This window comes from Arachis stenosperma, chromosome 1 (genome assembly GCF_014773155.1).
Source record: "Arachis stenosperma cultivar V10309 chromosome 1, arast.V10309.gnm1.PFL2, whole genome shotgun sequence".
Taxonomy (NCBI): Eukaryota; Viridiplantae; Streptophyta; class Magnoliopsida; order Fabales; family Fabaceae; genus Arachis; species Arachis stenosperma.
In genome coordinates, this window is record NC_080377.1 from 13,168,896 (window position 1) to 13,285,302 (window position 116,407).

The following is a 116,407-nucleotide window of genomic DNA, read 5'->3' on the forward strand; positions in this document are numbered from 1 at the left end:
AAAAAAAATTCATACATTTTTGTTCTTTTTATTGTAGATGTCATTGAAAAACTGCATGCACTAGAAAAAGAAGAATAAGTAGATGTTAAAGGAAAATCCACAAAAATACGAAAAATAAAATTAATACTAAAAGAGTAAAAAAATATTCAAGCAATTCATTTTTCATTTATATATATCGTTATTAAAAAATACTAATAATTTTAGGAATATCGTGTTGAAAGTCACGTTGTTAAGAAATCTATCAAGTCAGATAAATAAAGAAACTACAATACAAATAAAGAGTCAAAAAATTATTGCATCACATCAACATTGGTTAGTGAATATAAAGGTACGATCTTTTTCAAAAAATTTTAAATCTATTATTTTTCTTAGTTCAAAGAATTATATTTTATATAATGCATTAAATGAAACAAATACAACACAATCTTATTTTATATAACCTATTATATTATAATATTTTAGGTGATTATTCGATTAGCACAATTTCGAGTACAAAAATCTACATCAATCCACAAATTGAAGAATTCGCACAGCTGACTTATGGGTATTTCATAACTAATAAGTCTCTCAAAAATTAATTTATTTATTTAATTATTCAGTTTAAAAAATATAAAAAAAAATCCTAAATAGAACTGATCAACATAAAGAAGTAATGGAGATACCAAACCAAGACAATGCCAACACAAATCTTCAAAGCAGAATGATTAGAAATCGAATAATTATCCAAGATCTAATGGCCATGCAATTGGAATCTGATGATCATGTAAGACAAAAAAAAACTCACATTATGCATCATACATTTATACTTACTCAAATATTATATACCTAATGATAACATAAAATAAATATTGGAATAGGAAAATATCTTCACAATTTTAGCAACTATAAACGAAATTGATGACAAATTTGGATGGAACTATGTTGAATGTGAAAAGTGTTAGAAGAAAGCATATAAAATAGGAGACAACTATATTTGTGGCACATGTAATCAAACACCACAATATCCAACAATAAGATATCTCTATATACTTTTCATAATCCCATCTATCAAATTATTACTTACTAATCTAATACTTATTTTAGGTTTATAATTCAATTAAAGGTTTCATATCAAAGTGCTACAATAACTTTTATACTATTTGATGGCGAAGCAAAAAAATTATTAGGCACAACAGCTTGAAATCTAATGACATTCCAGAAAAATAATGACATTGAAGCATCACCCCAATTGAAAAATTTGTGCAACCTCACACTTATATTTGAAGTTAAAGTAAATGATTTTAATCTCAAAGAAGGTTCTTAATAATACACTGTTAGTTCCAACCAAAAACACTGAACCTCACTACCCATTACAATAAATAGAATAGGTAATACTCCAAAAAAAGCACTTATTCAAAATATCATTTTTATTTCTAATTTAAATTATTCTTTGATTATAGGAACCAATTTCGCCAACACTAATATCATCAGACAAAGACCACATACCCATCAAGAGATTAAGGAGAAAGAAAACTAAACAAATTCAAGACACATATTTAAAAGAATAACATACATAAAAAGATGGATCAAACAACACAATAGAAAGTGCATACAACTCAACAATTCATAAAGAACATGCCTTCACAAGAACCTACGACAAAAAGAAGAAAGCAATAACTCTAAGGTAGCGTTTGTTTGCGAGATAGAGACTGAAAGATAGTGATTGAGAGACAGTGACTGAGAGATGGGAATTTAAAAAAGTCTTAGTATTATGTTTGCCGTAGAAGTGTACATGATTCGATTATTTCTCAGTATGCTATTTGGTTTGAATTAAAACTAGATACTGAAATTGTTAAATTTACAAAAATACCCTTAAATTTTGTATGCAACCCTAATCCCAAATCCAAATTAAGTTTTTCAGAAATGTTGCCCTAACCCACTCCAACCATAACCCACTCTAGACCTCTTCTCGTTTCCTCTCCCCAAATCTTCCGATCTTCCCCGTTGCCGGCAGAAACACCGAGCGATGACGGCACGTCTGTCTCTAACGGTTCACAATCGCATCTTGAAGCCTCTGACGGTCCTCTCATTGCTGCGGATTGCGTGCTTCTGGGTTTGCGCCGCCACCATCGCCACCGTCTCGGAGCTGTGTCTCTTGTCTCGAGTGTTTGTCCCTCAATGGACCTGGTAAGTTCGTGAAGTTCAATGTTGATATCTGGTTTGGCATATCTTGAAAACTTAATCTGATATTACTACTGTATTTTCTTTCTGCTCCTTTCTAGTGCCTCTTCTTAACTGCAGAGAGAGTAAAAATGTAAACTTCTACTGGGTTGGTTGAATATCAGGTCTTCAAGTCTTGGAGTATTTACTTGCATCCAATATTCTGGCATACATAGAAGCCTAGGAGTCCACTTATCGAAGGTACGATTCTTATGTGCTTATTTGCATACTGAAGCTAAGGAACGAAGCCTAGTGTGTTTGGAACCTGCTGTAATCGTGTGTTTGATTCTCTTTTTTTGTTTTTCCAAGTTCAAAATTGCTTATAATTTTGAAATTATTTTAGAAAAGTGAAATGGTTATTTTCCTAAAACTATCTCTGCTACCAGTATGCCTTTAGACTATCCTCCTGTGAGAAACGAAAAACCTGTGATAAATAAGATCATGTTTTGAAATTTGCCTTTGTCTGCTAATTTGTTTGCATCTTCACATGAATCTGTGACCTTTTGTAGTCCTTAATACAATAAAATTGGGAAATCGGGGTTGGTAGGAAATTGCTCAAGTTGACTTGGTTCTGGTGTTGATGTTGTGTGAAAATTAAATACTACTGTCTTTGCCCCCATTTGCCTTTGAATTCTCTTTTTCTTTTCTTTTCTTTTATGGCATTTTATTATTATATCTCTAGTTGCAATGCTTGAAATAATTAAGCGGCCTCAGGTCTTGACTTTGAATTTTCTTTATCCTGAGAAAATTATAACTGAATTACAAAAAGAAAGATAATTAAAGGACGCCAAATGCTTATATGCTATAATAAAAAGTAGGAATCACACTGACCTTCAACTATGTATCAAATACATCTTTGCTGTCAACTTCGACACATTATTTTTCATAATTTCAGCCAAATCCACTGCATCCAAGCATGTCAGCGGCATACTGATACTTCTCCTTCAACCGCTTATGCTTATTCTTGTAGTGTTTCGCAGTTAAAGTACACCTAGGGAAGGCCTCCAGCATCTTCAAAGCTAGTTTCTCAAATGTTCCGGGTTTGAATTAACCACAGTCATCCCTCTGACCATCTACCACAAACTCCTCCATGAATCCAACAAAAGCATTAGTCTCTTCATCACTCCATATGCATTTGTTGTCCATTATCACCTAACAAAATTAACATAAATAACCATAAGCAAGAATTCGTAATTAACATAATAAATCCTAAACCACAAAATTAACATAAATAAACATAAATAAACCATAAACCACAAACATTTTACCCTAAAAGCAAAATTAACAAAATTAATATAAATAACCATAAATAAACCACAAACCACAAATCACTCCATAAAGCAAATACAAATATTTTATGCTAAACCACAAACAATTAGTTGCTATTACAAATAAAAAGTTACTATTATAATGTTTCCTTTCATAACAAGTCTTACAATTAAAATGCAGCTATTACAACACTGCTTAATCGATTACAACGTTCATTACTCTGCTACAACATAAATTAAGCTATTACTACTCCATACGACTTGTTCGCCACTCTTCATACATCTCAGTTGCTATGTTGTCACGCCAGTGTGTTCACTCGTTCGTGTTTCAAACCACATCAATCATTTCGTTCTGTGCCTCATCTCCATCATGCGAAAATTCCTCCAACATGCTACCTTGCTCCTCCGGATCTATATCCATATTCTTTCGAATAAAGTTTTGCAGCAAACAACAAGCAATAATTATTTGACTTCGTGTCTTTAGAGGATAAGAGCTAGGACTTCTTAAGATTGACCATCTCTTCTTGAGCAAACCGAAGCATCGCTCAATAATATTCCTGGCAGAAGAATGAACCCTATTAAAATATTCTTGGTAATTGCGAAGTGCACGTGCTCCTTGGGCACACTCTCTAACATGATATTGAGTGCCTTTATACGGTGCTAGAAACTTCGGACCATTTGTGTAACCAGCATAAACTAAATAGTAATTACCTATAGACAAGTAACACAAACAACGTAAGCTTAACTATCATGAACTCAAGCTCTATTTATAGGCTTAAATCCAAAGATGACATAATTACAGTGGGGTATCTTAAGACTATTGCGATGAGTTATTGCATCTTGAAGTATCTGTGAGTCAGATGCCGATCCCTCCCATCCACTGAGTGCATAAATAAATCCCATCTTCCGGTTACACACTCCTAAAATATTGGTGCAGATTTTACCCTTTCTTGTTCAATATCTTATCTTTTCAGATTCGGGGATTGTCACCTCTATATAAAAGCCATCTAATGCTCCCAAGCAACCCTATAATCCATAGAAAGTTATGATACTCAGATATAAAATCTTTCAGGCTGAAAAATAAATCATTCACATAATCGAGTAAGCTCTACCTTAAACCTTCTCCATGGTCAACACAATCCTCTTCAACTGGTGTAGCCTTGACAAATAAAATGCTTTGAATACGCATAACAGCCTTTAAAATCTTATTGAAATACTTACTAACTGTTTCTCCGAATCTACAAAATCTAACCTGCAGACTACGATTTTTTATGCGCTAAGATAATTAAGAAAGTTGCAACTTGCTCCGACAAGCTTACATGACTATCCTCTTTAAGTCCTCTTTGAACTTAGAGCAACTCACACAAATTAGCAAAGGCATTTGTATTCATTCTCAACTCCCAAATACAATTCCTATCACCCTCGCCAACAATACGCTCCAAAGCCTCACGTCTAATTCTACTATTCATTCTTCTGCCTAACGATAGTTGGTCAATACTTCTATCCATAAAGTAAACAAATAACGTAAGAACAAAAAACAATATCAAATCTTCATGGTTGGATCTCATCTCTTCATAAAAACACACGAATCGCTTAATAATTTCTGACCGCTCCATCTCCTCCTAACAAAGTCATTACATTAAAAAATGCATAAACATTCAACTTAATCTAACACTTCTTCATGCAAACTCTCTATATCTTCTTAGAACAAAAAAGAAGAATAAGAAATTGGAATCAAAACACATGTAACTCTATTTACTTCTCAATTTTATTTTAGTTTCAATTGGAAATCAAAACAGGAAATACAATAGAAACACAATAGAAATGATAATATCGATTTATCTCTCTCATTTCATAAACTGAACGTAAATTTTTTAGTTCCTTTAAGCAAATCAAAGTCTTCCAAAAGGCAAAAAAGAATAGAAGCTAATGAATAATGATAGGAAATTAGTACTTCTATCATTGCATTAAAAATTAAAATGTGAAGTGGTTGAGACTTGAGACAAACAACTGTGTCGTCATTATCACCTAAGTCATATCAAGCATATTTACATGAGAAATTGAAAGGAGATATAACATCAAAAAACAGGTAAATTGATATAAATCAAGCAGCTACCTGAACTACATTACAATATTTTTAACATTATATAAATCGGACATTTTATTCTATTTTTTTAACAAAGAAACAAAATCTAAACTACATTACAACACTAGGCAAAGAATTTCTTTAACTTCAATGCAACTACTTCACACCATTAACAAAATAATGACAAATCAAGTAAAATAGTAACTTGTCTTGTTTCAAATTTTAATTTCTCCAAATCAAAGTAACTAAACAAAACAAAAGTTTAAGAGGTTCTGAGTACAAATACATTTTTCAAACACAAACAATTTTGATTTAAGCATTACACAACAGTAATGGTTAAATCCACATATCAAATTGAATATCAGAAGAAGAGAAAAGTCTTATTGCTATGTCACAAACAAATCCACAGATTAAGGCACAACAAAAAAAATGAAAAGAATCGGAAAATTAAACAACATTTAGATAAAACTAACCTAGGTTACAGCAACTAGGACGACGAGTTAGTGGTTGACATCAACAGCAACAGGGGAGAGGTGTAACACCCCGTTACTCTAAGTCTTACCTCTAGCCGTAAAGTAAAGGATAACAAAGTGCCACGACAGTTCTAAAGCTTATAATACATAATATATATCCAAGAATTTATATAACTAGAAGCCCAATGAAGGAATAAAGCTCAAAGTCACATAAAGCGGAATTACAAAACACGAAGCATTCACACACGATGACTAAACGCGTAGGCACGGACAGAACATGACATAATATATACAAAAACCTTGTAGATAGCAATAGGATACACAAGGTAATAATTAATTTAAATAAGAGTTTTGAATACAACAGAGTTTTGAAGTTTAAAACAGCAACAACCTATCTCTCAAAGTTTTCAGAAATAAAGCCTTTAAGGCAACAAAGTTATATAAATACAAAGGATGAGAGAGTAACTACATCGAAATAATCAAAAAACAAAAGGTGATAAAAAATCTTTCGCTCCGTTACCATCTCGCAACTCACCGAGGTGGATTACGACCTGCATCTAAAAAACAACACCAGAATATGATATGAGAACCGGATGTTCTCAGTATGATAACAGTGCCCAATATATAAGATGTAAGGTTCCGGGATGTCAAAGGCAATCCTAGAACTTCACATCGATACGATATTCAAGCTTAACAAAATAAATAAATTAAACCATAAACCATAAACAGGGTTATCTAAACTTAGGGGATTTCTAACTGAAACTAGTCACACTGTTGTATCCCACAGCCTTCACCAACCTACCCTCCATGCAATCCCATCACCGCCGCCTACCTGACCTCCACAGCACCAAACAATCACAAGTATATACAAGCAAGTAATACACAAGTAATATTCATGTATAACAAGTAAGTCAAGAAGCAAGTAGGCATATTATACATTTAGGCAAACTACAAGTAATCAAAGCAAACAAGCACATAAGAGATGCATATGATGAATGCTTGTCCTATTGACTGTGACATCACATGCCGGTTATAGTGCCAAACCCGACACAAAATCTAGTCGGCAATTTCTGAATTAGTCTCTCTGTTGCGCATACTCGGGAGGAATAATTCTGAGAGATGAGTACCCCACCACCTTCTCCTTTCAGAGGGAAATGTTCCGAGGGAGAGTGCCCTACCACTTTCCTCTGGATGCCGCATGATTCCGAGGGATAGTGCCCTACCACCTTACAACCAGAGAGAAAATGCATACTCAAGAGAGGAATAATTTCGAGGGATGAGTGCCCTACCACCTTCTCCATGAGTGAAAAATGTGAGTGGAAAGCCCAACTTCAACCCTCACATCCGAACGTGGGCAGGAGACTACCACATCCCCTACGACGAAGAACAAAGCATATCAGAATCACATAATCCATCTCAGATGCCACTGCTCATATATAGCATACTTTCATTCATACCCATTCCATTAACCATAATCATTCATTTCCAAGTCTTAAACTCATCACCCATCCTTAATATCACAAGTTCATCATCAATATAGTATACTGTCAGATACCCAACTAGTCCATCCTCCCGTACACCAGAAATCTATGTCTCCGTCTTCTAACTTATTATAAAAAAATATCCGGTTAAACTCACTTATGGTATTTTCTATCTTTCAAAGCCTAAAAACAAGCTAAGGGATCTTAAACAAGCATTATGGAAATTTACAAGCTCTCCGAGAAGGTAAAATGGTTAAAAACAAGGTTTTTATTGAAAAACAGGGCAGTGTGTGTATGCATGGGGTATGCACTCCCAGAAGAGTTTTCTCAAAGTGTGCGTACGCATAGTGGTGTACGTACGCACACAAGGTAAAATTTTCCATTTTGTGTGCACGCACGGATACGTGCGAACGCCCCAAACAGAATGCATTTCCTAGCATGTGCGTCGCACAACTTGCAAATTTTACAGGGTGTGTGTGCACACCAGAGTATGCGAACGCTCCCAACAGTATGCATATCGCTGTGTGTGCGTGCGCACCAAAGTGTGCGTACGCACGTTTTTCTGAAAATCACAGGATATGCGTGCGCACAGTAGTGTGCGTACGCATAAGTGAAAACATGGCCCCTATTCAGAGCATGCGCACAACAGTGTGCGTGCAGACACAAACCAGAACTCATAATTTCTGTAACATCACAGAAATCAAATTTTAGGCACTAATTTCCAATGATCATATCTTTTTCTACAAAATTTTTATTTCCATGAAATCTATACCGTTTTAAAGCTCTTTGAATTATCTTTAATTTGATACAAAATTCAATCAATTTCAAAAACTGTACCTCAAGATATGATCTGCCAAAGTTGGCCTAAAATCCATTTTTTTTCAAAAATCTTAAAAACTAAATCTTTCCAACACTCTCAATTCAAAACCAATTATTCATAACCCAATAATACCAAAATCACTCAAGAATCCATACCAAACATTCCTTAACCATATCAATCATTCAATCATCTAAACCATTTAACACTCACCTCATCCAACTCTAAATTCAACCTAATTCACAGAAAAACTTATAAATTTCATCATTATTCAACTATACAACATCCAACCTTTAATATCCCAATTTATCAACTTCTTCAACACTTATCAATCCAAGCATCAATTTATCATCATCAAAATTTATTACCACTCATCATAATCATACTCAACAATATCAACAAATCCTCATCAACAAAAATAAATCACAACATTTATCATCAACCTCCATAGTCATTAAATACCAACAATCAACATCAATAATGTCATATATCCCACATCCCAAAACTCCATATCATCATCACCACCATACAACTTATCTTCAAACATCAAAATTACATACAATTAAACATACACCCAAACCTTCAATCCTATCTTAAAGTCAACTAGCCTAAGGTTCACAAAACATTACATATTACATAAAGGAAACTGAAACCATACCTTGACCAATTTTCATGCAACTTAAAGTACCAAGCTTAAACTCAAAGCTCCAAAACCATCAAGCTCACTCCAACAAATGCCAAACCTCAATCTAATATCATATAACATACCAACATCAAACCTAGGGTTCACAAAATAACTAAACACAAGAGTTTAGTAAAACCTTGCCTTACCCATCAGCATTATGGACAAAATCCAATAATACTTCAATGCTAGATCACCCCAAAACAACCAAAAACACAAAAAAACTAAAAAATCCAAAGCCATTTTTGAGTGTTAGACTAGGGCAAAAAACTGGAGTTAGATTTCTACCAACAAAACTTAGTTAGAAATGACAGACTCAGTGGGAACGACACGTGGCCGCAAACGGCTCATCAATCGAAACTCTGAATAAAAAGTTATGGCCAAAAGAAGGAGGAGATAAATAGTAGCAATCCGTCTTCTCCTCTCTTCCCTTACCAATGCCCCTTTCTTGTTTTCTTGGTGAAAATAAGCTGAATGCTCATTAGTTAGTACTTATATATGTTGGACTTTGGCCCAACTTGAGTATGATCCAATCCGTTAGCATTTTAGGTCTGTTTGGCCCACTTTGAGCCAAAATCTTTAAGATTAGCACCCGGTTTTCGATTCTAAATAATTTTTGTCCTTTCAAAACAATAAATTCATTTTTTTCAAAATCTCATTTTCCAAAATACGCGGTACTGGACAAACTAGAGCCAGTACTGCCAGCTTAAGCACTGGTACGCATTTTTATAAAAAATTTTCGTAAAAGATACATTTTCCCACTCAGAAAAATCCATTGAATTTAAAAGTTACCTTTTTATTTTAAAAATATCATTTCTATATTTTCAAATCTTTTCTGAACAGTATAAAATTATTTTATTAAAACGGTTATTCCGGTTCTTACAAGAGGCGGCAACTTCATTCTTCAATTGTCCTGTGAAGGAGAAAACGAGGAGATGAGAACATGTGGGCTATGAAGATGAACTTGAAAATGGCAAATCACTTACCTAGCGGTGGCTAGGCCAGCGACGACGAGGTGGCTGTTCTTAAAATGGTGCTTCAGAGGCTGCAGTGATACCTTGAAGAAGAATGAGAAGATGGAGTTACGAGGGTTAACAATGAAGCCCTGATTTACAATAGGGTTAATGTTGGAATTACTGAAGTAGAATGGGATAATTTAGGTACAAATTATAATTAAAATTTCTGTCTCCATCTTTAAAATTTTCTGTCTTTAGTGTCCCTACTTTTTAGAGGTACTGAAATACTGAAATTTTAAAGACGGAGACAGAAATTTAAGCATCAGTATCTAACTCAACAAGCATAATACTGAGTCTCTGTCTCCTATTCCAATAATGGCATGTGTGTATTTTTTTGTGTTAGGAAGAAACAAACAGTGAAGACAGCCTGCACATTAGAATTTCTTATATATGTCAAGTCCATGTGAATGTGATGAGTGTCATGAACATTTTTCCTCTTCTAAAGTTTCTTCAAAAAGGAATTGAGAATCAAATTTAGTTTTATTGATTTCTTTTCTCATTATAATGATCTATATTGTAACTTAGTAACCTGATTTAGTTTCTATAGAAAGACTATGTTGTTGTAACTTATGAACATAATATTGTTCACCACCTAAATTGAATGATTCTTTGTTTTCTTTTTCTTTTAACTGTTTGGGACACAGTTTTATGGCAATAATTTTAGTGGTAACCTTTTGATCCCTAAAATTATGCTCTGCACAATATATAATGTGTTGGTTGGTTATTAGTAATTACTACAAACTATTCCACCTTTTAGGGACTTGTCAGAAAGGGCTTGACAGTATGTGTATTATTATTTATCTACTAAGTCAGAAATTTGATATCAAAATTTTGACAAAAAATATGAATGCTTTGTTTTGTGGAATGAAACTCATAAAGATTACTTATTTCATATAAAATTCTAGCAAGCATGTGAGAAATCTAAGTGTAGCTTTTGTTTTTCAGTTTTACCAGTGAATTTTCTTCTTTTTGGATCATGATATGGTCATTATTATCTCATAATAATGGTCGTCATTATTGTACGTTATAACTCGGCCCCATAACCATTAGCAACGCATAATATACCTCGTCATTTTCCGTTATTATTCGGAATTATGAGCTATAACTCGGCGACATTAACGTTTCCATCATAACCGACGTTCCAACGACAAAATAAGGTCGGTTACGATATCACTCAGTCAAACGTTAATACCGAGAATATAACGGACAAGGAACTCATCACATATAAAAGGGAAGTAGACTATTTCTAAAGACCTAAGTTTTTCTAAACAAGCTAGAATACACACTGACTTAAGCTTCGGAGTGCCTTTGCAGGTGCACTTCACCACCTTTGTATTGCTCGTGCTCTCACACCTACAACGAACATAAGGAATTCGGATTCTAAGAGACGGACGTTCAACTTTGCAGCACATAGCTCGGCTGGCCTCGAGGAGTTGAAGCCGATCTATTTCCCAGGCAAGATCAGATCATATTCAATCTTTTTGATATGTTAAAGCATGTATAAGAGAAGGATAGTTCTAATTTGAATTTATCTGAACCAAGTTTAAGTTTAATCACATTCAAAATTGAAAGACGTAGTTGTCTTGGAGTCACACTTGGCATTACAATGACTATAATTCTATTTGCAAGGTTGGCGCGTGGTTTGTCTTCTCTACCTCTGTGAGTCTTATCTGCATTTATATTACAAATTTTGCAGCTGAATTGTATCCAAATTTTTAATGGATTGATTGAATTGAATTAGTGATTTTTTTTATGTATTTGTAGGTGGAAGCTTTAGAACTTTTTCATAATATTGATGGTAGGGTTGTGAAAAGGCTATTGTACTGAGGATCATGTTAAGAAAATCAGCTTTACAAATGCAGCTATAATAGCTCAAGTAGCTCTTAGAGACTATTAGGTATTCAACCTTTCATGCAATTTTTCCATGAAATTATCTTTATTGTAGGACTTCCATTTTTATCATAATTTTTTTGTTCATTAATGTGAATTTGTTTCTGTGTTGGGTTATATCAGATTCTCTCATGTGAAAATTTCTAATAATTTTGTATATAACTCTAACTCTGTCAAGTGTTAATTATTATTATGAATTCATCACAAAATTTTTTGAGTAACTTATTTGATACTTTTCCTCCCTCTTTAGAAACTTATAAGTTTATTACAAAATTCTTCTAAAATCAATTTATCTTATTATATGACCTAATCTTCACACGAGATTATAGATTCCATGCAGTTGGTGTGGTTAGACAACAACTTGATTTGAAGAATCACAAATGGTGCCACTATTTTTGCTGCATTTTTTTTAATAAATTGGATTTTTTTTATATTTTCGTTCTTACTATTTGTGTTGATTCATGAATTGCTTTCTTTTTAAGGAAAAAATTCTGTGGTGAATCTTATCTTTTGCAAAGATATTTGAGTATTAGGTGAATGATCTCAAATGAATTTGACTTATTAACCTTAAAAAGTTTCGGGCTCAAAAATTCTCTTCAAAATTTGATATTGCTCAATTCCATTTAGGTATCCTATTTCAGAATTTTCTCACTTCTTCAATTCTATCATTATTTTAATATCTTAGTAAATTAGATATTTTTTTTCTGTTCGTTTTATTTCTTCGTTTTAGAGTGGAAAGAAATGTAAAAATCATCTTGTTACTTGGGTAACCTGGGATGGGTGGATTGGGGTTGAAAGATAGGCCCAAGCGCTAATGGAAGGTGGTCTCCGATTTGCTCACGTTTGGGAGCTGTCGTCCGAGTTGTGTGTTTGGAGAATGGGGGTGGTACCTGCAAAGATACTCTGATGCCTAAGTCAGCAAGGGGTTCAGCAGGTTTAAAGAATATTAGAACTTAGAGATACCTGAGGGGTGTCAGTGTATATATAGTGGTGATCCAACCACCGTTGGAGTAGTTCCACTTCTGAAGGTGGATAACCGTCTCTTTATTTTAGAGTTGTTGAGATATTGCTTCTAGAAGTGGGTAAAGAAATTTTAGGGACAGTTACTTATTTGAATAAGTGTTACCTGCCAGCTATCTATCGAGCCGACCTCTTTGGGGAGGAGTCTATGTCGAAACCGACCTTTTTCTGGAGAGGTCGGTTGGTTGTTAAGGCCAACCTTTGGATTGGGCTTTTTTGTCTTACTTGGGCCTGGGTCATTGTGTTGGGCCAGGGTATGAACAGTGCCCCTACTCGAGTCCGATCTCTTTGCGTACAAGTTGGATTCGAGTATTGATTGAACTCGGGTTTGTTCAAGTAGAGAACCGACGTGATCTTGGCTTGGAACCGATGTGATTTTAACCGCCGTGTCTAGTCAAACGTCACGTCCGTTGGGTTTCGTATTTACATATGGGAGCAGTTACATTGGTTTTACTACCCTTGTGCCCTTGGCGTGTTATAAATACTTTTCTCTCTCTCTTTTCTCTATTTTTTTCGTCTTCGAAGCTTTCTTGCCTGCTCTTCTTGTTCTTTCACACTTCAAAAGGAGATCCTTTAGTCTTCCTTCTCGGGGTGCTTCGTCGTTGTAGTGACTACTCCTCCTTAAGTCTACAGAAAAAAGTTGGTCCTTTCTTTATCTTTTTGTTACGCTTTGTCTCTGTGTGTTTTGCATGTTTGAGGAGGTTTTTATGCTTTTACTATTCCCTCATTCGTAATGTGAGATGCTAGTATCTTCGTAAGTCTGTTTGTCGTTCTGGTGGTTTGTTTATTTTGCTTTTGTGTATAAGGTCTGCTTTGTCTTTAGGGGCCTTATTTTTTAAGCTATTTTTATTTTTCTTTGTAGGTCTTATCGCCTTTATACCTACTTATTTTTGTTGGAAAAAATGTCTTCCATATCCCTGAATCCCTTTCGAGATGAGTAGATGATATGGAGGAAAATTCTTTAGTACATACTGATTATATTTTCGACCTTCGCATCCACCATAAGATTTGTAGCAATGAGGTTGACGAGCCAAAATACGAGTTGGTAGCCCCGGGTCTTGAAGACCGGGTTTGATTCGGGAGGGTTGCTGATTCTGACCCTCACTTTTTCTTTATGTATGATTGCCTCTTCACCCGTCTGGGGGTTTTTCTGCCTTTTTCTGATTTTGAGATGAGGGTGTTGTCTCATTGCCGAATTAATCCTACCCAACTCCACCCCAACTCTTGGAGTTTTATGAAAATTTACTAACTTGTCAGCCGAGAGCTAGATTTTTGGACTTCTTTAAATATCTTTTTCTATCTTTTTCATCTGATCAAGCCATTTAGTTCTCAAAATAATAAACAATGGTGAGTATCTTTCCGAGCCATTCAAGGTTGAAAAGTATTTTCTATTTTTGACGAATCCTTCCATGATTTTAAAAACTTTTTCTTCAAAATCCAAGCTATAAAGGGTCACCATCCCTTTTTCCTTGATGAGAACCATCGTCCCCAATTTCCTCTTTATTGGTTGGAGGCCTCCCCTGTTGAGAAGTATGGCCTGGATAACTTGGATGAGGTTGAGGAGGCCATAGTGGAATTTTTTCGAGAAGCCTGCGGGAGAGCCCCTGACCTGGATACTAAGAAGTTTCTTCTGGGTTCTCTGAGTTTTGTATGGACCCAATGACAAACCCCATTTTGACGGTTTATCTTGTATTGATTTTAGGGGATTTTATAACCTTTTACCCTCATTTATCCATTGAAATAGCATGGTTTTGTGATTGTCTCCTTATTTGTGCTTAGATGTGAAAACATGCTTTTAGACCCTTAATTTGATGGTTTTAATCTCCCTTTGATTTCACTAGATGCCTTGATATGTTTGTTAGTGATTTCAGATTGAAAAGGGCTAGGAATGGATCAAAGGAGTGAAGAGGGAAAGCATGCAAAGTGGAGAAATCATGAAAAATCAAAGAAGTTGAACTCGCCCATGGACGCGCGCGCGCACCTGCGAATTACCCCATGGACGCGTACGCGTGATGTGCGCATACGCGTCGGTGTTGGTTTATGATTTTTTTAATGAAAACGTGGCCAACGAATTCTGAAGGGTTGTGGGGCCCAATCCTAACCAACTTTGGCGCCAAAGATGCTATTTAAAGCCAAGGATTGAAGAGCAAAGGGGATCCGATTCATTACACACATTAGGATTAGTTTAGAAGTAGTTTTCTAGAGAGAGAAGCTCTCTCTTCTCTCTAGAATTAGGATTAGGATTAGGTTTAGTTCTTAGATCTAGATTTAGATTCATCTTCTTCTACTTCTATCTTCTCAATTCCTTGTTGTTACATTTATTCTTCTTCCATTCTTTTGTTGTAATTTTCTTTATGTTGTTCTTGTGTTTTGTTGTAGATCTACTTTTGTTTCTCTCATTTTCTTTCAATTCAATAAGAGGTAATTCATAATAATTGTTCTTCTTTGCTTTTCTATTGTTGATCTCTTGCCTTTGTAGTTAGATCTCTCTTTAATTCTTGCAATTTATGTTGTTTACTTTTATTGCCTTTTACGTGTTTGATGAAATGTCTCTTATAGCTATTAGTTAGATTTTGTTTCTCTTGGCCTAGGTAGAGTAATTAGTGACACTTGAGTTATCTAATTCCTTTGTTGATTGATAATTGGAGAGATTGCTAATTGGTTTGGAGTGCACTAAAGCTAGTCTTTCCTTGGGAGTTGGCTAGGACTTGTGGCTCAAGTCAATTCATCCACTTGACTTTCCTTTCTTTAGTAAGGGTTAACTAAGTGGTAGCAATGAACAATTCTCATCACAATTGAGAAGGATAACTAGGATAGGACTTCTAGTTCTCATACCTTGCCAAGAGCTTTGTTAGTTGTTAGTTTATTTTCTTTGCCATTTACTTTCATGCCTCTTGTCCAAAACCCCAAAACAACTCAAACCAATAACAAGACACTTTATTGTAATTCCTAGGGAGAACGACCCGAGGTTTCAATACTTCGGTTTATAAATTTAGGGGTTTGTTACTTGTGACAAACAATCTTTTGTATGAAAGGATTATTGTTTGGTTTAGAAACTATACTTTACAACGAGATTTCATTTGGAAAATTCTAAACTGTCAAAAATCCAAATCATCACCCAACTAGGTAGCTTTTGTTTTTTGTAGTTTCTTCTGAAGATTCTGACTTGTGATGTTTTTCGATTTGTGAACTGATTGTTTTTAATTTCTTTCTTTCAGAAATGGTGAAGAGTAGATCCAGTGCTGCTTATCAGAAGGTTCAGAAGGCCAAGAGGAAGGCTCGGGCCTGAGCTGACGCTACCAAAGTCGGGACTACAGGTGCTCCTCTTCCTCATCCTCCTCCTCATGACTCGGGGACCACCTCTCGTCCGATCTTGGTAACCTCTACCTCTGCTTTTCCTCTTCCTCTTCCTATCCCCCCAGTCCGACCTCCCTCTGAACCTGAAAAAAGAAACGCAAGATCTCGAAGTCTGGCTCTTCTCCTTCTGAGGAGGCCAACTTTGATGGTCCTAAATTCGTTCGGAAGCACATCTTTCCTCATAGCCAAATCGGTATGGATGATGCTTCCTTTCGAAATCATCTTCAAATTATGATTTGCGGGGGGAGGGGGGTTCGGACTGCTGGGGTCTGCACCGCTCTTCTTGATAATGTAGATAAAACTCCTTTGAGTTCTTTTGACTCTTCCCAAAAAACTGTAGAAGAACTTTAAGGGAGGGTTGTTCTTTATCAAGAAGAGGAGAAGCGGCTTTAGGGGAAGGTTGCTTGAATGAAGGAGGAGCTGACCCGGCTTCAGAAGAGAGATAAGAAGCTTATGGGTCAGTGTGCCATGGCGAAGGGCCTGAAGGAGAAGGCGGAGCAGAATTACATTAGGCTCTTCGCTGAGAATATTGACTGTCAGAAGCAGCTGGAGTTGAACCGGGAGGCCTATCAGGACTTGGAGGATTCCGTAGCGAAGAGCTCAGAGGAGGCTTGGAGGATATTTAAGGAACATGTCGGAGTTATTGCTCCTGACTTGGACCTTTCTCCCATCCATCCCGACAAGATCGTTATTGATGGAGCTATTGTCTCCCCTCCTCGTTCCGAGACGGATTCCGAGCTGAAGACTTGTGGGCAAAGGCTTATTGAGTCTCCTCCTCGTAAGGAGCAACAGGAGGGATACCTGCCGAGTTCTTCAGAAGCTCCAACTTCTGCTGCCGAAGAGACCGCTCCGACCCTTCCAACTCCTGCTGCAGATCCGAGCTCCTTTTCTATTGGTGATTCCAATCATTCTTCTAATTAATTTCAGCTATTTGGGGCTCGGCTTGTGGGCCCCTTTGAACAATTTATCTTTTTGTTGTTTATGGTGGTAGTTCTTGACTTTTTTGGCTTTTTAGCCGTTAACAAAAAATGCTATTTGTTTTACCTTTTTTTGGATAAAGGTTTTTTTTTATGAACTGTCTTGCTTGTGCATACTTTGTTGTGTTTTATGTAAGGTTTTTAGGAAACCTCTTTATATTTGTGAAAAAATCTTTTTGCTAGGCAGGCTGCTTTTTGTCTGCATTTCTGTAAGATTTTTCGAAGACTCTGAAAACTGCCTTTGCTTTTAACGGATTGGTAGGATTTTTCTTATCTCTTTTGTGTTCCTTTCGTATTCAATTCTTGCTTATTGAATTGTTTCCATAACTTAGGTGTAGTTTAGAAATCTTTCGGTGTATTTTAGAGAATTTTTGGTATATTTTGAAAATTTTTCAGTGTATTTTTATTCTGATACATTCTACATATATAATTCAGAACTTTTCCTTTTTCTCCTCCTCATCTTCTGCTGTTTCTTCTTCTTCTTTTTCATCATCATCATATTTTTTTATTCATCTTTTCCTTCTTATTTTACCTTCTCAAATTTTCTTCTTGTTTTACTCTCTTAACAAGATTAAAAACAAAAAAATCAAACAAAGAAGAAAAAGAAATACATAATGCTGCAACATTACTTGGAAGAGGATGAACCTACATTTATTCAACTAAAATAAAGAAATAAGAAAAAAAGAATAAGAAAAAAATGCAACACTAAAGAAAATATTTTTGTGTATTTGTAGCAAAATTTCAGTGTAAAAACTAAGAAATTTCTGTGTATTGTTAAGAAATTTCGGTGTATTTTTATTCTGATAAGTTCTGCATAATTAAAAAATCTTCATCTTCCTCCTCCTCATCTTCTGCTACTTCTTCTTCTTCATCTTCTTATTTCGTTTTCTTATGATTCTTCTTGAGAGAAAAAATCAAACAAAAAAATACGTAATGCTGCAATATCAATAGAAAGGGGAGGAAGAAGAATGCAAAGAAAAAGGAGAAGAAGAAAGAGAAGGAGGAGGAGAAAGAACGTGGAATACAAATATTGAAAAAGAACCGTTTCTCTTTTCGCTATGTGTTTTTGCACTCTCTATATTGAATATTATTTTTGTTTAAACTTGAGCTAACTTGTATAGACTTGTATGTCAAAAAAATTTATATGTATAAGAGATCTCTAATTTAAAATAGCATAATTTATAATTATAATTAATATATACATATATTATCTACAAATAAATTAATTAAAAAATTAAATAATTTTCTAACAAAAAATCTAGTCCATGATCAGCAATATATATATATATATATATATATATGAAAATTTAAAAATTACACCTTCAAAATACATATTATTAGTTGTTTATATGCTGCTTTTTAATATTATTTATAATAATTTGAGCTGCACATCATTATCACTAGATAAAATAAGGGGGAGTAGAAATTTTATCGTCCATGTACATTCTCATATGGATTATCTCCACAGTCCAAATGATACCATGATTAAAATGTAGGGTTCACATCAATATCTTGTCCAAGATAAAGGGATATAGGCTTTACTCACATTAATCTCTGATATTTGTGATACACTTAAAAAATAATATAAATAGTGAAATATTTTTAGCATGAGAGTGAGAGAACGAGAGGAGTGAAAAAATACAGGGTGGGTAGAACCAAACAACTATAACATCATAAAAATGATTTGAAAATTTAGAATTGAGAAGAGTACCAATTATTAAATAGTGAATCGTTCACAGTATACGTAGATAATTTATCAAAAGATGTATCGAAAAAAGAATTGTTCTATATATTCAAATGAACAAATTAAATAAATAACATATATCTGACATAAAATGAAAGAAATAAACAAATTTATTTATTTGCGTTTATACGGTATACTATAAAAAGAGGAACTTTAAAAACATAATAACATAGATGAATAGAATACAATTAAGGAATAAAGAGATATTTGTGGAAAAAGCAAGTATAAAAGGAAGATAGAAGTTATGAAAAATAGAGACAAAATAAAAGAAGATAGGAGAAGGGACATAAAAATGAGTATAGTTGAACGTGGAAAAAAAAGTAAGATGATGAGAGCAGGTAGTATAGACAATACAAAGAAGGTAGAGAAATTGTAAGATCCACACAGAAATAAATGGACAAATTAAAAAAGATTGAAGTTTCAGTTGCAAAAGAAAATTTAAACTGGACGCAACGAAGTATTGTTGGAAGGACTACGATTCCCATTGATTTTAACATGTTGACTGAAATAACAAAGAAGAAATGGCCGTATGGAGTCCAAATTCAAAAGATGAGAGCGTACAAGACTTTATTGACTTTTGATAATTTAGTTGATGTTGAAGATGCCTTTAAATCTAATAGAAGTAACTTCTTGAATTTGTTTCATAATAGTGTATAGAGATGAGATTAGAATGAGCGAAGTAAAAGTCGAAGGATATAGTTAGAGTGCTTTAGTATTTTACTACATGCTTAATCAGTTGACATATTTAGAATACTTGGTCGGTTGATTTATTATTTATTTCGTTGTTATTGGTTCTATTGCTCTATATTTTATTGTGTTGAGTTCTTTTACTTAAAAAAAAGTAAAGGAAGTAGATGATTAATTTATACAACGATATGAAAACAAAGTAAAACGATCCACGGCTAATTAACCAAATTCAATTACATATTCAAAATGAAAGATGCAACTAACACACAGCGTAGTTTGCTTCGACTTTGATGGTGGATTTCATGTTAGAAAAAGTCTAAGAAGTTAGTAATTTTATTGAAATTTGGCTAGTATTTAATCAATAAAAAAAAATAAGTTATTCTATACTATTAAATATAATTTCACATCATTAAAAATATTAATGATAATTAATTAATATATAACTACAAATCACAAAACTTGTCACCGCCTATATTTTAGGCTATGCACTATTGACTAGGAAATCGTGGCGTGTATATATATTATTTTTTATTATTAATGCTATATGATTAATAAATATTATTATTTATTAGTATTTAAGATTTAATTATACATAAAAAATATATAGTTTGTACTTATGTTTATTAGAATTTATACATATAAATTATTATAATTTATATCTATATTTTTCAAATTTTACTTACATAAACTAGTAAAATATATTTATTAAAGATAATTTAATATTTATATTAATCAAATAATAGTCAAAATTACTAAAAATTATTATCTTCCAAAAATTCTTGTTTGTTATATAGTATAATTTTATTTTATATATTCTCTTTTATTAAAGGTGAAAAAGGAAGAAGAGAATTAATATAGATGTTACACACAATAATAATTATATACGGTTATTGTTAGACATATAATTATTTGTATATTTTTTTATTAATTTAAAAATTTTTTAAAAATAATATCATAAGTTCATATATAGCATAATATTAAAACTTTTTTAAATTAAAAATTTAGAATTTAATTTTTATGAATCTCAAAAGAAACAATTGCATCAAAAGAACATAAGACTAAGTATGATAACATGTAACATAAGACTTGTTGTATAATAAATTCTGGCCAACTTCAATCGGTAAGTGTGATTCTGACTCATACTTGAATTATTATATGTTTCAACTTGTTGTTCTCTATTAATAAACAAAAACGTGTGTAACGAAATTTCAATATCGTATGTATTCTGATCACCAACAATAATATACCTTAAAATTCTACTCTCCATTAGCTATGCCATTATGTTTAGGATGTTTGTACGTTATTTAAAATTTTTTTTAAATAATATTTTTTAAAAGATCTTTTATAAATATAAAAAAAATTTTATATTTAAATATTTTGTGTAAAATTTTTTTATTTATTAATTATATTTAAATAAATTAAAATAAGATAAAAATATTTTTTTGTTCATTTATTATATAAAAAATATTTTTTAAAATATTTTTTTTAAAAAAGATATAAATTATAACTTTAAAAAAATGTTTTTTTTAGTATTTTTATTTTTATTATTAAAAATTTGTCAAATATATTAAAAAATAAAAAATCTTTTTTTATTAAAAAAATTATTTTTATCAATTTAATAGTGATCAAACAAACAGTTAAAATGAAAGTCATATTACTTGGATGTGATTAAAATTAGTCCAAGATTATCCACACACTAATTACATAAGCATATTAAATAATGATGAATTAAGCACTAGCTATGATATATATAGTAGCTATTTAATTAGGCATGTTGCCTAAGCACTAAGCTAGATCTTTGCCATTTATTAGGCATGTTGCCCTAAGCACTACACTATAAATTTTTTTTTTAATAATTAACAAACATTTTGCACCCAATCGTTGAAGCAAAATTACAAAAGTATATCCCCTCTTGGAAAGCTATAGATTTTACTTTGGATTAATTATGAATTGCTTTAAGAAAGACATCATCATTAAATTGGTAGACTAACTGCAATGAAATTAAATTTAGAAATGCTAGAAAGACAACCAAAAAAAAAATAGTTAGGTAATTTATTATAATAAATAATGTAGGATTTTTTATTATTAGAATGTATAAAATAAAATAGGTTTAATTACTCTGTTGGTCCCTATAGTTTAGCGAATTTTTCAATTAGGTCCCTACACTTTTTTTCCTTTCAATTGGGTCCCTGCCCCCAATTTTTTTTTCAATTAGGTCCCTATTGACGGTAAACGTTACAAAAAACGTTAAGATTGAGTGATTTGACCATTATAACCCTCACTTATCCCTTACAAATGAAGGATACTCAGTAGGGATCTGAGGATCTGAGTTCTAACTCTCTTCTTCTCGCCTCTTCCTCAAACTTCTGCTCCTCTCTTTGCAACCCTTACCCTTACTATGTCAATACTCATAGATCAGAGTCAGTTATCTTCAGGAGTCTGTAGTTCCAGAACCCTCATCAAGAAGAGACATCTTTGTTTTTGTGGTGAGGCAGTTGCTGTGATGTCTTCTTCGGCAGTAGCAAGCCATGGAAGAAGGTATGTTGGTTGTGGGAGAATGCCAAAATGCAAGTTCTTCGAGTGGATTGATGATGAAGAAGATGAGAAGAGCGGATGGTTGAAGCAAAAGGAAAGGAGGGTCCGGTGCTTTTGTGGAGACACTCTGATTCTTCGTAGTTCAAGTACATCAAAAAATCCAAACAGAAGATTCATTTCTTGCCCTAATAGGAGATGCAAGTTTTTTGAGTGGGTTGATGGGAAAGAAAAAAAGATATCTGGAGAAGATGCAGTGAACAGTCATGAGCAAGTACTTGGAAGGGTTAGAGAATTGGAGGCACAAGAAAGGAAGATAGACAGATTAAGTGTTGATCTAGAAAGATTAATTGCAGAGGTTGGAGAAGTAGATGCCTGGGTAGGAAGGTTATGTGCTGAGCTGAGTTCAGTGGAGGAGCAATTTGCTAAGATGGAAGATAGTATGAAAAAGCAATACAAGATGCTAGTTATGCTGGGCTTGATATTAGGTGTTTTGATTGTTGCAGTGTTATATGTAAAGATGTAGAAAGCATGGTTGTTATGATAATGTAATAGTCTATATAAGACAATAGTGTACTGTTTAGCATGGGTTCAATGAAGTTATATGAAATGTTTAATTTTTGTAAATGAAAGGTGTTCCTTTGCTATTTAATATGCATACAAGTATGATACTGAGAAAAAAGTGAGTAAAACAAAAGATGCATTGAATTATAATAGATAGTTAGATACCATTGTTTTGTACATTATATAATGTAGGACACCTAGATAGCAACAAAATAAATGTGACACCCACTCAAAATAGTTTTCTACCAACATAACAAAAGTGGTCCACAACACATAACAACAGTGGTCCAAACAATAAAGAAACCAGAGTCACAGGTGAACACAAATCCTACATAACACAAGAGATATCAAAAAGAAACCCTAAACTCTATTCAGCCTCAATCAAGTGTAAGGTCAACATGTTCAGGCGGCTGATTTGTTGGCTTCCTAACTCCAATCTTCAGTCTTCCACTTCTTCTGACACCAAAGATTTTGGTCTTGGGCAAAGGTTGAGATGCTGGTGCAGTGGACAGTGATGCAGGTGTAGGCAAAGTGGTGGGCAGTGATGCGGGTGTGGGTAAAGTGGTAGGCTGTGATGGTGGTGCAGGCTTTGATGGTGGTGCATGGGTGTTTGTATGCTGTGAAGGTGGGACAGGAGTGTGTGGTGGCTGGGATGGGGGTGCAGGGGTGTGTGGTGGCTGTGATGTGGGTGCAGAGGTGTTTGAAGGCCTTGGTGCTGTTGCAGTCATGGGTGCAGCCCTCCCTCTACCCCTTCCTCTGGCCATCCCTCCTGGTGATCTTCCTCTGCCTTTAACCATCCCTGCTGCTGCTCTTCCTCTGCCTCTCCCTTTAACCATCCTGGATCTAGCAGTTGCAGCAGCTGCAGATCCATTTGTTTCATCAGCAGCAGCAGGTTCATTAGCAGCAGAGTCAACTCCTCCAGTTCCAGTTGCAGCATCAGATCCTTGTGTGCCTTCAGGAGCTACAAGATGAAATAGCAGTTAATAATAGTTCATCAACAATTGAACAAAATAAGTTGGCAAACAATACCTGTCACTATAGGATTTGGACAGAGTCTCCTATTGTGTCCGTATTGGCCACAATTACTGCAGGTAACAGAAGTTCCAGATCTTCTATACTTTGTCTGTGATCTGTTTTCATCGGGTTCTCTTATCCTAACCATCCTTGGCCTTCCTGGTTTAACTCTAAAAATTGGAGGGATGATGGTATCGCATTGTATCTTTGGCCACAAATTTTCTCCATTGATTGGTGATATTGACTGCCCATATGTAGCAAGGTATGCTGCCTTGCTATAATAGTTACTACAATAATCTTCCGGGTTGTCACCCTTCTCAAAGATAGCACAGCAAGCATGGAGACACGGCATACCACACAAACCCCAGAACCTACAACTACACCTTCCAGCCATCAAATCGACCACAAACCTTTCCATGATCATCCTGTTCTTATGGTGGACTTCATACTTCAGGTCTCCTGTCCATTTAGCTTGCCACTCCATAGCTCTAACCGCGATGATATCTAGCCGTTTCTTGGGTTTTGGCAAAAGTGTACCCTCATACCTCTCTGCCTTCTTCTTTTTTTCTGCAAACCTTGTCATCAAATAGCACCTAATCCATTCAAACATTGTCAGAATTGGCTTGTCTCTTGCCTCTAGGATTCTTCCATTGAATGCCTCGGAGATGTTGTTCATCAGCATGTCACTCTTGGCCAGAAATGTAAAGTGACTCTTTGTCCACAATTTTGGATCCAGAGCAAACAACTTCTCATAACAGTCTCTGTTGAGCTCCTTTAGTTGATTCATCCTTCTTTCCCATTCTTCCACATAGGTAGCTTTGGCAATAGACAGAATTAGGTCCCTTAGTATAGTACCACCCCCATATGCTTTCTTACAGTTGGCATATAAATGCCTCAGACAAAGCCTATGCTCCAGTGTTGGCAATGCCTCTTGAAAGATTTGCATCAGCCCCTGTTTTATTGATTCAGTCCAGAACACAATATACACAATATAGTCAGGTAAATGTTCACTAACATATCAAATATTCAACATTAATGTTCAAAAGCTTAGCCATTGCATCTAAACATAACATCACTAACATGTCAAGCTTATGTTCACAATCTTAGGCATTGCATATATGATCATATAAATTTCATATTTACATCTACAAACTTATCAAGTGCATATATGATTATATACATATCAGATTAATATTCACAAGCCTCCAGTTGCATATATCATCATAAACATGGCAGACTTAGATTCACAACCTTATATTCACAAACTCATATCAGTTGCATATATCATATCAGTTGATTTTTAAAACTTTATACATATTACATAATAAGATATTCAGTATGATCCTGGTGTCTTTTTAAAAAAATGGATAATGTTACTCATTTAATAATCTCACTCTTTTTCTTAATTTATAAAATCATACAATGTAAAAAATATTAAACAAATAGAATACGATTATTATTTCCTAACTTTTTAACCTGAAATTGACAACTAATTGATTTCATTCAAACTAATTACATTCGCTGATTCGCTATACTGAACTAATTACATCCTATACTGTATTTATAGATTAAGAATATAACTTACTATTCAATTATAAATAATGCGTAGAAAACCATGTGTCTTACCAAGAAAACTCCACTCCTTCTATTCTTATTTCAGGAACAGCTTTTTCCAAATTAAATATCATCACTTGTATAGAGGCATTGCATATATGATCATATAAATTTCAGATTTACATCTACAAATTTCATATATCATCATAAACATGGCAGACTTATATTCACAAACTTATATTCACAAACTCATATCAGTTGCATATATCATCATAAACATGGCATTCTTATATTTAAATAAAATTAGTTGCAAAAATTAAAGTGATACCTTTTGTTGGTCACTCATAAAACCCATTTTCTTGATTCTCCAATGTCATTTAACAGCATCTCTAAGAACCACCCCCAACTGTCCTTAGTCTCTGCCTCTACTGCATCTACGGCAATGGGAAAGTAATTGTCATTTGGATCTCTGCCAACAGCAACTAGCAGCTGCTGTCCATGGTCGCCCTTCAAGTGACATCCATCCACGCCAATAATAGGTCTACACCCCGCCAAGAAGCCTTTCTTGACTGCATCAAGGCACATGTACATTCTCATAAATCGGGGCTGGTGCGTAAGAGAAGGCCTATCAACCAATATGGTCAGACTAGATCCTGGATTTGCCCTAAGTATCTCTGCACAGTAATCCCTTAGTTTAGCATACTGTTGGATTGCCCGCCCATGTACCTCTTCTCTTGCCTTCCTCCTTGCCCAGTAAGCCTTACCAACACTGATATTGGCCATGTATTTGTCTTGTATAGTCTGAATAACTGTCGCAAGCTTCATCTCTTCCCCTCTACTGATGTTGTTGGCAATCTTCTTTGAGATCCAACTACTTGATGCAAGTCTTCCGCTATAGTTCCTTCCACATGTATGCTTTCCATTCAACGTCTTGATCCGGAAACAGTCAGAACCCCCCACCTTACTCGCAAAACAAACCCACTTGCACTTTCCCTTTCTTCCTTTGCAAACAACTCTACACCTCACCTTATCATTTTTTCGAAACCTAATGTCCCTACCATTCAATAGGGCATGCTCCTTAACAGCCTCTTTGAATTGACTAAGTGATTTAAATTCCAACCCCACCTGAAATTCATACTCTCTGTTCATCTCTGCCTCATTGTACTTAGGGAACCTCCTCTTTTTTATCATATCATCAGAGTCCCCCTCATAACTATCTATGTCATCAGTCTCATATCCATCAGATAAGCCCCCAACTTGCTCATCACCCTCCCTTAAACCTTCATCACCTTCAGCTGTTCCAGCTGCTGCAGTTCTCTCATCATTTAGTGGACCAGTAAATTCCCCAAATGCATTTGATGGTGGATCATTATCCTCCACCTCAAACCCAAACTGATCATCATGGTCACCATCGTCAGCACTATCATCAAATACCTCTTCTTCAGTAGAAGGCTCTGACTCAGCATCCACTTCAACCTCTAACAACCCATCATCATCAGCATTGTCCTCACCTTCCTCTGGCACATAATCAGCATCAGTTGAAGTGATCTGAATCCCATTACTTTCTCTGGCTCCATCGACAACATATACCTCGCAATGTTTGCAGGAATTTGACACCAGTGACCTAGCCATTCTCATCGCATCCCCATCGGACTTCAACTCTCTAAGACCTAACTTCAAATCCATCCCAGGTTCCTTGTACCAGACCCTAGCGAAACCCTTATACCCTAGTTGCTTTAGCTGACTGACAATCTCTTGTAATGACCATTCATCAACCTCAAAATGTAAATCCTCCACAACCATTCCTCCTAAATACTCTAATCGTTGTCCACTGTCAATAAATTTGCCACCATGGTGGATTTCGATACTGAAATCCAAATCACCCATAACTGCATACAAAAAAAAAATGCCATAAATCCCTCTTCAAACACTTTGAGAAACACAAGGAAGCTCTAATAAACAGAATGACAAACTTTCACAGGAGAAAAGAACAAAAACCCTTCAACCAGTGAAACGTTGAGCGTTGTCTTACCTAGAGGAAGAAGCAACGCCTACGACGACGGCAGTGATATCGGAGATGCCAAACCCTCCCGCAATATTCCGGTGGGATTAATCTCTGCAGCTGAGCGAGTTGGGAAGCAAGGCATGCACACGAGTTTCTTCTCTAAGTTTGGGAGAAGAGACCGAACAGTTTCCAAGAGGGTAAAATGGTATTTCAGAAAAATATAAATGAAAGAGCATTAGGGATTTCACATAAAGTTAGGGAATCTTTAACTTAGGAACGGAATATTCCGTTAAATCTAACAGTTTGGTCACGGTAGGGACCTAATTGAAAAAAAAAATTGGGGGCAGGGACCCAATTGAAAGGAAAAAAAGTGTAGGGACCTAATTGAAAAATTCGCTAAACTATAGGGACCAACAGAGTAATTAAACCAATAAAAAATAAGACTAAAATATATTTTTTTCATAATCTATGTAAACCGTAATAGGGATCCCGCGGTTTACGAATACACGTAATCCACTATAAGGTGTCGCAGTTTACGTGTGAATGACTATTGTGCATAAACCGCGACAGGAGTCTAACAGTTTATGCGTTAGTATAAATACGCTTTAGGGGTCTCACGGATTTCATTTTGTGGTGGTTGTAAAGTTTTTTAGAGAGAGAAAGAGAGGTTTTCTAGAGAGAGAAAAAGAGAAAAAAGTGTGGGTTGGTTGATTTGATATTGGAACCGGGACTATGACGGAGGCACGCAGTCTTTACATGCTCAACGGCATTGCGCACGTTGCTGACAACATAAACGAAGAGGTTAGTTTAGTTATTTTTAGTTAATGTATTTCGTATAATATTTTTTCTGTGATTTAGGTATTTAAATTTAGATTTAAATTATTATTTTAAATAATAAAATTTAGTATTTAATTAATTTAGATTAAGGTCTTAAATCGTTTATACCTTTCATTGAATTTTGTGATTAGAAAATAGGAACTGTATGTTACCTGTTTAAACTTTAATATTGTATTTTTTTTGTGTTAGATTACTTTAAATTAGTGTTGGAATTTTTATATATTTGGTTTCTTCTATCACATGCTCCAGCTGACTAGGTGTATTTATAGTGTTCGAAGGCAGCAGAACATGCCTCTGTGTGACAGGATCGTACCCCATCTGGAGAGGGCTGGTTTGTACCACCTGACGAGGCTCAACGCCAGGTGGTTCTAGTTGGATGAGCCCTTAGTCAGCGCTTTCATTGAGAGGTGGCGTCATGAGATACATACCTTTCATATACCCTTTGAAGAGTACACTATCACGCTGCAGGATGTAGCATACCAACTGCGGCTGCCCGTGGATGGTTTACCTGTATCCGGGTGCCTTATAGATTTTGAGAAGCTTATGGAAGAAGGCGAATCGGCGTGAGAGTGGTTTTAGGAACTGTTTGACAAGCTTCCACCACAGAATAAGGTGAAGCATTATACAATCCACTTCACCTGGTTTCATGAGAGGTTCAAGGTGCTGCTAGATGATGCTACAGAGGAGACCGTACGCATATATATATGCACGGGCTTATATTATGATGCTGCTTTCCACTCAATTGTTCGGTGACAATAGTGGAAATCGGGTGCATATACGGTGGTTGCCCTTTGTGGCGAGACTTGATGATATGGGCAGTTATAGTTGGGGGTCGGCAGCGTTGGCCTGGCTATATCGTTGCATGTGTCGGGTGGCCAACAAAAACGTGACAAACTTGGCAGGCCCTCTGTAGCTACTGCAATCATGGATTTTCTGGCGGTTTCCTAGCCTCAGGCCGCGGGGATTCGACACACATTCCTTCCCATTGGCTTCCAAGTATACATATCTGTACAGTTAAACTTTTTTTACTATGGTTCTGCCTGTTAACATTGTATAACATTGTATTCGTTCAGGTGGGCTACCTACTTGCCGACATTCGACTGCAAGGAGGAGATAGTCGTCCAGTGTCGCCTAGCGTTGGACCGCTTAGGTGATCGAGATGTAAGTCTATTCATTTTGTTTCAATTTTTATCTAGTAATTAACTATATATTTGTTAGTTAATGGACTAATAAATGTATTCTGTCAACGGCTGTATCGAGCGTATTGCATTCGACATGTTGCAACTAATTTTGCTCTCAGCTTCAAGGGTCAGGATGCAAGGCAGATGCTCGTGAATGCGGCGTATGCCAAGACTAAGGCCGAGTTTGACTACTGATTTGATATTATGAGGACTGAGAATCCAGCTATGTGTGATTGGTTCAACCGACTGGAGTACGATAAGTGGACCCAACAGGATGGAGGCAGACAGTTCAGCCACATGACGACGAACATATCCGAGTGTGTTAACTCTGTACTGAAGGAGACACAGAATCTGCCGGTTATTGCACTTGTCAAGTCCACATATGGGAGGTTAGCAGAGTTTTTTGTCGTCCAAGGGCAGACAGTAGAGGCGCAGTTGAGATCAGGCCAACGGTTTTGCCAGGCGCTGGTTAAGGAGATAGAGCGCAACCTGAAAGATGCGAGGTGCTTCACGGTTACTCTGTTTGACAGACATTAGTTTGAGTATACCGTGGCTGAGATGAATCCCACTGGTAACTTCTCCCTTGGGACGTATCAGATTTTTCTCAGAGATCGCACTTGTGATTGCGAGTACTTTCAAGCTCTCCATTACCCGTGCTGCCATGCGATTGCATGATGTGCTCAGTCCCGGTTAGATTAGGCTACGTACGTCCATGAGGTTTATACCATGAGTAAGGTGTTCAGCATATACCGGATGGGGTTTTTGCCACCTATTTCAGAGGGTCTGTGGCCACCGTACACCGGTCCTACTATCGTTCCTCCTAACATGAGACGTGCAAGAGAAGGGCGACCAAGGTCAACAAGAATTCGTAACACCATAGATGAGGCCGATACTAGTCGGCCGAAGCGATGTGGGCTATGCAGACAGACAGGACACACTCGCAGGACTTGCCCTCAGCGAGGATCCGCCCCCAGTACCGAGGCATAGGTGTCATTAGGTTGTCATGATTAGCTTACATTTTTCTTTCCTTATTTGTGTTCTTGTTCTGTTGTAGTTGTACTACATACTGTTAAGTAAAGTTGTACTTGCTGTTTGTTTTACGTGACGTTATTATTAGCGATTCTCTATGTAGTTGTTATTCTCTTGAGTTAAGGTGTTCTAATTTTGTTGATAATTCTATGAGTACAAGAGACTAATTTTAATTACACCAAAGCAGAACCTATGTTGCGCCATACATAAAAATTACAAACCAAACTTTCTTCCAAAAACTTATCCTCCATGAAAAATATACTAAATCCACACTAAAGCATAAACTGCGACACCCCTACCGTGGTTTATGTGATATTTTTCTTCTATCGTAATCCCCGACACCCTTATAACAGATTATGTGTATTTGTAAACTGCAATACTCTTATCGCGGTTTACATAATTTATAAAAAAATGCATTTTAATATCCACTTTACAAAATATGTATTATGGTAATATTGATAACCAATTTATTTAATTCAGTAAATTATTTTTTATTTTATTAATATTTATTAATTATTATAATAATTAATAAATATTAAATAAGATGAATTCTAACCGCTTTTAACTAATTTATTTTGATTATCAAATATTTTCGAGGATCAAATATTACCTTATATTCAATTCCTTCTTCCATCATATCACCATATGTGTATCTTACATGTTGAATAATGCAGCCAATTAACATTTAAAAATGGATCACTAATAAAATCACCAAACTTGATTGGTTAAAACATATACACGAATTGCTTTCTCTTCTTCTAACTAGAGTTTCCAATGGAATTGCACGCATGTTGTGCTATTGCATTGTTGAATGGATTGTTGAAACACGATGATGATGCATTCTAATTTGCTCCTTCTTTCAATGACTAAATTTCAAAAGTCATTAATAGATTTAATTTGTTAATTAACTACGCTATTATAAGTCATGCATATATACATCTATCAAAGATAAAGTCGTTAGAGAGTTTATAAATAATGTGTGACATTTTTTACCCATAAGTTTTTAATTTGTTAGGATTATTCTAATTTCTAATGTCACAACATCTTTAATATTTTTTCTTATCCTTCAATATATACCAAAGAATATTGTTTTCCTTAACATCCTTTTTTAATTTATTATTTTGTTGCATCATCACTTTCTTCTTCTCTTTAACTTGTTCACACAGCAAATTAATTAAAGTCAACTACTTTCATTGCTCTCCTTCACTTAACTTCCTAAATACCATCATTCCTTTCATAGAAAGTTTTCAAACACAATAATAATTCATGATAATGGAACATATATATATATACCTTTATTAGTTATAGCCAACGTTCCATTTTGAACCAAATGGGTTCATTTATATTTCAATACAGTTATCAACAATTAACAAATACAACATAAAATAACATAGTGTTTAATAATAATAATAATAATAATAATAATAATAATAATAATAATAATAATAATAATAATAATATAAAATATTTAAATAATTTTAGGAAAATCATCACTACAGTAATTAATTATTATAGTAGAAGAGTCTAAAATCTTATATAATAATAAGACTCTTTTTTATATATTAGTTACATTTTACTCCTTCAATTATTAAAAAAAAAATAGTGAGAATCCATTCCGCAAATTTATCCAAACCAATAGCATAATACTACATAGTGTAACCATTATTTTTTTCCAAATTGATGTTAATTGTGGTGTAGTGTTCTCTATATGGTGGGTTTTCACCAATTGCCACTTGGATGACTATCATGTCAATAATAAATAAAGAACTATCCCTCAATAATAATATATACAATGTAGCTGACTAGTTGTGATGATATAATGGTGATGATGTAAATTAAACTACAGTTTTATACCCTAAAATTAATTTTGATTAACTTATATAGCTAAATAAGTTTATGTTATTATTTAGTATATTTTCAAGTTAATAAGTATATAACTATATATATAATATATATTAAAGTGATATTTAATTATATATAATTAAATATTAATGGATTTAAAAATATTTTTTATCTTCATTCTTAATCTTACATCACTTTATTATATAATCTACTTATATATGTAGTGTCATACTTCTAATTATGAAATTAAATAATAAAAAATTTAGAACATCGACATATGGTTTTACATAATTAAATTATATATAAATATAACAATTAAAATGAAATTATATGTTCACTCTTATGATTTTTAATAAACTTTAATTTGTGCATGTACAATTATATCTTTGATATACTACTCTTCTTTATCCTAGTATGATTTGATTGTATAAGAATTTTGGGTAAGACATGGATATTCTTTTTCATTTTCCTTTTATTTTTGATGACTTAGCTTACACAGTAAGAAAAATAATAATATAACATTATTACTCTTTTCAAAGATTAATAGAGTGCTTTTGAAAAAAATCCAATAACTATTCATGACCAACTTGCTATATAAAAGAGTCATGCAATACTTCATATAGCCATATCTAAGCTCAAACATTACAAAACATTTCACACATAATTAAAGGTTTTCATTATTGAAATTAAAGTATCAATTTCACTCTAATATTTTGATTTCCTCCACTTTGGTTTAAGTAAGAGTACATTACTAAGGTGCATATATTTATTATTTGATTTCTATATTAACCTCTTATACTTTCTTTATTTTACTTTCTTTGTTCTATTTAGATTGACTTGATATGAATACAGATACAAAATGATCAAAATATGGCTCCTTCTCCTTGTGATCTTTTGCAATGGCTTCACTTCAAAAGGAACAAGTAGCAATAATAATGTTCCCACAAGACCAATAACTATTAATATTGGGGCAATTTTATCTTTCAATTCAACCATTGGAAGAGTGGCTAAAGTTGCCATACAAGCAGCAGTGGATGATATAAATTCCAATGCAACCATTCTCAATGGCACTAAACTTAATATCTCAATGCAGGACACAAAATTCTCTAGTGGATTTCTAGGAATTATTGATTGTAAGTTTTTGAAAAATTCATTACTGCATGGTTAGCTTTATTAGAAAATGTTTGGTGTTTTTTTTATTTCTTCTTGATATTAAAACTATTAATTTAAAAAAAAAAAACACCCCTTCATTTCTCTTTACATTTTTTAGGGTTTTGTTAACTATAACTATGAGCCAATAAGCCTTGCAAAACCCCAATTAAGGTTTTTATAAAACAAATCAACTTTTGATTGAAAAATTAAATTTATTCTCAATGTACTAAAAATGATATTTTTTTTTATAATTATCAGTCATAAACTCATAGTTTTTTTTTTAATATTTATCAGATGTATTTTTTGACACAAATTTTTGTTGATATTTATACAACTTTTTACTATAAATATATGAGTTTAATTTTGATGGACTGACAGTGTAAAGCATTTTATATAGTCCTACAACTACATCCAATTTTTTATGACCATTTATGTAGTCAATATAAAAAGGTAATTATTTTTATCAATGTGACGTTATGTAATTGGATGCACGTATAAAATTACTTTATAGGCATCAAAATTAAATTCTATATAACAAATAATAAAATTAGCCGCATTTACAACTTATTTTAAAAATTAAAATTATTTGAAAATATTATTTATCTGAAATAATTAAATAATCTAAAAGATTCTTCTACTGCATAATCTTTTGAATATTAAATATTTTAATGTGTTTTTTTTTCTTTTTTATATATTACAGCATTACTATTGATGGAGAAGGACACTGTGGCCATAATTGGTCCACAATACTCAGTAATGGCACATGTAATCTCACACATTGCAAATGAAATGCAAGTTCCTCTCTTATCATTTGCAGCAACAGATCCTACACTCACTTCTCTCCAATTCCCATATTTTGTTAGAACAACACAGAGTGATCTTTATCAAATGTCTGCAGTGGCAGATATTGTTGATCACTTCCAATGGAGAGATGTGATTGCAATCTTCATTGATGATGATCATGGAAGAAATGGGGTTGCTGCATTAGGTGATAAGTTAGCGGAAAAACGTTGCAAGATATCATATAAAGTACCCTTTAGGCCTAATAATAATAACAACATTAGTGAAGAAGAAATAAACAATGCATTATTCAAGATAGCTTTGATGGAATCAAGGGTAATAGTTGTTCATATAGTAGCAGATTTAGGGTTAAAAGTTCTTAAGGTTGCTGAATCACTTAGCATGATGGGGAGTGGTTATGTGTGGATAGCCACTGATTGGCTTTCCACTGTGTTAGATTCAAACCCTTCATTGTCCACAAGTTCAGCCATGAATGACATCCAAGGTGTTATTACCTTGCGCATGTATACACCTGATTCAGAATTGAAGAGAAAATTTGTGTCTAGGTGGAATAACCTAACCCTAAAAATGAATCATCAAGAGGGTCCTTTTGGATTGAACACCTTTGGTTTATATGCTTATGACACTGTTTGGGTCATAGCTTATGCTCTTGATGCATTGTTTTCTGGGGGAAATAATAATAATAATAATAATAATAATAACAACAATCATAATATTTTATTCTCAAATGATTCAAGTCTAAACTTGTTAAGGGGTGACTCACTTCATCTTGATACTATGGGGGTGTTTATAAATGGTAGCACATTGCTTCAGAAGATTCTAGAAGTTAATCAAACCGGTTTAACCGGACGGATGATGTTTGGTTTAGATGGAAACTTGTTGAACCCATCATATGAAGTGATTAATGTGATTGGAACTGGGGTTAGGAGGATTGGATATTGGTCAGAATCATATGGTCTTCACACTGATGGAAATTCAAGTGAAGGGCTTTATGGTGTGATATGGCCTGGCCAAACAACACAAACACCTAGAGGTTGGGTTTTTGCTAGCAATGGAAGACATTTGAGAATTGGAGTGCCACTTAGGGTTAGCTACCATGAATTTGTGTCAAGAATTGAAGGCACTGACATGTTTGGTGGTTATTGCATTGATGTGTTTATTGCAGCACTAAACTTGTTGCCTTATCCAGTTCCATACAAATTTGTTTCTTTTGGTAATGGTAGAACCAATCCCTTGAATTCAGAACTTCTCCACCAGATCACAATTGGTGTAAGTAATATTTAGATGATTAAAGTATATTTTTTACCTTTAAATTTTGTTAAAAATTTTAAAAATATCTTTAAATTTTTATTTTATTTTAATTTTTTCTAAAAGTTTTCGAATTACATAAAATATATTCTCGATGAATAATTTTTTAAAAAATTTATGATTAATTCGACAATAATTTTAAAATTTTAATAGATAAATATCTATTCGAAAATTGTCCAAAATAAAAAATTTTAGATGAAACATAAATTAACAATAAGAATTTTTAGAATAAAAAAAAAATTATCTGAATTATGTTTAAAAAAATACGAGTCTCTAATTCATTTAAACTTTATTTCAATTTCGTATCAAAATCCATCATAAACATACTAATTTTTTTGTAACAAAGAGATATTGTGAAGTCCATTTTAGTTCAAGGTATATATGTTGATTTTTCTTTAGGGTTATTGTGAATAATTGATTTGGTTCTTATATATGTATATGTGAAGGTGTTTGATGCTGTGGTTGGGGACATTACTATTACTACAAACAGAACAAAGGTAGTGGATTTCACTCAACCATATATTGAATCAGGGCTAGTTGTTGTGGCACCTATCAAGAAAATGAAATCAAGTGCATGGGCCTTCCTCACACCATTTACTCCAATGATGTGGTTTGTCACAGCAACCTTTTTCTTAGTTGTTGGAGTTGTTATCTGGATTTTAGAGCGCCGTGTCAATGATGATTTTAGAGGACCTCCTAGAAGACAGTTAGTCACTATTATTTGGTAATTATATAATTTTTCTTTTTAATTTATTCACACATATAATTAGAATGAATATAAAAAAATTAGTTAATAATATTTAATTTTTTATTGAAAATTACTTCGTTAAAATCTTAAATATTTTGCTACAACAGAAACGGTAAATAATGGCAGCTAATTAGCAGCAGTTTTTAAAAAGCTGTCATTATCTATCTGTTTTACAATAATTATCACAGCAAAATTAAAACAAATATTAATTCCCGTACCCTAAATTACGTTGGTTTGTAAACTATTGAAATGTTGTTGCGGTAATTTAAAAAACTTCAAAAATTCCGTCGTTATTCGACATGTTTTTTTTTGTAGTGTTTCGAGAATTTAAAACTAAAATTTAATGTTTATAATTTAGGATTTAAAGTTTAAAATTTTTAAATTGATCACTATTCTAATATTTGTTTTTGTAATAGTTGGTATTAATTGAAAAATAATTATTAGTTTTTAATTAAACTCATATGATTGTTATTTTGAAAATAATATTTAGATACAATTATTTGTAACTAGAGATTCATTGAGTTATTGACTTAATTAAGTTCCTTAACCGGTTCATTACATTTTATTATTAAATACAATTACATACTTCACCAATTGCTAACATATATATGTATCATTTTCTGTGCAGGTTTAGCTTTTCAACTTTATTTTTTGCACATAGTAAGTGGTCAATCTTGAGATAGTGGAAGTTTATGAATGATTCTACACTAATTACAGTAGTCTTTTTCACACCATATATATATATATATACCCTTTATACACCTTTCTCTCTGTGGACTAATATTAAATCCAATTCATGATGTCACTTTTTATTACTGTGGAAGATATTATTTATATATATCTAACATGTTTACAATAATTAGTGATCCATACGTAAATAATTAAAGATTTTTTAACGATAATTTTGGTTAATATACGTATAGTATTCTATATCATATATTATTTCTCTTAAAATTTTAAAAATTACATAAATAATTATATTTTTAATAAATCTCTTTATGCAAAAATTTTACCTTTTTAAAATTATAATTAAAAATTTATCATATTTTTTTTATTTTCATATTTGTCTTACACTGAAATTCAATTCTTTCTTTTGATATTACTGAGTATCGAAATTTAGATCATTAAATCATAAAAACTTTGATCATATTATGATATTATTTTTATCAAAAAGCTGATATAAAGAGATACATATATGTGACTATATTTCTAATATCCTACGTATAAAGAAACGCATATGCATATATGTTGAGTGTTGTAACTTAAATGTGGTGAGATTATTTTTCCCAAAAGTTTAAGAAAAAGTATATGAATAATTATATTTTTAATTTTCTCATATAAAAGCTTCCTTTTAAATTTATGTAATCTTTTTACGTAATTTTTTTTTCTCTTCATATTCATCTTATACTAATTTTTTTTTTTTGGGAATAATTGAGGATCAAATTTTAGATCATTAGATCATAAAAATTCTAATCATATCATAATATTATTTCTTTTAGTAATTTAAGCTAATAAAAAGAGACAGTACAGTGGTTATATTTTTAACATCCTACCTAGCTATATTACCAATAATATTTTTTTTAACAATGTGATGATTTTGGTTAATAGGGTAAATAATGTTCTATGAATATGTGGTCTAATAATATACAAAATATTTTGTTTGACATGTAGGAGAAAAAACTGTTAGCACTCTTGGTCGCATAGTCCTAATCATATGGCTGTTTGTGGTTTTAATACTGAATTCAAGCTACATTGCAAGCCTAACATCAATTCTCACAGTGGAACAACTCTCTTCCCCAGTGAAAGGGATTGAAAGCTTAGTGATAAGCAATGACCGAATTGGTTTCCTAAGAGGTTCATTTGCTGAGAATTATCTTAGTGATGAACTTAACATACATAGGTCAAGGCTTGTTCCTCTCAATGACCCATCAGAATATGAGAAGGCATTGAAGGATGGAGCTGCTAATGGTGGTGTTGCTGCAATCATAGATGAACGTGCATACATGGAGTTGTTCCTAGCAACTAGGTGTGAATTTGGGATTGTTGGTCAAGAGTTTACTAAGATGGGATGGGGCTTTGTAAGTGTTTCAATCCTCAACTTTAATAACTTTGTTGCATTCATAATTATTTTAGTAGTGGTTGATTTTCTAAACTTTGGAGAAAAGTGGTATTATGATATGGTATCAAAGTTTTTATAACGTAAAAATTTAGAATTTAATTTTTATTGATTTTAAAATAAAAAATTTAGCATAAAACAAAATAAAAAAAAACTTATACAAAAAAAATTCATACAAACTAAAAAAAAATTCTAGTATTATATTATAAAATCACTTCTTTTAAAAATATGATATTATTGATTATGAGATAAATATAAAAAGTATATCTTTCATTTATCTAAAATGATTATCAATATCAAACACACTGATTTCTTTTGTTAGGTAGCTACCAAGATTATTTGAATAGTTTTTATACAAAGATATATAGTTAAAACATGGTTAAATTATTTAACATCTCTAACTAAATCTCTTGATATAATATGTATTCATATTTTAGCTATTATTTTTATATAAAACTTATTTAATAATTTTTTTGTGAGAATGTGAGTTGTCACTTTATTTTTATATAATTTTTGTTGGATATACAACAATTCATATAATCATAATTTACCTAAAACAATTTAAACTTTTGATATAAATAATTTTATAAAAATATTAAAGATATAAAAACTTTTGATGAATGATGTAGGGCTTTCCCAGGGACTCTCCCCTAGCAATTGACATGTCAACAGCTATTCTAAAACTCTCAGAGAATGGTGATCTTCAAAGGATTCATGACAAATGGCTAACAAGAAGTGCTTGTAGCGCAGAAGGTTCAAAGCAAGGCATTGATAGGCTTGAGATTAAGAGCTTTTGGGGACTCTTCCTTCTTATTGGCATTGCATGTTTCATTGCTCTCTTTTGCTATCTTATTAGAATGACCTACCGTTTTAGGATTGAAGTCCCATCATCATCATCATCATCATCATCATCATCATCATCATGCTCTTCTTGTCTTAAATCATTCTTTTCATTTGTCAATGAGAGAGAAGATTATTACTGCCCAAAGTAAGAAAAGACAAAAGGAAAAGTGCTCTTGTAAAATGGTAGCAGTGTGCATGTTGGAAATGACAACATCATCACCACTAGTAATTGTTAAAGCATATGCATGCACTTTCTCAATTAAATGTATGTGTAATAGACTGTAACTTTTAAGAGACTTCTCAAAACATCTACAGCTTGGAACACACATAGCTTGATTTAATTATAAATTTAACCTAAAAGGAACAATAAGTGAAGCACTCGTACGAGTGTGCAAGTGCAAAAATAAGAATATATACATAGATGCTAGAGCATATGCACAATGGCTCAGTCTCTACCCTCAAGCTGGCGATTTGTATTCAATATATTAATGAATTGGGCTGGAAATGAACCCCTGTATGCCTCAGAGACAGCACTTGCAGTTTCTGATAGATCCCTATTCATCTCTGAAGTTTTAGACTCCACGTATTCTTTATACTTTGAGACTGAATCAACCAACTTCAGGAGCTCACGAGCACGCATTTGTATTTTTTTTTCACTTTGCTTAATTGCTTCCTGCAAATTCAATTGGGTAACCTGAAAAGAAACCAGTACCGATGCAATCATGTTACACAAGAACTACGCCAGAAACATAGCTTATCTCTCAAGATTGATTGAGTCCTAAATACAATGAAGTGTATGACGCCTGAGACATGTTCAAGTCTTCACAAATTCAATTAGGTAGCGTTTGTAAGCAAGGACTGAGATTGGTACTAAAATGTTCGTTCTCGGACACAAAATTTTAGTCCTTTTAATACTTTTAAAAAGTGGGACATAGGAGACTGAAATTTTTTTAATAGAGACTGAAACTTTAATAACATTTATTTTTAAAATAATCTTCATTAAACTTTTTAAATTCCAAATCTAACCCCACTTTCCCTTTAAAAAAAAGACCCCAGACATAACTCAATCCTGCATATTTTATACCAATACAATTCAGAAACTTAATTTAGTCTCAGTCTCTCAATCTCAATCTCTGTCTCTCGGTCTCAGTCTCAATCTCTCTTCCAAACTTAACCTTTACTTACTAAAGAATTAACAACCATGAAATTACCTTTAGAACCTCAGCTGCCTCTCTTTCCATAATGTCCAGGTCATGACTTGCTACGTGGACATCCTCCAACATTTGCTTTGCTTCAGCTGAACATCTATTTACATAATCTTGTGTTTCATTCTTTATCATGTTTAGTTCAGCTTCCATCTGGTGGATAATGTAACACACAGCAGAAGAACAAAAGTAAGGCAACAGTTTTAACAGGGTAGATGATTTCTGCTTCCATTAGGCATCTAAATGATTCTGACAACGTGCAAAAAGATTGCCAGAAAATATAGAGAAACTAAATCAACAGTACATGCAAAGCATAAATTTAGTTTGTGATTAATACAGTGAAGTTAAGAGTAAATATGGCAGCTAAAAGATGGATTTAAAAAAAAAAAAACAAATATTTTGAACAGCTGAATCATCATCTGCAATTACTGCAGACATGATTATAATGCAAGTACAATTGATGATTCTAAATTCCCAAGAACAGAAAAACAACAAAACCATAAAGACAACTCAAGTATGATAAGTCATTGCTGTGGAAACATAGGTAAAATGTATAAGCTACAATAAAGACCCTGGACCAACATTCCAAAAGCAGTGCAACATGCTGCCACCATCACTTAAATTAAATTTACACCCATTCTTTATTGCATTTTGTTAATAGTAAAACTTTCCAGTAGAAGAACATCAAGTTCACAATTATCTTTGGCTAATCTACACAGATGAAAATCAAAATCTCCCTCTAGAAGGTTGAAACTTAAAGTGACAGCATAGTAGACACTGGTATCTGTGACAGGCTAAAAGTATAGAATCAACATTAATAAAATTCTGAGCATGATGATGTACTTACTTTATCAATCTGTGACTGCACTGTTGCAACATTATTTCTTTTTTCCTCAAGCCTAGAAGCATTTTCATTGGACATTTGCTGATAGGAAATTAACTCTTCCCATCTCCCCATATAAATCTTCTTAATGTCCTCAGTGTACGAGTTAAGTGCAGGCTTCAGACTCAATTTATGGTCAAAACCCATAATCTCAGCAGGTGTAGTTCCCTTGGCATTCAACTGATACCGAATATTATCACCGATCTTCAACCTAGAAACACCAGCAAGAAGGATTAGATGCGTAGACTTAACTGTAAAGATAGACAACAAACACACCATCTATCTAATACAAACAAGATCAATAGAATTTGGTTCATTTTAACCAAACAGTCAATAATCTATGGATATTATTAATGGAGCACAATTCAACCTCCTCAGCTCTTGGTTGCAATCCAAAGCAAGCGCCTCAAGGTCCTTGAACTCGTGAGAAAGACTATTCTCCAGTTCCCGGGACTTGTCCTCCCAAACATTCCTGGCAAGCTCGTCCTCCTCGATCTCCCTCTCCAAAGCCTGCAACTCCCTCTTCATCCTCTCCACATCCCTTGCATTCACAGGCTGCGCCTCCACCGTCCGTCCTCCTCAGTTCCTTGTTCTCCTCGCAAACCCTATGGTTCTCCTGCTCCTTCGCCTCCAGAACCTTCTCCTTCTCTGCCAGCACCTTCACCATATCCTCAATCTCCCCCCCAACATCCTCAATCAGAAGATTAAACTTCTTCACATCGTCCTCTAGCATGCCCTTGTAATAAAAACAAATAACAATTGAGCAATCAAACCAAACTGAATTCAAAAAAGATGAAGTCAAAGTCATCTAACTACCTTAATCTTCTCCAACTCGTCCTTCTTTACGGGATGCAACCTCAGCTTCTCTAAGTCATCCCTCAAACTCTTGAGTTCATTGTTGGCAGCCTCGAGCTTCTCCTCGGCGAGGACCTTCTGGTGGTTGAGCTTGTCCATGATGTCGAGTTCGAGTTCTTCAACCACATCATCATGGCCCTTAATGTAGTTAACATAGGAATTGAGGGTGTACTGGTGGACAAGGTTGACCTGGACGAGGGACAAGACTGTATTGGAGGTGGATTCGGAGATGTGAGAGCCGAAGGTGGCGATCTGAACGAGCCAGTGAATGAGTGCGAGCAAGTGATGCCAATGATGAGGGTCGGGGATTTTGAGGATGGATTTGTGGATCGTGAAAGGGTAATTGAGGCGCTTCAGGAGAGGGGGAAGATCCTCTTCGAGCCTCGACACAGGGTACTCGATCTCTCTCAGAAGGATTTTTAGGGTATCGAGGATGTCGTTGGAAGGTGGGGTTCCGCTGGATTTGATGATGTGAAAGTCCCGCGTCTTCAGGAACTTGTTGAGGGCGGAAATCACCGATTTCTGCAAGCGGCGCTCCTTGTAGTCCTCGATCTTCGTGCACCTCGCGCCGCCGGAGGAAGAACGGCGGCTGCTCGCCAAACTGGCGTTGGAGTCACGGGGGAACTGATGGCGCTGATGGGAATCTGTCGGAATGAATGAGTCCCTGGGTTGTCGGCGGTGTCCGGCGCCGGATCTCATATCTGCAGTTAAAGGTGGTTCGAATCGGAGAAGACTGAGTTCCCGCTCAAAGTGACCATCATATTATGTTTCCTGGAGAGAAAGGTGTACATGGGCCACAGTTTATTTCAAAATTAAAAAAAAATTAAAATTCTAATACCATGTAATAAAACTGTTTATTTCAAAAATTTGATATTATTAATTATGACCTAAATATAATAAAAATTATATCTTTTATTAATCTAAAATGATAATCAATTTTAAACCCATTAATTTCTTTTGTTAAATAGCTATTAAGATTATTAAAATATTTTTATACAAAGATATAATTGAAACATGGTTTAATTATTTGATATTTTTAACTAAATCTTCCTATATATTATGTATTTATGTTTTAGTTATTATTTTTATATAAAAATTATTTTAATAATTTTTTTGTGAGAGTGTGAGTTGTCATTTTATTTTTATATAATTTTTGTTGGATATACAATAATTTATATAATTATAGTCTACCTAACAATTTAAATTTTTGATATAAATAATTTTATAAAAATATTTAAAAATATAATTATTCATATGTCTTCTATCAATTTAAATTTTTTAGACAAAATAATATCATATATAATATCAAAATTTTTATAATTAAAAGATTTATAATTTAATTCTTATTATTTATAAAAAAAATATATTAAGTGTATGCGTACGTAATAGACAATATATAAAATATACAATAATACCTCTACGTTTGTGATGAGTCCAAAATGTTTACAAATTACTTAAGTGTGTAAAAGATACAAACACTACTTATTTGTCAACAAGAATGTTTAAAAGAATATAATATTTTAGTAAAGAATATGTTACACGTATTTTTTTTTTTTTTTGGTCAAGATGTTACACGTATTTTATATCATCACTTTAATTCTTTTATTACTTTTCATTCCCCCTTTTCTTTTTCTGAAAACGTTCGTTGATTTTTTTCGGCCCATCAAAATGGAAAAAAACACAAGCATGTAAATCGTTCTTTCTAAAAGATAAACAAAGTGCCTAACTTTTTGAAAGCTCCACTAGATATAAAAAGGATTCATTCAATTACTCAGCACGTATATGAATCTTATTGGATGAAAATCTAATCATTAGCCTAAAGTAGTGCTTTCAAGGTGCAGATATTTATTTATAAGAGAAGATTATGGAAGTATGTATTATTTCATCTTTTGTTTTTCAAGTTATAGAAATAATTTATTGTCCCCATTTTTCCTGTTTTAAAATCACTTGTTATATATGCTTTTAGTAGAAATACAAGATGATCAAAGTTTGGGTTCTTGTCATTGTGATGTTCTACAATGGTTTTCCATCAAAAGGGACAAGCAATAGTAATAATGTTACAAGGCCAAGTACAGTTAATATTGGAGCAATTTTTTCTTTTAATTCAACTATTGGAGGAGTGGCTAAAATTGCAATACAAGCAGCAATAGATGATATAAATTCCAATGCAACCATTCTCAATGGAACTAAGTTTAATATCTCAATGCAGGACACAAAATTCTCCCCTGGATTTCTAGGAATTATTGACTGTAAGTTCTTGTTAAAATCTACTCAAGCATGTTTATCTTCCTGACTTTTAGATTTCATCACTCAGTTTTAAATATTGTTTATCATTACAAAAAAAAAATTATCTTATTATCAAGTTTTGATTTTTTTTTTTTTTTTTTTGCAAAAATAAGTCATTGATTCTATAAAATTTGTGGATTTTTTTATTAGTCCTTTTTTTCTCTTAATATCTGTTTATTTGATACTATTAAATGCCTGCTGACTTGAAAAATAAAAATATGATATGGCGGCATTCCATTTTGATCTATGATATCAGTATTTAATATAAATAAGTGAGTAAAATTAGAAAAACTAACACTATAATAGTTAATTTTAACTGATATTACAACATGTTATCAAACAAAGTAAATATAAAAACCAACTAAAAATTAGTTTTTATTGAGTTTGGATTTCGAAAAGAAATCAACTAGATAACAAAAAAAAATTAGGCAACATCAACCAATAATTCAAAAAGATCCAATACAAATTCATAATATTTTTAAGTTACTCTTTTATTCTTTTTTCCTTTTTCTTTCTTCGTTCCAACACTTCAATATTACCTACCACCAGCCATCATTGTTGCCGTCGGCCACCACCACTGACCATTGTTGGCCGCCAGCGGCCCTCTTGCAACCATCTTTAGCTACCACCATTGGTTATCCTAAATTTAAACTTTAAATCCTAAACTCTCAATATTAAATACTAAACTCTAAATCCTAAATATTAAATATAATGAATCTTAAATTCTAAATTCTAAATTCTAAATTCTAAATTCTAAATTATAAACAATAAATCTTATATTTTTTATTTCAGTTTTGGATGTTTCTATTATTTTAAATTTTAAATGTTTTTCTTTATTGTAAATATTTGGCACTTTGTTAGCTAAATATAGTTGGTTATCAATACTTTTTTTTTTAATTGAGTTTTAGATGTCTTTTTTTTTTTAAAAAGAAATTAAAGTTTTTTTTTCTTATTCTAAATGTTAGCCATGATATTGGTTATGTAAGGTTGGCTCTCAATATTTTTTCTAAATAAACTCAGTAAGAACTAAAATTAGCATTTTAAACTTTTTGTCCACATAAAAACCAATTTACAGTGATTATTAGAACATAAAAATTAAAATTTTTATAGAAATTGTATAATTATTTGAAACTTTTTGTACTAATTTGTAAAATAAGAAATAAATCTAAAACATATCCTAGAACCAAATTGATCTCTAGAATTTTTGAACTTTTCACAATTCTACACATTTTTCTCTCATGAATCATATCTTCTCATTCACTAGTTATACCATTTTTTTTTTCAAACATATACATTGCAGCATTAATATTGATGGAGAAAGGCACTGTAGCCATAATTGGTCCACAGTACTCAGAAATGGCACATGTAATCTCACACATTGCAAATGAGATGCAAGTTCCTCTCTTATCATTTGCAGCAACAGATCCTACTCTCACTTCTCTCCAATTCCCATATTTTGTTAGAACAACACAGAGTGATCTTTATCAAATGTCTGCAGTGGCAGATATTGTTGGTCACTTCCAATGGAGAGATGTGATTGCAATCTTCATTGATGATGATCATGGAAGAAATGGGGTTGCTGCATTAGGTGATAAACTAGCTGAAAAACGTTGCAAGATATCATATAAAGCACCCATTAAGCCAAATAATATTAGTCAAGAAGAAATAACCAATGCATTGATTAAAGTAGCTTTGATGGAATCTAAGGTAATAGTCCTACATTTGTTACCTGATTTTGGCTTAACAGTACTTAAGATTGCTCAATCACTTGGCATGATCAAAAGTGGTTATGCATGGATAGCCACTGATTGGCTTTCTACAATATTAGATTCAAACCCTTCATTGTTATTGTCTACAAGCTCTGCCATGAATGACATGCAAGGTGTTATCACCTTGAGAATGTACACACCAGATTCAGAAATTAAGAGAAACTTTATGTCTAGGTGGAAGACCAACCTAACCCATGTAAATGATGATCATCATTTGGGATTGAACATCTTTGGTCTATATGTTTATGACACTGTTTGGACCTTAGCTTATGCACTTGATGCATTCTTTAGAAGTGGTGGAACTTTGAAATTTTCAAATGATTCAAGTCTAAACACTTTAAGGGGTGATGGTGATACCCTTCATCTTGATACCATGGGAATGTTTCTTAATGGTAGCATGTTGCTTCAGAAGATTCTAGAAGTTAATCGAACCGGTTTAACCGGCCGAATAGAGTTTGCCCAAGATGGAAACCTAATACAATCATCATATGAGATCATTAATGTGATTGGAACTGGGGTTAGGAGGATTGGATATTGGTCAGAATCATATGGTCTTCACACTGGTGAAGAAGTTCCAAATAATGGAAATTCAAGTGAAGGGCTTTATGGTGTGATATGGCCTGGCCAAACAACACAAACACCTAGAGGTTGGGTTTTTGCTAGCAATGGAAGACATTTGAGGATTGGAGTGCCACTTAGGGTTAGCTACCATGAATTTGTGTCAAGAATTGAAGGCACTGACATGTTTGGTGGTTATTGCATTGATGTGTTTATTGCAGCACTAAATGTGTTGCCTTATACGATTCCATACAAGTTTGTTCCATTTGGTGATGGTAGAACCGATCCCGTGATGTCAGAACTTCTAAAACAAATTACAATTGGTGTAAGTATTATTTTTTCTAGTATTGTAAGAAAATGAAAATTTACGTGTAGATGTCTTTATGTTAATAATTAAAAATTATTAGATAATTTTATATGTTCGACTAAATTATTATTTAAGAATTTTTAATTAATAGCTTCACATACATAACACTATAACATAAGCGTCGAATAACGATAGTTAATTTTAAAAATTATGGTGGTTTAATTTTTGCGGTGATTTCTAATAACTGTTGGTATAACTGCCGCAAAATAGATAATTTCATTTGCGTCGATTTGAAACTGCCGCTATTTCAATAGCAGGTTTAAAAAATAAAATTGTAGCAATTTAGAACTACTGTAATTTTAATGAGTTTTAAAAAAATAATTGCAACAGTTACAAACTGCTGCAATTATATTCATGACATTAACGAAAAAAAAGTTGATAAACTACAATACTTTTTGTCAATTTTCTTTAATGTAACCTATTTCTTTTACATCATGATTAATTAAATTTGATACTTGCAAAAAAAAATACTAAATAGACAAAACTAAAATCATAGGTATTTCCAAAATGTTAACCATTATTATTTAGCAAAAATACACCATAATTATGTATTGTAAATTGCATAATAAAAATAAAGTGTTTTATCTAAAATTTATTATAGATCAATTAAATTTTTTTTTTTTTTGGACATGAATGTTTCCTGAATTGAAAATTCTTCTTTTGTATGGATGTAGGCCTTTGATGCGGTTATTGGGGATATTACAATTACTACAAACAGAAGTAAGATAGTGGATTTCACTCAGCCATATATAGAGTCAGGGTTAGTGGTTGTGGCACCTATCAAGGAATTGAAATCAAGTGCTTGGGCCTTTCTTATACCATTCACTCCAATGATGTGGTTTGTCACAGGAATGCTTTTTCTAATTGTTGGAGTTGTTGTGTGGATTTTAGAGCGGCCCTTTAATGATGACTTTAGAGGACCAATTAGAAGACAACTAGTCACTATTATTTGGTAATTAAATAACTGCCATTTTGAAATTTTATTCAAGAATTGGAAGTTAAAATATTAAGGGAAAAAAAATAATTGCTAACATTTGTATATTCTTTTTCTTTGCAGGTTTAGCTTTTCAACTCTAGTTTTCGCACATAGTAAGTTGTCAAAAGTTTCCTTTATCTAGCATTGAAAGATGTTTCACACAATAATGTTTAGGTGGAAACTCAGGCGCAGTCGACTTCACATGAAATTGATAATTGAGAGTTATTAGATGATTTGACTGATTTGACTAAATTTTCATTTAACGACTCTCAACTATCAACTTCACGTGAAGTCAACTGCACCTGAATTTTCACCTAATGTTAAACTAAAACATTTTCTTTTGCATGCAGAAGAGAAAACCGTTAGCACCCTTGGTCGCTTAGTCCTAATCATATGGTTGTTTGTGGTTCTAATACTAAGCTCTAGCTACACTGCAAGCCTAACATCAATTCTCACAGTGGAAAAACTCTCTTCCCCAGTGAAAGGAATTGAAAGCTTAGTGGTCAACAATGACCGAATTGGTATCATGAGTGGCACATATGCTGAGAATTATCTTAGTGAGGTGTTTAACATACATAGATCAAGGCTTGTTCCTTTCAATTCTCTATCTGAATTTGAGAAGGCTTTGAAGGATGGACATGACAATGGTGGTGTTGCTGCTATCATAGCTGAGCGTGCATACATGGAGTTGTTCCTATCAACTAGATGTGAATTTGGTATTGTTGGCCAAGAATTCACCAAAATGGGATGGGGCTTTGTAAGTGTTTTCATCTTTTTCTCTTATGCTAAAATCAACTTTAATTAGGTTATTATAGAAATAATTATTTATGCGTTTTTTTTATAAGTTTAAACTTTTAGAAAAGTAGTTACATGATATGATATCAAAATTTCTATAATAAAAAGATTTAGAGTTCGATCCTTGTTATCTCCTAAAAGGGAAAAAAAAGCATAATATAAAGAAAAAGAAAAAAAGAAAACCTATACAAAATTCATGCAAGCTCAAAAGAGATTTTTTCTATTAGAATTTTAGAAATATAATCATTAATATATCTTCTCTTATTAGATTAAGTTTTTAGAAAAAATAATTTTATAATTCGGTTAAAATATACACAACCTTTTTTAGGTAAAATGATATGGTAGGAATTCAGTGTAGTTAACTTCAAGTTAAGTTGATAGTTGAGAGTCATTAGATTATAATTTAGTCAAACTTGTCAAATCATTTAATGAATTTCAACTATCAATTTCACATTAAGTTAACTGTACCTGAATTTTCACTATGTTCAACTTAGGGGTCGGCTTTTTCCGACCAATATCAACCAATTTTTAAAATTACTTTATTTAACCTCGAGGCATTATTTGAATTTTGTAGGCCTTTCCAAGGGACTCTCCCTTAGCAATTGACATGTCAACAGCTATTCTAAAACTATCAGAGAATGGTGATCTTCAAAGGATTCATGACAAATGGCTAACAAGAAGTGCTTGTAGCTCAGAAGGTGCAAAACAAGGCATTGATAGGCTTGAGACTAAGAGCTTTTGGGGCCTCTTCCTTCTTATTGGCATTGCATGCTTCATTGCCCTCCTTTGCTATCTTATTAGAATGACCTACCGTTTTAGGAGGCACTACTCCAATAGTACCAACCTTGAAGTCCCATCATCATCATCATGTTCTTCTTGTCTTAAATCATTCTTTTCTTTTGTCAATGAAAAGGAAAAGTAAGAAAATAATATAAAAGGACAAGTACTACCCTTGTCAAATGGTTGTGCATGAACATATAAGCATAGAACATCATTGAGTGGCTTAGTGTATGTTAGTGTGCATGTTAGAATTGAAATGATACCATCATCTCAAAAACAGAATGATTAAAGAATGCATGATCTAAATATATGTTTGTGATAAGACCAAAATGTTTAGTGTATGTACCAAAACATACTCTAAGTCAACGTGCACCAAAATATACTCTTTTTCTTACCTGGTACCAATATTGTTTAAGATTTTATGTAAACTATCCAAATCTAAATCTAAACCATAGACGAATCAGTTATTATAATTTAAATGTAATAATGCCAAATTTATGTTTGTGATAAGCACAAAATGTTTAAATATTATTGTATGTGGAGTTCATAACAACTTGTGTCAGAATTTAGTTTATTGGATTTAATTAATTAGTATACGGATCTATATCTTATTATTACATTATGCTAATAAGGCTAAGAAATTTTGTACATTCTTTTTCCTTATCTAGGATCCTTAGTATCTGGATAGATTAAGATTCAATTCCTTAGACCCTATAAAACCCCTGAAATCGAGAGATTTTAAAATGATTAAATTATAATTTATTTTATGCTCAGCTCAGCACAAAGTCTAGAGCACAAAACATTACATTTATTAGAAATTCAGATAGGTTCGAATACAGTAATCTAAATTTTGAGTTAATACTCAATTTGATCCCTGAACTTGCATGCGAGTCTCAATTTAGTTCCTGAAGTTTTAATTATCTCTATTTAGTCCCCAAATTTTATAAACGTGCCTCACATTAGTCCCTGAGACGATTTTTAGTTCAAAAACGTTAATGGAGCATTGAAATGGACAATCAAATGCCACACTGAAACATGTAAAATGATGTAGTTTTGGTTTTAGCATTCAAATAGCTCAAAATGATGTCATGTCACTTGTTTTGTTAGGTAAAATTTTAATAAACACCACTTATGATGTTGTTTTTGGGTTATTTGAGTGTAAAAACCAAAACGACATCATTTTACAGAATCTAGTATGGCATCCGCCTGTTCCAAAGACTAACATGAGTCATGTTCGCAAAGTTTGGGGACTAAATAAAGACAATTGAAACTTTAAAAACTAAATTGAAGCTCATATGCAAATTTAAGAACCAAATTGAGTATTATCTCCCAAATTTTTTACTGCTTGGCAAGCTTGAACCATTCGGTATGATACCATCCCTCTATATCGATCCTTTTGTATGTATGAGCACCAAAGTAGTCACGTGGGGCTTGCACCAAATTAGCCGGCAATCTTTCCCTTATGTAAGTGTCAAAGTAAGCAAGACTAGCAGACATACCTGAGGTAATGATACCAGAATTGATGGCAAGGCAAACAACTCTCCTCCAGGCGGATTGGCGATCAATTATTTCCTTTGCAAACTCAGGATCAACAAAAAGGTTTGCCAGATCGGGGTTCCTGTCGTAAGCCTTCTTGATTCTGTCAAGGAATATTGCTCTAATGATGCAACCTCCTTTCCAAATCCGGGCCAGTTCACCCAACTTCAAATTCCATCCTTTTTCGATACTCTTTGCACGTATCAAGTTCATTCCCTGAGCATAGCTACAGATTTTGGCAGCATAAAGTGCTTTCCTAACATCGTTGATCAACTGCCGCTTGTCTACATGTTGATCAGCCAAAATATCGCCAAAACCAGCTGATTTGAAGACCTTAGCAGCCTCAACTCTCTTCCTTCAACCCGCTAAGGAACCTAGCATCCAAAGAAGATTCAATAGTGGGAGCAGCTACTGATAACTCGGCAGCTTGCTGAACAGTCCACTTACCGGTACCCTTCATGCCGGTTTTGTCAAGAACCTTGTCAACAAGATATCCATCTCCTTTACCATCCTTAATTCCGAATATATCAGCAGTGATTTCGATAAGGAAACTCCGAAGTTCTCCCTTGTTCCATTCTGCGAAGACATTGTGTAGATCCTCATTTGACAAGTTTCCAACCAACTTCAGTACATCATAAGCCTCTGCAATCAGCTGCATGTCACCATATGCAATTCCATTATGGATCATCTTCACGAAATTACCGGATCCACCTTTGCCAACATACGTAACACAAGGTCCACTGTCAGGGACTTGAGCTGCCACCTTGAGAAGAATGTCTTCTATGTATTTGAAAGCCTCAAACGAACCACCAGGCATCAAAGATGGACCATTGTGAGCACCCTCCTCACCGCCTGAAACTCCCATCCCAAGATAAAGAAGACCTAATTCAGCCACTGCTTTCTCTCTCCTTTCAGTGTTCCCATACCACTCATTACCACCATCCAGATAGGTAGATAGAGTCTTAATGGTCTGGTCAACAGGTGCGCCGGCCTTAACAAGCATTATTATCACCCTTGGTTTTTGAATGGAATTAACAAAAGCTTCAGGGTCATGGTATCCATAAACCGGAAGATTTCCTTCGATGTGGTTCGGTTGTAAACAGAGATGGGAAAGCCTTTCTCGGCAATATTGAGAGCAAGATTCTGGCCCATGATAGCCAGTCCCGCAAGACCTATTCTTGTCTCCCTGTTGAATTGTTGATAATGATAATGGATATGAGAATTAAAGTAGGAAGGTTCTGGAGGAAAACAAAAATCTGTAAACTACAATCACAGAATACAGCAAGCACATAAAAAATTTCAGATTTATGAATGCAGGACTCAAGATGCCATCAATAAGTAAAACTTCTACCAAGTTCAATAGGAAGTATAATGAACTTGAACACGTTCCAAGAATGAAGACTATGATACTGTAGAAATGTGATCACTAATCAAACAAGGAAGACCAATAAACTTGATCATCACACTATCTAAACATTGGAGTAATGTTACCCAACAGAATGGGTTCTTAGGTTTCCCTGTCGAATGTCGATCAATAGTAAATTAGCATCCCAACTACCAAACAATCTTTAAACTTTCCTAGATTTGCAGTTTCTGCCTCAAAATCCACAGGCATGCAACTTTTACAAGATCTCACATTCCAGTTGTTTTATTTTTCCAAAAATCTTACAACACAAAACAGCATAGCCCCAAAACCATACTCCCTCTAACTCAAATTAATTGTCATTTTGACTTTGTACATTCATACATCAATATATATGGATTGAATTTGTATCTAAAAATATTGATTAGATTTATGAATGTACCAAAGAAGGTTAAAATGACCGTTATTGTGAACCGAAGCTACTATCAACTGTATTTACAACTACATGCAAAGCAGTATCAGCAAGATCAAGGTTCAATAAAATCATCTTCACCCCACAACTAAGTCAATCGGTAAGAAAATATAGCACAGCACAGCACACGGTACTAAATTATCATCAACACTAAGATCAAAACCCAGAACATGGCACGTAAAGCTGCAGGAGAGGACCCTTTGCCTGAGATGGCCATTTAATACTTTACTCGATGCAGCAAAAGACAGAGAAAAAACTTGCAACAACATAAGAAAAAAAGAGTCACCTCTAACACCACAAAATCACCTAACTACAACATAACCAAAAATTCCAATATGAACAACTATAGTTATTCTCAATGAATATGAAAACCGAAAACTCAGACATCTAAGTCAGCAAAGCATTAATTTATGGGAAGGTCAGCAAAGCATGAAAGAACAATGTTTTTTTTTTTGGGTTAAGATGAAAGAACAATGTTACATACCCTTCTGTTTCCTTAGAGCCTCCAGGGAGTATTAGGAGACTCTGTATAATTAGTACGAGAAAAATACCCCATGGCACCAAAAGGAGCAGCAAAACCCTGAATCAGCTCTCCCATAACCTTAAATTTAGATAGAATTGCGTTGCCTCCTAAAAACTCAAATCCTATCAAATCACCATCTTCTGACAAGCATACAGGCTCGAAGCTCCAGCTAGGAATCCCAACAAGATTGCACATTGTACTCTTTCATCACACATATCCCAGAACTATACGTCATGATAATAACAACGTAAAAGCTAAACACCCTCTAAGTACCACGAGATAACCAAACCAACCCTCTCCTACCTGTTTCGGCATAGAATCTCCGAAAATCTCTTCCTTTTGCTGGTATCAAAGACAAGAATAGTAGCTTTATCATTACCATAATAAATTAACCTGTGAATAGTCCCGTTAAAGAACAACGAAGGTTGCCAGCGTTCACTCCTCTTTAGTTGGTCAAGAATAACATCCACCTTAAAACTATCCATGAATTGGAATGATGAAGAGGAGAAATGTGACTTTGGTTTCCTCTCTTTGAAGTCCAATTCATGGACTAGTTTTAAGGAGGATGTTATTTTGACCAACTAAAGAGGAGTGAACTTTGGGCACCTTCATTGTTCTTTAACGAGGCTATTCACTAGTTGATTTATTATGGTAATGATGAAACTACTATTCTTGTCTTTGATAGCAACGAAAAGAAGAGATTTTCCGAGATTCCTATGACGGAACAAGTAGAAAATGATTTTTTTTTGCGGTCTCATGGTACTTGGAGGGTGTTTAGCTTTAAGTTATTATTTTGACGGAACTCCTGTGATATGGGTGGGTGATGAAAGAATAGAATGTGCAATCTTCTTGGAATTCAATATATTAATGAATTGGGTTGGAAATGAACCCCTTATGCCTCAGAGACATCACTTGCAGTTTCTGATAGATCCCTATTCATCTCTGAAAGTTTTAGACTCACGTATTCTCTATACTTTGAGACTGAATCAACCAACTTCAGGAGCTCACGAGCACGCATTTGTATTTTTTCTTCACTTTGCTTAATTGCTTCCTGCAAATTCAATTTGGTAGCCTGAAAAAAAAAACCAGTACCAATGCAATCATGTTACACAAGAACTACACCAGAAACATAGCTTATCTCTCAAGATTGATAGAATCCTAAATACAATGAAGAGAATGACGCCTGAGACATGTTCATGTCTTCACAAATTCAATTAGGTAGTGTTTGAAAGCAAGGACTGAGATTGAGACTAAAATGTTAGTTCTGGGACACAAAATTTCAGTCCCTTTAGGTAGCGTTTGTTTTGAGGTACTGAGACAGAGACTGAGAGACTGAGACTCAGTATCGTGTTTGTTAGTTCAGAAACTGGTACTAAAATTTCTGCCTCTGTCTCTGTCTCTAAACCTCCAAAAAGTAGGGACACAGGGGACTGAAATTTTTAGAGATGGAGACTGAAACTTTAATAACATTTTATACCTAAAATACTTTCATTTCAATTAACTAATTCCAATTTTACCCTTTGTGCAAATTAAATTAGAGTTTCATTCTTGTTTCAATTTTGCACCAAACAGAATATTGAGATTTATTTCAATCCCTGTCTCTTAGTCTCTGTCTCTCAGTCTTTTCGTCTCTGTCTTTCTACCAAACGCTACCTAATACTTTCAGAAAGTGGGACATAGGAGACTGAATTTTTTTTAATAGAGACTAAAACTTTAATAACATTTATTTTTAAAATAACCTTCATTCAACTTTTTAAATTCCAAAACTAACCCCACTTTTCCTTTTCCAACAAGACACTAAGACATAACTCAATCTTGCACATTTTATACCAAATACAGTTCATAGACTTAATTTAGTCTCAGTCTCCCAGTTTTTGTCTCTCGGTCTCAGTCTCAATCTGTCTTCTAAATGTAACATTTACTAAAGAATTAACAACCATAGAATTACCTTTAGAACCTCAGCTGCCTCCCTTTCCATAATGTCCAGGTCATGACTTGCTACGTGGACATCCTCCAACATTTGCTTTGCTTCAGCTGAACATCTATTTACATAATCTTGTGTTTCATTCTTTATCATGTTTAGTTCAGCTTCCATCTGGTGGATAATGTAACACACAGCAGAAGAACAAAAGTCAGGCAACAGTTTTCACAGGGTAGATGATTTCTGCTTCCAATACACATCTAAATGATTCTGACAAAGTGCGAAAAGATTGCCAGAAAATATAGAGAAACTAAATCAACAGTAGATGCAAAGCATAAATTTAGTTTGTGATTAATACAGTGAAGTTAAGAGTAAATATGGCAGCTAAAAGTTGGATTAAAAGTTCGATGAGGTATGGAGACAATTTTGATGGCAAAACCGCCAGCTTGTGTGGGCGCCGTGCTGTTTATTATGATCCTGACACTGGAAAGGAAGATCCTTCTAAGCAAGGTGTTTGCAGCAAACTTTTGGGCAACTCCAAGCCTGGAGACAAAATTAAGATCACATGGCCCTCTGGGAAGATCATGCTTTTGCCTGAGGATGATCCAAATGCAACACACATAATAATTGCCACCGGCACTGGTGTTGCTCCATTTAGGGGCTATCTACGTCGAATGTTTATGGAGTCAATTCCTAAATTTATGTTTGGTGGACTAGCCTGGCTCTTCCTCGGTGTTGCCAATATCGATAGCCTTCTGTATCATGACGAATTCACCAAATACCTTAAGGACTATCCAGACAACTTCCGAACGAGCCAGTGAATGAGTGCGAGCAAGTGATGCCAATGGTGAGTGTCGGGGGATTTGAGGATGGATTTGTGGATCATGAAAGGGTAATTGAGGCGCTTCAGGAGAGGGGGAAGATTCTCTTCGAACTTCGACACAGGGTACTCGATCTCCCTCAGAAGGATTTTTAGGGTTTCAAGGATGTCCTTCGCGGAAGGTGGGGTTTTGATGGATTTGAAGGTGATGGGATAATTCCGCGTCCAGAGAAACTCGTTGAGGGCGGAAATCACCGATTGCGGCAAGCGGCGCTCCTTGTAGTCCTCGATCCTCGTGCACTCCGCGCCGCCGGAGGAAGAACGGCGGCTGCTTGCCAAACTGGCGTCGGAGTCGCGGGGGAACTGATGCCTCTGATGCGAATCCGGCGGAATGAATGAGTTCTTGGGTGGTCGGCGGGTTCCGGCACCGGATCTCATATCAGCTGTAACTGTGTTTCGAATAGGAGAACATTTCAATTTTGAAAAGAGATCATCAGTGTGAGAGTGAGAGTGAGAGTGAGAGTGTTACCTTTCTCAATTTTTGGGGATTCCCGCTCAAAGTGGCCCTCCTACGATGTTTTCTAGAGAGGAGGGTGTACATGGGCCATTCAGTTTATTTTAAAATAAAAAAAAATTAAACATTCTAATACCATTTTATAAGATAAAAAAAAATTCTAATACCATATTCTAAAATTTTTTATTTCAAAAATTTGATATTAATAATTATGACATATATATAATAAAAATTATATCTTTCATTTATCTAAAATGATTATTAATTTTAAACACATTGATTTTTTTTTGTTAGATAACTATTAGGATTATTATAATATTTTTATACAAAGATATAATTAAAATAAGGTTAAATTGTTTGACATGTGACTAAATCTCTTGATATAATATATATTTATATTTTAGTTATTATTTTTATATAAAAAATATTTTAATAATCTTTTTGTGAGAGTGAATTATCACTTTATTTTATATAATTTTTATTGGATATACAACAATTCATAAAATTATAGTCTATCTAATAATGTAAACTTTTGATATAAATAATTTTATAAAAATATTAAAAGTATAATTATTTATATATTTTTTATTAATTTAAATTTGTTAGATAAAATAATATCATACATAGTATCAAAAAAATTATAAAAAAAATAACAACATATTAAAAATATAACATTTTATATGATCTTTCTTCCTATCATTTAAACTTATAAAAAATTCTAAATAAAAGAGATAATCAACTTTAAGAACACATTAATGATTTATCAATATATATATAACATTAAGAATGATTTGATGAATGATGTAGAGCTTTTTAAGGGACTCTCTCCTAGCAATTGATATGTATAATTTAAATCCAAACCATAGATGAGTCGGTTATTATAATTTAATGTATACCATGTAATAATGCCAAATTTATGTTTGTGATAAGCATAAAATTTTTAAATATTATTGTATGTGGAGTTCATAACAACTTGTGCCAGAATTCAGTTTATTGGATTTAATTAATTAGTATATGGACCTATATCTTATTATTATACTATGCTCATAAGGCTAAGAACTTTCGTACATTCTTTTCCCTTATCTAGGATCCTTAGTATCTGGATAGATTAAGATTCAATTCTTTAGACCATATGAAACTCTTAGAAATTGAGAGATTTTAAAATGATTAAAGTATAATTTGTTATACCTGAAGATTTAATCAAATTAAAATATATTGGTAATACTTATTTTTAAAATTTTATTTTTAATTTTATATTTTTATATTTATTTTCATATATATATATATTTTAAAGAAAATGAGCTCAACACACTAACGTGGAGTATGAAGAAATGAAACACAATAGTAAACAAGACAATAAATACAGAACACGATATAATCCGTTGTTATTTCCGACATTGTCATCAACAGCTAAATGGATCAATACCACGCCATTCTCTATAACTCAAAAACGAATTATTCTTGATACCCTCAACACCTATCTCAGAGCTTTGAAATATTTTACTATTCCGTTCTAACCAAATGTTCTAAATAGCTGCAAAGAACCCTACCAGCTACTTCTTTTGTTTAGAATTACGGCCAGGCACTTGCGTCCAACTCTCAAACAGTTCTTTGAGTATCTCCAGAAAAACCCGCTCTATTAGCACTCTTCAGCCAAGCGCACTACACCTGCCATGTGAATTCACAACAAAGAAATAAATGATGCACAAATTCTATTTCATTTTTACACAAAATACATATCTTATCATTATGATGTATGATTCCTAGTCTACTTAGTTTCTCTTTAGTGTTTATTCTGCCGACTAAGACAAACCATGCAAACAGTTCAATTCTTGGAGGAACCAAACTTCTCCATATGACACTAGTGAAGCTGTAACTTGTGATATCCTCTGAGAAAATCTCTTGCTGCAACACCTGCATAAAAGAATTAATAAAAAAAATACAATTTCACTTTATATGATTACAAGAACATACAATTTCACTTTTCATTGATATTCACTTTACATTTTAAATACTAAATTTTAAATTAATAAACAAATAAGAGCTAAAAAACTATTTTTATTTACAAAAAAAATTTAATTAATATTGAATGATCTAAATGTTATATATATATATATATATATATATATATATATATATATATATATCTCTTTCCATGGTGGAGCTGAGTAAGACCTCGCACTAATGCTTCCATTAGAGGATGCCAGGGCCACATAACCATTCACTTTTTATCACATGTTTAATGCCTTTATCTTTTGTCGAATGTTTAAATCATTCATTTCATTTCAAGTAATGATGTATCATCATATAAATAATTATCAACATAATAATATTATTAACATCTTAATAAAAAAATATTTAACTATTTAATCTCTCTTTAGTTGAAGATTTGAAGTGTGGTTGAAATAAATGTATGTGCACGTTAGACATTTTGAGGGAAAAGATGGAAAGAACTCCACTTTATAATGCATGCCTTTTTTAGTTTTTTTTTTCCTAAAAAAATTAGAAGTTCAAACAACATATTATGACTTAAGGATTTTTCTTAATAATTCAACTAACTGAAATGAATCTACTAGTCAGGAGAGAAAGTAATTTTTAAGGGGAATTTAGAAGAAAAAATACTTGACAAAATATAATTGCACGAAAAGAACACTCAAGTGCATATAATAATACTATAATCTCAAACAGAAATTAATAATGAGTAGGGTGCACATTTTTCTTTCCAAAAAAGTAAGAAAAAGAGTGGTGCACAATTTTTCAAAAGATTCAAGATTGTAACATCTGAGAATTTCTCTACCATGACATGGATTTCACCTTTCCTTTTGCACTAAATGGCAAAAGCAAAAGCAAAAGCAATGGTATATTATAGTAAAGTTTTTAAATGTACTCAGAATATTCGTGTTTCAGTAATCATAATAATTAATTTTAATTAATATATATTATATATATATATTTTATAATTGATATCAGTAATTAAAATTATTAAAACACCGGTGTATTCAGTAGGCTAAAATTTTTATATATAATTAAATTTAATGTAAAATACAAAAATATTTGATTATTTTAATATTTTACACAATTGTGATACTAATGACGTTTTGTAATAAAAAAATTTAATTATAAAAGAACAAAACGTCACTGACTTTGTAATAAAAAATATTATTTTAATTATTAAAATACAAAACATCATCGATGTTTTGATAAAAAAAGTTTATTTTAGTTATAAAAACACAAAACGTGATTGATGTTTTATAAATAACCATAACCGTGTTTAACACATAGTTTAGTCTATCATAAAAAATTTTACACTTAATAATACAATATAAAAAAAAAAGTTCGTATTCAGTACACTCAAAATTCCACTTTTTATTTTTATTATTGTGATTATAGTGGTGTTTTTAAATAATGTAAAAAGTTGGTATATTTTTTTTTGTATGGATGATCACAATGTGATTTTAACTTTTTTTTAAATTTATAAATTTGACCCTCAAATTTGTGCTTTAACGTTAAAATTTGTTTGAAACATGTAAATCAGACCTCCGGTTTGGAGTATTTTGATTTTTTTTTGTTTTTTTACTCAAAACTTACCCTTTATTCTATCTCTACCTAAAACTGAGGCTCAGTTTTTTACCCTACTCAAATCTGAGCCTTCGATTTATAATTTTTAATTTTAAAAAAATAATTATCTCCATATCCATAAAAAATACACCAACTCTCTATAACGATGCATAACACACCTCTCCAATCCATTACCAAAAAAATTAGCCTCAAAATTCTTCCTATATTATATCAAAAGCAGATGCCAAAAATGTAAAGTATCATACTTTTGAGTATTTTATTAATTTCATGTCTATGATATTTATTTAATGTGCAATTTTATAATATCAAACAATGCATCAGAGTTGTGAACAGTGCACACTAATTGCATCCATGTCATGGAATATCAACCTCTCTCTCTCTCTCTCTCCTGTGTTGTTGTTGATTATTATTGTCATGTCCTATGTAAGAAGTAGAGGGTTCAGAAACATCACATCAAACTCAAACTCAAACTTGGTTGCTTCCTTTGTTCATTGTTGTGTGTATAGTGACATATCAATAATCTTCACAAAGTAAATGTGGAATTTAGTATTCTCTTTACATCAACCCTTCATAACACAATCACAAAGCTGTTGATGCCAGTAAGGTACACTTTTTGAGTTAATAATAATAATAATGATGTCCTTATGTTATGAAAAGCCAAAGCCAAAGACAACTACAACTATTACTATAAAGTATAACTCTGTTTTTTTTTTGGTTGCTTGGTAGCATCAATAATTCTCATCACCACCGCCACCATTATCATTCTCTTTCAACTTCAAGATCTGTCCTTTTTCTATTTTTCTGAATTTCTTCCGCTTTTCTTCAGTGCCCAGATTTTGTAATTTCCTACACTTCAAGTGGAAAGACTCATGCTCTCAGGTAAAAATTGTTATTTTTATCACTTTCTCTCTTTTGGGGTATATGTAATTATGTAAAGTTGATAACTTTGTCCTCAAATTGAGTTAAGCAAAAGAATTTCCTACACCATTTTGCAGCACATATATGTCAGCTTCTGTTTTTGTTGAACCAAACTTCAAGTACATATATTCTTTTTAACTTTTTTTTTTTGGGATAAAGCCTTATTCCATTAATATTGTTTTCACTTTACAATCTGATGCTTTTTGTTGATAATAGGAGGCACTTTAATGCCTGATTTATTTTTCATCTTTCTTGTGGATGTGCTTTGTGCCTCTTTCCATTTCCCTTTTATGCTTCAGTTTATGAGCTATGTGTGTATTGAAATTTTTGTTGTATATCTATTTACTCCTTTTTGTTTTGAGTTTCTGAAGAAGACTATTAACATAAATAGAAAAATTAATGGAGGGTAATCCAATAGCTTAAACTATTAGCATAAATCTAGAACTTCGTGGTTTAATTGTAGATATGATTTATGACAAGAAATTATTATATCGTTTGATTCATATAACCGAGTCTATTTAATAAGATAAGGCTTAGTTGTTCTTGACATTGTTGTTGTTTTAACTGAAAGCTGCAATTTATGCTTAATATTACAAAATTCACTTGTTCTAGAATGAGTGTTTTAGCTTCAAATTTTATTTGAGGGATGATTCTTTACTTGTTTGTTGAGCAGAGTGATCATTATTTGGCATTTCCAATAGGCAACTCCAAGAATGATTAGAAATTGGGGCGTTGTGGTGTTGATTGTTCTTCTCTCCAATGGTTTCTGTTCAAATGGGGTTGGCTTGGATGATATTGATATTGATAATAATAATAGTAATAATACCACAATTCCTGATGTTGTAAATATTGGGGTTCTTTTCTCTTTCAATACAAGTGTTGGCAAAATTGTGAAAATCGCCGTAGAAGCCGCAGTTAAAGATGTAAATTCTGATCCATCAATTCTTGGCAAAACTCAGCTCAAGCTCTCACTTCAAGAAGATTCCAAATATAGAGGATTCTTGAGCATTGCTGAGGGTAGGCCCTTTCATGACATTCCAAATATAAAGTTCCTCTCTTCGTTCCGTAATATCTGTAGCTTCGAAAATTTAGTACATTCACAAGTTAATGTATCTAGACACAGATAGATTAACTCATGAATGTACCAAATTTCTAAAGTGATAGATATTTCGGAATGGCATTGTACAAAAGTTCATCAGTTCTTGCACATTATGATTCACTTTTTAAATAAAATACCAATGTGTAACAGCATTGCAGCTCATGGCAACACACACTGTGGCCATAATTGGCCCACAGACCTCCACAACAGCTCATGTCATATCTCACATTGCGAACGAGCTTCGAGTTCCCCTGCTGTCGTTTACAGCCACTGACCCCACCCTTTCTTCGCTTCAGTTCCCATTCTTCATTCGGACATCTTTTAATGATATGTATCAGATGACTGCAATAGCAGATCTTGTTAACTACTATGGTTGGAGGGAGGTTATTGCAGTCTATGGTGATGATGATCATGGGAGGAATGGAATTGGTGCCTTAGGGGACAAGCTAGCTGAGAGACGCTGCAAGATCTCGTTTAAAGCTCCTATGAGTCCTGAGGCAACCAGGGAGGAGATCACTGATGTGCTTGTTCAGGTAGCTCTGGCTGAATCGCGGGTTATAGTCCTTCACACAAGTACTACTTGGGGGCCGAAAGTGCTAAATGTGGCGAAATCTCTTGGAATGATGGAAAATGGTTATGTCTGGATAGCCACAACTTTTCTGTCTACCGGGATAGATATAAGTTCTCCACTTTCTTTGAGCGTAATGGATGACATTCAAGGAGTTATTGCGCTACGAATGTATGTGCCGGATTCAAAGCTTAAGAGATCTTTCATTTCGAGGTGGAAAAACTGGACTAATGGCTCCCTTGGATTGAGTACTTATGCTATCTTTGCATATGATACTGTCTATGTTCTTGCTCATGCGCTTGCTGCATTTTTTAAACAAGGGAACCGAATTACCTTTTCATCTGATTCAAAGACATCTCTAATACATGGTGACAACATGCATCTTGATGCTGTCAAGATATTCAACGAAGGAAAACTGCTGCGAAAAAGTATCTACGAGGTTAACATGACCGGTGTAACAGGTCACTTCAAGTATACATCTGATGGAAACCTTGCAAATCCGGCATATGAAATCATCAATGTGGTTGGAACAGGGACTAAGAGGATTGGTTATTGGTCTAATCACTCTGGACTATCATCTGTAAGTCCTGAAGAACTTCATTCAAAGCCAGCTAGTCATTCAAGTTCAAGTCAAAAGCTACTATCTGTGATTTGGCCAGGGGACACAACACAGAAACCTCGTGGTTGGGTTTTTCCAAACAATGGAAGGATGCTAAAAATTGGAGTTCCAAAAAGGATCAGTTACCGCGAATTCGTCTCACAAGTAAAAGGCACTGATATGTTCAAGGGGTTCTGCATTGATGTCTTTCTTTCTGCAGTGAACTTGTTGCCTTATGCTGTCCCCTATAAGTTTATTTCGTACGGAGACGGTCACAGCAATCCTAGTAACACTGAACTTGTCCGTCTGATCACCACCGGTGTGAGTATCATTCCAAATAAGTTCTCTAGTGTTTTTGACATTCTTCTGGTACCAATTTGATCCTAGTTTCCTTCTTTCTATACAGGTGTTTGATGCTGCTGTAGGTGATATTACAATTACCACAGAAAGAACAAAGATGGTGGATTTTACGCAGCCATTCATCGAGTCCGGTCTAGTGGTAGTAGCATCAGTGAAGAAGACAGACTCAAATGCTTGGGCATTCTTGATGCCATTTACTCCAATGATGTGGACTGTCACAGCTATCTTCTTCCTAGTTGTTGGTGCTGTTGTCTGGATTTTAGAGCATAGGCTCAATGATGATTTTAGGGGACCTCCCAAAAAACAAGTAGCCACAATTTTGTGGTAAGTAAGTGTGACCCTTTTCTCACACCCTTCTTTTCATTGTTCATCTTACTAATGAAGCTTTTTAGAATTAGTTTCATACTCTTAAACTATATGGACTAACAGAGAAGAATATAAGAACCTCCATAGTAATTGACTTTTATTTTACAATTTCATCATATGCAATCTATGCATGAAATAATGATATCAATGCTATAGTTTTGTAACTTGTAATTTTCTTGTATCTGGCAGGTTCAGTTTCTCAACCATGTTTTTTGCACATAGTAAGTGCAAGTTCTTTTGTCTTGCTTCCATTGCAACTAGTTTAACTATTACTTCTCTGAACAAATCAAATTACTGTTCATTGTTTTGTAGGGGAAAACACAGTGAGCACTCTCGGTCGATTCGTGCTGCTTATATGGTTATTCGTAGTTCTCATAATCAACTCGAGTTATACAGCAAGCTTGACTTCAATCCTCACAGTGCAACAACTTTCTTCACCAATTAAGGGCATTGAAAGTTTGATAAACAACAATGAGCCTATTGGCTACTTGCAGGGTTCTTTCACTAAAGGTTATTTAGTCAACGAAATTGGCATCGATGCGTCGAGACTTGTAGCTCTAACAACACCAGAAGAATCTGCCACTGCTCTGGACAAAGGTCCCCATAAAGGTGGCATCGCTGCATATGTCGACGAACGTGCATACATAGAGCTGTTCCTTTCAAGCCGCTGCGATTTCAGCATTGTTGGTCAAGAGTTCACCAGAAATGGTTGGGGATTTGTAAGTATCTCTCTTCTTTGTAATGTTTGATTGTTGGTTCAATCATTAAGTTATCAACTGATATTAATATTTCACTATTTCTTGTCTAACTTTCATTGATATTTTGTCAGGCCTTTCCACGAGACTCGCCATTAGCGGTTGACCTGTCAACAGCCATTTTGGAGTTGGCTGAGAACGGCGACCTTCAACGGATCCACGACAAATGGCTTTTGCGCAGTGCTTGCCTGTCACAAGGTGCGAAGCTCGAAGTGGACAGACTCAAGCTGAGGAGCTTCTGGGGTCTCTACCTACTCTGTGGCTTGGCATGTTTGATTGCTCTCTTCGTATATCTGATTCAAACCATGAAGCAATACAAGAAGCACTACACCGAAGACGACAAGTCGTCGTCCGGTCTAAAGTCCACGCCGTCGCGACTAAGGACTTTCCTTACATTTGTAGATGAAAAGGAAGACACAGTTAAGAGCCGCTCCAAGAGAAGGAAAACGGAGATGGCATCATTCAAAAGTACAAGTGAGGTTGGATCATCCAATAATGGATATTCAGAATCATCTTCTCAGAGAATTGAGTGTACTAATAATGAGACATGACAAACTTGTTTTCTTTGGTCACAGAACTGGTACATTAAAAGAGTAAAGTGACAAATAAATTCCTAAAGATTTACATTTCGAACAGATTAATCCTTAAAGAAAAAAAGAGTACCAATAAAATCCTCCAGAATAACAGAACGTGGACAAGTTAGTTCAAATTAAGACCTTCTATTCTAATTACAGGGGCTAATTTAAAAGTAGTGTGTCTACATCTGTTATCCTAAAGGACTTTATTGGTACTTTTTTTCTTTTAAGAACTAATATGTCCGAAATGTAAATCCGCAAGTTTATTTGTAACTTTACTCTTAAAAAATTTAATGTATTTGGTATGTTGAATCATTGTATTTAGTTAGGTAAACTTTTTAATGTACCATTTTTCAAAGTGAGAGTTATTAGTGGACAGAAATAGTAATGTGATACCTTCTTATGCCAAACTACCATTTTTGTTCCAGATTATAGTTCATGTAGAATACATAATTCATAAATCATAATGAAATCAGATAAAATGTTATAGCTTTTGTCAGCATGAACATGAAACTGTACAAGGTGTTGAAAAGAAATAACAATTATGAAGCTGTAACTTTGGATTAGATTTACATTAACCATTGTGAACATAAATACATTATGTTACATGTAATTTTAAGAGTACAACAGCATTCTTTGCCTAGTTGATAATTCATATATTCTTTAGGTACCAGGGGCAAATGAATAGATGAAGCCACTAATTAAGGTTCTTGAAATACCTCTCAAAACATTGTTCTTCTTTGCAATACTTGGATATAACTTTATACACTTCGATTAATAGCCTTGGGAATCGGCTTGCAAAGTATTCGTTGAATCCTTCCGGAACAGTTCCCACAAGTTCCTGAAATGCAAATAAAAATAGATGAGTTCTTAGAACTATTTAACTATTTCGAATCCTATGTCGAGACTTATATATCTGTATACAATTTGAATCCAAATATATTGATACAATATTTTCAGTGATAGACAAAATCAAACAAAAAGAGTATGTATATGTTAACAAGGATGGTTTCAACAATACATAGTAAAAGCCAAGCATACCTAAGATGAATGAATGTTACCAACCAAACACAACCAAATTTTAAAATGAAGATAATGCTTTAGTCTAGGAAATGCAAATCCAAGAAAGAACCTGGATTTCTTGAGGCAACTCTCTATAATGATTTAGCTTGTTCCTCATGACGCGCAACAAGTCTCGAACACTATCATACTTGTACCGTCGATATCGACCAATGTTAGTAAGAAAGGCTGGTTCCAACTTTTCGTCCCATTTCGCACCTAATGCGACTGTAGCAATGCTTTCTAATGCGTTCAGAAGAACAGAATTAGTCTCCCTATCTTCTAGTTCCACTCTATCACTGGCATCGCGTAAAAATGACAGTCTCATTTCTGGACTCCAAAAAAATGGATGGTGCAATACTTCAATTGCCTTTGGCCTGAAAATAAGGGAAATACTTTCGTAAAATGAAATTGAAGCAACAAGCACAACATACAAGTGAAATCCAATGAACGAGAAGGATCAACCTTATATCAGGGTTAGGGTTCAATAAACTAGAAACTAGATCTTCTGCTTCAGGAATGAACTCCACTAAGAAAAGATCCATTCTGTTTTTCACAATATTAACATCGCGTTCAAGCCGTTCTCCAAATGGATGTCTCCCCCCAGTCATGCAGAAAAAGAGGACACAACCTAAGCTAAATAAATCTACGGCCCGTGTTTGGCGTCCTTGACCAAGTTGTTCTGGTGCTTGCCAACCTGAACTGCCAGCTCCTAAATTAAGTCAAAAAAAGAATGATTAACTTGTTAACTCAATCATATAGACAAAATCACGTAGCACTAGCTGAAAACGTAAGAAGTGAATGAATAGTATTCTAGACCACTTTTTATTTCTTTTTGGGAATAAGGAAAGGAAACTTATTGAGACATCCTTATGTAGATAAAAAATATATGGCTAAGACCAAAATAATTAGCAACTCCTAAGATTGCTAATTGCTACGTCAACTAAGATAAGCTCCAACTATGCTAAGACATAATTTGATGTTCAACTGGCAAATATTGGAAAATATTCATTGTTTTTCGAGTACTCACCAGTAGCATTATGACCCAAAGCAGACATATCTTCAGGGAGGCGTTTGCTAATGCCCATATCAGAAAGCTTTGCGCACAAGGATCTTTCCTTGATTATCAAAACATTTTGGGGTTTCAAATCACGATGTATTATTCCTAGTTCATGCAAATGAACAATCCCAGAAACGACATCTCTGTGTTGCAATAAAGAATTGAAAGACTGTTAATAAGAATATATATAATATACTCTACATAGAAAATGCACAAGCATTTGTCTCTAATTAGAAATGAAGACCTATCTAAACCTTGAATGAAATGGATCGACTACAATTATCCACAATTAAAACTAAATTGGACCCTCAAATTTAGTAATCTATATTATCTTATTCACTGCTATATAATGTTGCACATTGCCTAGGAACAATTTGACAAGTTCTTTTCCATGTTGGATGAAATATAACTTGTAATTTCAAGTAACACCTACTATTATTTTTTTGTATAAAAGAAATTAAATAAGAGGATCCTCATAAGGATTAAAAAGAAAAAATAAGTTCTATAAGGATAAACCATGTAATAACACATGCAAAATTCATATGGCATAATACTGACCTCATCAATTTCAGTAATAGAGGTGATGGATAGCCATTGGCTTTCCACAGACCATGCATATTATCCTTCCCCATATCAATTTGGGCCTCAATAGAAGACTTGAAAGCTTGGTTCTTCCTAAACAGAGGGTTATCTGATATATCCGAATAAATTTGAATAAAATCATCCAAGCTGCATGTACATCGTTCCAGAGCAAGGTAAACAAAATCTTGATCATATTCTACCCCATGCCATCGAACAATGTTTGGGTGATGATCAGATACAATCAGATTTTGGATTTCTTTGTATGCTACATCATGATGAGTCTTGACCAAACGCTTGACAGCAACTGCCCGACCTTCATATATTCCCTCAAAGACAATGGTGCCATTGCTTCCCTTAGCAATTTCTTTATTTGACACAAGCAGTTTACCAACCTTGCGTCCGTCAACACCTTGGTCAATTTGGTTAAATTGCATCCACCTGCCTGCTTCTATGTCGAGATCCTTTCGCATCAGCACATCCTCCTCTTCGGAGGACAGATGTTTTTCCTTTTTGTCAACTGCTACATTGTTCTTTCCTGACTTTCGTGTCTTCTTTTTCTTAGCAGGCAAAATTTTCGATTCAGACTGGTTTTGATCCTTTGGCGTATCTTTACTTTTAACCACTAGAGTATAGAGGACAAAGCCCAAAACCATAAGCATCATAAAACGTAATGGTGTTGACCATTCATGCATTCGGCTTGGATAGACAATTTTTGGTTTCGGGGAAGGCAAAGAATTTGGTATTGGCAAAGGAAGCATCATATTACCATCATCGATATTTAATTTTTCAAAATTTGCTTGTGAAGGAAGCATCAAATCCGACGCAGGCATCAAAAGCATATTGTTTTCATGATCAGAACCAGGTAACCTTTCAGTGATTGAGGGTTCTAGTATAAAATTCTTACGCAAGCGAAAGACTGGTTGGATCTCTTGACATGGATATGGCATCGCAAAACCAAGCTCACCGACAGAAACATACTCATCATCGGCATCAAATGAAGTATGTTGGCATAATAATACAGCCTCGAATTCGGATACAGTCATAGTCCACAAAACTACTCCTGAACTAGGACCAACAGATCGAAGAGAATAATCTGTCCTAAATATCTTGAGTAGCAACTCCGGCGAATTCAGCTCCGTAGGATTAGCAAGATCCTTTTTCTTTGTTATAAGGATATCTGTATCACTCTTCTTGTCATCACTCCAAGATGTAGAAGAATTATCAGAATCAGACATACTATGGGTTTGAACGATCCTTCCGGTTTTAGCATCAACTTCAAACAAAGTGCTTCTCTTGGATCCAAGTGTAACTGCTCCATCATCTGAAAAGGTAGGCGTACGAGCAACATATTCTGCAATTGATTCTGAGATTTTCTGCAAACATGATCAACTAATCAAGGGACCGTTGCGCGCACTATTCATCAGGGAAAGAGACATAGATAAACATGGCCTCGAAAAACATAATTTTGCCATAACAATAATTCTATAAATAGGGTGAATTTCAAGAAATAGTCAAATTCAGGATATGAGTCATAAATCAGCACAAAATAAATAGTTTTACTTTTGAAAAATTACTGACTCAACTATTATAGAGTACAACTAAACCAAATACCATTTTACCAAAGTGTTTATCATGCATGTACAGTGACCAGTCATCCCCGCATTCCACAGACCCGCTGATTCTTGCTGTAGATCTGTTTTCTTTACCGCTATCCTTGTGAATAGGAGCTTGATATGAATGGTAGATTGGAGATCCAGTTGAGAACGACCATATCACTCTTGTGGGGCCATTCTCCTGTTTGTCCACCAAATACATAGTCCCATCTAAAGCAGCAACCAGTGCTGTAGTTGGCTTGCTGCCAAAATAAAGTGGCAAAAAAGGAATAATAATACTCCAATTAGTCTTACAATGCTATTAAGACTTAAAAACAGCACTACAGCACCATAAAGTAGTTCAAGAAACCTAGGAAGTAGGAATCATTGTTCCTTAGCAAACTGTATCAGGTGCTTGAATTATAAACAGTTTTGACTTTTGAGTCTTAAAAAAGAAGAGCTAATCCAAACACATTTGTAGTCAGGGTCATTAGCATCTACTTGTTTATTCAAATAAGCCTATAAACCAATTAAAGATATGATAAAATAAATACCAATCAGAAAGTCTCAGCTAACTTAATCAACATTCATGAGTTAAATTCCATACAGGAGAATAATGTATACCCAAATGAAAATGAAGTAAAGCAGTGTCATTAGAATATAATAAATATCTATCCAAATAAGCCCATAAACGAATTAACAATCAAACAACACATCAATCAGGAAGTCTCAACTAGCTTAATCACCAAGCATCAGCTAAATCACATATAGGAGACAAAATTATCTATATCCAGGTGACAAAGAAGTAAATTAGTGCTATTAACATACATTTATCTATTCAAATAAGTCCATAAAGCAGCTTATAAGTTATAATCAGATCATACTACAAAACACAAAGCCCCCCAAAGCAAAAATTGTCATCTAGCTTAATCACACCAACCAATCACAGACCAAATTTCATAGGAAACTATACAAAACAATATACCCAGATGAAAAAGAAGTAAACTTGCGAAAGAAAAACGTGATGCGGTGATGGGAATGAACTCACGGAGAAAGAGAGAGAAGGGATCGTGAAGATGATGGTGAAGGGAGAGCCTTGAGTTGTTGCTGCTGTTGAGGTAGATGATGATGGAGTTTGAGAAGAGGGATTCGTGAGATCGGTGGCAGTGGCTGTGATGATACATCATTGGAGCTGAAGAGAGTCACGAAGAATTGCAAAACGACAGCACAGAGAACAGAGAGAACGATAAGAATGTGACGATAAAGAGGTTTCATGAGGAGAATGTTATTAGTTACAGCTTCTTCCTTCACAATAAGAAAAGAAAAAGAAGAAAGATGATGTTTTTGAAGAAGAAGGGTTAATGGGTTGGTATGATTGACGAGAAGAGGGGTTTATGGTGCATCGAATCAAAGGGGAAGATTCGAAGCTTGTTCCGTATGAATATGATCCTTGCAACTGTTTAATGCATTGTTTTGTGTTTTGGGATCCCCCAACTCTCACAATAACCCATTAATCCCCAAACTTCAAACTTGGACTTCTCTCTAACTCACTTTTCTGTTTTCTCTTAATTAGCAGAGGTTACTTTTCCAACAATTTCGCCTTCTTTTCAATGAATTATTATTATATTTATAATAATAATATTAGATTTAATCTCAAAATGTCAAAAAAAATATTACGGTTAATTTATCTTAGATTTTTAATATATGATTGTTTAAAAATCTAAAAATGTGAATTTAGCGTGTAAGTAATTAATATTTAGCCAATTAATATTATTATTTTGCTCATACTCATAATGAAGATAAATTGATATCTTTTTTTTTATTTTGGTCATAAATTGTTATCTTAGATAGTGTTGATTGATTGTCAATGGACCATGGACAATAGAAGTGTGTATGGGTCGAGTGAAATCGGATTTGATGTGACACAGATCTGGTCCAAAATATATATTTGGTCTATTTATTAGACTCGAACCCGACTCTAGACCCGATGAAACCTATACACTTTTGGGCCACGATTATACCGGATAAAAATCAGGTAAAAACCGGGCCGTTAACATTACATTACCTACCTTGATACCTTCTTATAAGCTAGCATGTGAAAATATTCAAATTTTTAAGACTCCAACCATTATTTAACATGGTAAAATTTACTTAGAAAAATATAACAAGAACTAACTCTTCTCTAAAATTAAAGCATAACCATAATCAATACTAATATTGTCTAATAACACCAAATATTTAAATCAATACAAATAACACAATATTATGCATTAATTAATCTAAAATCTTATGCATTTTAAACATAAAATATTAACTTATAGTCTTATAATAACTAATAACACAAAATATTAGTCAATGAGTAATAGCTCAAATGGCATAATCTTCCCATTCTCAATTAAGAGGTTGCGGGTTTAGGTCTCCTATCTTTGGTAAAAAAAATAACACAAAATATTAAGATTTACAATACTTAAATTCCACATAAGAAAAGCCATCATCCATCACTAATAACACAAAATATTAATTGTGTAAGATGACTGGGCCACCGGGCTGATTTTAGGTGACCCGACCCGAAATAATGACCGGATCTATTTTTTGAGGGATTTGGATCCTCTAAAATTTGAATTTCACTTTAGAAAGTAAAATGTGATCTCTCACCTTAGATCTGGTGAAATCACACCAAATTAATCTCTAAAGTGCTTGAAGCCGGACCGGATCTTCGGGAGCCGGGCCATGCACACCCTAATGGACAACATTAAATTTCAAAAGACAATATTCTAAGTTTCTAACATGTTATTTAGCATAATTACTCATGAAAATTACATTATTAACAAAAAATTACCAATCTTTTTTATATAAATTTCTTAAATAGATCAAGCTTTTAAAATATAACAAGCGAACTTCCGTTTATTTATAAATAATTTTTTTGGTAACATTGTTTTTAAAAGGTCATTTTAGTATTAAAAGTTTAACAATAAAAATAACCCGAGTGCCGATCCGCGATGGATTGGGCTTAAAGCCCAACAAGGTTCACAGTTTTTGGTAGGTAAGCCCACTCTACACCTACTACTACTTCAAAAAAAAAGCGCAGAGAGAGCAAGGAAGGTGATTCAGTGAAGCACGGGTCCGTCGAGAACACAAACCTGAAAACTCCGGCGGCGAAGGAAAAAGTCCTTCGAGTTCCAACACTATTCTCTTCATAGTTCCGACTTCTCTCTGTTCCGTTCCGTTCACCGTTCAGCAAAGATGCTTCACAACAAGTCTTTCGTTAAGAAAACCAAAGCTGGCAAGGTCATGAAGGTATAACCAACTAATCAGCTAGCTCTAACTAACTGTAACTAACTAACTAAATAACTAACTCTAACTAGTTTGCTCTTCTTTGCGATTGATTGCTTTGATTGCAGCAAGTGAGGGAGCACTACCTCCGCGACGATATCTACTGCGGCGCCCCCTTCTGCACCGCCTGCGACACCTCCGCCGCTCGCTTGGGTCCCTCCGCCTCCACTATCCTCGTCGTCGACACCAATGTCGTCCTCAACCAGGTCCTCCTATTCTTTTATTCTCAATTTGTTTATTCCTACTTTGGTTTAACTACAATTCAGCTCCTTCAAGATCAAAGCGCCTACAAATTAGTTAATTATTAGTTTAGGGAATACTAATAGTGGATTATGTGATTGCTGATAGGCTTTGTTAGAATTAAGATAACAATAAGACATTTTAAGAACTACTTTGTTAGCAAAATGATCTTTTAAGGACTAATTTGATAGTGTGTTCATCGTTGGGATGCCTTGAGAGAACGTAATTTCTTTTGTGACTCAATTGCCGTAACCGGTCAAATTGGTGGTATGATTTTTGCAACTTTTAGTGAAGTTATTGAATTGGAAATATTCATTGACAGATTGATTTGCTGGAGAATCCAGCTATCGACAATGTGGTGGTGCTGTCGGTTGTGCTGGAAGAGGTTAAGAACAAGAATATGTCTGTTTACAATCGAGTTAGAGCTATCTGTAGCAATTCAATGAGGAAGTTCTTTGTTTTCTCCAATGAATACCACAGGTAAATTTTATCTTTGGCTTTCTTGTTCTCTTTTTGTATTGCATTCTATCATGAAATTATTCTCCAAGCAGAGTATTAGTATGTTTTCCTCAAGGGAATGAGTCTTTTTATTCGATGCTGCTAACATTTTTACCTTTCGTATGATAGCAATATGCTACCAATAGTTGATCTTTTATTTCTCGTGTTTTCAGGGATACATATATTAAAGAAATGAGTGGAGAAACCAAGAATGATAGGAATGATAGAGGTTTGCTTTTTGGATGAGCTTTAATTTTATCCTTTGTTTGTTATATGCATTTTGGACTTTTGGCTGCTGTTGCATTTTTTCTCGCATGAAGTGCCTATTGGACAGAATTTCTTTGAAGTTGTAACTTAAGTAGTATTAATGCAGCTATCCGAGTGGCTGCTCAGTGGTATCAGAAACATCTTGGTGGTGCGGTAAAGGTTTTGCTTATAACCAATGATAAAGAGAACAAAAGGAAGGCTACTGAAGAGGGCATTCATGCAGAAACAGGTAAATGGACTAACTTTCATCTTTTGGCAACTGAGTTGCGAGTTGTACGTGTTAAAAATTCATTTCACCAATGTACTTCAGCTGTGTCCATGATAGCATCATTTAAAGCTAACAGTTTCTTTAATTGATTGTTCCGAAAAACCTACTTATTGTCAAGGCTTTTGTTTTCAGTTGAATCATATGTCAAGTCTTTGGATCGACCAGATTTACTTGACCTGCTTGTACGGCCTTCATCAGAAGATGTAAACATGGAAGAGGTTGAAGATCTCAGACCATCGAAGAGGAAAATCATCTATACAGAGGTATCATGTTGATATAATTTCTTTCTAGTAATTCGTCTCTGCATATTTGGTCAAATTAACATGATGGGTTATTTACACTTGGAACTATCAGCATAAGCCGATGTCAGAAATTACTTCTGGATTGCATCGAGGAATATATCATCAAGGGAAACTTCGTGTGAACCGTTACAACCCATTTGAAGCATATGTTGGAAGTGAGAGCATTGGTGATGAAATAATTATTTATGGGCGCTCAAACATGAACCGAGCTTTTGATGGTGATATTGTGGCAGTTGAACTCCTGCCTCAGGACCAATGGCAAGAAGAGAAGAGTCTAGCTATTGCTTGTGAAGGTATGTTAATTGTTTCTGCACTTGCATTCCACCTTTTGGCAGGCATACAACATAATTTTTTTCTTGGCAAAGTTCTTAAGCATTTCATTTCCAACTTAGGCAAAAAAAAAAAGTGAATTAAATAAAGAATGACATATGCTTTACATTACCTCCCCTTATTCACATATTTTAATAATTGCAGTTCCCCTAGTAAAGAATAGAAACAAATAACTTTGATTTGTTCTATTCCATACTGCATTTAATTTGGACTTACTTCTTGAGATTGACAATACTTGGTCTATTTGTGTATTTTCATTTCTGAACATGCTTTCTGTTTAAGGATACCATAGAGTAATATTATTTGCTTGCAGAGGATGAGGATGAGGATGATGGTGTTCATCTAGCTCCAAATAGTGCTGATGATGCACCTAGAACTGTTCCCCAGCAAGGTTCTACTGGAGAAGTAAATACCGCACCAAGTCGCCCTTCTGGTCGTGTTGTTGGCATTATCAAGAGAAACTGGCATTCGTAAGTTTACTATCATTGTTAATTAATAGGAGCATGTCTGTGTTATTTGTGATTCGCAATTGGCATTCCATGAATTGGGAACTAATATCATTTCCTTCTCTATTAATTAATCTTACTTAGTGTTCTATTATAATTGTCATCTATCATATTTGTGTGAATTATATGAAGTGTCAAAATACTCAAGATAAAGATATGAACTTAATATACAAGTAAATTTCATTGCCTTTGCAGGTATTGTGGATCTTTGGACCCAATGCCTATGCCTGCAGGAAGTGGTGGTGTTGCTCATGCCTTATTTGTCTCCAAAGATCGCAGAATTCCCAAGATTCGAATACAAACCCGCCAGCTTGAGAACCTTCTTGACAAGAGGATTATTGTGGCTGTTGATTCTTGGGATCGTCAATCTCGATATCCATCAGGCCATTATGTACGAACTATAGGAGAGATAGGTGATAGAGATACTGAAAGTGAGGTATGCAATATTGGATTTCCATGCTTCTATTTATCTGTTTATTGAGATTAGGAAGTCAATGATTCTTCGGCAATATATACTTATGTGTCATGGTATTTTATGAAGCTACTGCTTATAATTATTTATAGGTAGATTTTACCCCCCAAAAAGAAAAAAAGTTCTGTGATCACCCATGGGGCACCAGCTGTCTTTCTCATAACAACGTGAAATTCAACATTCGGGTGGTTAGATAAAATCAAATATAATCATTTTTTATTTGAGCATCTTCTGAAGCACCTGGCTTCTTTCCTATGGGGTCTGTAAATTACTTTAGTAAAATTATTAAAGAAAGTCTAGATGACCAGCCAGTTTGTAGTCAACAACCCCATTTTCACTCACCCTCTTTCGCAAAAAGGAGAGAGCATTCTTGTTTAGTTATTTTTCTTGTTTTTCCTTATGTTGGTCATGTAGCATCTAGCATGACATAAATTATTAATAATATGCAATCTCTTTTCTTTTTGTACAATACAGGTCGTTTTGATAGAAAATGACATAAATTCAAGGCCATTCTCTTCACAAGTTCTAGCATGTTTGCCACCATTGCCATGGTCAGTCTCTGCTGAAGATCTGTCCAATCCAATCAGGCAGGATTTGCGTGGACTGTGTGTCTTCAGTGTAGACCCTCCAGGTATGGTTTTTTATTTATTTTCCCTCTTTATTAGCCTGCAAAGAGTGAAATATAACTGTATCACCCGAGTTATATGTTTCGTGTTCCCAAAGAAGGTTGTTGTATTTACCAACTTCTGTCATTGGTACTTCACTTCATTTGATCAATAACCATTTAAATTTATCTGTTTTAATTTGATTTGGAAGAGATGGCATAAGGACATTGTAGTTACTCTGCTTCTTGCATGCAGGTTGCAAGGATATTGATGATGCACTCCACTGTACATCTCTTCCGAATGGAAATTTTGAAGTTGGAGTTCGTATCCTTTGTCTCTAGAATTTGTACTGATGGTGCATGTAATAAGTTAAGAAAAAAGTATTCAAAATTTGCTTTTGTTGATTACTATAGTTGATGGATATTATGGTTCCATCATTTATATACACATATTTGAGATTTTCTTACATTTTGGTGCTCATACTGACAATTATAATTAGCATATTTGATTGGGTATTGTGTTTCTCTCTCCCTTCAAATTCTGGTAACATGAAATGCTTGTTTAGCATACTTGCATTCTATATTGATATATGAAGTATAACATTGTTTTGCTGTCCCAAAGTTTGGAATATTTGGAAGTTATTTATAAGGCCTTGCTTTCCAGAATAAAATCTCCCTGTCCTAACTGGAATAAGAAGTTAGAAAAAAATGCCTAAGAGCTTGCATGTCTAAATTCTTACTTAATGATACCTTTGTATGCACCCTCTGTGGGTTTGGTTATCCTCGTAAACAGCATAATTAGTTTTTCCTCTCTCTTCCTTCTCCTTATTGTCCTCGTCTTTTATCGCTATTTAGTCTATCTATGTAGTTCATCTTTAGCGATCGTCTCTCAGATATTGCCGATGTGACAAATTTTGTGCATCCTGGTACTCCACTTGATGAAGAGGCTTCACAAAGGGGAACATCTGTCTACCTAGTTGAGAGACGGATAGACATGCTTCCAAAGCCTCTCACTGAAGGTGATATTATTTGACCTTTTAAATGGTTGGCCGATTTGTGCTGAAAATAAAATGGTTGCTGTGGTTATATTATTTTTTATGCCTAATGTTGATAGAGCCTTCATTTTGCAGATATATGTTCTCTTCGATCTGATGTGGAAAGGCTTGCATTCTCTGTCATATGGGTATGTGAAATCCCATAATTTGACCATTGCCCAAAAAAAAAAAAGAGGGGGGAGGGGGGGGAGGGGGGGAGAGAGAAAAAACACAGAAACAAACATAAGTTATTATAAATAATTTGGTCAGAATATTCTGAATATTATTGCACAATCTCCAAAATCCTTGGAACCTCTTTGGTAAAAGCCTAAAACCCTTTGACTGATGTCCACCATCAAACTTATCTATAAACATTCAATGGTAATAGTTTAAATCTTTCAAAGAAGGATGTCAACTCAAGCACTTTATATCATAGTATAATATAATTTATTGCAGAAAATAGAAAGGTTTAGCTAACATGTGCCTAAGATTACTATTAGTAAAAGGCACATGCTAGCTAAACCCTAAATAGAATTGCACTTAACCTATATGCATATGTTCAGGAAATGACACCTGAAGCAGACATTGTTTCCACCAGATTCACAAAAAGTGTCATTAAATCTTCTGCGGCGTTGTCTTATGTCGAAGCTCAAGCAAGGATGGATGATAGGTATGAATTTCTTTCTTACATTCTTGGTTTGGTGACTGCTGAGTGCTGACTGCTGAGAATGTGCCTGGCCTGTTATAATTGCTAATGAAATAACTGTACTGACTTGAGTGATTGTGATTCTCATAACATGAAATTGGGTTGAGTTGGAGACCCTTTTTTTTTGAAAAAATTAAATAAAAGTACCATGTAATTTTCAATGACTGCCCTTCTTTTTGTTTTTTGTTTTTTCATTGTGCAATTTCTGATTTATGACTTCGTTATTATATTCTATTTGCTCTTTCTGCAGTCGTTTGATGGATCCAATAACTACAAATTTGAGGAATATGAATAGTTTAGCTAAGGTATGGAATTTATTTATGTAAGGTTACTATTTGCTTGTAACTTATAAGTATGATATTTACATGCTCTGTTAAAAAATTTTCTGAGAAGTATTTATTTTCTTTCAGAAAATGAGATTAAGGCGTATTGAGAGAGGAGCTTTGACTCTTGCATCTGCTGAAGTCAAATTTCAAATTGACACAGAAACTCATGACCCCCTTGATATTGGTATTGGTTCTTGCCTCTTTTATTATTTCTTGTTGGGACATGGAAGGTAGCCAGTCGCGTATTCTTCCAATTGGTTAAGAAGTTCTGCCGGTGCCCTTTGATTACTCATTCAGAATGAGTGCACCTGTCATATTGGGTTCTGTCATGTTTTCCAGATGCATGAGAGCCAATATGTCCTTGTGTCTCAAGCCTCTATATCATCTGGAGTCCTAATTGGATTTAATTACTACTTTTTAGGGATATTGAAAGATTGGTAGAAGTTGGGGATAATTTGGTCTTGGCGATTTTTATACATACTTATTTTTATTTCTGATATTAATAGAATAATATTTGTTATTTGCAGGTATGTACCAGATTCGGGAAGCCAACCAAATGGTGGAGGAGTTTATGCTTGCTGCTAATGTTTCGGTTGCAGAAAAAATTCTTAAAAGTTTTCCTCTATGCTCATTATTAAGGTTGTTTCCTGATCTGATTTTTTGAAATTAAGTTTTGGTATCTCAATATTCTTTTGGTATCTTTCTCTAGAACATGGTATGTGATATTGAGAATCATCACTTTCACAAGCATGTGAGGCTGTTGGTTAGAAATGCTAACCGACTTTACATATGAAAAGAAAGGTTAATTGCTATCTTCTAATTGTTTGTTGGTTCTTGTTCAGGCGCCATCCAACACCAACTAGAGAGATGCTTGAACCTTTGCTACGTACTGCTGCTGCAGTTGGCCTGCACTTGGACGTCTCGTCCTCAAAAGCATTGGCTGATTCTCTTGACCATGCTGTGGTAAATGGCTTTTCCTTGATATTTTTTATTCTACTTGTCCATTTTTTTTTCCATTGACACTTCGGTTTGCACTTTTTATATATGATGATGATGTCTAGTTGTATTGCTTTTTGGCTTTGTTAGCTCAAGCATTTGATATATTTGATCTTTAAGGTGTTCTCTCTCTTATCCAAACACTTTTTCAGGGTGATGATCCTTACTTCAACAAGTTAATCCGCATTCTAGCAACTAGATGCATGACTCAGGTAAATTGAATTTTTATGAGATCTCAGATTTTGGGATTGATCACATAAGATTGAATTCTTGTTTTGCTTTTGTAGGCTGTTTATTTCAGTAGTGGGGATCTTACCCCTCCAGAATATCATCATTATGGGCTTGCAGCTCCTTTATATACTCATTTCACATCACCAATAAGAAGATATGCTGGCAAGTGTCTCTTGTAATTCGTTTATTCGGTCAAGCTTGTGCCTTGTGCAATATAATGAGATTGAACAATTTTCCTTGCAGATGTCATTGTGCACAGGTTACTTGCTGCATCTTTAGGAATATCCAAGTTACCACCTGTATTTCAAGACAGGCTTCAGCTCACTAGTATTTCAGACAGTACGAAATCTCTTTTTATCGTGTTTTTTCTTTCAGCACCTTAATTGAAATTTTTGTCAGCATAACTATATTCGATACATATTAATGAATGTCTGGTTTAGATTTAAATTATCGGCATAGGAATGCACAGATGGCTGGGCGAGCCTCTGTAGAGCTCCATACCCTAATTTACTTCCGGAATAGGTAAGTGACATTGCTTTCCCTCCGTGCTAGGCTGCTACGGTTACTATCTAGTTGCAACTTATTCTTGACTTTACCTGTCTTTGCTCACGCAGACCGACTGATACAGAAGCTAGGGTGGTGAAAATGAGATCAAATGGATTCTTTGTGTTTGTTCCCAAGTAAAGTTTCTTATCTCTTTTGCTTTCTCATACATAGTCCATGAAACAATGGTTTTAAAGCTATAAAGCAGCATTCAATTTTGTTGTATTGTCAGTGAGTCGAGTCATTTATGATTTTAAGTTTCGCCTTTTCCCCCTCCGATCCACAGATTTGGCATAGAAGGGCCTATATATTTGACGCAAAAAGGTGAGAAGGGAAGTGGAGAATGGTATGTCGACGAGCAACAACAGAAAATAAAAAAGATGGATGGTAGCATTTCATACAGCATTTTGCAGACCGTCCAAATTCATATGGAGGTCGTGGAGCCGCAGCCTAATCGACCAAAACTTCAGCTTACTCTTTTATGAAAATACATTATTTGATGAACACATCAACAGAGCAACATATTGGAAATGAATTTTTGTGCCATGTTTGTGTGGGATAGAATTTTAGTGTTGTTACAACCCGTAGGAAACATGTAACTTATCCAATATATTCCAGAGGAGGTTATAAAATTATACAAAGTGGTTGAACTCAGAATGTTATATGCATATCTTTAGAATTATCTCTCAGGAGTAGTGGTGGCGAATTGTATGTGATCAGTTTGTGCATGTTATTTATATATTTCAAGATCAAAATGTTTCACACCCTTGCTCCAAACCTTGTATATTTTTTATGATTCCTTTCTTTAATATTTTTCATGGCAAATTGTTCAGAGAGAGGAAATTGAGCTGTAAGCATCTGTTTCTTTTCATTTTGTTACACTAAACTACGTGTCATTTAAGTTATCTATTAGGTTAAAGAGTTATTTGTCCTAAATAATTGAGCAAAATGTCATCTTAAATAATTGTGCAAAATGTCAATGCCATTTTTAACGTATTTTTCATTATATTTCTATGCTAAATATCTTGAAATTTCGATGTTTTCTCTTAATAACATTAAATACATGATTCAAGATCAATCATAACTATTCATTCTTAAATTTTTTTTCTACATACATTCTAACAATTATAAATAAAACAAATGCTTGTGTGCTTAAAAAGTATACAAAAATTTCTCCTCCTTAAGTTAATACATATAAAAGGGTGGTTGACCAGAGTGTGAGGGATATAGTTGCAGCACAATATGTCCACAAGGTAATAACTGAGGCCTCCTCAGTGCCTGCATCAAATAGCTGAGTCATGGTACCTGCACAATTTTATACCCACCATTTATGTTGCTTATTTTTTATAAAATTAAACACCAATAATATATGAATTTAATTCTAATAATCTCACACTATAAGAATCATTCAATTGTATATTGTTATATCATTGAAAATAGCTAATTTTTACATTTATTATTTCAAAAGTAATTTAAACTGTAAATTTAATTAAATAATTGTGTAAAACTCTTTATACTATCATAATATAGATTAATAGAATTGACATTTTATAGGAAGTTATATGAAAAGGAATATCTGAATGCATGAAGAAACTTACAAATATTCATTGCAGGTGGCATGGCATACTGCATGACAAGGACATACTGAAACAAAGGATCTAATGGAAGAAACCCTAAACTTGCAGCTCCTCTCACAATGTAAAGTCCAATTGAAGGTAATAAGAAAAGTCTAACTAAGACCACACTAATCAGTGTCAGTGGTTCTATAGTGGATGATTTCATGCCTGCAATAATTAATTATGTTACATACCAAAATATTAGAAAGGAAAAATATTAATTTTGTTGAATATATTAATTTAGTTTCATGATTGATAATAAGGTAAATAATAGAGTAGAAACTACAAATATATCTTCACCTAATAAATCATTATGCATGGCATATCTTATTAGATGTTATATATATATATATATATATATATATATATATATATATATATATATATATATATATATTTTAGAGAAAATGATAAATAGGTATTTGACTTTTTATTTTCAAGACAAATAAGATATCGACTAATTAAAAAAACAAAAACGTCGCTCACCTTCTAAAACACGAGACATTTAAGTTCTTTAGGTGATCAATTTGTCTTCATATTTTAGAAGAAGAGATTTAAATATCTTGTATTTAAAATGTCTTATTTTCAATTAGTCAAAAACTTATGTGTTTTCGAATTAAAAATTTAAGGACGTATTTATTTTTTTTTTTTCTGTTTTTTAATAGAAACCTATTTTTGAGCATTTTTCTTTAATACCTTGAGTGAGGTTGCCACCAAGCAAAATGGTGATGCAAGGAATTGTCCCTTCCCTAAGAATTATAGGTATAATATAAGTGTATGCTACAAATTAAAAGAAATAATAATAGACAATAATATAATTGAGAAATAATAATTGATTTAATTTTATGAGAAATATAATGCAAAATACAAACCCTAGCAACTGAATGGTCTCTTGGATCACTCTCAATGGAGCATCTTCTCCAATTATTAGGCTCCTGAGCCAGTCAACCCCACCAAAGATGAAACCTAAAAACTGATCATATATTTAAAGGGGTAAAAAACAAAAGATAACTCATGATCATATTTAATTTATTAATCACTACACAATCAAAATAGAGTAAACCCTCAAATAATTAAGAGTATATACCCAAATTCATCCTAAGCAATTTCGCATCGGATATTTTCATTTTCAAAAAAAATTTATTACATTGAAGTCTTTAAATTTTATAAAAATAAGACATATAAATTCTTTTATCTTACTTTTGAGAACCTACTTATCCAAGTAAAAAAATGGATCTAACTATAATAAAAATATATATCACTTATTTTTATAAAATTTAAAAATTTTAATATAATAATTTTTTTTTGAGAATAAAAACGTCTAACACAAAATTTCTTAAAGACCTATTTAAATATATACTCAATAATTAAATTAGCATACTAGAGAATTATAAGTATTGATCAAAATAATTCGTAGCATACATTTAACAACTTTCATTTTAATTTTTATATTTTCTTTTAGCCAAACTTTAATTTTTATAAACCAAACTAGTTCCACAAGTATTTAATTATAAAATCACAGACTAATAAAATAATCATTTTAAAATACTATGACTAGTATGTTTAAAATAGAAGAAGGAACCCACTGTAGCAACTGTAGGGGGTGACAATAGTTCTGAGACTATTTGGCTCACAGTTTCAACCAATCCTTGCCAACACGATTGTGGAACTTGATCTAGAATCTACACATTTAGATTTAGATTCATTTTATAATGTAGAAATTAATAAGCTTTTGAAATATATATATATATATATATATATATATATATATATATATATATATATATATATATATATATATACTACTAGTTATGCATTATTCATGTAAGTATAAAATAAAAAAAAATTTAATAAGCTATGCATGATTACAATTTGGTTCTCAGTGTCTCTGTTTGTGTTTTGATTTTGATTCCCTTTGAGAAGGCTTGTTTGTGTGTTAGCATCATCATAGTTTTTGTTGGGAATCTTCAAGATTTGAGCAGCTTCCCATGCCTTATATTTCATGGCTCTGTCTCTTACTAATTGGTAAGTAAAGGTCCAAATGAATATCCCACCAACCTACAAATAATAATTACCCATACATGAACAAAGAAAAATCTTAAGTTACTTTATTTTGTTTTTCTTAATTACTGTAAAAATAATTAGATAATATTAAATATAAATAAATATATAATTATAGATGTTATATGTATAAGTTATGAATATTAAGTTAAAAAGTTATTATCGATTTATTATTATTAACTTTTAATACATTATCCATTTTATATCCATTTTCTATTTTAGTTACATTTATTCTTCAGTTAAATTTATGTGAAGTTGATAACTGAAGGTCGTTATATGACAATTTAACAAAACCTATTAAATTATTTAACGACTCTTAATTATCAGTTTTACATAAAGTTAACTGTACATTTGAGTTTTCACCTAATTTTAATAAAAAAAAATGAATAATTAGTTTAAAAAATGAAAAAATTACCGCCAAGGAGAAGGAAGCATATGCAAGTGCTCTGACTCTGCATTTTTCTCTTTCACCAAATGGACCTCCTTTTTCATAACATATTGCTGGGATTATTACAACTGGAAGATTACCCATATTACCTGATGAACCATGAATTATATCAATATTTTATTAATTATTTAAATTATTTTGTTAATTATTTGATTCATTAAAACTTGATATTCTTTTAGTTTTTCATAAAACATTTCCAATTTGTTATTCTTTAATCCATGCCTTTAGTAAATAAAACTCATTATATATATGTATCAATGTATGTATACATTAGATAGATCTTTATTTTTTAAAATATACTTTAGGAACATATATAAACGAAAGGTTTTCAGATTGAAGTGTATGTATGTGATGAAAATGAAAACATACAAATACAAATGAAAAAAAAAATGCCAAAGCATACCATAATATATAACTTTGATGCAATGCTACCTGTTGAACAAGCAGCAATAATAAGGCCTTCAACTTTCAAGCTTGGCTTTAGTAATTTTACAATTAACCACCCAAGAAACCCTCCAATTACAAAGGTACATCCAATGTTAACCGGCATAAACCACCTGCATTTTCATCAATAAACAAATTAACATAAGTTTTACACATAAATTTTACCATAATAATAATAAGAATTAAATTTGATGTACTATTAGTATAAAGTAGTTTTACACTTACATAACACTACACATAAGTAAAAATAACTACCTTTTATATTGATCATGTGAATAGTCATCTAAAAAAATAAATGTAATTACACGATTGTGTAAAACACTAAAATACTTTACACTGTCACAATACATCAAAATTAAATTCATAATAATAATTGATACAACAAAATTTTTTAAGTAATTCTAATCAATGGTAAAATATATAATTCTTTTTAGGGATTGGAATTTTACAACAACAAAACTATGCCTCTCTGATTAAATCAACTACTATATTTTAATTAAATAACTCGTTGTATCCTGTTATAAATCATATTTGAACTTGGTTCGATTTAACTCAGATTTTTTTTATTACCTTATATAAAGTATGTAGCTTTTTCTCTATGTCTAAATATTGAACTATATCTCATTCGATTAAATAATAACTATCTTCTTCTTGCATATTCAAACCACTTAAATAAGATTTCATCAAATTTTTAACAATAGATATGGTTCAAACTTATATATTCACCTATTCTTGTTACTTATTTGAATCATACTACACTACATTTATGTTCATATTCATGTTCATCCTTAAGAGCTAACAATCAATGCATACCATGATATCATATCATCAAGAGAAACACTCCTTGCAAAACTTGCAAATATAAGTGATGGAGTGAATGCAATGAACACAAGCTGCAAAAGGGTCAAGCAAAATAATGTAAAAGAAATCAATGATAAAAAGAAGAAAAAAGACATCTTTTTCTTTATAATAGAAAATTATTCAATAAATTATAGGAGTATTTATTATCTATGATTGATACATATATTTGATCATGCGTTACATACATTACTATTTTGTCTCTTTAATTTGAAGGATAATCCAAACAGGAAGAAAATATAATTAAATTGAATCTCTGTTTTTTTTTTTTTACATTTTAAGTGCATTAGAATCAAACCATTTATTATAAACTAAAAATTTAATTATTCTATTATTTTTTTTTTCAATTAAATTTTTATACTGTTTTTAATTTTATAATTAGTTTTTTATTAATATAAATAATATTAGAATTAACTAAATATTTTTTTATAAATTAAAAATACTCATAATTAAAAACCTAATTAAATTTTTGACCACATATATTTTGAAAGAAATATTCTATTAATCATAATGTTTTTAACATAAAAATAACCTAATTCTAAAAAGTAGAGACTTAATTGAAAAAAAAATATAAAAATTTAAATAAAATTTTATAAGACTAAAGAATAATTAAACCTAAATTAAATTTAAAATTGAAACCCTAATGGCTTTGAAAATTAAATTCAGATGGCATGTTCTCTCGTACCTTGTTCAAGGATCTTCGAAAATTTTCTGAGAGAAAATTATCAAATTTATCAGATGCCATATAAACTCCCACTGCACTCACAAGTAGGACTTGAATAATTGGATTACATGCCACCGCCAATAGTTCCCAAAAACCCATTTTTTATATATAAAAAAAATTATTAATTATTTATTTGCTTCTTCTTTTTTGTGCTGATGATGATGACAATGATCTCCTTCAATTCTAATAATGTCACAGTTGCAGTCTCTGATCTTTCATGCACACTGAAAAATAATAATGTGAAAAGAGAGTTAGTGATGATATGTTAAAATTATAAATCTAAGATAAAAATTTCAAAAAATCAATTAAAAATTGCCAACAAAAAATAATAAAGTAGGATTGCTGGTTTTTTTTTTTTTTTGAAAAATCATCAGAAATTAATTCAGAAAAGGGTGTATAATTGTATGAAACCTGAAATTCAAGGTTGAAAGAGAGAAGAGTGTTTTACGATTCATGTAACGAATTCAATTGTTTACAATGGTGAGTAGTTAGATGCATCACTATTTTCGCGTTAAACTCATGGACTCAGTTTACGCCTATATATTTTTTTTCTTTTCTTTTTTTTTATAATTTATTTATAAAAATATTATTTATACATTAAATTTAATTATTAAAATTAGTCATTATATATTTATATATAAATATATATATAATTTAAATATTTAATTTATTTTTAGTATATATATATTAATAACTGACTAATAAATTATAACTCAAATCACATAATTTTTTTATACTCACTTAAAAATACTATTTTTAAAAGATGCTTAGTTAAATTAATATTTTAATTTAATTTGTATATGATTAGTAAACAAAAAAGGTCCCCAAATAATTAATATTACAATTTTATAGTAAGAAACCAAGGAATTAATGTATTGCTCATATTTTTAGTGAAGATATCACTTATCATCACTGTTTATTTGTGTGTTTTATTTGTAAATATTTTGTTTTGAATTTATAAAAAAAATTAAAATTAAAAAAAGTATTAGTTTATCTTTTATAGTAGCTAACGTACTTTCTTCTTCTTCTTTTTTTTTTTTTTTTAAATTAGTCGATCTCAAAACACCATTCATCATGTTGGAGAGACAAAATGCTACTCTTAAAGAGTAAACACTATTCATTGATATACAAAAAAAAAAAAACACACAATTCGTTGAGCTTGAAAGCATGCAAGTGTTCTAAAACGTTTAAAAAAATCCTATATATATAGAAGGAGGTGTTCTTTAATTTAATAAAATTTGAAGGTAAAAATAAAGAGAATTATTCTTTAATTAATTTAATAATATTTGAAAGAAAAAATACAACCGTGTTCAAAATTTCAATCCTAATTATTTAAGTATTATATCCTCCCAATTAATTAACAACTACTATATATATGTTGTTGTTGAATTTACACGTTATAGATAGATAGGGTTGTAACTTTTTTTTTCATGTACAACAATAATATAGGATACAATAAAAATAAAAAATGATGTTATTTGAATTATAATTTATTTTTATAATAAAAATACTATTTGTATAAAAAATATAAGGTACCATCATTTATTAGGTGACCACATACATGCATGGGTGGGTCCCAAGTCATGATAACTCATTATGCAAACATGCAAGTTGTTGATGAGAATCATAATCCCAATGAGCTAAGATTTTACTACTATGTATTTTTTACTTGTTTAGTGTGCTTTTTACTTAATTCTTTTAGAATAACAAAAATCACACAAATTTTTTAATCATAAAAATTTTAACTTAAACCAAATAAAAGAAATATATATATATATATATATATATATATATATATATATATATATATATATCTTATACGCTTTCTCAAATTTATTGGCTTTAATTTTTTCAAATTTCTCAAATGTAAAAATTTGGATTCACATAATCACATGGCCTCAGCTCCCCTTTAATTAGCATGCAATGGTTATTAGTATTGTGGTGAATTTTAGTATACAGAGCAAAATTGGTACAGATTTAAAGATTTGTTTACACCATATTTTCTAAAGTCACACTTTAAACCGTAACTCATCACAAAGAAAAGCGTCACCTAATGGAAAAAAGTAAATTAGAAGATTTAAGAGAAGAAATAATCAAGTTATCAAAATTAATAGATCAAAAATTAATGATTTTAACTAATATTAACTGTAATGACACCGAATTCTTAAAATCAATACAAAATGATTTTTTTCAAAATCTTTATTTTACTATAAGTTTTATTGAAGGACTTCAAAAACCTGAAAAAACTTATTTTTCACACGGAATTTCTAAGAAATGTTACCATGGAAATGATTCCCCACATCTTTATCATACTTTTAACCCACAATTAAATTCTATAGTAGATATGCTTGAAGAAATATTAGTATCCATAAAATTTCAAAGAAATAAAGAAAAAGAGAATCCCAAAGAAGAAAAATTTCAAAATATAATCAACATAACAGATCTAAAAGTAAAACCACCACTAAAATTATGAATATTGAAGAAAAATTAGAAGAAGTTACAATGTTTTTTAAACAATTAAAAATGGCTCAAGAAAATAATATTATGAACAAGGATTTCAAATAGAAGAAGAATTAGTAAATTCTGAAAATATAGAAAATGAAGAACACATCCTAGATTATTCAAGTGACGAAGAACCAGCAATTCCAATACAAGTAAAAAATGAAGCTGGAACATCGAAAGATAACCAATCTCAATATAAATGGGAAACAGGTTTTGATAATTATGCTTTTAAAAAAGGGTTTATAAATAAAGATTCAAAATATACAAAAATACCATCAAAATACATTCCTAAAATCCAGGAAATAGAAGGAGAAAGAATGCTTGATTTAGACTGTAAAAAGAATGAAAAAGAAATTTTCGAAAATTGGTTGAATTCCTTTTTATTAGAAGCTTTTACTAATCCAAAGCTTAGTGAATTGTCTGGAAGATATATTTGGAATTACATAGGATTTCATACTAAAGGAACTATAAGAGATTATATGACATCAATAGAAAACCAAATAATAGAAGATTTAGCAACAAAAACAACAGCTTATGATAAGATATTATATATAATGATGATTCTATATAAAGAATTTTTTGAAAAAAATATTATAGATCATAAACAAGAAGTCTATGATAAGGAATATCAAGAAGCAAAAAACCATTTAGCTAATATCCAGATATATGATCTATGTAATGTGGAATCTTATATATGTGAATATAGAATACATTATTACAAATTAAAAGAAGAAGATAAAAATCATTATCTTAGTATGTATATAACAAAACTTCCATATCCTGCTAATGAATTTATAATGGGAAGATTTATAAGAGAAATAAATAGAGGGACAATTGAAAATAATTTTGGTGGAGCAACCGCTGCAATAAGAGAGGAAATAAAAGAACGTTGTATGCAAGAAGCTACTCAAAAAAGATTTGCAAATATAATTAGAATTTGCTGTCAGGATAATGAAGAGATACCCCAAAAATATGGGCTTAATAAAAATTTTCAGAGAAAAAGAAAATATCAATTTAGAAAAAGAAAATACTATCCAAACTGGAGAAAAAAGAGGTATTTTAGAACAAGAAATAACAATAAAAACAAAAGGCAAAAAAGTGACTATTGCCCAAATAAAAAAGAAAACTGTAAGTGTTGGTATTGCCAAGAAGAAGGACACTTTGCAAATGAATGTCCGAAAAAGAAGGATAAAAAAGATCTTACTAAACAAATAGAAATTGCTAAGTCTTGTTTTATGGAACCTTTAGAGGAATCTGATGATAACCTAGACTATATTTTTGAATATGTCTCAGAAACAGACTCAGAGACTGAGTAATAATGCCACATTTATTACTATAAAAATAACAGAAAAATTTATAAATGCTTTTATAGATTCTGGAGCAACACAATGCTTTGCTAGTTCAAATATAAAACTTGATTGGAAAAAATTAAAGAAACCATTAAGAGTTAGAATAGCTGACAAATCAATACATAAAATTGACCAAAAAACAGAGATGACTGAAATTTTTATTCAAAATTATAGGTTCATTGTTCCATCTATATATATGTTAGATTCTGGAATGGATTTTATCATAGGAAATAACTTTTTAAAACTATATCATCCATTCATTCAATAATTAACATATATAGTTTTAAAAGCTCCACACGATTCTTTAATAAATCAAAAATCAAAACGTATAAAAATACCAACTACTACTATAGATAAGATCTTAAAATTTAAAATATTTTCTATATTAGAAACATGTTATTTAAATTTATACTTTCAGATAAACATTCCAAAAAATAATCTTGAAATAAAGATAGAGAAACTTTTGGATGAAATTTGTGCTGAAAATCCTTTAGATATTAAAAATACAAATAACGAATTAGTAAGCATTAAATTAAAAGATCCTACAAAAGAGATAAATGTTCCAAATAAAATTCCTTATTCCGCAAGAGGTAGAGAAGAGTTCTCTTTAGAATGTAGAGATCTTTTGGAAAAAGGAATTATAAGATTAAGTAAAAGTCCTCATGCGGCTCCAGCCTTTTATGTCGAAAACAATAATGAAATTAAAAGGGGAAAACGAAGAATGGTTATTAACTATAAGAAGATGAATGAAGCAACTATTGGTGATGCTCATAAACTTCCAAGAAAAGATTCTATTTTAGAAAAGATAAAAGGAGCAACTTGGTTTTCATCTCTTGATGCAAAATCAGGATATTGGCAACTTCATTTAGACGAAGAAACAAAGAAATTAACTGCTTTTACTTGCCCAACAAAAGAATCAACAAGTGTGTTACTCTATGAATGGAATGTATTACCATTCGGATTAAAACAAGCTCCAGGTATTTATCAAAGATTTATGGAAGAAAATCTAAAAGAATTAAATGAATTTATTTTAGTGTACATTGATGATATACTAATTTTTACAAAACAGGATAAAGAAGATCATCTTCAAAAATTATTAATAGTTTTAGAAAGATGTAAAGAAAAAGGACTAGTTCTTAGCAAAAAGAAAGCAAGAATAGCAAAACAAGAAATAGAGTTTCTTGGATTAATTCTATCCACTCAAGGAAAGCTAAAACTTCAGCCAAATGTCCTAGAAAAGGTAAATTTATTTCCTAATAAAATAGAAGATAGAAAACAATTACAAAGATTTTTAGGATGTATAAATTATATTTCTGATCAAGGATTTTTAAAGAATATAACAGAATACACTAAAAGCTTATTTCCAAAAATAAGTACTAAAAAAGAATGGAAATGGGATGAAAAAGACAGTATGCAAATTCAAAGGATTAAAGAATTATGTGAAAAACTTCCAGAACTTTATATTCCAGAAGAAAATGACTACTTAATAGTAGAAACAAATGCTTCAGACATAACCTGGTCAGGATGTCTAAAAGCTAAGAAAGCTATAAAAAGGTTGGAACAAGAAAAAGAATCACTAGATTCTAAATATTCCCCAAAGGAATTACTTTGCAGGTATATTTCAGGGACTTTTACTCTAACAGAACGGAGATATACCACTCATGAAAAGGAAACTCTAGCAGCAATTAAATCTCTTAAGAAATGGAAAATTGATTTACTATCCAGAGAATTTACATTAAGAACAGATTCAAGTTATCTAACAGGTTTCATACGATATAATTTAAAAGTTGATTATAATCATGGACGATTGGTAAGATGACAATTATTTTTGTTACAATATCCAATAAAAATTGAATATATTAAGGGTGACAAAAATGTTATTGCAGATACATTAACAAGAGAATGGAGTTCGTCTACAACGCATTAGATCAAGAAATTCAGAAATACGAACAAGAACTTGAAAAATGCAAGCATTGTCAGCAAATAAGGACACAGATCCAATCCCTCAAGAACGTCATCAAAGCAATGAAATCAACACAACAACCAAAACCATTAGAGTTCAGCCAGCTAAGCGTGGTGGGCAAATCAGGTGAAGAAAAAATTCCAGAAAATAAAACAATTGCTGAAATTATCAAAAAATTCACCCAAGATAAAAAATATTATGTAATTTATAATGGCCCCATGAAAGGAGTATATGATGCTTGGAAAAAAGCAGCACCATTTACACATCAATCAAGGATAATTCATAAAGGAGGATTTTTAACACTGGAAGAAGCAAAGGAATCTTTCAGGAAATATGAAGCTCTTCATCCAGAGCAAACCCTAAAAAGAGCAGATAAAGCTCCAATTCAAACCCAGAGAACAGGAATAATAAGAAACATTCCTACAAGGGCTGGAATCAAGGAAAAGAAAAGGGTCTGTAGATCAAATCTCAGAGAAATCCTTAACATAGTCCTAAATTGGACTGAAGAAAAAAGGACAATCTTGGGATATTATCCTATTGCCAAAGAACAGCTAACAAAGCTGGTTATATTTTCAGATGCTTCCCCATCTGACACCTATCAGTTTTTCCAGTATGGATTAATTGATACAATTTTAATTTTTAATGATTTGAAAATTATTAGTGAGTTTCCTGCAGGATTCATTGATGCAGTAAAGAGATTTAAAAATATGATTGACAACGTAAATCCAAGGGATATATCCCTAAAATTTACGAATAGTCAATCTATTTTTAATGAAGAAGAAGAATGCTTGGTTCCAGCACATCAAGTAATCTTCATATCCGTCTTCCCAGGAAATTTTTAACCAATTGATCAAGTTTAAGATTTAACAATCTACAGTCATGAAGGAAGACTAGCCAGCACACTAGCAAGGGTCTTCGAAAGAACTCAAAAGATAACAAGGGAATCTCACACAAGAATCAATTATAAAAGCAGAAATACTTTGCTTGTGTCCAGTAAAAGGAATGAAATTGAAGAAAGAGAGATGAGACTCTTAGTGGAATTTGAATCAGCATTCTACAACTTATCTGGACTCTTAGAAAAGCTCCCCGAAGGGATAAAGAGGAATCTCTGCTATTTGATAAAAGATAGAGAAGACCACAAGTGCCAGCTATGTGTCTCAGAGTTATCTGAAGAAAGCAATAATGAAACGGAATCAACCCACATGATAAAGGAAGGAGACAACGCATCTGAAGGCCACATAATGAAAGAGGAGGACAGCACATCTGAAGCATCTCTCAACATTATTGCATAATGACGTAAGCACTTAGGTCATAGAGCACCAACAATGTAGCTGGTGCAAGATAATAAACAATGACGTAAGCAATGACGTCATAAGAAAAGTAAGGATGGGAATTGTCCATCAGACCCAACCATTATAAATAGGTTGCTTAGGCAATTGTAGAAATCATCAAACCATAGAAAGCAGGAGGCTAAGAGTACTCATATGCTAGGAGAGCAAGGAGGAAGCTGCCGAGGCGATTCTATAGTTTGAAGAAGAATTCCCTTAGGAAAAACCAATTCTAAACTCCCCTCTGGAGTTAGTATCTACAATCTCCCCTCTGGAGATAAAAACATCTTATGTAAAATATACTAAATAAAGGAAGTTTTTTTTCTCCAGAAAGGTACGCCTTTATCCTAATTTCTTAGTTATGAATTATTTAGAAAGCTTAGAATTAACAGAAGAATCTGATTATTATAGATTAACTACTTTATTAGATAATGAAAAACAGACTGTTCTAAAAACAGAATTAAATCTCAAATCAAATGAAAATTTCAATAAACAAAATCTTTTAAAAGAAGTTTTTAATAGAAAAAATATAATATACTATGAAAAAATTCAACTTGAAGCCCCTATAAAGATAAAATCTGCCAATGGAGAACTTGAAATAGCTTTGATAAATGATGAAGAATTGAGTAAACAGATTGAGAAAATTAAGGATCAACAAAAAAGATCTAAAATTGGATGGATTCATATTAGTACTATACAAGTTTTAATCAAATCTACATATATGAAAGGAATTAATTCACCAATAAGCTTAGCAATCTGTGATAAAAGAATTACTGATGATCCAATAGATCAAATAATTGGAATTGTTCATGGAAACTTGGCAAACGTAAATGTTAAATTCAATGCCCATCTTGGATATGCTATACCTTTATCAACTGAAAACCTTGGAAGATCTATAAGTTTGGCTTATAAATTTCATAGAAAGAATCTAATGGAACAAGACGATGAACCTTTTTCAATTACATATGCAATAAATTATGCTTTAACAAATAGCCATCATAGTATAATATTTAAAAACAGAGAAAGAATTTATGTTGATGAATTATTTCAGAAAATTGTAAAAACAGAAATACCAAAATATAAAGTTATTGAAAGCCCAATTCTATTATTAAAAGAACCATCAGAAAAATTAGTTTCATCGAATTTTCAAATAAGAGAATCTAAAATTAATAGCCCTTTAAGTTTATCCAAGTTAAAGATTAAAGAAGAAAATTCTAAAATAAAAGAATTAACAAAGAAGGTCGAAAAATTAAATGAAACTCTAAACATTAAATTATGACAATAAATAAAGAAAAAATATATGTAACTTATCAAGACAAGAAACAAGAGCTCTTTGAAAGAGAAAGTCGGTTGAATTATTTACAGTTTTCTGAAATAAATCAAAGAGCATTTGAAGCTCTAAAAATAATTTATGACAAGTTAAAAAGAGAAGTCGAAGAACTAGAAAAATTAATAGAATCTCTAGAAAATAGTGATGAATCGATGATAGAATTTGCAGAAATTCTAAGATAAATAATGAAGCATACAAAGATTGAAAGACCAGAAAATAAAATAAATAGGAAAAGAGCGAAAAAATTAAAAAGTAAAATAAAGGAGTATAAAAGGAAATTAAATAATCTTCAGATCGAAATTGATGACCTTATAATAAAAAGGATAGAAATAAGAATAAATATAAACAAGTTGGAGTTAAACTTAAAAAATTTATAAATGCCTGAAAAATCATATTATGACTTAAAAGAATTAAGGCTGTTAAAAGAAAAAATGGAAAATGAAGTTGAAAAATTAAAAAGATATTTAAAAACAACAGAAAGTGAAGAAACAAAAGAAGTTTTTGAGGATTTAAGAAATTATATTAAAGAAAAAGACAAACAGATAAAAGATTTTATATACAACAATTCATGCAAAAAAGAATATTATAAACTAAAACAAGATTGAAAAATCAGAATTATAAATACTAGTAATACGGTCAATACTTTTTATTATGAATTGGCAAATTATTCAAAGAGTTAATAGAAATTTCGAAAAAGAAATTAAAAAAAAAAGACGACTTTAAAAATTGGTATCAGAGCTAAGTTAACGATTAAGGGTAATACTTTTAATGACACGCTTTTTCAGTCACAAAAGACAAAAATCTGTACACTAGATGGTCCCTAGTATTGTTTACGTATTCAATAAAAACTCTATTATATGAAAGTGAACACAACCTGAGATTGTGAATATGAATATCTATGATGGTCCTAGAAGAAAATTTGTCTTATTGATTAATAATTATAATAAGAATGCTTCAAAGATATATATCGACAACACTTTGGACCTACAAGTCGGTGATACATAATTAATTGGTTCCAACTTCTATGTCCTGCGCGTTCTTTAATTTGTCTTTACCCTCTTTTTCTTCCTTTTTTTTCTATATGGAATTTCCAAGATTATTTTTACTTAAAAAAGCAGAATAAAAGTAAAAACTATCATATTGTTTTATTTTTTTATGCTTAAAACCATTTTTTTATTCACGATTTATGTTCATTTTGTCGACAAGATTTCTTTTCGCTTTTTTTTACTACGATTTAGAATTTAACTATGAATCATTGTTTCTATTCAGGTTTTATGTTTTTTTTTAAATTAATATAAAAACAACTATTTACATAAAATTAAGAGAATAAAATGTTATATTTTCTCATTTAAAATAATCTGATAGTTTTTATTTTTATTTGATTTTTTTAAGTAAATTACCCAAATTTACATGTTAACTTTTTCATATGATTTTTGTATGCATACATAATTTGTTTTTAATTTCTTTATTTTTCTAATACTACATATGTATTATTTAGGGAAAATTAATCCTAAAGAACAGGAATAGGAGCTAATTAATATTATTAATAAAAGGACTAATTATATCAAAATTATCTAAAAAGATTAGAACATAAATGAAATATATTTTTGAATATTAGTTTAGTTTTATTTTTTGTGTGAATAATTTTATCATTATTTTGAATATTTATCAATAAAAATGTTTTTTTCTCACTTTTTAATAAAACTCGAATTATGATAATGTTTTTTTTTGTTTTTGAATCTCCAACATTTACTTAAGCGGACGAGTGAGTTAACTCCTCGACCAACCAAATTGGTTTCGAATTATGATAATATGATCATTGTGTTTGAGTGGTTCCACCTATTAAATTGTTTGTAGCATTATGTGTAGGAATTTGTGTTTTTGTGTTTTTTTTTCTTCCTTTGGACGTGGATTTTTATTGTGTTTGAACATGTCTTGATGCATTATTAGATTGATTTCTACTTGGGTTGTCACCTTGGAAGTTGCAGGTCCACTTGTTTGACTTTTATAGTCAACAGAGTCATGGTTCATTTTCATTTAGAGGTGGGTCGTTTCGATATTTTTTTCTTTTTCATTGTCTTAGTTATTTTTTCTCTAGAGTATATATAGTTATATACTAAACAAATGCAATATATTTAAAACTTATTACATTTTGTATTTTGGATGTGTGTGTGGATTAAATTTAGATTTTTAGCCTATGTTTTGGTGTTTTAGATTTAATGGTTTATAAAATATTGAATTGCAATTAGATTATATAAGTTGAATTGGATTAAGATTTTTGGACTGAAAGCAAAGTACACCACTTAAATGATTAATTTATTTATGACCTAAAATTTAAAATGGCTATTGAGGGTGATGTTTTGTGGAAATAAAACATATTTATGATTTTATTATCCCAAGTGTATGGTCAAATGTTAACACTCAACATAACATAATAATATCAAAGAAAGGAAGTTGGGAATCAATTTGGGTTAGTAGACAACTCGTCTATTTAAATAAGTGTTAGATTTTATCTTATGTATATAATAATTTATTAACCAAAAATAAATTTTTAAATAAAAATTAAATTTGTGACGAATTAATATTTGTGGCAGATTGAGGATACTTGAGAGAAAAAAAAAGGAAGGTGGGTCCAATTAATGAGAAATGGGAAAGAATTAAGAAAGTAGGAAACCAACCACTAACCGGGAATCAAGCCTGAATTATCAATCATTATTAAAATAAATAAATAATAATAAAACCAGAGACAGAAAAAAAGAGATTGATTGAATATTATTGCTTCCTTTGCGCACAAATTTGAGGTCAAATTGCTACAATCAGAAAATATTAGTTTCTAGCTACTACTTACTACTAATTAGTAATTAGTTCTAATTTCTACTAATTTAATATTTTATTTTAGTATTAATGGCTTTAACTTTTAATATAAGGTGATTATAAATATAATAACTTAAATAATTTTTATAATATGATTGCACATATATAAGATATATATTTGTTACCATATCATATTATTTGATAAATAACAACTAATATACTCATGAATTTGAATTTTAGAAATACAATTGATGATAGCAAAAAGTGACAAATAAAGTGCCAAAAGTGTATGTTAATAGTTAATACTATAAATTGGGAACAAAATTAAGTGCACCTAAACAAGTAGCAAAAAGAGAATGTAACCGTATAAATTTGCATTTGATCATGAATTCTTTGAATTTAAGTCTGATAGTGACCACATTGGACTGCAATCTCAGAACTTATGTTTTTTAATGAAGTATCTAATGTGAACAAAAGCTAGCATAATCTTAGGTAATTATTACTTTCCTTAATTGCAAAATGCAAATATAATCACAATAACCTATTATTTTTATCTAGAGTATCTACTATCTATTGCAAATAGAGATTATTTATCGAAAATATTTAATAATAAAAAAATTAGTTAAAATCTGTCAAAATTTATTTTATTTAGTATTTATATTAATTATTATAGTAATTAATAAATATTAAATAAGACAAGTTCTAATTTTTTTATTTTCTCAATATTACTGATTATTCATGTTGTATTTTTTTTATGAAATAAGTAATTGAATAAAAAAGGGAACAAGTGATTAATTTAATCTCTTAATTGGCATTCTCTTAAAGAAATGGCAACCAAATTCTTCTTTAATATTTTTAAAACATAAATCGTAATGGTAATCCTTCGTTACAACTATGCCAGTGAATCAGAGAGAATCTAGCTCAATGAATAAATAACTCCATAGGCATAAATAAATAAGGAGAAAAAACATTACGTTATAATATAATAATATTAATGATATAAATGTTAATACATTGATTATATTCTTTTCAATAGTATTTTACTATTTTCCTACTCAGTAGATTATTATCACTTGATTCGATAAAATTTTTGAAAAAATATTTGTATTGTTTTAAAGTATAAATTTTTTATTCTTTATTTAATAAATAAAAAAATTACACGTTTATACTTACAATTTTCTACAACAGAGGAATTTTTTGAAATTATATAAAATATAATTTTTTAAAATTAGTTTGTACTTATTAAAATTTTAAAAAGTATAATATAATTTATATATTAATTAAATTTTAAATTTAATTTTTATATTTATGTTTATTATGATTTTTTTAGTTTTAAAAATTATTTTATTAAATACAATTATAATGATTATGTTTATTAAAAATTATTTTTAATTTAATTTTATTAAATACAGATACTACAATAATTTTTAAAAAATTCTTTTAAAAAATAACTTTTCTTAAATTATTTTTAAAAATAAAAATTTTACTAAATATACATTCAAACTTTATATAAAAATTTATTGGTCAATAAATTATTATCTACCCAAAATAAAATTTAAAACGTGAGCACTTATTAGTCAACCTAAATGGATTAAAAATATTAATATATAACAAATGAATGTCATAAACCATGACAAGAGGCAGAATAGAACTTCAGAAAATATATAAAATAATTTTTTTTCAACTCTTAACAAAAAAATGGTGCTTCAATTCAATCCATGAGCTGCTTTCAATGCCAGCAACTTTCTGAGCACAATCAGAAGCCATAGTTACACATTGCTTCTCTCTCTCTCTCTCTCTCTCTCTCTCCAGCTACCAGTAAATGAACGCGCTTTTGATTCTGAAGTCTGAACATTGGTGCTTCTTGTAATCTTTCTTCACCTTCAATTTCTGAAGAAACCAATCACACTATTTATTAAAGTTGCAATCTTTTTCCTTTTCCACAAAACCCCAACATAATTTTTCTCAACCTTGGTCAACCTGTTATTCTTCTTTTCTCAGTGCTCCTTTCTTTCCGGGAGAATTGTAACTGCTTCTGTAATTTGTCATAAATGCATGCCTCAAAGTGCAAAATGCAGTTTTTTATGATCATCAGCATAGCGTGTAGTTTGTTATGGAATGGTGTAATGGCGTCAAGTGATAGCAGTGGGACTGGGAGTGAACTTGATCAAACACCAACTTGGGCTGTGGCTGGTGTCTGCACTGTCTTCATCTTAATTTCCATTGTTCTTGAGAAGGGTCTTCACAAAGTTGGAACGGTACTAATTGCTCACCATCAAATTCAAACCTTTTTATCTCTTTAATTTGATTTAATTTCTCAAAATTATGAAATATGGTCAATTATTATGATTTTGTAGCTGGAAAATTTTGTCATGATAATGTAACATTGTTTGTACTTTCAATTTTGTTGCTGAGGAAAATGAAGAATTGTGTTAGTTGATCTTAATTTTCTGGTTGTTAGTTTCAATGTGAGACTGTTTGACCAAGGACAATGTGTCATTAGTGTAATTTTCATTTTTGTTTCTTCCAAATTTTGTAAAAAAGATATTTGTGATTTTCTTGTGTACTGTATCCCTAACTGGCTGAAATTTTCCAGTGGCTAAATGATAGGCACAAGAGGGCTCTGCTTGAAGCTCTTGAGAAAGTCAAAGCTGGTAAGAATTTTTCCAAGCAATTATTTCTTATGAACTTCTGAATTATGATGCTTATCACTGTAACTTGGAAAATCAGTTTGAATATTCTTGACTTACTTTTAGTACATGTTGATATTAATGTTTAATAAATAATTACCACATGTTTTCTTCTGTTTTAAATCTCTGTTTTTTTGCAGAGTTGATGGTTCTAGGCTTCATTTCTCTGCTTTTGACATTCGGGCAGAGTTACATTGTTAGAATTTGTATTCCTGGCAGTGCCGCGGACAAACTGTTGCCATGTAAATATGCAGGTAGCGGCGATGAGAGTAGCGGCAAAGATCAAATTCATAGGAAACTTCTATCAGAAGATGGAGTTTATAAATGCAAGGAGGTAACTAATGTTTCTATGCTTAAATTTCCATGTTCTTATGTCAAGAGGATCTTAAAGGTTTTTCTTGCAGCTAAAGTTATATCTTTTGACCATGATAATTTCCAAACCTTTTGCAAGTTTATATTTGAAAAGAGAAAAATAAAATGATGGCACAGTGTGCGACATACTTGGATATTTACTCTTTCAAAGTGCCATCTTTATCTGTTGATTGCCATTTGCCAAAGCGATTTTTCCCTCTATTATGGGGGGTTTCAAGTTTTGATTTTTGGTTGATATGCTTTCATCAAAACAACTCTTTGCTATCAACCTCTTATTGTTTTCAAAAACACGATCAAAGGTTGCTGTTACTTACTTACCTATAGTAATTTTAACATTATCTACTAATTGCTAATTATAGGGATACGCGCCGCTTATATCAAGCAATGGGTTGCACCAGTTACACATCCTCATATTCTTCTTGGCAGTTCTTCATGTGCTTTACAGTGCTGTCACAATGCTTCTTGGGAGACTGAAGGTCTGCATTTCCCTTTTTCATTGAATACTTAAAAAGTTATTTTTCCATATATATCCATTCTAAGCATATTAAATCGATGCCCGTAAGTATAAAATTTTCGTTGTGCTTTGAAAGAATAGGAGGAAATTAGTAGATCTAGTTTAACTTTTAGATATTTTGTCCTAAATCTCTATCCTAAGATGTCAGTTGCAAGTAGTAAAAAATTTCTTTTCTGCAGATACGCGGGTGGAAGGCATGGGAGGCAGAGACTTCATCTCATGGCTATGAGTTTGCTACTGGTATGGTGGATAATGATGCACTAAGTATTTATCTTTTTTTGCATTGCAAAAAGTGACAAATTCTTAGGCTTCTAAGTTTATGAATTTTACTTTGAAATTGTGCTGCATGCAATCTCATTCATATGTTGCATATTTGTGTGTAGATGCTTCGAGATTCCGGCTAACTCATGAAACATCGTTTGTGAAAGCCCATGCAACTTTTTGGACTAGAAATCCCGTCTTCTTCTATATCGTAAGATCTTTTCTTTAGCTAATCTTCCACATTTTCTGGTTTTTTCTTTTTTTCTCTTCTTGAGATAGAGGATATGATTTTATGAACAAGATAGAGGCATGTCAACACCCGGTACTTGTTGGACCATCCTATGCAAATTATTAGAAGTAAACGAGGGCATACTTGAGTCATAGCTCAAATGACTTGAATATTAATTATTTCATTGCTTGATTTTCTTGTGCTCTTTTTAAATTGATGTTGTGTACCATTTCTTTTGTTTTGCCAATTGCAGGGTTGCTTCTTTAGGCAGTTTTATAGGTCTGTGGGTAAAGCTGACTACCTAGCTCTTCGCAATGGTTTTATCAGTGTGAGTCCTTGATAAGATATGCCTTATGATATTATTTTTCCCCGATTAGAACTGGCTTAAACCCAAGACGGGTAAGCAAATTATAAAGATCACAACCGAGTTAGAATACACGGTTCACACTGCATCGAATCCTATCCATTCCTGGATACCATTTTCCTCCTCACAAGATGTTAAGATTCATGGTTATTCAGTGGAAATAATAGAGTAACTAGAAGAAAGAGAGAGAGATAATATATTACTCTTGGAAAGTAATTAGATTCCACTTTACTCATTCATTCCCTTTCCCTCTAAGATCCCAACTAGCATCACAACCGTAATATCGAATTCACCTTCGCTGTTTGCCTGTGCATTATGTGTAGGTCCATATGGCTCCTGGAAGTAAATTTGACTTCCAAAAGTATATCAAAAGATCCTTGGAGGATGACTTCAAGATAGTTGTTGGAGTCAGGTAATATTCTCTTACAAAAGCATTCATGCGAGTATATTCTGTATGGTTTTTAAACCATTATAACTTGTTTATTTTATTAATGACAGTCCTGTCCTCTGGGCGTCATTCGTCATTTTTCTACTACTAAATATTAATGGTGAGAAATTATTTTCTTATTGGAGTCTTTTAGTATCTACAGTTTTGCTGTCGATAATTCGACTAACAAACTAAAGGTAATTTTTATATTATTTGCAGGATGGCATGCTATGTTTTGGGCATCCTTAATTCCTGTCGTGGTGAGTATTTTGTTTTTTTATATATATAGTATGCACAATCATAGGTTTGCTGAGATATACAATTATAAATATTTAATTTGTTGCAGATAATTTTGGCTGTTGGAACAAAACTTCAAGCCACATTAGCAAATATGGCTATAGAAATCACAGAAAAGCATGCTGTTGTCCAAGGGATTCCTCTTGTTCAGGGCTCTGACCAATATTTTTGGTTCGGTCGGCCTCAGTTAGTTCTTCATCTTATTCACTTTGCTTTGTTCCAGGTATTTCATTGGTTCCCTTTTTGTACAATCCAGAACTAATATTTTGCATATCCAAAAAAGTCATGTATAAATTATTAAGACTTGAAGTTGGAAGTTTCAAAGATAAGGAAGATTATGTGTGTTACCTTGAAAAATCTTGTGTGTAAGCATGCAGATTTTGTTCTTTTGAATCTTGATATACACCTGCAGAACAAATAATTTCCGTTGTAACTTCGAATTCGAGTTTTCATGCTGTTTAACTTATTGAATGGATTAAGATATTACCATTTATACTAGCAAGAACAATATAGATATTTGTTTTAGGATGCTTTGGAATTTTCAATCTGTTTATCAATAACTAACTGATTTTATTTCACTTCACTTGCAGAATGCATTCCAAATAACATATTTCTTGTGGATATGGGTATTGAACCTACCTCCTTACGCCTTAACCTTGAATAATAATTCTTTGATATTATGTTAAAACAGTTGAGTAATCGATGATTCTTGCTTTGTTTGCAGTACACTTTTGGGTTTAGAAACTGTTTTCATGCTGACTTCAAACTTGCAATACTTAAAGTAGTTTTAGGGTAAGTGTTAACACCTAAATCTCTCTTTTCGCAGTAAAGTCACAAATCAACATGATTATGCTATGCATCATTTATCAAAGAATTGCAATGGTTCAAATTTGGTGTATAATTCAAGTCTATACTAATGAATTACCTTAGTGCCCCAAGTTGAACCTTGTGCATCTAAGATATTGACATAAAAAAATGCATGATATACATCAAAGTTGCATTTCATACCATAAACTAATTCCATGAATTCTTGTGTGGCTTGAAGGCTTGGAGTGCTATGCCTATGCAGTTATATCACGCTTCCATTATACGCTCTCGTTACTCAGGTATTACATGCTTCTGCTTGATGATTTTCTACTGTTTTATCTAATAGAAACACTCTCATGCAAGATTTTCCCGGGGTCAAGATCGACGGTTTGTTTGTTCGAAACAAACAACTTATATGGGTGTGGATGGGAAAATTTCTTATTGATAAAATGACTTCGTTCCAATTTGATTTCTAATGCCATAATCATGACAAACACTAGTTGTTTTTTATTCTTTTTAAGTTACTATTTAGATTTTTCAATTTAGAATGAGTCAATACTATTAGAGTTTAATTTTAATGCACTGACAGTGTAAAGGTGTAAAGCGCTTTACACAGTCGTGCAATCACATCCATTCGTTTGGATGACCATTCACGTGGTCAATGTGAAAAGGTAGTTATCTTTACGGTGAAAACTCAGGTGCAGTCAACTTCCGTGAAGTTGATACTTGAGAACCGTTAAATAATTTGACTGGTTGGCTTCATCTAACGGCTCTCAGTTATCAACTTCATATGAAGTTGACTGCACCTGAATTTCCACCTGTTTTTACTGATATGACATTACGTAATTGGATGCACGTATAAAACTACTTTACACTAGGCGTGCATCAAAATCAAATTCATACTACTATTTAGATTTCTATTTCATTTGTTTCGTTTTATTTGTCACTGTCACTTGTAGATGGGCTCAACAATGAAAAGATCAATATTTGATGAACAAACATCTAAGGCGCTGAAGAAATGGCACATGGCTGTGAAAAAGAAGCATGGAGAGAGGCTAGGGAAGTCGAAGGCGCGAACCTTGGACGACGGAAGCACCATTGGTTCGACGGTGCATTCTTCAGGACCAATGCTACACCGCTTCAAAACCACCGGCCACTCGACACGGCACACTTCATCCTATGAGGACCATGATGATGACGAAGATTATCAATCTGAGACTGAATTGTCTCCCATTACTCCAAGATCAAGCTTGATAGTGAGAGTGGATAATGGTGACCAGCAAGAAGAAATAGCAAGAGAAAATAGGCACCCCACTGTGGGAGAACAAACCAATAATGGTTTTGGAGGTTAATCTATTAATCTCCCTTCCCTCCTTTAATTTTTTTAAACATATTTATACATCGGCGAAAACTCCGTACAGTTGTCTTGATGCGAAGTTAGTTGAAAACTGTTAGATGATTCGACATGTTTGACTAAATTATTATCTAACCAGTTTCAACTATCAACTTCACGTGAAAACAACTATACGTGAATTTTCACCTTATATTATCTCTTTGTAGATAGGAATATATAATTCACTTTTGTATATTGTAATATATTTTTAGTCTTTTGAATTTGTGGATAGAACATCAAAATGTGAAATAATCTATCCTTCACAGTGAAATAGTTAAAAATCAAAGAACCAGTCATTTACATATCCAACTATGATAATTATCTTCTATAAATGATTTATTAAAATCCCAGTTACTATCTTAAATACACATCCACTTAGGCATCAATGTATGTTAACCTTTGCTGTTATGTATCTTTGGTCATCACATTAAAGTAGCGTTTGATTTTTTGTCCGTGAAAATTCACGTATAGTTGACTTTTTGTGAAGTTGATACTTGAAAATGGTAAGATAATAATTTAGTCAAATATATCAAATCATTTAACAATTTTTAACTAGCGATTTTATATGAAAATAACTATACATGAGTTTTCATCTTTTTGTCGGTCAAATAAACTCTTATTATAATATTCATCATTGTTATATAATATTATAAACAAATAATAATAATAATAATGCTCTTGTGCTCATCTATGAATATCTTATGAATCTGTTCCAATGACACAGTAATGAAAAGTGAACAAGGAGGGAACTTTTCATGATGAAAATATCACCTAGGTCTATATATGTTAGAATTAAAAGGTGAATTGACATGAGATATTTTCTTTTTTATATTCTTTTCTTCTTTTTTTTTTTTTTGGAGGATTGGTGACATTAGATATTTGTTTTTGTTGTTAAGAGGACATGAGATATTTGTGTTTGAAGATAATGACGTTGGGTTTGATTAAAATCGACTAATCATCCTTAAAAATATAAAATTAAAAATCAAAACCATGACACGTAAGAAACTTTTAGTGTTCAAAGTACCTAGGAATAATGCTTTTGCAAATTTCTTATTATTTTTATATTAAATTACTGCCATCTAAATCTCAACTCTCATTATCTGAAATCTAAAAGATTCTCCTCAACCGAAGAAGTGAAATCTCAATAAGGAGTAAAATTTTTTTAAGAAAAAAGTTATTTTAATTTCAATACTTAAATTCCAAAATTTTTAACTAAGTGCTTTTTTTCTTTTTAAGCTTAAAATAAAATTTGAACTCTCAATTTCTTAAAATTATTCATATGGTTACTTTTATAAATAAATACCAAGATGTCTACATTATTACATTTATGGATAAATAACACACACATTAAATATACTTGGCGATTGAGTTGAACAAAAATTTCATATAAAACTTCTTGTAGAATAATACAAAACAAAAGACAAGGAAAATACATATAACTTTGATATATATATATATATATATATATATATATATATATATACTCATTTTCTTAATTATTCTTTTAATTTTTTATCTTTTTAATATTTTTAAAAGTAACACATATAAATTTTTACTCACTTAAATATTTAAAAAGTAATTAAAAGGATGAATAATTAATACTCCTAAGTCCTAAGTATTACTCAGCGTATAAAACTAGGTCAAATATATGAAATTTAAGATCAAATTTTTCTATTGTTAATGTACCAAAACTGATTATCACTTTGCAAGCAGGACCATTTTTTTCCCTTTTGAATTCTTTAATTTGTTTTATTGTTTCTTTTTCTTTTTACGTATGAATTAAGAAGGACCACCTTAAATCATAACACGTATATTTAGTTATTTACATCTCAAGATGTTATAGGTTTTGCATCCTTTTGACTCAGCTGAAAAGGATACATATATTCTAGTCTGATTTTATGCAAGTTCCCTTGAATTTATTAGTTTGCAATAATAATTTGATGAATAACACAAACAAACAAAGAAATAAGAGAAAGCAAATATAAATGCAAACTACTATATATATATATATATATGGCCAGTTCTCTGGTGGCACAAGAAATAGTGCCTAGTGGTGGCTAATTGTTGACCCACCAATAAATATGTGACACCTAGCAAAAAAAATTATAAAAGGAAGCTTGTTTAGTTAGTGCTAAAAATGATAAAATTTGTTTAATTGAGTTCTCTTGTTCTTTTTTCTTTTTTGTTCTTTAGACGTGGATAGTAGATTACCAAATTTACATTTTATAACACATGTCTTGAAGAAAGAAAAAAGAAAAGGAAAATCCAATTTACAAGGAAGAGAAAAATAAAACAGAAAAAGAAGAGAAAAACACTCCTGATAATGCCTTTTCTCTGTCTGAAACTCTCTTCTCTCTTTAATGGTTTTCTTTTTTTTTGGACAAAATTTTATTATTTTTATTAGTATTCATGAATACTAATATATCTTATAAATTACAGATGTTTAATTTAAATATTGTAACATTAATTTAAAACTATATAAAAGTTTTAAATTTTAAAATTATAAATTTTAATTAGTAATATATTTTTGAATAATTATCCAAAAATGTCTTCAAAATTTTTAATATTGAAGATTTGAGTCTATTAAGTTTTAAAATACACAAAACAATCCATAATATTTATTTTTATGTTAGATAATCCAGTCTCCTTTTATTTGATTTTTCTAATCAAAATGACTATTAAAATTTTTAAATATTACTTTTAAATTTTTAGAGACAATTTTATACTTAACTTTTCGAATCAAATTGGAGAGAGACTGGATCGTTTAACGAAAATAAATGTTGGAGACGGTTTTATCTATTTTAAAATCTAAGAGACTAAAGTCTCTCATTTTAAAATGCCCAATGATTAATTTTGATAATTATTCTACATTTTTGTTTATATAAAAATATATTTTTTAAAATTATTCATGTTAATTAAATTTAATTATTTTATTTTTAAAACCAAATTAATTTTATAAAAGGATTTTTATTTTTTTATTTATTTCTTGTATGGGTTTAAAATTCTAGTGTTTGTGGATTTTTAGTGTTTATAAATATAAACAAAAATTTATTTTAATTTTTAAATATAATATAATTTAATTTTTGTTTGCTATGATGATCGGTCTTCTCAATCCTAAAAAACTTAACTCATGTATATTTATAGAGGATGTGCTAACATTTATCTTTTCTTTATTTTTCTAGCATAAAAAAATTATTTTCTCCAAAATTCCGTTTAAAATGTTTACCTTAACTATTAGTTCAAAGCTTTTTTAGAAAAATCAGGTTTAGCACTTTTTTATAGTCATCATAGACATAGTAAAGTAATAGGTACCACAGAACGCACCTATATATATATATATATATATATATATATATATATATATATATATATATATATATATATATATATATGGACAAAAGACTTAAATGTCTTACATTTTAAAAAATAAAAAACGTTTTTATATTTTTAATTAGTCAATAACTTATATATCTTCAAATTAATTAAAGATTTATTTGTCTTTTTTCTTATTATTATTATAAGATAAGATAGCTTCCTTCTTGTTCATATATATATATATATATATATATATATATATATATATATATATTACTTTTTAAGAAATGAGTAAAAATTCCCGCCATTCTAATTAACTAACTCTATATTTGTGTCCCATCAGGACAACTTAAAAACACTACGCTAAAAACGAAATTAAAGAACAAATGCATCAGGAACAGAAATCCAATAATATTTTTGTCTCATCTTTATTTTATCTTAAAACACTTATAAGATACATTCTGTTGATATTTCTAGGCATGAAAAAGAATGAAAAATTTTAGTACAAGAAAATTCTCTCTCAATCAATCATGCAACGTATTTAATTATTTTATTAATTTTTACTAATTAAAAACAAAAAATTATATTATTGAGACATAATTAATAATAATATAACTAATTAATCAAAACCCTATAATAATGGCAACCATATATATGTAACCACGTTCACCAGACATATTTAAGTATTGATTTGGAAGGTTTGGCTTTAATCTCTATCACTCATTAATTTTGAGATGGGAACATAATAATACAATTAACAATAATAATATTGTTTAGGGTAAAGTATAAATTTTTTGTTTTTAAAATTTGTTAAAAGTTTTAAAAGTAATCTTAAAATTTTATTTTGTTTTAATTTTGTCCTAAAGTTTTCGATTTACATCAAATATAAATATATTTTTGATAACTAATTTTTTTTAAAAATTAGAATCAATTCATTTACAATTTCACAAGAACAACTTTCAATACAAGTAAATCAGATATAGTTGTTACGTATCATTATTGGATTAGTCCTAAACTTTGTTAAAATTTAGCTATCAGAGCTATATTTAATGTAAATAAAAAATTTTAAAAATAAAATTAAAACAAAATAAAATTTAAAGACAAAAGATATAAAAAATATACTTATATAAAAAACTTTTAAGTATATTAATATATCAATGTTTTAATAATTTTTAACTATTAATTTTAATTATAAAAAATATATATAATATATATAATTAAAATTAATAATTAAAAATTACCAAAACACCGATGTACCATATACTTAAAAACTTTGTTATAGTTTATCCTATTGTTTATTTGTTTGATAATAAGTGAAAAGAATTGAAGGACCCTACAATGCTAGACAATAGCACATGTTGAATATGAGGCTAAGTAGCTAGTGGTTCTTCCATATGAAAGTGGGAAAAGCATATAAAAGTTTTATTTTCAAACAACATGTTCAGTAAAGCTCATCAGTGTGTATATGTGTGCCTCACACATCAAAAGTGGGAAAAACCTAATGCTTTCACATACAATACCATGGTAGCTTCTATATATATATAATCCATGGTTTTCATACTTAGTGCATCTATGCATGTTTCAAACTTTATCCTCCTGTATCCAACTAATTATTACACACTTATCTAATTCTAGATATGAGTTGACGTATTATTATTATTTATTTAATTTATGTAAACTATATAGTTTTCCTTCTTAAAGCATATTATTATTTCTAGTTGAAAATTGTTGTTTAAGTTAATTTGGAGAATTTTTTCACAAGTAATTGTTCAAGGAGGGAAAAAATTAGATAATATATATTCATGATTAAATATTTTCATAATAATCACATACACAAATATAGCTAATAAGTTGCTCTCATTTTTTTTTTCATTTTCTCTAATTTATGTGCGCAATTAAAACAAATTAAACAGTTACTTTTAATTATAAGAGAGTTACTATATATCTTCTTTAATTATTATTTAACCTAACAAATTAATTAATTAAACTAAAGTGATCAATCTTTTCCGATACATGAAATTTCATTTTCACGAATAAAAAAAGAGATTGTTTTATGCAAACAGAATCCTAACTACTATTGCGCAAAGATTAGCCTTTTCATCAATTAATTCCCACCATCATCAAACATCAATGTTTTGCTTTGCTTTTCTTGCACAACAAGAAGAGAAAAAAATTAATAAAATTAAAAAAATAAAAAGAGCATACTTTAATTTGGATTAGAAGATCGAATTTAGCACAAAAAATTGAGCAAGTGCAAGACTCTTAAGATGTTGACATCTAGTGGCTCAAAGAAGAAACTGTTGTTTAAAGTGATGAGGATTATTATTACACATTACATAATTAAGCTTTTTCATAAAGTATAGCAACTAACACTATCTACCAAGCTGAATTAAAATAATAAATAAAATAAAATAAAATAAAATATCCATATGATTCTCTTTAAAAGAAAACCAAATTACTATTTTGTTCCATTGGTTCATTTTCAGCATCATATGTATGTCTGTTCCAATAAAAAAAAAATAGAATAGTGAGATCTCTGAAAATGGACAAGACTATATAACCCTAATTAACCAAACCTTATAAATATATGAGAAGGATAACTTTTTCTTTTTAAATTTTAATTTAATTTGCACGTACAACATGGGACGTACTGTTGTCCATTTATACATGAATCAATTAAATATAATCCAACTATCCAAGTAATTTTTTTTTGGGAATACTTAAATTAAAGCACGTCTTGCTTGTACTTTAATTTGTATGGATTCCATCATCCTTAAATTTTGATATGAGTGGTTATCTTTTAATATTTAATTTATTTTTTACTATTAATTAAATATCGTTAGATGTCATATTAAAGTATTAACACATGTTTAGCTGTATGTTTGTTCAAAATAAAAGGGTAAAATACTAAAAAGAAATTACATATCAACTCATATATATTATAAAAAATAATTAATTATCAAACGCGCACCGAACCCTATGTTTACCTTAATTAAACCAACAAACATATTGACACAAAAAATAAAAAACCAATAAACATTTTTTTGTTTGGTGACTACCAACAAACATATATATATACATATAAAAAAATTTTCATATATACTAAAAAGCAACCACAAACTTAAGTAATATATATATATGTTAATATTTATATACACGTTAATTTATAAATAGTTTAATTAAATAATTAATCATTAAAAATAATCAAAACTATTATAATATGTTAAATAATTAAATTTGTAATGGATAAATAACGATCAAACTTAATTTATTTACAATAATAGTATAATATTTTTTTTATGAAATATATATATATTGGTTATTTTTAATATATACGTAACACAGTATATATATATTATATTCTGTTCGAAATCTAGCTTGTATTATAAGGCAATTATCGAGTTTACAGCTACAATCGAGTACCAATTTACTTGCAGATTCAGCAAATGTTTACTTCTTACATCCAGTTTTGGAAAATTTAGTTCATAATTTTAACAATAATCCAAGCAATGTTTTTAGAGAAAGAGAACGAAGAACTCGTAAAAGTAGAGGTGGAAAGAATTAAGCACTTAAGACCTGTTCTTATTGTCACAAGGCAGGCATCTTGTGGATACTTGTTACCATAAATATGAATTTCCACCTCATCTACAAAGGTAGAAATGGCTACGAGAGATTAGCAATGGAGTTATGGCTAATCATATTACTGCTGAAATTGAAGAGAGCAGCACCCACAATGTCAAGTAGTACAAAGAAGCTGATGGTCAATCCCAATTCAATCAGAGTTTGAGAGATGCACTGCTGTGCACAGCTTTTTCAAGGAGCAAACGTGAGAGATGTCAGTTAATCAAATGCAGGAAGTGGAGGTATACTTTTAGAGACTTATAACCTTTGCATGAGCTCTCATATTGCACGATTTTTGTCAGTAAAAAGTTTTTTCTCAAATTCTTGGGTGCTTGATACCAAAGCTACTGATCATGTATCACACTCATTGCATTTTTTTACAAATTTTAGACATATTATACCAATTCTGATAAAATTACCATATGGAACACACACAAGTGCAACTATAAGTGAAATTGTGGTATTTTCAGCTACATTCTATCTTACGGATGTGCTGTACATACTGAACAAATTTTGTGAGATATAGAATCGGACCTCTATGAAGATAATTGGCATAGCTAGAGCAAAACATGGATTATACAAGCTGCATTAGAGTTAGCATATAAAGACAACATAAAAAATACAACATATAATAGGAGTACTAGAATTCTAGACATGCAAAGTCATAGTGACAAGATTTTGCTTTCTTCTAATCTTAGGACAGCAAATTTGGTTACACAAATTTCAAATTTTTCTATTGAGAATTTATGGCATTTTAGATTGGGTTATGTACCTGATGTGTGAGCATCTTTCCTATCTTTTTCTAGTAAATTTGCATTTAATTTATTGAGTCTAATCAATAATTAATTATTTTTTAGCCACTATGGATGGTACTTTGAGTCGTGTGAAATTCTGTTTATTTTATATAGCATTTGGCAGGATTTGATGGAGCTTTTGTAGAAAAAGAGAAGAAGGCGAATGAGGTTGTCAACTCTGACCTCTCTGCACTCAAATCTAAATATCTTGAGCTACATAAGTCCAATGAACGTGATTTCAGTGGCATTGGAAAGCTAACTTTTAGAACTTTTCAACTATATATAATAGTCCATACTTCTTCTCCACCAGTGCAGCCAAGATTGTGCCTAACTTGAGATTTCTCTAGTTAGGCGCAAGGATAAAAGAAGAACGCCCAAGAAGCTCTGCCTAGACGCAAGACAGCATCAACAACACGCAACAATTAGCGTGAATTCAAGTAAGGCACACTCTCATCTCAACTAAGGCTCATTACCTCCTCTTCAGTTCAAGTTAGGCGTCTTGTGTGGTGAACAACATGAAGTTAGGTGTGGATCCTAGGAAACCAAGTGGTCCCCACGTTACAAGGCGCGGATTATTCAATTAATTCTGATTTAAATTTAAATTTTATTTTTAAATAGAAAAAGATATTATTTTAATTTTAGAAAATAGATTTTAAATTAATTAGGATTAGATATAAAAAGGAAAAACTTTTCTTCTGGAAATTATTCCATCTCATCCTAAAAATTCACCGTTTACCAGAATTCTAGTTTTCACTCTTTTCCATGAGCAACTAAACCTCCAATGTTAAGGTTAGGAGCTCTGTCTATTGTATGAATTGATTCTGTTCCTTGTCTTTTTCTATTTTAATTTATGTACTGATTTATATTTTAAGAATTATTTTCGTTGTTTATTTTATGAAATTGGGTAGAACGGAAATATGAACCTCTTTCTAATTGAGTTCTTATATAACTTGGAAAAGCTCTTTACTTGAACAACAGCTTGAAAACATATTCTCCTAAATTTCTAATTATCTGGATTTAATGGGATACGTGACATATAATCCTCTTATATTTGGGTAATTAGGATTTCTGTGGCATAATAATCAAAATTAAACTTCACCATCTAATTAGAATTAATTGACCAAGGAATTGGCGATTGATGAATTTTAAAGGAGACTAAAAAGATCTAAGAAATTAGGGTTTAATCACATATGGTTTGCCATGAGTTAAATCTTACATGATTAAAATAGTTAATAAGAAAAATCAATCAGGAAAATAGATAACTCTGAAGTATTAACTGTTTTCTCCATATTTTATTCCCAACTTATTTATTGCCTGTTTTCTGATATTTTGAGTTTCCTATTTAATACTTTTTGTACTCTCAAACACCATTTTCTATTTGTCTAACTAAGTAAATCACTTAACTATTGTTGCTTAGTCCATCAATCCTCGTGGGATCGACCCTCATTCACTTGAGGTACTACTTGGTACGACCCGGTGCACTTGCCGGTTAGTTTATAGTTGTAAATTCCGCACCAGTACCCCAATGCAAATTTGACATTATCAAACAAATATATCCTTGTGTGCAATTTTCTGTATCTACTTGCTCTAAACCATGTGATTTTTGCCATTATGCGAAGCATAAACGGTTACCATATACCCTTAGTGAAACAACAAGTTTAAGCAGTTTTGATTTAATACATATTGATATCTAGGGACCAATGTCACTTCTACAAGGTTATAAATATTTTTTAACTGTAGTAGATGATAAAACTAGATTTGTATAGATTTATTTCATGAAATTAAAGTCAGAAGCCAACAGTTTGGTCCAGAATTTTGTTGCCTATGTGAAAACACATTTTAATTCTCAAGTAAAGATTATTCGAGCTGACAATGGTCTTGAGTTTAAACTTGATATTTTTTATAATTCATAGGGTATAGTGTATCAAACATCATGTGTTGAGACACCTCAACAAAATGGTATTGTTGAGTGGAAACACCAACATATTCTTAACATTGTAAGAGCATTAATGTTTCAATCGTCCTTGCAAAAAACTTTTTGGAATTTCTCTATTGGTTTAACTGTTCATTTAATTAATAGACTTCCAACTCCAGTTTTAAAAAATAAAACCCCCTATGCTACCTTATTTGGTAAGAATGCGGACATTAGTCACCTTAAAGTATTTGGATGCTTGGCTTTTGCTTCAACGTTAATTCATGGAAGATCAAAATTTGATAAACAAGCAAAAAAGATTATTTTTCTTGGCTACCCAACTGACACAAAAGGATATATTCTGTTTGATATTCACACTAGAGAACTATTTTTGTCTCGAAATGTAGATTTTTATGAACACTATTTTTCTTATAAATCTTTTCATGATGACATGCTCACAAAATCCATAAATGCCTCTTCTCTACCTATTACTGATTCTAATTTTAATGGATTTGATCTTTTTACTTATGATTCTTTAAATGCATTTCATCCATCTCATGCTACTACTGATTTTTTTCATGAGTCTAGTGACCATACATCACTCACTGATTCACATGTAACTTCTACTAGTCCACCAAATAGTGCATCATCTAATTCTCATTCAAATGATAACATGCATAATCAGGATCTTAGACGATCAACTCGTACACATAAACCACCTTCTTATCTTCAAGATTATCATTGTATATTACTTAGAACAAAAAGTTCTAGTAACCAATCGTCTTCCAAGCGATACGGTCTATCTCATATGGTGGATTATGGGAAGCTGTCCCCTGTCCATAGAGCCTTTTTTCTAGCAATAATTACAACAGTTGAGCCAAACACTTATGAACAAGCTGTGCGGCACGAATGCTGGAGAAATGCAATTAGTGCGGAATTACTCGCTCTTGAGAAGAATAAGACTTGGTCTATTACTTCTTTGTCTATTGGAAAGCGCATCATTGGATGCAAGTCGGTTTTTAAAATGAAGTTTGATCCAGATGGTAGTGTTGAACGCCACAAAACACGTATGGCGGCTCAAGGTTTTCGTCAACGAGTTGGTTATGATTACTTTGATACATTCAGTCCAGTTGTAAAATTCACCACTTTACGACTGATTCTTACTCTTGCTACTGTCCATGGCTGGAAACTTCACCAAGTAAACGTTAATACAGCATTCTTGCATGGTGAGTTGCAAGAAGAGGTTTATATGAAACCTCCCCAAGGTCTCGATGTTTCAAATGGTGCTGTTTGTAAGTTGAATCGTTCTTTATATGGCTTAAAACAGGCAAGCCGTCAATAAAATTTAAGATTAAGTGGTT

The 116,407-nt window shown here is 32.0% G+C and overlaps 9 protein-coding genes and 1 pseudogene across 13 annotated transcripts; 5 read left to right on the forward strand and 5 right to left on the reverse strand.

Moving 5' to 3' along the window:
* Window positions 1–25,703: 25,703 nt before the first annotated feature.
* On the reverse strand, window positions 25,704–27,248 carry LOC130975587 (uncharacterized). The gene has a single exon (XM_057900361.1). The coding sequence runs from the start codon at window positions 27,246–27,248 to the stop codon at window positions 25,704–25,706; it is 1,545 nt and encodes a 514-aa protein (XP_057756344.1).
* A 5,670-nt stretch (window positions 27,249–32,918) lies between these two features.
* LOC130962847 (glutamate receptor 3.6-like) lies at window positions 32,919–39,455 on the forward strand. Its single transcript, XM_057889010.1, has 7 exons — window positions 32,919–33,011; window positions 33,108–33,388; window positions 34,108–35,477; window positions 35,963–36,240; window positions 36,893–36,924; window positions 37,936–38,342; window positions 39,010–39,455. Exons 2-7 carry the CDS (start codon window positions 33,115–33,117, stop codon window positions 39,370–39,372), a joined length of 2,724 nt encoding a protein of 907 aa, XP_057744993.1. The 5' UTR covers window positions 32,919–33,011; window positions 33,108–33,114; the 3' UTR covers window positions 39,373–39,455.
* A 25-nt stretch (window positions 39,456–39,480) lies between these two features.
* Window positions 39,481–42,898, reverse strand: LOC130962858 (kinetochore protein NDC80 homolog). 2 transcript variants are annotated; one of them, XM_057889020.1, is made up of 4 exons: window positions 41,682–42,044; window positions 41,276–41,522; window positions 40,435–40,581; window positions 39,481–39,917 (listed from the first exon to the last, which is right to left on the reverse strand). In XM_057889020.1, exons 1-4 carry the CDS (start codon window positions 41,837–41,839, stop codon window positions 39,669–39,671), a joined length of 801 nt encoding a protein of 266 aa, XP_057745003.1. In that variant the 5' UTR covers window positions 41,840–42,044; the 3' UTR covers window positions 39,481–39,668. The 2 variants fall into 2 exon arrangements, 1 of the variants encoding a protein (XP_057745003.1); XR_009079793.1 differs by lacking the exons at window positions 39,481–39,917; window positions 40,435–40,581 and adding an exon at window positions 42,128–42,898 and having other exon boundaries at window positions 41,291–41,522; window positions 41,682–42,047.
* Window positions 42,899–43,970: 1,072 nt separating this feature from the next.
* On the forward strand, window positions 43,971–50,227 carry LOC130969561 (glutamate receptor 3.6-like). Of its 2 annotated transcripts, none has more exons than XM_057895344.1 (7): window positions 43,971–44,036; window positions 44,136–44,415; window positions 45,753–47,104; window positions 47,821–48,098; window positions 48,204–48,235; window positions 48,473–48,879; window positions 49,492–50,227. In XM_057895344.1, the coding sequence occupies exons 1-7, from the start codon at window positions 44,031–44,033 to the stop codon at window positions 49,837–49,839; spliced, it is 2,703 nt and encodes a 900-aa protein (XP_057751327.1). In that variant the 5' UTR covers window positions 43,971–44,030; the 3' UTR covers window positions 49,840–50,227. The 2 variants fall into 2 exon arrangements, with proteins under 2 accessions (XP_057751327.1, XP_057751334.1); XM_057895351.1 differs by having other exon boundaries at window positions 45,951–47,104; window positions 49,492–50,226.
* Window positions 50,228–50,425: 198 nt separating this feature from the next.
* LOC130969573 (6-phosphogluconate dehydrogenase, decarboxylating 2-like) lies at window positions 50,426–56,827 on the reverse strand (annotated as a pseudogene).
* A 3,953-nt stretch (window positions 56,828–60,780) lies between these two features.
* On the forward strand, window positions 60,781–66,088 carry LOC130961277 (glutamate receptor 3.6-like). 2 transcript variants are annotated; one of them, XM_057887055.1, is made up of 8 exons: window positions 60,781–61,029; window positions 61,252–61,304; window positions 62,017–62,360; window positions 62,593–63,929; window positions 64,015–64,292; window positions 64,524–64,555; window positions 64,647–65,053; window positions 65,164–66,088. In XM_057887055.1, the coding sequence occupies exons 3-8, from the start codon at window positions 62,057–62,059 to the stop codon at window positions 65,638–65,640; spliced, it is 2,835 nt and encodes a 944-aa protein (XP_057743038.1). In that variant the 5' UTR covers window positions 60,781–61,029; window positions 61,252–61,304; window positions 62,017–62,056; the 3' UTR covers window positions 65,641–66,088. The 2 variants fall into 2 exon arrangements, with proteins under 2 accessions (XP_057743038.1, XP_057743045.1); XM_057887062.1 differs by lacking the exon at window positions 60,781–61,029 and having other exon boundaries at window positions 61,158–61,304.
* A 101-nt stretch (window positions 66,089–66,189) lies between these two features.
* LOC130961288 (serine/threonine-protein kinase/endoribonuclease IRE1a) lies at window positions 66,190–71,516 on the reverse strand. 2 transcript variants are annotated; one of them, XM_057887066.1, is made up of 7 exons: window positions 71,006–71,516; window positions 69,977–70,220; window positions 68,342–69,738; window positions 67,754–67,926; window positions 67,189–67,435; window positions 66,797–67,100; window positions 66,190–66,505 (listed from the first exon to the last, which is right to left on the reverse strand). In XM_057887066.1, exons 1-7 carry the CDS (start codon window positions 71,230–71,232, stop codon window positions 66,362–66,364), a joined length of 2,736 nt encoding a protein of 911 aa, XP_057743049.1. In that variant the 5' UTR covers window positions 71,233–71,516; the 3' UTR covers window positions 66,190–66,361. The 2 variants fall into 2 exon arrangements, with proteins under 2 accessions (XP_057743049.1, XP_057743054.1); XM_057887071.1 differs by having other exon boundaries at window positions 69,985–70,220; window positions 71,006–71,235.
* Window positions 71,517–73,103: 1,587 nt separating this feature from the next.
* LOC130971072 (exosome complex exonuclease RRP44 homolog A) lies at window positions 73,104–81,422 on the forward strand. Its single transcript, XM_057897087.1, has 24 exons — window positions 73,104–73,254; window positions 73,359–73,496; window positions 73,853–74,010; window positions 74,202–74,257; window positions 74,402–74,524; window positions 74,696–74,826; window positions 74,918–75,158; window positions 75,509–75,665; window positions 75,897–76,137; window positions 76,648–76,804; window positions 77,034–77,102; window positions 77,671–77,796; window positions 77,908–77,960; window positions 78,375–78,481; window positions 78,768–78,822; window positions 78,928–79,027; window positions 79,371–79,482; window positions 79,686–79,806; window positions 79,992–80,051; window positions 80,127–80,232; window positions 80,314–80,409; window positions 80,511–80,592; window positions 80,685–80,750; window positions 80,900–81,422. Exons 1-24 carry the CDS (start codon window positions 73,201–73,203, stop codon window positions 81,096–81,098), a joined length of 2,808 nt encoding a protein of 935 aa, XP_057753070.1. The 5' UTR covers window positions 73,104–73,200; the 3' UTR covers window positions 81,099–81,422.
* Window positions 81,423–81,703: 281 nt separating this feature from the next.
* Window positions 81,704–86,863, reverse strand: LOC130982469 (protein PIN-LIKES 7-like). Its single transcript, XM_057906522.1, has 10 exons — window positions 86,726–86,863; window positions 85,996–86,075; window positions 85,171–85,295; window positions 84,706–84,827; window positions 84,099–84,287; window positions 83,816–83,911; window positions 83,102–83,202; window positions 82,926–82,978; window positions 82,212–82,397; window positions 81,704–81,918 (listed from the first exon to the last, which is right to left on the reverse strand). Exons 1-10 carry the CDS (start codon window positions 86,861–86,863, stop codon window positions 81,794–81,796), a joined length of 1,215 nt encoding a protein of 404 aa, XP_057762505.1. The 3' UTR covers window positions 81,704–81,793.
* A 12,836-nt stretch (window positions 86,864–99,699) lies between these two features.
* Window positions 99,700–105,768, forward strand: LOC130939900 (MLO-like protein 10). Its single transcript, XM_057867970.1, has 15 exons — window positions 99,700–100,308; window positions 100,647–100,704; window positions 100,881–101,074; window positions 101,472–101,588; window positions 101,806–101,866; window positions 102,010–102,098; window positions 102,370–102,444; window positions 102,804–102,892; window positions 102,979–103,028; window positions 103,127–103,167; window positions 103,254–103,427; window positions 103,795–103,830; window positions 103,929–103,996; window positions 104,250–104,310; window positions 104,971–105,768. Exons 1-15 carry the CDS (start codon window positions 100,102–100,104, stop codon window positions 105,361–105,363), a joined length of 1,713 nt encoding a protein of 570 aa, XP_057723953.1. The 5' UTR covers window positions 99,700–100,101; the 3' UTR covers window positions 105,364–105,768.
* The last annotated feature ends 10,639 nt before the right edge of the window (window positions 105,769–116,407 follow it).

Excerpts from the sequence above, each read along its gene's own strand:
- LOC130961288 (XM_057887066.1), bottom strand. The coding sequence starts at position 71,232 with ATGAAACCTCTTTATCGTCACATTCTTATCGTTCTCTCTGTTCTCTGT. Across the intron at positions 70,221-71,005 it reads TCCCTTCTCTCTCTTTCTCC|CAAGCCAACTACAGCACTGG; the intron begins GTGAGTTCATTC and ends TTATTTTGGCAG. Across the intron at positions 67,436-67,753 it reads TTTGGGTCATAATGCTACTG|GAGCTGGCAGTTCAGGTTGG; the intron begins GTGAGTACTCGA and ends GACTTAATTTAG.
- LOC130982469 (XM_057906522.1), bottom strand. The coding sequence starts at position 86,863 with ATGGGTTTTTGGGAACTATTGGCGGTGGCATGTAATCCAATTATTCAA. Across the intron at positions 86,076-86,725 it reads TTCGAAGATCCTTGAACAAG|CTTGTGTTCATTGCATTCAC; the intron begins GTACGAGAGAAC and ends ACCCTTTTGCAG. Across the intron at positions 81,919-82,211 it reads GCCACCTGCAATGAATATTT|GTACCATGACTCAGCTATTT; the intron begins GTAAGTTTCTTC and ends AAAATTGTGCAG.
- LOC130962847 (XM_057889010.1), top strand. The coding sequence starts at position 33,115 with ATGATCAAAATATGGCTCCTTCTCCTTGTGATCTTTTGCAATGGCTTC. Across the intron at positions 33,389-34,107 it reads ATTTCTAGGAATTATTGATT|CATTACTATTGATGGAGAAG; the intron begins GTAAGTTTTTGA and ends TATATATTACAG. Across the intron at positions 35,478-35,962 it reads TCCACCAGATCACAATTGGT|GTGTTTGATGCTGTGGTTGG; the intron begins GTAAGTAATATT and ends GTATATGTGAAG.
- LOC130971072 (XM_057897087.1), top strand. The coding sequence starts at position 73,201 with ATGCTTCACAACAAGTCTTTCGTTAAGAAAACCAAAGCTGGCAAGGTC. Across the intron at positions 73,255-73,358 it reads AAGCTGGCAAGGTCATGAAG|CAAGTGAGGGAGCACTACCT; the intron begins GTATAACCAACT and ends CTTTGATTGCAG. Across the intron at positions 80,052-80,126 it reads CAACTAGATGCATGACTCAG|GCTGTTTATTTCAGTAGTGG; the intron begins GTAAATTGAATT and ends TTGCTTTTGTAG.
- LOC130975587 (XM_057900361.1), bottom strand. The coding sequence starts at position 27,248 with ATGGGTGATTTGGATTTCAGTATCGAAATCCACCATGGTGGCAAATTT.
- LOC130969561 (XM_057895344.1), top strand. Across the intron at positions 44,416-45,752 it reads ATTTCTAGGAATTATTGACT|CATTAATATTGATGGAGAAA; the intron begins GTAAGTTCTTGT and ends TATACATTGCAG. Across the intron at positions 48,099-48,203 it reads CAACTAGTCACTATTATTTG|GTTTAGCTTTTCAACTCTAG; the intron begins GTAATTAAATAA and ends TTTTCTTTGCAG.
- LOC130939900 (XM_057867970.1), top strand. The coding sequence starts at position 100,102 with ATGCATGCCTCAAAGTGCAAAATGCAGTTTTTTATGATCATCAGCATA. Across the intron at positions 102,099-102,369 it reads ATCCCGTCTTCTTCTATATC|GGTTGCTTCTTTAGGCAGTT; the intron begins GTAAGATCTTTT and ends TGCCAATTGCAG. Across the intron at positions 103,029-103,126 it reads TCTACTACTAAATATTAATG|GATGGCATGCTATGTTTTGG; the intron begins GTGAGAAATTAT and ends TATTATTTGCAG.
- LOC130961277 (XM_057887055.1), top strand. The coding sequence starts at position 62,057 with ATGATTAGAAATTGGGGCGTTGTGGTGTTGATTGTTCTTCTCTCCAAT. Across the intron at positions 62,361-62,592 it reads ATTCTTGAGCATTGCTGAGG|CATTGCAGCTCATGGCAACA; the intron begins GTAGGCCCTTTC and ends AATGTGTAACAG. Across the intron at positions 65,054-65,163 it reads CCAGAAATGGTTGGGGATTT|GCCTTTCCACGAGACTCGCC; the intron begins GTAAGTATCTCT and ends ATATTTTGTCAG.
- LOC130962858 (XM_057889020.1), bottom strand. The coding sequence starts at position 41,839 with ATGAAGAGGGAGTTGCAGGCTTTGGAGAGGGAGATCGAGGAGGACGAG. Across the intron at positions 41,523-41,681 it reads TGCAACCAAGAGCTGAGGAG|GTTGAAGATCGGTGATAATA; the intron begins GTTGAATTGTGC and ends TGGTGTTTCTAG. Across the intron at positions 39,918-40,434 it reads AGGCAGCTGAGGTTCTAAAG|GTTACCCAATTGAATTTGCA; the intron begins GTAATTTCATGG and ends GTTTCTTTTCAG.